This window comes from Chanos chanos, chromosome 3, assembly GCF_902362185.1.
Source record: "Chanos chanos chromosome 3, fChaCha1.1, whole genome shotgun sequence".
Taxonomy (NCBI): Eukaryota; Metazoa; Chordata; class Actinopteri; order Gonorynchiformes; family Chanidae; genus Chanos; species Chanos chanos.
Genome location: NC_044497.1, coordinates 40160181 through 40304359, shown reverse-complemented (window position 1 = coordinate 40304359; position 144179 = coordinate 40160181). Strand labels below are relative to the sequence as shown.

Genomic DNA, 144179 nt, shown 5'->3' with positions numbered 1-144179 from the left:
ACAAACACTATATCACCCCTTTTGGAGTATGCAGGTATGGCACTTGCTATTGTGGCAAAGCCATAGGAGTAGATAATGGCTTCTTCTGTTCTCATGAATTTTGCTAAGCGTTCTTCCAACTCAAGATGAACATCTAAAAAGAATTTTGATCAATATTACTTAATTGGAATTTGTAGATGTGATAAAAAAAAAAGCAAAGCTTATCTTGTTTTCCAGCAATTCTATGCAGTTAGCTCTCACTTGAGGTTCATTAAGAATTACCAAAAGTTCCATAGAATCCTCTTGGTCCACAGGTACCAACACCATACTTTTTCAGAGACGTCAAGGCCTTTTGCTACAGAACAGAGAGGCAGAAAAGACACTCATACTTTTACTTTTCAACTAATCAAAACATTTCTAAATAAGACATGGGAAATTCTGATAGTTAATATTTTCAACACGCTTATACCCTCACTATGATGAAATGTAAGAGGTTTATACAGCTGATTGCATTTGTGTGTGTGTGTCCTTAATTGTCATCAAAGATACAATACTGTGCAGAAGTCATAGGACCACACAAGAAAATTATGTGTAAAGCTATTTCTGGACAGTAAGAGTTTATTTGCTCGTAAAAACAACAACAAAAAAAAACTACATAACACTAGAATAAACACAAATAATCATAAACGCAACAAAACGTAATCAGAAGTCCTTGTGTTTCCCCAAAACATATCTTGTGAAATGGCTAGAAGATCACTCATTTGGTTTCCCAGCCAATCCATGTGTTTGTTAAATAACGTCACAAGCACACCTGATTCAACTTAGTAAGGCACTGATTAACCAAACCAGCTGGGCTAGAGGTGGAATTTACAAACACAAAGGGTGCTGGGGTAGTTTGAGGAGAGGTTTGGAAATGGCTACGCTAGTGCTCTCGACAGACATAGAAAACTATGATTTTATCAATAAGCCTGTAGTTAGCGAGCGATAGAACACCAAATTGGATTTAAAAGATTTGGAGGTCAAACTGTCAAAAAGAAACTCGAAGAAATAGGACGAGTTTAAGATTAAAAAAAAGCATCGGAAAACCCAAAACCTGTCTGCATCTTATGAACAGTACTTAAAGGTCAGTTGAAGGGATTTTAAGGGACAGAAGGGAATCCAAGGAAGTGCCTGCTCAGCAGCTAGCAGAGTCATCAAAGTACACACTACGGACATGAGAAGTCTTATAAGAAGTAGTCTTAAGTCTTGTATGGCATGTTGCAACTAAAAACATTTCTTGTAGTAAAGTAAAAAGCAGAAGAGATGGCAGCATGCGAAAGACTAAAAAATCTGGGTCCACAAAGATGGCAGTATATGAGGCAGCTCTGTCATGGTGTGGGGGCTGGGTTTTAGCCGACAGTGTAGGGGATCTGGCTGAAATCAATGGAATGATGAATGCTGAGAAACACAAACACATGTTGATTCCCCATACTGTACCTTGGGGGGGGGAATGAGTGACTGGCAAAAAGTTTCATCTTTCACTGTGATAACAACCCAAAACACACTACAAACCCAATTAAGGCCCACTTAAGTGTAAGGCTGCAGATGGAACGCTGACAGCATTAGACTGGCCATCTCAGAGCCCTGGCCTCAGCATAACTGAAGCTGTGTGGGATCACTTAGGAGAGGAAAAGAACTAAAGGCAGCCACAGTCCAAAGAAGAGTTATGGCAAATCCTGCATGAAGCTCGGAGCAATCTACAACAGAACTACTTGGGAAAATTGCAGCAGTGTACCAAAGCGAAATGCTTCAGTTTAGCTCTAAGGGAGGCTACGCAAAACACTGACTTCTTTTAAAAACACAAATTCTAATTAGTTTTTGTTGTATTAATGTTTATTTTCATTTATACTAATGTTGAAGTGTTTTCTTTATGAGCAAATAAACATGTACTGCCCGGATAAATAGCTTTAAACATCATTTTCTTGGGTGGCCTAAGACTTTTGCACAGTACTTGCACAGCACAGTATATAACCATAATAGTTTGGCCTCTCATCTGAACATGTAATCAGAAATCACTTTTATCTGAATTTGAAGAGGCATAGAGAATTACTGATGGTTGATGCCAGCTTTCTAATTGGAACCAACCTTAACACGCTCATTGTCAAGCAGACCCAAGAAGTTAAATGAGGCAAAATTAATGCACTCTTTCCCATTTACAATGATTTTGTGGCTTGGAGGGCTGTAAAAGAAAAATGCCGTCATTAGCCATGAATGAAAACACAGCACACTTCCAACTGTTATTTCATCTGGAGGTGGACAACGTATTTTTTGCAAGACATGAATAAGAGTTTTTTTGTGTTTTCATTTCAAAACTAATCCAGATATCAAAAGAAAAACACATTCAGAAATTCACAGGCATTTTCTAACCCTAACCATAATTGTATGGAGTTTAAGAAGAACAGAAGCGGGGTACAAGAAGATTAGCAAGACATTTTTACCCAGTGACAATGTCATAATTGAGGGATGGATGGTCCTTTGACACTGGAGGGACAAGAGGTTCTGGTTGCCATTCTTCAATCAACTCCTCTTTCTCCTTTAACAATAGAAATGGACCAAGAACCATTACAGCATTTTGTTTCTTTTTTACAAAAAACGCATAGGTACAATTACAAATATAAAGTTATTATCACATTCGACTCACACAAAAATATACATATAGCACATTACATATACACACATATTTTGACAGTGAAGAGTAACTTAAGTCACTGAAGTTCGTAATGAAGGAATAAGCCTAAGAATAAACAGCAGTGCCAAACTCTGCATATTACAAAAGAACTCTGGTATATTAAAAAAAAAAAAAAAGAATCAGTACACTCAGGTGAGCATTACAGTTAATGAAGGAAGACTGAATAATATTACAACATTCACAATCCAGTTGACATCAACAACACCAAAAGTATTGATATTGACAGGAATGTGTTCATTAAGACATTCTTACAGCTGAGGTTTAATCTTAAATCTCAATGAATTCCTTACCTTCTCTGTGAGATCTGAGCGCTCCTGTAGTTTATATGTCTTTGAAAATAGGAGTCTGATGATCCACAAAATGAGGATTCCCTCCAGAATCAAATGATAAGCTGGAGCCTACATACAGGTTAAAACTGAATAAGAAAGAATGGCCCACATCTTTTTGATCTATGCTTCCAATTTGATATCTGGATCAGACTTAGTATCTTATTATTACTATTCTCTTTTTAACCTATACACAAAACATTTCCCAAACTGATGTCATAAACAGAGACTGTTACCACTGAAATAGTTGATATCAGCAGTATTTATTAATTGAACAGCAATGACAGACACAATGAGCAATGTAACCATAAATCTGAAATGGAGAACTGCTGTAATACTACTGAATATGGACATCCGATTATACAACTTTTTACTCAGTCTCTGACAGACATAGTCTCGATTTTGTGTGCCCTCTTGTTTTGCATAGTCTTGGAGAGAGTTAATTTAATACTCAGGTTTGCTGAACAAGGAAATGGCATCTCCTTACACCATAACAGCCTGTGGGGTGTTCATGAGTACGAAGTATAGGCAACACAAGTATTTTCCACCAGCATCTCTGCCCGGTATGCCTAAATTCAACGCACTCGTGCTACTTAACCAGGAAGTAAGGATCCGGCTTTGGTTCGGACAGTTGGTGGGTTTACGGCTTTGCTTAAGAATCGAAGCAAATTATTTGCAACACGTACTGAGTCTAATGTCATCACAACAATTATTTCTTCCTAACGTACAGATTCATAACTAATACCAACAGTACCAACTCTGATTTTGCTAACGTAACTGGACTGATGACAGTTCTATTACACAACGCTGCCTGTCGCATATTACAAAAAGCTTTTTAAAACATACAGAAAAATAACCGCTGGAGGAATATCAGATTTTTAACACAGATGTTGTACTATAATAATACATGCACACATGAAAGTAGTCTCCGCGATATTGTACAAAAGACCATTCAGTTAATTAGTTGACTTTAACTTCCTGTTTCTTGTAAGAAACGCCTTTTACAAATTACATATAAGAACGCTTTCATTTTGATTGGCCTAACCCTTGAATTTAAAGTAGCAACACCTAAAAAGTGAAGTTTTATTGGGCGTCACTCTGTCGATCAAGTCAAAGACCTGAACTACACTTCCTGATGTACTGCACGAGTTCGGGGTAAGGCAGACGTCTTTACCTTAATGTCCCTCGCCTCAAGCATTAATGACTGTCAAGATAAGTGAAACAAAGAAATAAAAAGAAGCTACTTTAAAAAGCTACAATATTTTATTTTACAATAGGCACTCACCTCGTAAAAGGCTTGAACCATCTCAACTAACACCCACTGTTGCCCCGACGCCATTTTGTTTTTTAATCACGTGAACCTGAAGGGAAACGACCAGCGCTCTAAAAATGTGAGCGCGCGCCCCCATGTGGACAAAATTAATTGTTCTAAGAGCTTTTACTGCATCACATCATCAGTTCATGACCTTCCTCTTGTAACGCGCGGCACAACCACGGCAAAAGGCAGCGAAATATTAAGTGTTACTTTAAGAGAGTAAGGGAAGGGAAAGGTTACTAAAATTCTAATGCTGCCAAGAACAAATATGTATTTGACTTGCCTTGTCTGGTTGTATCAAAAGCGAAACATGGCAGTAACCATGTTTGTGAAAGCATGGATTTTATCCATTTAGAATTTAAGATATTTTTCATACCCAACAAATTACACCAATCTTTACAACAAACTCAAGATAGGAAACTCATTTCAATATTCAGTTTCAGCAGCATTTGATGTAGTTTTTGTCATCCATCACGGAAGTTCTTGATTACAGCAAGATATTAGAGCTCAGAGGTATAAAGTCTATGTCCAGTGTTTTGTGATAGGCAGTTGAGGAGAAACAGATACTCCACCACGTGATTAAAGTGGGAGGCAAGAGATGTTTGCTAGTTTCCTCTTGGTTTTAAATCATAATCATGTTGTCAAAATGGTGGTTTCGGAGATGGAGACCTTTGTCTCTTGCCAACTTTTCAGCCATCCATATTTTACCACAGGACCATGGATTCCTCAAGCAAATTCACTGTACAGTTGTATTTGAGCATGTTTCGGCTTGATTTGGCAACTCATGCAATGGAAAACTGAAAAAGGTATTTTCATGGGAACAAAATTACATCTAGACCGCTCACAGTATATCCTCACTAGAACGTACTGATTTGAAACAATACAAGCTGATACAAGACAGCCAGCATACAAAGTATGGGTCCTGAAAGAGTGAAGTGGAATTTTAAACTGTACTTTTTAAAACAATATTAATTAAATTACTTTTTCCGAAAGGTAGCACAGGAAATCAGCAAGAAGTATGGCAACATTGTTATGGTTCAGTTACTTTTGTCACAGGATGTAACCTTAAGTTTTTAGCTCTGTCCTTCATAGTTTGTGATACAGAAATTATCTGACCTTTTCCTTAAATGTCATATCCAAAAAAATTTCCGATTTTTTTCCCCTGGGAATCTGATGACAACTAATATAGATAATAATTTATTCAAAGAAGCCTCCTGAGTTCATTTTTTTTCTTATTTATTTATTTAGTTAGTTGACTATGAGAAACAGACAGCCATGCAATGAAGTATGCTCCAAACCATGGTGACATAAAAGCAATGCATATAATAACATACAAGACAACTTATATAAGTATGTTATGTAAGCTTAGCAAGAACAGTTTACTGCATTTGTTGAGTGGGGTGGGCCTTGTGTATTTTGGAGTGGAAGTGCTCCAGTTCAATGATGGGGATGGTTATATCTGTGTGGGGTTTGTGTGTGTGTGTGTGTGTGTGTGTGTTGGGGGAAGGAGGGGGGTGGGGGAAGTCTTCTCACATAAATCATTTTATGAATTAGCTAGTGAGGTGAAATTATGCACATAGTTTAAGGCAGCTTGTAAACTAAGTGTGGTACAGTACATGTGCAATGCAGTGTAGTAGGCTTACACACACTGTATCAGTAAAACAGATTGTATGCACATTATTGTTTTATGTAGTGTTTACATAAAATCATGATAAAATGATCAACTTTTATTGTTTTATTAAGTCGTATCAGCCCCCCCTCCCCAACCCTCTTGCAAATCCTCCAGACGTCAGGATGCCTAATTTACCTCGGTACCAGCTCTTGTCAGCACCACTTAAAAATGGTATCTATGAATGGTACAGCTGTCCAGGTCCAGCTGACAACCTCTTTTTGCCAGATCTTTCACCCATTTATTTGCGGTTTGTTGCTGGTCTGAATACAATCATTTTAGAGTTAGAAATACCACATCAGCAAGGTATTACAAATTAAAAGTGAGAGGAAATTTTACTTTACCACCAACACAAGAAATAGAATATTCTGTCTTTGTGCCTTTCTGAATTCATTCTGTTTAAAAGAGACATGTAAGAAAATTGCCACATTCACCCACAGCTCAGTGCCATATAATAGTAATTGTGCAAACTAGATGAATAGCTATTCAGTGGCGTGGTAAATACAATGAAATCATAAATAGATACCACAGCCTTTTCCTCCCATTCAAATGAACATGTGAGCTTGTCATCATTCAAGGGGACGTTATCAATGAAGGCACCTGCAATGCTGGCAACTACGTTGCTTAGCAACAGCAGGGAGTTGAGTGTTGTTGTAAATGTAAATGAAGTCCTTCATGAAGGTGGTTGTCACCACAGAGACTAGATACACCACAGTAGCAATGAGTTACAATTAACTAAACTTGGATCTAAACCAATCTAAGAGGAGCACATTCTTCTTAACTGTGTGATGCATGTGGCAGTTTTGGCAGACCAGGAGAGCTGTCCTTTGGTCCTGAGAACGTGACACTCATTCTCCTTCCTCTGTGACTAGTGATGTTGTTTCTGGGTAATTCCTGACTAATGTCATTTGTGTGGGTGTGGTAGATTTTTTTTTTTTTTTTGACGTGCATATTTGTGTGCTACTGTTGCTTTGCTTGGTCAGTGTGTCATGTGTTTGTTATCTAACATTCAGCCATAATCTGCTTACAGAGGGGACATTCAGTGTGATTTTGAAGCCCACCCTCTCACTCAACACATAGTGGACACAGTCCTGAAAAAAAAAACAACCAGGGATCACAAACACTCTGCACATTGAAGTCAAAGCACATGACTACACTGGAGTGCTTTCTGTCAGTCAGTTTAACAACCAGATTCAAAACTGCACATGACAGAGCAAAGAGAACTTCACATAACCTAACACTAATGTAAGGTGTCTAATGCTGTCTTCCATTAGTGTTAGATTATAGTATGATTATATTCTGAACTGTTACTGATCATTTCGGTAAACAGTGTGGGATAAAGAGATGACTTAAAATCTGGCTTTACACCTCACTGTATTATGAAAAACATGGATTCTTGTGGACTGTTTCGTAAAAGTGGCAATGAAAAAGTGTGGCAATTGCTGGTGTATTTCTTTCTTCCTCTTCTTCTTTTTTTTTTTTTATAAAAAACAATAGGACCATAAGTCTTGGATGACATAAACTGTAAACAAACACAACACAACAAGATCATGTAACATGGAAAAAATATTTATTTAAACAGAACACATTTGATAATCTACAGTCCAACATGGGATGCAAACTATGAGGGATGGATGTGTATAAAAAGAGGTAAATGTAAAAAGAACTAAAACAAACAGTGAGTTCAGCGAATTCCCTGATGATGAAATTCATGTGTGGTGAACAAGACTGATAGTAGAGCTGTTAATATGTATTGCATGTTGATTTAAAACACTTTGGCCCAATGTTCCATAATTTTGCAAGCCTGATAATAATCTATCAAAATGTCCTCCAAACCATACCTATTCCACCAGCACACCTGAATCAACTGTTGTCAGCCAATCATCGAGCCCTTGATCACGTGACTCAGTTGTGCCGCAAGTGGACCAAAATAAGTATGTGGCATGGTTGGGGGCATACCACAGTACTGAGTTGGGAGCCACTGGTTGGTTCATTTGTGCTTCTCATTATCAGCATTCTATAAACATCATAGGACCTTCCTCAGTAATAAAAGAGCTTCCAGCGGGAGTTCTATTTATTTTTTTCACTCCAGTATCTTTACAGCATCAGCAAATAAATACTGCCAAAAAAAATGACTCATTCGTTTGAGCAAATGAGCTCGATAAAAATTCAAAGAGACACATGGAACATGAAAAAAATAAGAGAAAAGAACTTTAACACAACATGGAAAAATAAATTAGAATAGATTGTGGCACATAAGATGTACAGTATTTACAAACATAAAGCACTTGCAAAAATGACAGGGAAACAAGGACCAGTTCACACACACTTAACAGATTCCTATATGCCATTTAACACTCATTCTTCTCCAATATTCATGAACATTTGATTTATATTTGAAGCCACAGTACAGATTTAAAAAATCCTGCACCTGGAGCTCTGCCTTAAAATTAAAATACAGTGGCCTTTTCACATTGTGAATTATTGGCAAAATAAACAAAGTAACTGTTTTTCCCCCTTTGTTTCTTTAAGGTTTAACCATCTAACCATTTCCACCTGGTACACCAGAAAGGCTTGTGCAGTGTACCATGAACACCTATATATAATTTTTCAAGACTGTTAAAATATACTTTAAATTATTCTCCCTGCACTGCTTGTTTCTTTAAACTGATTTATCTGAGCAGGTTACATTTGTCATAGAGATTACACTACTAAAAATGCATGACATCTGATTTTATAAAACAGTGCAATGTCATACCATGTATATTTTAAATGGCTGAAAATATGCCCTCTAACCTGAGCAAATCATGTTCAGATAAACAGTAGGAATTCACCCTGTTTACTGATGGTACTTATACTGACATTTGTTGAAAAAGCTTGTGAAGTCAGGAATTTTCCAAAGGCCCAGGTTATCTTAAAAGACAAATAAACACATTTGTTGTGACAGGTTATGTTTTAACTCTCAACAAATGTGCCAAGTTCAGAATCATAGCCTAAAGCAAAGCAGATCTCAGAGACAGGAGAGAAGATTTGCAGCTTGGTTAGATCCAAATCAAATGGTTTTTTTTTGTTTTTTTTTAATATATACCAAATCTGTACTGAACACTAATACACACTACATTGCTCTTTTTACATACATTAGCACACATTACATCTGGTCTCTCAAATCAAGTTCATGAAAGTTAAAAAAAATTACAGCAGAGGGTTGAAGAAAAAGGGAATTGTGCATTTTTATCAGCTGTCATACTAATTTTAACATGAGACCTAATCCCCCCTCCTCTTCAAACACAAGGAATGAGAACTGGAACAATGTAAACAGCAAAGTAACAATCAAATTTATCTATGGAACGTCATTCACTTGTGCCCGTGTCAAACAAACAAACAAACAAACAAAACAAAACAACACAAAAAAAAGAAAACAAAGAAAAAGGTATTTCTCATCGACAGACACATCATTTTGTAGCTACAGGCATTTTGGCACTACATGGCTGTAGCGAGCCACTTTTATACAAACGTGTTACCAGCTTAACGCTGACCTCCTAACACAAAGTACAAAATAGTCTGTTCATGAAAAAACAAAAACACACACACACACAAAAAAACAAGCACATTTTAACATAAAAATGTGTACTGTTAGGTTCCAGACCTTCAGACTTGTTTGATAAAAGCTTGTCACAGCAGACCACAGCAGAGGAAGCCAGTTACGTGTTAGAGCAGTTCTATGGAAAAGTGAGTTATGGGGAGCATGCGAGCGTCCATATGCAAAATGAGAGCCGAGACAATACACTGAAGTGCTGCCAGCCCATCTCCAGAGAGGAACCTTGCCAGGATGACCTCCAGGTGGGGCAGCTTCTTTCCCATGGAGTGTACAACTGTCCATGTGTTGGCTGCATGAGGGGCTGAGGGGAGAGTCGAAAGCAGGGAGGGAGGGGGCAAGTCACTTAAGTTAAGAGGCGGAGTGAGGTATGGGCTGAGCAAGCAAAGAAATCAGCATTGAGAAACACAGAACCAAGAACCTGTTGGAGCAGAGGAGAGCAGCATTTTAGAAAACAATCGTATATACTGAGTATATATAACTGTGTAATCTGATAACACTGAATTTTTATGCTTAATGATTTATCATTAGAAATTAATCATATGTCAGTCCATCTGATGGACATTCATAATGTTCTAATGTGTAATTAGTAAGCTTACCCTCAAGAGCCTATTATCCAGCTTTTGTGTCCACAAGCTGCATCTGCACATTGACAGGCATGGCCTCTCCTCCATAGCCCCCTTTTGACTGCATTTGGTTCTGAATAGAATTCACCTGAAGAGAGAGTAGTGGTAAACAGTTCCATGGTAAACCTCCAAGTTAATATTCATCTCTTTATGCTTCTACTGCAAGCAAATATTAGAGAAACTGGTATCCGGTGATTTTTAAGTTTTTAAATGGTATTCACAGTGTCTTAGCTAGAACTCAGTTCCACAACTGAGAGACAGATGCGAAGACTTACAGAGTTCATGCCACTGAAGAGATCCCCTGAGCCTACATGAGCTGTGTGAACAAAGTTTGTCGGCTCGCCGATCATACTGCGGTCAATACGCCTTCGCCGCTTCTGCACAGAGAGGGAAAAAAAGAGAATATTATTACAAGTCAGTTGGTGGATAGAGCATGATGTATTCACGTCATGAGCTGTGATGGCAAAAATATTTACAAGTCGGGACCTAATGTTTACCCATATGACAGTTGCCATGACAACCACACACTGTCAACTGAGGTGACGCTGAATGCTTCGCTAGTAATAGAATAGTAACAGAACTAGGGGGAGCTTTAGATTTATTTCAGCTATTCTTCAAAAGAATGAAAAGAGACAGGCAATACCTAAAAAACAGAACCCCTGACTCATTCTAACCACTCAACATTAAACACCATAGAATAAAATAACGCTGATGCCACATAACTGTTAAAGACATTCAGCTAGAGAAGACTTGAGAGAGTTTTTATGGAAGATTTACGAAAGGCTGCCAAATTCTCATTTTATTTAGGAGAACAGTTCCACATGTACGTGACTGAAGCCAGGTACCAGCTCTGGGTCCTCCACTCTCGACACAACTCCTGCACCATGACAGCACAGTACCCCTCAAGGGCGTGCAGGAGGTCAAGGGCTTCTGTACTAGGACACTCTGTCAGATCAGAGCACAAGTAGTGTGTCCCGGCTGGTGGCAGGAATAGGCTCATGGTGATTTTGTGTGTGTGTGTTCTCTCGTTTTGAAGTCTGCCAGCAGGTAGACAAACAATAAAGAAGACAAACTAGACACAGTACAAACAAACAAAAAAATATGTTTAAAATTTCTTACTAGAGCCTCGACACTTGCGTGCCAGAGCTCACATGGACTCAGCACCATGATTTTCCAGTTCACAGAAGATTCCATTTCCCAGTAAGATTTACAATAATTCCTAGACTTTATTTCCAGGTTACTCAATAACAAATCCATAATATAATAACCATTCCTTTCAGAGTAATACTGGCATTTCAATTTTATCCCATTTTAGCAAAAATAATTACAATGCTCAGACTTCTAACTGGGACTATGGATGCAACCATTCAAAAGCACACATACACACCTACTAAAGGCATATGTCACCCCGTGCATCTGTTTGCCATATTTGAATAAAAAAAGACTGTGGCTATGGTAAGTAGACTCAAAATCTTCTGTTCTCATTATATGTCACATTCAGCGTTTTGTTCATTAGTTATATAATGTGCACTTTATATGACATAATTTACAAACACAACATTACATTCATGCTGAAATGAATTACTAAACTGACAAGTGTGATGTCTGTGTTTTCCCCATCTATATACCTCCTAAAGTCAATCTGTGGTTTCACAAGGTCCATGAGTTTGACTGATCATTTAACAGTGTCCATTCTAATTAAAGACATTTAACATATCCCCGCAGTCTTTTATTAAGTGTTTTTAATTACTGGATGCACATTGCCACATTTCCATGTGTACTGCAACCGCATCAGCAAAGCACAGAACTGTCAAACATTTAGTCGACATGGTCGTTCGGAAATGAAAGAACGAGTGAACATTCTACTAACCAAAAACACGTTGTGTAGGGGCCTGAGAAGTAGTGGCATAACAAAAGCATGTTGTGTAGGGGGCCTGAGAGGTAGTGGCATACCAAAAGCATGTTGTGTAGGGGCCTGAGAGGTGGTGGCATACCAAAAGCATGTTGTGTAGGGGCCTGAGAAGTAGTGGCATACCAAAAGCATGTTGTGTAGGGGCCTGAGAAGTAGTGGCATACCAAAAGCATGTTGTGTAGGGGCCTGAGAAGTAGTGGCATACCAAAAGCATGTTGTGTAGGGGGCCTGAGAGGTAGTGGCATACCAAAAGCATGTTGTGTAGGGGCCTGAGAGGTAGTGGCATACCAAAAGCATGTTGTGTAGGGGCCTGAGAGGTAGTGGCATACCAAAAGCATGTTGTGTAGGGGCCTGAGAGGTAGTGGCATACCAAAAGCATGTTGTGTAGGGGCCTGAGAGGTAGTGGCATACCAAAAGCATGTTGTGTAGGGGCCTGAGAGGTAGTGGCATACCAAAAGCATGTTGTGTAGGAGGCCTGAGAGGTAGTGGCATACCAAAAGCTTGCTGAGGAGGCTGTGGTGAGCCAGTTCTAAGCACAAGACAACACAAAACCCAGTCACAGACAACAACACACGTATGCAAAAGAGGCAAAACTGAGGAATACATGACAGGGCCTAAGGTAACTAAGTGCAATATTTTCTGAGACTGTCACTTGGAAGCAGAAAAAAAACCCCTCATCTTAAGTTCCTCATTGAAACATTCTGGGAAAAGAAGAGGGGGAAAAACGCAGAAGACAAAAACAGATCTAATTACATCTAAATGGCGTATAGGTTATCTTTATGGAACATTATTCACTCATGTAATACCAGGAAAACACTCAGCTAATACTCAGTAGTAAATACAAAAATGGAGAGCATTTGGTCAGAAAAGATGAGTCTCCACAATGATTCCTTATTTCAAAATAATTTACTTGGTAAAAGCATCTATTTGCAGAACTCACTGTCTCAAGCCATTGGTATGAGGCATACTTATTTGTAGTTAGGTTGTAGACCATTTCTTGAAATTAAGTATTTTACAGAAGTTTCTACAAAGTAAGTGATAATTCTAATGTAAAAACAGTTAAGAATTTTCCTACTTTCTGAAACATTTTGTGACTTATAGAACTGTGTGGAACTTCTGGGTGAACATACTTTTCCATAACATTCTTAGAGTCTATATAAACCATGTTTAGCCCTCTAAGCAGTGATGGTCTATGAAGGGGAGCGGGATAGTGGATAAATAAGTTCAGATACAGGTAATAGCCCAGTTGTAGTTATAAGAATATTTTTAATTGTGGTTCATCACTGATGATTAAATAAAATTTCGTTCCAGTGTGAATCACTTTTGGGTACTCCAGAACCAATTCTATTATCAACCCAGTTTAAAACATATGCCTCCATTTTGTGATAGACTTAAATGAAAATGAAACATGTTCAGGCATTGCCAAAAACAGTGTTAGTAGAGAGAGACAGTCAAAAAACTGAACACTGTACTCAGTTTTTGAGTCTCTAGCAGTGACTGGGCCTTCTTTTAATTGATAAAAATCTCCACTGGGCAAATCCACTGCTGCTACCCACCACTGACCACAGTGTGGTGCTCCTAATCATATAATGGCAAAGGTAATGAACTAGTTGTGTTCTAGGGAGAGAAAAAAAAAGAAAATATATTATCCTACCTCACTGTCATTCTATAAAGTCTTCCCTGGTGCAAATCAAAGCCTGCATTCTGCACAGAGGATTATTGGATTGCCCATAGTCAATGGATTGATCCCATGCCTACAACATTAACCCGTGTGACAGAGACAACATGTGGTGACATGTGGTAAATGGAGCTGCTCCTAACCCGAGTCACAGTGCATTCTCTCTCTGCATGTCAGTGACGGTCACGTTGTCCCGATTCCACCAGCTCATTACTGTGATTTTACCCTGTCCATGCACATCCAGTCACAGCCCAGTCAGCTCTGCTATACATCACGGACAGTTCACGGTCAAGCCTACAAACAACTGAGTGGTATCAGAGTGAGTGAAAACTACTTTCTCTCTCCCAGTCTTTTTTTTAAATCACTGTTCCTGTACACTATCTAAATAAGGAGGATGTTTGTGAAAAGTTGGGCCCAAGAGCTAACCATGTGAAGTCTGGTTCCACTGACAAAATTATATTCCATGCCATTTCTCCTTGCATGAGATCAATCCACGTCAAACTTGTTCAATTAAGAGTTTTCTTGGCCTAGTCTGAAAGACAGTCTATGAAAGCCAGTTGCTATTTTGAAATTAGACCAGATTTCTTGAATTTATTATAATAATACATGCTACACATGTCCAAGTTCCCACATTTACACACAATTTCTTCATTACTTATTCTTTTTAAATAAAATGATCATAGATTAAACAGAAGCATAGATTTGCCACAAGTTTTGCACAATGGATTAAACAGGGAGGAGAACAGAAGCATTTCTGTTTTGCCTTTAGATATTCTGATGTTATGTCTAATGCATACTTGCACTTTCATTACTGCATACCCAATTGGATTTCAAGGGTAGAAGGAGTCTCCTTTCCACTGAAGTGGGAGAGTGACATGTCTGTCAGCACAGTGTGGGTCACGTTACTGCATCATCATCTATATGTCACTGCTGGGATAACAACTAAGATGACAAAATCCACTGAGGATATGAATTTCTATACCACGTCAACCTGAGATTCATAGGTTAAACGTCAGGGCTAAAGATTTGAAATCTCATTACATAGATATGGACTTTATAAACATATGCCCCAATTTCCACTCCTCAGATATACTGTGGAGAGAGACAGAAAGCTATAAGAAGGCCTCAGGTTAGCAGTAGTTGAAGTGAACATCAGTCCGTGTTAATTATGTCAAGCATCTTGCAGCCTGCTTAACACTCTGTCTGTCCTACTTCTCATTTCTCTCTCTATTTTCTGACAGACCTCAGCCCTCCAAGGAAACACACTGAACCAAATTTGAAATATCACCGTATTATTAGACAGGAATTTGAGGTACAGTTTTCCGCTCATGACTGCCAAAGTTAATCAAATTCAATCCATGTTCACCTTAATGATGCAGTAAGCAGTTCAAGCTGTAAAATGCTTTAAGTTAAAAAAATCTGATTTTCTTTTCTTTTCTTTTTTTTTTTTTGGGCCTCAGGGAGCTCATTAATTTCGGTGGTGCGCTTTATGTTCTTTTAAAGAAAAAGCACTGAACCAGTTTGTAAACTATTTGAAGATAACCCTGTGTGATGGATGAAATCATATATTCCACTGAAACATCAGTGTTCAATGTCACACTGAAGTATTTCCTAGACAGCGTTTTCTACGTATCACTTCTTAAAAAGGACTAAATCTTTTATAATTTTTTAGGTACAAGAAGAATGAAAAACATATGTACTCCCTGTCATTTTTTTTTTGACAAAGTGCTGAAGCAAAGAGCTGAAGCACGTAATGTGCAACCTTTGGGTTACAGCGGTAAGATCTGTGAACAATGGAGTGAATATAAACTGGAGGAAGCACATAGTTCCTGTGACTCTGACTGGTGTGAGCTCTTGACAATGCTAATTCAAGCAGGCCTCACCATCAGTACTCATCAGAAGAATGATGACAGCCCAGGCAATTTGCTCTTAACTGGGACACACGCATGCACACATGGCCCAAGGGAAAAAGTGACCTAATTCAATGGCTGCCTATCTTCTGAAATAACACAGATTTAAGATTGGGCGAAACATTGATAAAAAGTGTGAGACATTGATTAGCATCGATAATTTAATGTCCCCTTCCTCAGGTTCTGCAGTGCATCACACTCTGCAGTGTGGGTGTTGCTAAGCTTTGACAATAGCCATTGGAAAACTACTTGGCAAAAGGCAAAGGCATTCCATGCCCAACTTCACAGCCAAGAATGAGAGACAGGTATGGAGCAATACTGGTCTTAAAGACCAGTTTTTCTATTTGACTAACTTGCATATTAATCACTGGGGGACCTTATATTTACCATTTACCAAGCTGCACTTCCTTGAATGTAGTTCTTCCAGGTTGATACACTGCTATGCCAGTATCTACTCTGCAAAAAATACTTCCACCATCTTTACTCCAGCCTCTGCTGAATAAAACAGAGCATTTAAGCAGTACATACTTTAAGGCATTACAACAGATTATACATGCATAATTTTCATCACCAGGAGGTATTTGTAGAAACTTGGTGCTAAAGGGCAGTTTTAGGCCCCAGTTTGACAGCTGTTCAGGATTAGTGGCACAACGCTAGCTAACAACAAGGAATAGTTCAAACAGTTCAAAACATGTCCGAACCCAACGAAAGGAAGACAAGCTGGGTCCCCGTTTCAACCATTTACCAGCCGACATCAGCACGGCCGGCCAGGTTTTTCAAGCTCATCAGAGTTCATAATGGTGGGAGCTGGCAACCACTCCAGATTCCTCACATGCTTCAGCCATAAAAGGCAGAGGGAGGCAAAGCTTACCTCTCTAAACCGACACTAAACGCAGAATACATCAGACAGAGCAAGGCAGGGAGATGCACACAACACAGTCTAGTCACCTCACTTATCATAACCATAGAAACAGGATAGACAGATAAAAATCCAGCACTGTCACTCTAACACTGGCACACATGTACTGCACCCTCAAAGAGCTTCTTCAAACTCGGACATAGACCTTATCCGAAATACCCTAAAAACACAAAACACAACTCAGTCACAAGTAAATAATTATACAGATGCGTGGAAGGTGGCTTTACTTATGTAAGTTTTCTAGTAATACGGTTTTAAATCAAAGCCTCACCAGATGGAACAAAATTGCTGACCTGTGACCCCTTTGTACTGAAAATATGGCTCAAAATTCACTGAAGCGTCAAACTTGTCTTTGGCAGTTTAACATAACACGACCAACCAAAGCAAAGCTCTGCCGATTAACCACAACTCCCCAGTTATTTTCACCAAAACTAAACATGTAAACCAAACTTTATTATCAAGTCATACTGTGTCCTGATAAAGTTCACTGAATAAACCAAACAGTACTTTACTGCAACACTGGATAATCAGTGTCTTTCTTCTGCCAAAGAATCTACATAGCAAATCCTTTTTTCTAGAATCTTCAGCTGTTCTTTAGCTCTGGGGTCTTGCAAGGCTTTGTGCGTGCATGTGCATGTGAGTGTGTGTTTGTGTCTTATCTGTCTGGGAGATTAGGAGACAGGCTGAGACAAATTGGGGCAGAATGTATTGTGACAGTAGCTCTCCCCTGGGTCCTGGGATGTGAGATGATTAAACAGCCTGGACCAGAGGGTACCATTCATACTATTCTGAGCTGACACAGGTCCAAAGAATAATGCATGTACATAAACAACCATATGTAATGGCTCACATATTCACGCACACACACACTAACAGAGCTCTGCACTGTAGAAAACCATACACAAGCACAGCTCACTAACGATGGTACAATGACATCTCCATGGGTCCTGCGGTCTGAATGAGTCTACGCTGAACCGCTTACCGGCTGGGGCTGCTCAGCAATACAGCAGTTGAAGCACAACCAGAATTCACTCATGACGAGAGTTTTCAGTGTCACTGCACCAGTGCTCCTGGGTCTGAGACTGTGTGCTGAGTCCTGGCTCCCGTGAGAAGAGACCCAGCCGTCCTGGCAGGGTGGATGGTACAGCTCAGGAGACGGGCTTCCGGACGTTTCTCACAGGCCAGAGGAAGAAAAGCAGAGAGACGAAGAGCAGGCTGAAATCCACAGAGACTGTCTTTGGTGTGTTTTAGTGGGCTATCAGTCCAACCTGAAAACAAAGGAAAGCAACATGAGCTAATTAGTTACCTCATTCTCAGTTTGTAGAGACATGACCAATGCCAGACACACCCCCACAGACCTAAATAGGCTTAAATTCAAATATAGGTTCGTAAGTGACAATACATTTGGCTTTACTCATACTTTCAGAGTCATTCTGCGTCTCTTGCTTTCTCTCAGACACGCAAACATCCACCCAATATGCTACACCGCAGAATGACAATAGTTAGAGACAACCGGCAGACGTATTTGTTTCCTTGACTGCTGAGGTAGACACGCAGGCAGGATGGGCAGTGACTCATTCTCAAGTGTGTAAGGCAGCATTAATGGAATACTCCACTGGTGTGTTAACTGCTGTGTGCAGCAACTTACACAATCAAGGCTAATTACAGGCTAGTCAAGACTCCCACTGCAAGCAGAAATTAATTAGTGTAGATGCCTCCTACTGTTTTATTACACAAATAGATACTTTCAGATATGGCCCCAGGCAGCTGTTACTTAGGGAAACAATGCATCTTTTTAAAAGCTAAGACTAACTACTGATTATGAATAAGTATAAGGTACAGTTAAAAGTGATTTGTTATGTTACAAATGGAGTTAGAGATGTATGATCACTTAAACATTTCAGATCTTAGTATGACAACGATTAACACCAAAACCCCTTGAATTTAGCACAGTGTTAGATTTTCTGTTCAAACTCAGGAAAAGAAGGTTACGGAGTAACTTTTCTGTGGAACAGTTTGTAACACATTTAACAGGACTCCACCCATAATAAGGAGGGATAGAAAACTCATTCATTTCAGCTACTGTCTCTTAGTTACATAGGAGGACTCACCATATGCCAGCCGATAACAATGACCTAAAGTTCAATCTACGTAGAAATAAATAAATAAATAAATAAATAACAATAATCTAAATTTTTGGTACTAGATTACAGAGGCCTTAATACTTTTTTTTAATCATTTGGTCTTCTCCAATTACCAAAAATTTCACACTGTAAGGAAAAACAAAGGCACCTTGTCACCAGGGCCAGCATGAACATAAATGTTACACCTAACAGTGCACTCGCTGTGCCCTTCTCAACAGGTTCTTTCACTGCACCACACCTACATCCTGAGAAATCTGTACTTTTAGTCAGCAGGGCTCCACGCACAAAAAAAGACATAACACCACCAACAAAACTTTTTCACTTACTCTGTGAATTGAGACTCATCCTCTAATTGAAAGAGCATTCTCAGATCTGAAAGTGTCTTAGGAAGGTTACTGAAAACCCAAAACAGGTGCACCCTGCACCTGGCTGACACACATCAACACTCTAGTTGATGGTGTGGTCCCAGGAGACCTGCGATTATCTGAACACTCACTGAGGAAGATCTCTAAGGCTCCATCCTCACACCTAAGCACAGTTCAAGTCATCAACATAGAGATGTAACCACGCGTGGGTCTAATTGAGATGCCTACAAGAAGGTTTGCCTATTTCTGTCCCACTGGACTGAAGACCAGTAGATAGGAAACAGAAAAATATTGGGGGTGCTAGTAGCATCCTCGTGGTAGATGGGTATCAACTGAATTACACTTTATGAGCTGGATGAAACATCAAAGGAAAACATTCTGGTACCTGCTGCCACAGAATAATCTTTATAGCCAATAGTGAAGTGTCTCATTGTAAAGATGAGTAAAAAAGTGTCAGTATCTTTACATATCGGTGCAACCACACCCAAAGTACATGTGGCAGTAGATCCAACAGTAAATGTCTGTTCCCTGTCTCTGCAACAGATAAAAAGGAATGAAATTTTGTAATCATAAAATCTTCAGTCACAGAGCGATCCAGTGAGAACAGTGAAGGCACACACAGCATACTAGGCTTGGAGATCTGTGAGGATGTGTAGGAGGTGCTTGCCCTCTACAGTTAAATCTCATCCTGGCAGTACAGAGGGCTGGTGGCTGAGACGGAAGCACAGACACATGGGCCAAATATGTATGGATATGAGTATCAGAACAGAGCTCTTCTCTGTGCTCCGTCTTCCTTGACTAAAATTAGCAATGTATTTCCGGCTCTTAGGATTCATCTACTGGTGTTAGACTGTCTGTTTCTTTAGTCTTTTAATTCATTCTGGAAGGGTCCAGGGAGGGGCTCCAACATCTGAGAGTTCATCAACTTTACAAAAGGGTCAAACCCTGGAATTCCGTGTCTTACTCTAAACCAGCTCAAGCAAAAATTAGAGGATTACAGGCCACAGTGTACAAAAATATAACCTAATGAACCCACTGGGTAGATTTATGATCAACAAAATCACTCACTAAATGCAGTGAATGGCTCACTCACAATTTGTAGTTATTTATTTATTTTCATAAGTTCATTTTTGCCTACTGTTTGGTTCATAAAACCTACTGAACCTATTACCACCCTACTGACAATCCACAGCTCCTTTTAATTGGATTGTGCATTTGGCAATTGAATATAACTGTAACCTGAAGGTGGCAGATGTACTGGCAGATGCTTTGAGGCACAGAAAATAGTCAAGACGAAAAAATCCATTAAGTTCAGCATTCAGCATAAATGCACATTGAACTCTCCTCTATGAGGTCACAAAGGACTCCTAAAGAATGCATTCATTACTCTTGAGGGACTAAAAGAGGAGAGGACAGAGAGTTCATCGCTCAAATCTTGAATGGCCAAACTAACCCTGATGCATCAAGCCCCTGACTAGTCCTTTGTGGAAAGCAGACAAGAGTTTCATTTCTTTGGGATGGACATGTCAGAGATGAACACAGTGGAAAAACTCCATTAGAGCTGGTCCATTAAGAGAAGCATGCAGGTGAAAGGAGGATTTTTCACATGAGAGATTCCACTGTGTGGCATGCTGTACAGAGACCACAGGCTAACACAGAGTACGGAGCATTACACTCAGGCCGACCCACTAAACCATGAGGGCCTATTAAAGAAAGACAGACACACAAAGATAGTCCCCTCAAACATAGTATATACCATTACATCAGAAGCAGTCTGTGAGGACACTCACACCTCAGACTGCGTAAATGACATCCCAAGTCAATGCACCCAATATGAACACACTAAAAATATTGATAAAAAACATAAATGCCATCCATACACATACACCATATTAAAGCTACAATGTCTACAGAATAGACCTAAAATGACCATTAAAGTGGAGACTCACCCGCCTCACAGAGGCACTGTCCGGAGTGGAGCTGCAGGTTATAGCCTCAGTGTATTTCTCTCCCACAGTGTGGGCAGAGCTGAGGAGCCAAGGGCTCTGGGTGCACTCCTCTCTGTAGGAGGCCTTTGTCCCTTACTCAGTCATGGATCACTGGACAAGTGGTATTCAGTTAGTTGCTGCGGAGCCATGTGCACGTTTCTGAGGAGAGCATGGCTACAACTGATTTCTCCTCCCTCTTCCACCACAGCCCACTACTCCAACGCTTTACATAAGCTCCAAACTCCCACTCAGGGAACACTCTTTGATTTAACGATGCTCTTATATAAGCATGCTGCAGAAGAGAATCTTGTGGAAATCCTTCTCAGTTTCAATTCTGAATACTGTCTTTCAAATAAGAAACAATTTAAAAAAAAACAAAGCATAAGCCTGCTCACAGCATCACGTAAGAGCATTAAACCTTGATTTTGTGTTCTTAGTCCGAACCAGTTTTAGACTTAGCCCTTGTAGAGAAGCTTAGTCTCAAAAGCACTACTGTTGGAGCATGATTTGGAGAGATATTGCATACAGAGCTATGACTGTAAAATACAGCAATGTCATACTCAATAAAAATAAGCCATTACAGAAGAAGGAAGAGAAATCTCCCTATGAGGAAGACAAACACCGATAAACACTGTTCTATTTCATATGAGACTCATCAGGCAAAGTACTAATAAGGGACAATTCTTTGCCTTGTTGGAGACTGGCTCTCTGTACCTCCACTAAAGAGTCTGGTGCCATTGCAGCCACTGAGCAAAGAGGAGGATGTCTGTGGGATATCAGACTCAACACCATTTCCATATCAATGGACGGCACACAGAGACAGCTGCGTGTGAGTGTAACCTAGCACAAAAAGAGGTTAAAAATAAGGAGACTTTCTCTGCATTAACAATAAAATTAGTTTTTAAATCATGGTAAGTTTTAACTTAAGGGACACTTCAACTAATTTTCAGATTTACAGTTTTCATACACCTTTGATGAGGCAGAGCAACTGAGATGGTATTTTGAAAACAACAGCTGCATTTTTAACATCTGCTTATTTTTTTAATCTAGATCTGGGTGGCTTGGTCTCCCCTTCATTTGCACTTAAGCAATAATATAAATAATATAAATGTATTCTATTACATAAACAAAATGCTATTTGTTATATTTAGGATTTACATACACATTACTTCTGTTATGGAGAGCACATCACCCTCTGGAATACCACTAATGTCTGAATTGTGTGCTGTTTCATGGAGGTCACTCTCAGTGAGGATTCTCATAGACAGCAGGACTGTCATGCCTCTACTGTGTGACATGGCTTCGGGTGTGTCCGTTTGGCTCTGACATCTAATTGCTTTAACGCTCAGCTGGGTCATTGGAGCAACAACATTCCTGCTGGAAATTCAATTTGGATGAAGCTGTTTTTGATATGGAAATTTAATTTCAGTTCCAGACACACAAGAGGTTCCTTAATAGTGAGATGAGGGCCCTGGCATTGCAATAATGCTCCAACTGAGCGTTACTGGTAAAATCATATATTTTGAGACAGCCAATACATGGTTCCTATCAGCATACACGGCAAACACACAGGGTATGACTTATAACAGACAACTTTCTAATGAATATGAAGAATCTGAGCAATGTGGGCTTATATGCATCATTGTGGGAAATAAATGACTGAGCATGCACGGTGAGAACATTAAGAGGTGTTCTCTCCACTAAGACTCTGAGGAATTTTTCTAAAAGAGACCAGTGTGCTGGACTAAGAGTAAATCTATGTAGAGGGAGCCTGAAGCACAGCAGACTGTGTTCCTGATGGGATCAGCTCTGCAGATGCAGCACATTTTACGGGTCAAATGAACAAATTTGCTATTGGGGCTTCTTAAGGCCACCATATGGTGAAAATGTAATCTACAGTAATCTTCGCAAGATCACACAAAGCACCACTTAATCACTCTTATGTAAGTACAAAGACTGTCCAGCAGTTCTAGGAATCAGAGCGATCAGTGAATGTCTAATGTTTGGCAAATAGCAGCAATCTACAAACACGGAGTTGAAATTAATAGAAAACTCAGGATGCGGAGTAGAGATCATATCCTGCAAGACAAGATAATGTGTTCAGAGATCAAAGTAGCTTTTTAAAGCTCTTCAGGAAATCCAGTCAGAAAAGTTTCCAAATCTTAGCTATTTTAAATTGTAAATAAGGATACAGAGTCAAGATCACACGTAAAAAGTGCCCTCTGTTCAGGGATGCTGGTACACTGCCCATTCATGTGGCTGTCCATTGACTCAGCAGTGCATCTGCAGAGTGACTTGCCTCCGTGGATCCGTGCGCTGAATGGGTGCACTCAGGGGCCCTGGAGAGGAGTGCAGTGGCCGTACAGTACTGATGGTACAACTCAAGACAAAAGTAGACTTGCCATCTGCATTGCATTCAATGGTTTGCTTCTCTCTTCCTGTCTACAAACACAGCCAAAAGTACACCATCGAGTTGCCCTGGTCTTCCTCTTCTCTTTTTCATGCTGCCACTCCATCTCCTTCATCTCAGTAAGACACCACATTTCCTTTGGCCAATCAATGAGGTTACTCTGTTCTCCCTTCTCTTTTTTCATTCCAGGAAAATCCTGTTTTCTATAATCCCACTGTCTCTCATGTCATTGCTCTAGCCACATGTCAGTGAAAAAACCACCGTTGCATTTTCCAGGATATGAAGTTATCTGGTATTCAACTATCTCCTTCCCTATTTCCAAGGCATGTTTCCATTTAAATTTTCTCTTGAATCATTGATTCAGTCTCTTCACAGTCAGATCACTGTTCCCCTCCTTTGTATATGTATGTATGTATGTATGTATGTATATATATATATATATATATATATATATACATACACACACACACACACATATATATATATAAAGACATGAAAATCAGGGCCTCTCTGCGAAATTTTCAAATTTACCCCGAACACTTAACCAGCACTCGCTGATATAGGTACAACAGATTTATTTCCTTTTTTTGTCAAAGTATACAAAAGAAAGGAAAAAACAAACAAACACACACACAAAGAAACAAAGAAAGAAGCCGACATGTAGCTGCAGATGCATGGAAGTTAATAAAGGACATAAATGAACAGATTAAGAGAATAGTAAAAAAAAAAGTTTAACATGATTAAAAGAGGATAAATGAATGCAGGCTCTTTGCTTTTGTGTAAACTCCACTCCAGCTGAACAGAGTACTCTATGTGCACATGCCAGTCATTCCTTATAAATGGTCAGAGGTCACTTAAACAGGAACCTCAGCACTTTTAGCTAACAATAATCCCCAGTGATGGATGAGGTGATGAAAGCTTATTTACTAGTCATATAAAAATGATAGAGATCCAACACAAAAGTCAGAGGGAAAATAGCTGATGTCCACTGGGCTTTCAGGCCATTTAGAGCAAACATATAAATACATCTGCCACAGTTAAAGCTCATCCAGATGTCAAACATTCTGGCCTTTTCACGATGTTTCTGCTCCAACTACTATTAATACGATGATGAGGTCTTATGAAAATCACAAGATAATCAAAAGGAACTTAGTCCCACACTGCACTGCATTAAAATGGAAATATTAGACACAAGAGATGTAGAAACAAGCATTTTACATAATAACAATGCCTTTCACATTAAACCACTTCATGCCAGTCACTTAATACTCATTGTCAAGACTACATACTTAAACAAAAACACCTTACTGTACATTGAAGCAAAACTTTCACTCTATGCTGCCCAACATTAAGATATTCCTGCTTGTCTACAATAAAGGTTACCTCCCTCAAACCTGCCCCATCTGCGCTGGGTTCCATACGATGATCACTGCCTTGAATGTATCCAAAAATTCCTCCGACATTGCCAGGAGGGGCACTCTAATGTCACTCTAATGACATCATGCCTTTTGGTCAGCACCCCATAGACAAGCCTGTCTTTGAGAGGAGCTGAATCACAAGACATTGCAGTCATAGGCCTCTCAACCACTTTCAGACAAACATGCCTCCTGTTACACATGCCCCTTATCTCTAGTCAATCACTGAATCCTGCTCCAGATTCTCATGTAAACCTTTCAAGGGATGATGACAATTTTATTTACACTTTTAAACAAAATGGGCACACCAAACATTTAGGAAAGATGAAGACTACAAAACAGTCTAGCCTGTAGCAACTATTTAAGAAGAACCTCTTCATCTCAACTGTTGGTAACTGATGCTAGTGCTCACTTCCTACAAATTGTTGAGCCATCCACACGTCTTTTCAAAGAACCTCTTAGTGTTTCTGACCAATGTAATGTGTTTGGATGACAGATCTATTTTGTAAAATAATACACACAATGTACATATGCACCCGTCCAAGTGTTATCGAGGAAGGAACTGGCCAACTTGCACTTGTAATAAAGCCTGCCAGGCTAACTGAGCCCAGGTCTTCACGAGGAATGCATAGCCCCCTGCCAGACACTTCACATGCTAGATATAGTATGCCTAGACTGGGAAGACATGCCATTGATTTGACCTCAGTGGCAAATGCTATTTCCATTCTGAGCTCTGACAGATATAAAATATTTGTCTAAATTCTATCTATAGGATACTACTGTACCTGTGTGCCCTTCTCAGCTCAGTGAGAGAGCAGGGGTGAGCCCTGGTATCCTGACGACCAATCTGTATTCTCTCCCACCTTCCCCTGCATGTTACTCACTTACTGACGCCCCCTAACAGTCAAGAAACTCTGTTTCCTTGACCTGAAGGCCATCAGTTCACCACAGGCCTTGACCTTACTGACCGAGCAATTATGGACAGCACAGCACGCTAGTGGAATGGCCATGTCAGCACTCACTCAGCATGGCACAGGAGAATCTATCTTGCTCTTAAAAACACACTTTAACTCTCTCTCTCTCTCTCTCTCTCTCTCTCTCTCAGACACAGATAAAACCCTGCCAAAAGATTAGTATACAAAAAGCACCAATCTGTATACCATGATCTGTAGTTGATATGAAGTTGTGACTTCATATTAATACATTTTGGAACTACATGAACCATATTAAAAATGATACCTCGACTCATTATGGAATTTCAAAGGATCTTACATTTAATTTTATTTAATTAATTTTACAAGGGTAGAGGTAAGCACTTAATTCTTTTCTGAAACAGAAATTGTGAGTTGTTTTCAGAACTAATTACACTGACAACCCCTTTAAATACATGTACAATATTAACATTACTGTCTTACTAAATTCCTTCCAAGTAGTGAGAGAGTTACGCACACAATCATTTACAAAAGGGGTAAACTTAAGCTAAAGTGTTCAAATCTACCTCTACGACTTCAACATATTCCTTGGTTTTGTTGCTAGATAAATGATCAGAAAACGTTCCTGCACAACGAGAAAAACACCAAACTATTTTAGGCATTCTTGATAGAATGTACAGGTGTTCCTGATAGAGTTTTTACATAAGGTTATTCCAGCATAAGAAAATCACACAACTTGAGAACAATGGGACAAAACTGGTTGCCATGTTCTCTATCTAAACGCTCCACTTTCCGTCTGTGAGAAATGACAAATCTACACAGGAAGGCAATTTGCATGTCTGCAGCACCACATAACTTGCATGTGGTTTACAAATGTACTAAGTAATGCAAAGCTCGCGAGTCCTTCAGAGCACAACATGCGGCAGGTGAAGCGAGGGTTGACTGAAGATATGAAACAATGGTTAAGCCAAATGTCATATATGTGTGTAAAACAGTCCAGAGCAGTAACTTTAACTTACATCCTATGGGGTCGTCTCTAACACAACGGTTTATAGGCTAAGTAAGAGGAAGAAATAACATCATCATGTATGAAAATGATAAAAAAAAAAAAAATCTGAATAATTTAATTCATATTTTAATCTTGACAAACCAGAAGAGTCATGATGGTTGCTCGTCTACACTGGTCAAAAAACTGTAAAACTACTTTTTAATCCATTCTGACAAACACTGAAAAAGCACTGAGACAACTCAATCTGAACCTCTCGTAGTGAGCTGAACATCCCAACTCCACCATGACTCACAGCTGGCATACAGAAATCTCATTAATACCAAAAATGTCAACTAATCTCACTTCATATGCAATTGCATGTCAGTACCACTCTGGGTTGACCAAGGGGTTTCTAATTGAAAGCTAGAGTAATAAGACCCTTGCCCACCTACTGGCCTCACAGTCCTTAATGATTATATTATTAGTGTCTCTTCTTTTCCTAAAGCAGTGCAGCACAACTATAACTGTATTTGTATGCCATGACCAGAATTATTATTGGCTCTTTAGCTACCTGGAATTTGACTTGACCAATTCAGGAAAACATAAACATACCATGAGGGAACATGGAACACCACAATTTCTCAAAACATCCCCTGCGCCCACATCACTCTGGATGTTCTTCATTAATACAGGCTATTCTAGCTATCTGCTGATTCAGCTAGTCTGTCCTCAGAAAAACACAAACCTTCATTAAGTGAAGAGTGCATGACCAAGGGAACTGGAAACAGTGGAAATAACTGCCGTGTCAGTGGGTCACTAGTTGTTGGACTTAGTGAAGGGAGACACCACTGGGGCTACGTCTGATACAGGTACTACGTAGTCTAACTGTGCAATCAGTGGTACCAACAACTTCATTTATAGTGTAATTAAAGTTACTGAAGGGTGTGATTTCTTTCCTCAAGTTCACAACTTTCAGGTTCATTGCAATGATCTCATAAATGTGAATGCATGTCTGTAGTTGGGTTTCTTTTCATTGTAGTCTCTTTGCAGACTATAACACTACTAAATAATCCTGAACTTTACATAAATGCAAAAGTGTTAAAAGTAACCAGCTGCTGCATTTGTTCCTTAGTCATCTTTGTTTTTAAGGTTTTGTTTGAACATGATACTGCCATGCCTGTTTCATTCAACTCACAAGACACTGGGAAAAGACAAAGGGGAAAAAAATCCCTATTCTGCTGAACTATGTTCAAAACCAAGAACATTCACTCTGTATTTCCTGTAAAATAACAATACATAAAAATACACCTCATTGTCTACTAGGTGAAAAGTTATAAGGCACGCAGATAATATTTAACAATCATTACCTGATGAAATACTCAAAAATGTGAATGAATATTACTTCTGTATGAAATATGGTTAGCTGAAACTGAGAGAAAGAGAGTGAGGTCTGACCCAAGCACAGGAAACATTATAAATACAGTACTCTGTAGGGAACCCTTTTCAAACACACTAACTGCTTACATTGTTTATGCAAACCCCTTCCTGTCCTCATGACTGAGCTGTGATGTAATATACAGCTACTAGGCCGATTCTGCCTTACCTGCAGCTTTGGAGTGACACTTTTCACTCATTTCCCTCTCTTACAGACATTATAATGGAATCTGTGTTAGATTAGGTAGGCTATAATCTGAATCATCAACTCAGTATAATTTAGAGTGTATACACTTATAAAGAGTGGCCTGAAGTCAGGGTTTTAGCTCATTTGACACAAAATGCTCTGGCTGTTACGGTGACATGACAGGTGTGAACCTGCAGATGTAAAGCCGTTGAGCTGAAAGCCACCTTCATGTAAATGCATTCTCAGATCGGCCATGTCAATTACACATTAATCTGCTTGTAATGAAGCAAATATGGTAGTATCCTCATGCCAGTTTACAGAGGCTACATCTGAAATTACACCTATGGGGCGGTAAAACATTCTTTTGCAGAGTTTCATATGTTTGTGGTTGCACGCAAAAACATGCTGGATGAATAACTGAATAAAAACAAGAAAAACTTTACAAACCAGGAAAGCCTCTCAGAAACACTTCTCAGCTACCTTTTTTACAGCTCCCAGAGCATTTAGGTTCAGAAGTAGCATATATTAGATATTAGATCTAGATTTACGTGGCATTGGTAATCATAGGGAAGACAGCACAGGAGAGCTCATCAACATGGAAGGCTTGTTTATAGAGAAACATGAGGTAGAGGTACACTGAAAATAAATCATTATTACTTTTATCAAAGAGCACTGTGTGGAAAGTGAAGGATTCTTAAAACTCAGTTAACCGGACTACTTGTGGATTATCTGGACCGATACAAGAAAGCATGAAGGTTTGTATCAGTCCAAATCATTTAAATTAACTATGATATAGTTGTCTCAGCTCTTGCGGGAGGTTACTGTCTGTCTCGCCATGTATCCTTTATATAGCAGCTAGGCCTAATATTTAGTACTTGGTTTAGCTAATAGCCCTATAGTAACTGATGGATCTGTTTCCTAATTTGATGCATCTAATCTGAAATCTTCATTTATGCTCTGATGGTACATTAGCTGCCGAAATGTAATTTTGTTCCATCCTACCGAATAGTACATTTAAGTGTCTCTTTCAAACATGTTCTGGAATTAAAGACTAGCTAACATTGTGAGTTTTTTCTTCATAATGATAGTCTTTGTGTCACTGATCATACTGACAAATAAGACCAATCAAGTACTAATAATCAGTATCAGCTTTCAAAACCTTGTATTGCTCCATCACTAGATTCTGGATGTGTAACTATCTTGGCAAATTAAAGCCCCCAGCCATTTCTAAAAACAAGAGGTTAACTTCTCAAAGTGTGAAAACAATCCTTTCCCAACAAGATATGCTTACAATGTTCTCAAAAATCTCTCTACATTGTAGTGGGCTCCTAAGCTAAAGTTAGAGCTGTACCTTAGGGGACACAGCTAGAGCTGCCAACACCCTGGTCACATTCTGGAGGTAAAACTTAAATGACTATTGGAGCGACCACCAATCCAATTACCGAGTTCTTCTGCTAACAAGACCTGTTTAAGGGTTTACAGCAAGATTTGTCTGGATTTGTCTACAGATTTACCAATGGCCTTAAGAGGCAGGTCTGCAAGAATTTAAGTCTCATTTACACATGTTAATAAAAGCTGACATCTGTATCCAGATAGCTGAGATCTGATGACCAAACAGCCAAATGCCATGCACTTACATTTGGCAACAGAATGTGTTTAGAGATGTGTTCACAGTGCCCAAGTGGCTTTCAGACATAATTTTATGTTACTCCCATCACATGAAATTGTTGGCGAAGACTCGCAGGTTTGTCACCTCCATTTTCTCACCGATGTCTTCACTGCCCAGCTTAGCAAACAAGGACTTAAGACTTGAAATACTAAGTTTCACTAAGAGCTGTCCTGAAGGGTGATGCAGGGCATGGTGGACAGCTGTACTTCTACCCTTACCTGAAGTGCAGTGAAAATAACACAATTGATCAATTCACCTGAGCAGGTGAGTTGGCACAGATCCTTCTACCTCTTTCTTTGTCAGTTATCACTGACAGTCAGGCTGCTATGCAGCTGGCGGATGTTGTCATACAAATAGAAGTCTCTTTCAAGCGTGTCAGGGTGATCAGTGCTGCAGAGTAGCTTGTCGTGTAGAGGAAAAAAAGTATTGGCTGGCATCTTGAGCCTTCATCACCTAGACTGAGGTGGCTGTCGTACGAGGGTGAGTTTTACGCGATGATGGGTAAACGGGAGAAAATGAGAATGAATGTAAAGAATTAGACTTTTGTGTGCTTGTGCTGGCCCACCGAGATTAGAGTTCAAGTCAGACCCAGAGGGAACCATATTTTAATGGTAGGTGTAAATAGGGCTATAGTTCATGTACAAGGTTACTTTAGGCAGGAATCGGTGTCGTCAGACAAATATATTATAATGCACATAATGCTTGTTTCTCAAACCCCTCAGACAGAAAAATAACTCTGTTGTGGACTGGAAGGGGCTCCTGTGAACTGGAATGTGCTCCCTGAAAGCACATTCAAACAAAAAAACAAATCATGCCACAGATGTATGAGGAGATACCCCTTCACTCTTCTACAGAAGTGAAGAGCCCTTCTGGAGCTCATCAGTGTAACGCAATTGGAGAGTGAGATGCTGAACTGGTGAAGCTTAAAGACACAAGGTTGAAAGGCTGCGCATAAACTGTTTTCACCTCACAGTTACTACACATAGCCCATTAAATCCAACCAAGGATCAAATGGGGAGGCGCTAAAACAGAAAGGTCAGCATGAATTGCATGGAGACCTTTCATTGAAGATGTTAATGTGATTTATTTTTTTCCAATGAGATGTAATTGTTGAACTCTGTCTATGAAGAGCTGCTAATACTTGACTGTGCTAACTAGATTTTTTTGAGGATTTTTCACTGCATGTGATTTGTGCACGGCATGCTACAGGATAAACCAGGTCCCTCAGACACAGCAGCGATGATGTAAGAATGACTAACTTCCAAGTCTACTAAACAGCTGTGGAGGTTCACAAAAGCTTCAGCATCACGGCATCGCATCCCAATATTACTGACACAACAGGGCTGACAGTTTTATTATGGGAAGATAAACAATGAGTAAAGCATAGCAAATAATCTTCACAAATCAAACACAGTGTATAATATCTGCTTTGGCTGAGCCATTACTGGGCCATGCCCTTGGGCGCAGAAGGAATGCCACATGTCCAGAAATATTTTAGCTTCATTCATCATTACTGTGTGGTAACAATGATAAAGTGCCTATTACATTATTCGTCTACAGGAGTCCTGCTGAGTGAGATGAAAATTAGTTTTATTGCCATTAATAGGGTGGGCGCTCCATTCTTTTGTTAGCATTTTGTCATCATCATAGGTCAGAAAAAGACAGTCCCAAAAATCTTTCCATTAAAAACACACACACACACACACACACACACACACACACACAAACACACACACACACACATCTGTACTTCCCTACATGTGTAAAATCAATGAAACAGGAAACATTAATTGGACCATTCCATGGTGCACTGTCAGGTATAGTAAATGTGTTGTGAAAACAATGGGGTTCTCCAAGTTTTTGAAGCCAGAGACCTTACTCAAAATGATCTTTCACGCTTAACTCCAGTGAGACCACTCCCTAATAATCACTTGTTTGGAATGTTTATAAAGGGTAACAAGGGGCTTCAGCCAGATTGTTTAACGAAATTTCATTAATCTTTCTTATGATATAATGTTTTCTATATCAGTGTGAGTGTAAAGCACCACTCACAGCATGAAAAATAAAAGACCTCAGTCAACAGCTTAATTTGAATCCTAATATTGTTAACAAATTCTACCTGACAACATGGATTTCTCAGCTAAACTTAAACAATGTGGCAAGCACTTGTGACCAAGGCTCCACATTCAGATTCTACTAAAACTTCTTTGTGTGTTCCCTTTCCAGCCCCATTTTCCCACATAACATTCATCATAATATGAGCATCTATCATGACAAAATTGGTATTTATATAAAAGAACAAACAATGAGGTTTCCAACATCTAGACTGTTTTAGCAGAAAATGCACAAATTTTACAAGATATTTCTCCACTGAGGCTTTCCATGGAAAAAAAACTGAAGGAAATCAAGACTGCTCCTATTCAGTGTTTCTCCTTTTTCACACAGAATAATTCCTTATCTGAATACTTTTTACCTGATTCCTTATGTGTAAAGAAATCTAAAATGTTTTGCAAATTACTGTTGTTCTCAAATGAACTTACACACAACACAATCACTTATTTGAAAGACACAAACATTCAGCATCATACTGAAACAGAATTACTCCGCTCCAGGGTGTTCGAAGGTCAGAAGATCCTCAACGGCAACAAGTCAAGGAGTCAAGCTGGTAGTGTGAGGACACATATCAAGTGCGAATATAGAAACAGCAACAAAAGTTACATCTCAGAAAATGTCCAAACCACCCGAGGCAAGATCATTAGCCTCTAGATGTTCTGTTTCACCCCTCTCAGAAGTTTAGGCAATGGGTACATTGTTCACTATCAACGATGATCAACCCTAATATTGCAAAGCCTACAACACTCTAATGAGGAAAGTCTCTATTAAATACTATAAAGAAACCATTAACATTCCAGTTACAAATAAGTCATATCATCTACTAATATGACTTTAGCAGATCTAACATATGTCTTAGTTACCTTTAGGTTAGAAATATTTACATTTATCAATTCGTAATAGAAAAGTCAATGAAAGAAGTGTGCATCAGAGCAGCATGCTACAGCCTGATAAAATGAGAGGGCTTTGGGGTTAGATTCAACACAACTGCTCAGCAGTGCAGAATGTGATACAGGCCATAGGGGGACCACATCTGCAATAGAGGTGGCAATGAGAAACTGAAAACCATCGTGGGCGGTTCTGCCTGTGAGCTCTGCAGTTTGCTGCTCTTCCTTAACAGGAACACCAAACCTTTTCAGTAGAACCTTCATGACTCATAGCCTTACAAGATAGTTAAATACACAGTGTGTCATTAGTGTAATGTTTCAGTATAGGTAAAAGGTTTACCTATCAAAGAACTCCTGATATCAGTATTGTTTTGTGTTTTCATTTCAATATAAAACGTACTATATATAGGCCTATACATTTTATATGGCCTTAAAGAATTTTAAGACAGTGAAACTAGACTACGCTAAACCAATGACTCGATACTTGGGTCGAGCAGTGTGAAAAATACTATTTGGTCCTGTTTAGTCTCGCCAGGTGAGCAAAAAAAAATGGTTTTCCTCAGAGCAAACAAAATCTATCGTCTTTTTGACCCCCCCCCCCCCCCCCCCCCCCCCCAGCACAGAGATCTCACTTATACTGCTAAAATAGTGTTTAACTATGAATGTCCTTGGTTAATAATTACATGCACCGTTTTCGGAATATGCTTACGACTGTCGAGAAAATAACTGTCCACATTTCCCCTGTGCAGGCTGTCACAGACGACGCTCTATCAGGGAGACGTAACTGCCACAGTACATTTTGTTCGTAGCACAGGTGACACCGCACCGAGCCTGCAAGCCCAGGATAAAGACCAGTAATTTTCGAATAATTAAACAAGTGGCAGTAAAGATTCGAAAGGTATCACAGGTTTAAATGTTAGGCTAAAGAGGCCAATAAAAAATACAGCATCACCCGACCCCCATTCGTGACCATTTGTCATTGTCCCATTTACTTGCATATGCTAGCTCACGAGTAAATAATTGTGACAAAATTAAGCGCAAATTTACATAAATCATTAGGTCATTAAGGAAACCGGCTAAATGGTTCAGCAGCCCTTACATGTGTCTGTTAAAATGCAGGTGCATATGTGTACTACAAATAAGGGTCCCTCCACGGCACTTTAGCTTTGGCTGGCTAGCCCCACGGCTTAAAATGTTGATGGTGGTCTTTGAACACCAGTAGCTCGTAAGTCCACACCTGCTAGTGGCTCAAGCTTGAACATGAGTACCAATGTACTGGTATTTCCAAAATGCTGCATCTCGCTGCCTTGTGAAATGTCAAGAAATGCTAAACATTTCATAAAGCATCTGGCTGCACCACAATGAGTGCAGCTAACTTACTATTAATTAATTGAAATGAGAATGAGTCAAGAAAGGAGAGCCCACTCCTTGACAATACGCACAAACTCTCATAATTAACGCTCCGCTTTTGTATTGTTAAAAAGCTATTTCAAAATTTTGTCTTACCTACGTGTCCCGTTGCTTGTGTCCCAATGTAGTACGGTGCCAAATGCGGAAAATTGTGTTTTCACCTGTGCGACTGGGCTGTCCTTCCCTTCCGCGAACGTGCCAAGACTTTCTCCAAGGAGAGAATAGCCTGTGTATGTGCCACTCCCCGACAATTCGCACTGCAAGAAAAATGTGTTCTTGAATTTATGTAAGTCTTACAGAATGTCACCTCGCCAGCAGAGCTGTTGTAATTGCGCTGTGACGAAACGAAGTCTGTCGTTATCAGGGAAGACCCTTGGCAACAAGAAACCTCCTACTACATGAAAATGGCTGGTTGTTAAAGGAAAATGCATAAACGCTGCCGCCTACCGTTGATTTCCCAATATTCGGAGGTCTGGATCAGAAACGCACAGAACAGTAAACTCACATGTGGAAGGCACCAAAGGAATCATTAATGGATTCTTGAAGTTTGGAAAAAAAACCATAATAATTATATATCAATTCGAACTGCACTCCAGAAGATCAAGCAAGCCACAGACAAATTGCATCTCAGCAGGAGACAAAGAGTAGCAAACGAAAACAGCCACGAAAGCAGGTTAGCTACCAGAAGAATGTCAATAGGGAAGCAAGTATAATTGCCTAGCATTTTGTTAAATGTGAGTAATTTTTGGTTTGCTATATCAGTCTCAAATTTCAATCAGTATAGATCAATGTGCACATTATTCAAATACATTAGTATGTATCTGACTTAGAAAATTACCTTATTACTATGTTGCTCCTTTCTCAGAGGCCATCTCTTGGAACCACTCAAGTGATGTCTGCAGACATAGATACTCTTTACTCCTTATTGTTACTGATTTCATTCTTATGTAATGGCCCACTATGGTCTGATGAGAAAAAATTGAAGTCTTTGGCCTTAATGCGTCATATCTGGAAACAGGGGGGAGGGGTGACTTGGATAACACCATATCCATGGTGAAGCATGGTGGTGGCAGCATCATGTTGTGGGGATATTTCTCAGTGGCAAGGACTGAAGGACTGTGTAGGATTGAGGGAAAGATGAATGGAGCCCAATATAGAGAGGTCCAGAGCACCCACAGCCTTGGACTAGGGTGAACATTCACCTTTCAGCATGACAATGACCCTAAACCGAAGACAATGCTGTCTTTGAGTGGCCCTAACAACATCCAGACTTGAGCCCCATAGAGAATTTGAGGAGAGACTTGAAGACTGTAGTACACCAATGCTCCCCATTCCATCTTATAGAGCCTGAGAGGATCAGCGAGGAAGAATGGGAGAAACTGATGAAATCCAGGTGTGAAAAGCTGCTGGAAGCATATCCAAGAGGAATCACAGCTGTAATCATTGTCAAAGGTGGTCCTACAATGTACTGAATAAAGGGTCTGAATACTTATGTAAACTAAAGATTTCAGTTTCTTATTTTTCAGAAATTTGTAAACTTTGTAAAAATGTGTTCTGCCTGCATCATTAAGGGGTATTATGTGTTGACTAATGGCAAAAAACAGATAAACAAAAAACACCCCAAGTTAATCCAGTTTGAACTAAATATATAACAAAAAGTGTGGAAAGAGTGAAGGGGTCTGAATACTGAAGACACTGTACTAGCAACATTTCTGAAGTACTATCAGTAGCTTCATTTTCTTTACTTTTACTGCAGATAACTATATAGTCACGTGTTACTGCTGTTTTGAACTCTTTATTTTTAATTTAGATTTCCCAGTCCATTTTTGTTGTCTGTTGTTTGGCTTCTCAGTATCCTGAAATCAATCTTTCAATCTTCTGTCATTACCTTAGGAACTCTGCACTAGTTGCAAGATGTTGTGTAATTTGTATTATATCTGAGGGAAATATTGGTCACAATTGTAAAAGACACATTTAAAGAGCAGGGAAGACTGTGGATATCCCGTGGAGAGAGGTTAGATGATGTGATGTGCATACAGGAATTATTAATAAATGTAAATGAAGTTAGTTATGTACCACTGATATGTATGTTATAGCATAATGTTTCATAGTGTTAGACATGCTGACAGTTTTAAGCCAACAGTCTAAATAGGCTCATCATGTGATTCTTATTTTTAGTGGACCAAAACAGCTTGCCATGTGAGGCAGGCATTAAAAAGTTAATGTCAAACCTCTGGTGGACTTTACTAGTAGAGGGCAATCATGTGCATAACATACAGAGACATTTCTGAAAACTTTCTGAGTATATTCTAACAGGAATGTCTCTGTCTCTCAAAAGCCTGGTCACACACACTGTTTCTTGAGGTGCTATTCAAATAAATGCTGAAAGCAGACATTTCTGACAGCTTACTAAATATCTTCAACTGTAACATGAAGCATCATGCACCAGCTGAAAGAAACAGTTGAAGAAACAAAGAAAACCAGTGTGTTAAAAAAAAAGGCTCACAAAGGCGCAGTTTGATCCCTCTTCATCCCTACTAAAAGACCCGACTTTTGTTTACAGGTAGTATCTTGAAATGTTACTGATCACCAGCAACTTAGGGAATGAATCTACAGGACTATCGTATCCTGAATCTTCATATCCATGAATCTACAGGACTGTCATATTTGGCACAGATGGTATAGCATGTGTGATAACTGCTGAATTCAGCTGGATATATGCAAACGTGTCTGCAAAAGTTATAAACACAGGCACGGCCTCAAAGAAACAAAATGTCTGGGACATATGGTCAGAGAAATGTTGATTTTACTGAGATGCAATGATAGAACCTTTCTATGCTAATAATAAGACTACATTAAATTTTTAATCTAATAGAACTAATCTGTATTGAAGAGTTTCACATAACAGTCAATATGACTACAGTCACATCATAGTCACATGCAGGACATGGCCACTTCAATGAAAATACTCATTGATTTGCTTGTACAATAGCTTCATTTATGAAATTGTCTTGAACCATTTCTCATCAATTGCCTGTTCTAATGTGAGACAGGCATTGTCTGCAGTCAGTGATCATGAAGTTTTTTCAATTAAATCATTTACTCAGAATAAGGGATGTTTCACCACACTGGGCTTGTCAACCCTCTCTGAAATCCAAACATTTTAAGAATTCTATAGGATATTTCATATGATACGTGACTTTAAGAGGGGTATTAATTTAGCTCAGAATATTACATAATGCTCATGAAAACCAAGCAATATTGTCAAATGAAGATCTCAATACCTATTTTTTCATTCAAGACAAAAACATTCATTTGACAGAACAGCAATCAGACATATTTACAATATGGGGCCCATCTGATTTTTTCACAGCAGAATCCATGCAGTACAATTCAGTTTCCTTAATATCCATACCTCTGCATCTTTCATCAATGTGATGGTTTTCAGTCAAAATGAAAATTTTTATGTGTTTTGGTTCTTGGCTCAGGGCTGAACAATACTGTCCATAAGAATGGTATGAGTGTTCTCAATATGATACTGTGGCATGTTTGGAGTCTGTGAGTGGTAAAATTTATGAATCCACCAAATCATGACTTGTTCCTAGGTGTGTCACAATATGGCACATTCTCCAGGAGAAGACTCTCTCGAGGTCGTAGCACTGCACATGGAAACAGAAGAGTTGGTGAGCATTAACTGAGAAAGGGTCATTTACTTTGATATTTATTTCACAACTGTCAAATACAAAGCTGGTTAAATCGGACCACTTACTAATTCTATTGTCTCCAATGTGTTCACCCTGAACTACAGACGTGCGAAGTATCGCCTCAACATCTGACCCGATTTTGATCATCTGAAAAATTGATGAGAAACTGCTTTTCAGTGATGTGTGCTCTACAACCTTTTTTTGCATTCACTTAATTGTTGTGAGGACTCTCTAGTATACAACAGGTGGCCTACCTTTTTAATATTTTCTTCTGACGTTTCATGCTTGTTTTTCCTAAACTCCTCGTTTATTTTTAACCTAGCAGCTTCGGGAGAGGGAAACAAAAAAAGCGTTAGATGGCGATCACTGCATTCTGCCACAATAAGGAGGGTCAATTTATGACGTTCTGCCCGCTGAGCTGAGTTTTTAAATTTTAACATTGACGAAAAGCAGTAGTTTTGTAAATAACAGCCAACTGAAAGATCTTTGCATGAAGTGCACCTGTCAGAGCTCTGTGATCATCTTTGAACACCTCCATTCTTGTTCTGTGTAACGCTTTGAACACCCGGAGAACCTTAAGGACAAACACAGCATGCCATGAACAATTGTCATCTATTAGAGAGTAAACACTTCATAGGTAAGACAAGTCAGCACATATATTGTAATATGATATATAAACTGACAGATTTTAAAAACAATGCGACCACAACTCACCTTGAGACGACTCTCCATTTTGACTTTTACACGCTAGCGCTTTGCCGAAAAATACTAGAAGATACCAACCATGGTTACCTTTGCTTCTTCCTCTCTTTGGGTTAAGGGAGTACGGTCCAAAGATAGCGTGCACTACCGCCATCTATTGTGATGGAGAATAAAGCAAGGCGTTCAGTCCTTTCTGCAACGCCGTTGCAAATGTACACATACGAGTGCATTGTCGAAAATGTGCTTCTTAAGGAATATACAAGTCTGATTTGTTCTTATGAATTGGCTTATGTACGAAAACTAGTTTTAGATGACAAATTTCAGTGATAAGGTCACAACAGAGTGTAATTTGTGGATCTCGCTCAGCCATTGCCTGATAAAACGGAAAACAACGTCTTATGTAATCAAAACATCAGTTGATATTTAAGTCTCAGCTAACTAGCTCATGTGAATCATCTTGTCATATTAGTATAAAAGTTGTGATATTCAAGTATTTATACTAAGATGCGCTGAATTCTTCTCAAATAGTCAAAGCTAGTCAATCCAAAGTATGCATTAGTCAGGTCCTGGCTGTGTTTTGGCCGGTTGCAATTCAGTGGGGGCGGTGCCGCGCTGACGCATTGGTTGTTAAACCTCAAGAAGAAGAGGAAGACGAACAGGCGGCGATCGAAAGTAAAAAAAAGAAATACTACCGCTATGGCTGATGAAATCGCCAAAGCGCAGTCTGCACAGCCTGGAGGAGATACAATTTTTGGTAAAATAATCCGCAAGGAAATTCCGGCCAAAATAATATATGAAGATGAGCAGGTATTTTGGAAGTATTACTATTAAATATGCATGCTTTCTTTGAAAGGTGATACATATTAACGTTGGTCTGCATGCTTTATAATATGAGCAGGCTAACGAAGCTAAGTAGTTAGCTATGTGGATATAACATTACATCATAATTTATTTTCCCTTAATTTCATGTTCCTCATTTTTGTCTTGCAAGAGACACGGTTTATGCATATAAATCCTCGAGTTTGACTGGCTATTTTGTTGCTTGTGGTGGATAGTCAGCACAGGGGCTGCAGCAATAAAGTAAGAGTTGCGTTCAGCCTGAAGCAGCGCGTGCCAGAATGTTCTGGGGGTAGTTGGATGTTTGCGGATTGCACGAATTAATTTTTTTCTTTTTCTCCGTAGCACAAGTCGACGTTTGTTGCTTTAGTTTTGCAAACAGTTTAACATTAAAGCTGAGCTTGCTTTCAAAACACAATAGGGTAGAGAAATAAATTAATTTGCTGATTATATTCTCTTGTGGCGGGGCACTGTGACAGCTCAGACTGACAGATAGCTGTTTACAGACCTGTTAATGATTAATTTCTGTTTTAGTGCATAGCTTTCCACGATGTGGCTCCCCAGGCCCCAACTCACTTTTTAGTTGTCCCAAGAAAGCCGATTCCTCAGATTTCTAAAGCAGAGGACAGCGATGCTGCTGTAAGTATTGACTGGTTATCCCATATCCGAATCCGATATATCCCATATCCGATATCAGGTTAATAAAAGTACAGTATATATGATGAAATGTTTGCTTTACATATGCCCAGTGCCAAATCACTCTTCAACCCTTACAGTCTTTCTTTTGCCTTTGGGATGACTAGTTATAGTAAAACTGACAAATTCTGCCTTATGTCTGATTATACTTATTGAATTCCTTTAAGATCTACTAGAGGAGACAATGCATCAAGCCAGTTGTCATTAAACAAAGCCTGTAATCAAGAGTGGCACCAGTAACATTTTGTTTTAAACATCTGGTTTTAGTTTTTTAATTGTTTCTCTCTCTCTCTCTCTCATTATGACTGTCTCTCTGTCTCTATTATTAATGCAGCTCCTTGGACACCTCATGATTGTTGCCAGGAAGTGTGCAGCACAGGTGGGATTACCCAAAGGCTACCGAATGGTGGTCAATGAAGGCCCAGATGGGGGTCAGTCTGTCTACCATGTCCATGTTCACGTCCTGGGAGGCCGTCAGATGGGCTGGCCTCCTGGCTAACGTGTCCCTGATTCCCCAATCCAACGTGTACAACTGTAATTCTGTCTTGTTGTTAGTCAAACGTTCACTCAAATGTGACATTAAAACCATATGCCAGGTGTGTAGACTCAGTATGGGGGAAAATGCCCATATAAAATAAAAGCACTTCATAAAAGTCCATGTGACTGCCTCTCATTGTCAATAAAAAAAAATGGTATGACTTGAATCACTCTCCGTCTACAGACTCTGCTATTAACTGTCATTCTGTTGATGCATTGCTTGGTGCTAGCAGTGCGACAGCCTCTTTTTTGTGCCGCGTGTGCTGTATGTGCTTATCTATGTGGACACCATGAGTGGAATAAGTTAGCACTTCCACTTGGGGAAAAGCTGTGTCTGTTCAGTGTCTTAATTATGTTCTCCAGCCATTGTTCTCTGAGATTATTATTGGAGCGCCTATCAAGGAGGCACAGACACAAAAAAACCGAGAGGTTTGTCAGTGCTTGCTCTTTGTCTAGAGGGCTTGACTGAGCTGATTCATCAGACTGGATTGTTAAATAAAGTTTCTGTTTTTTCCTTTGGCATTTGTTACCGTGAAGAACCGATCAAGTCATAAAATATCTTGAAATACAGTCCAGCATTTTTGGAAGGGAGTTTAGTGTGGGAAAGGACAGAGTGAACAGCACCAGAGTTCCATGTTGGGATCAGATGTATTTGTGAGAAGTTCTTCACAGTGCAATCTTAAGTCACCAAATAAGAGAATTGCTTTTTAGAACAACATGACTGCATCTTGATTATGCAAATTAAAAGAATGTCTTCTTTCAATGCTGAGAATTAAGATAATGTCTGTGCGTTGAGTGACAAGACATCTAGAGTAGGTGTAGGGGCATTTTATATGAGCTTCTAAAAATAGTTCACTGCAATGTGCTGGCAGGCCACAAGAGGGGTGGAGTGAGACAAAGCACTTGGCATGCTCCTGAGCCACTGAGCCCAGAACAAAAGCTCCTGTGAAACAGGGATCTATGATGTGCGTCTTCTGAAATGAGCTGCCTGAAATCCCTCATCCCGTCAGGCTATTAGTATGCTAATTTAATCTGTGTTCTCTTTCTTCGCTCCTCCACAATTCATTGGCGCTCTGTATAATGTGAACACGTTAAGCACAATTAATAGGATACGGCTAAGTAGTGTTTTGAAACGTAGGTGTTTAAACACCTATGGATGATGGTGATGCCTTTTTTGGTGCCATGTATGATAACATTGAAGACTTTTTTATGATCCTAACAGTTGAAATGAACATTTTTTTTTAATACTCCAAAACTAATTTGAGAATGAATTGACCAGTGGCATCTGGTAGGTTCTTGATGTACAGTGATCCCTCTAGTAGATCCTCCATCATTATTCAAATCCAGATCAACCACACTAAACAGGGCAAGACAGAGATCATGTATGTCACAGATGTCCATCCAAGTATGAGGAGTCATAACCACATATAGTCATGGGAATGTCTGAGACAGCAGTTGATGTCCACCCTGTGCAGTGTTTGGTCTTGAGATTTGTCTAAATAGTATGCTTTCACCTCACTTATTTCAAAGTAACACTTCAGTGGAATCATTAATAAGTTATCACTGTTTTCAAGACATTACAGTACCAACTTAGGGTTTTGCAAGTTTAAAATGCTCTGTAACTTACAGGTATTAATGGCTATATCCAAGATAGCTTCATAACTCCATCAGTGAAAAAGATTAATTGCAGCTGTTTTCTTGGAAGGAATATACAGTTCATTACAAGGCAGGAAAACCTAAAAAAATGTCTTTAGTAAAACATCCCACATCTTTTCAGAAGTGCTCCCACTCTAATCTGAGAGCAGATCCTCTTTTTCGGAAACTTCCGGTCCTTAACTGCAGGTGGTGCTCATCAAGTAATCAACAACAGTTCTTTTCATAAACAGCCCAGCTTCTTCGAATGTGAAACCCTGACACTCTATCTGCAACCAGTGGGATATTCAGAAACTTCAGTTATTGCTTTTTATTATGTTATGTGAGGACTTCATTTCTCACCCAGGGTGAGCCTACTTATTTTAGCTCCAGCTTAGATGATAATCAGCAGATTTTTTCAGGGTTCTCTTTAACATCACTCAGTCTGTTTGAAACATTTCAGAAAAAAAAAACTTTGAAAGACTGTCTCTACCTTTTCAAATTCCACTAACAAAATCTCACTGAGGTTAATGCTTATCGTTTCATGTTAAACCATCAACTTAACTTTTGCTCTCTGAGTAAAAAAAGGAGAGCATTGCCATTGCCATTGCCATTGTGCATGATCAGTTTCATAGGCAATCAATTATTGAGGCCATTGAGTCAATCTTCCCCCAGAAAAACCTTTAACATTTTATGAGGGCACTTCCAATGCATCTTCAGACAGGATACCAGTCGCAGTGGTTTCACTGCAGGGCCAGATTCAGGTCCATCCTGCAGTGAGTCAGAATGCTGGTCATTCTGATGAATGTTTCATCTTTGTGAATGAATGTTTCATTTAACACTTGTCCTATTTCCACATATGATATACAAGACTGTGTTGCCAGGCTCCCTAAAAAGAAGCACGGAGGGAGTCTGGGGCATGGTGACATTAAATTATTTATCAAAGACAGTCAAAGTTACTCTTTGCAAAAAAAAAAAAAAAAAAAAAAAAAAAAAAAAAAGCAGTGTCTGAACCCAATGTTTTAAGAATAATCCATGTTTTAAAATTAAATTGGTTCAAACTGAAGTGAAAAACAGAACATGAAGAGTACGGACTGTGCCCTGGAGTGAAAATTTAACTAAGAAGCTCAAGTGTTGGAGGCAGTCTGGGAACTGTCCCCAAACAAAAGACATCCACATTCTGTTATCTTCCAACACACGCACACTCACACACACACACACACTTCATCATAGACTACCTCCTGAGTCAGTCTAATAAAACTGAAATATGGAGAATTCAGTAATGCCTCAGAGAAGAGCGTTCTGTAACTTTTAGAGCCACAGCCAAGAGTGCATGTGGCCAGGTGAAATAGAGATAGCACAACCAGCGTGAACAGTCTGTCACAATAATACAAGTAATAACAAATCTTATTGCCACATTTCAGACAGGGCGAGTCTGATGGACTGAGTGTTACTTCAGAGAGAGAGGTGGGTCTGGAGGACAATTACGTTCATTGGACGATAAATCCACAACAGGCATTCACCATGAAAGTAGACATCATAAATCACACTAGCTCCTTGGACAAAATAACTGCATGTTCTCCAGGTTAATTACATTTCCTGTTGATATTGCGCAGCACTGACATCTATGCAGAAGGTAAAAGAATAAACTGGAGAAAACTAAGTGAACATGGCATCATGAAAACAGCCAGGACCGTGTTTGTCTGATAGGACAAAACGAGAATGTTACTTCGCTGACAGTGAAAGAGGATTTTTTATTTCAGCATCTGTAACGACCTCGCCTCCCCCCTTGTCGGCCTCAGCCACTCAGCGTTCAGCGTCGCCGGTCTACTGATCACCAGTCTGATCATCACTCACCACCTTCACCTGTTCACTTGTTAATTTCATTAAGTTTCCTCCCTATTTATACTCCTTAGTTGTGCGCATTCATTGCGAAGTCTACTCTCGGTTACGCACTACAGACCTTTGCCTGATACTACTTGAGACGAACCTCTTTGTATTTATTGTGAGAAAGACCTTGTTGAACTTTCTAAGTTCCTTGTTTCCTTCTGCCTTTTGTTTGAATAAAATCCTGTGTTGCGCACTTGCGTCCTGCGACAGTTTTGGTTTTCTGACAGCATCACTCCGCTGCAGCTATTGCAGAATGTCATACTTCTTTAATCCATTACAACAATAACATTACAACTATAATCAACCAGTATCACACATCTGAGGTGACCATGTTTCTATAATGAAACAGGTTCCCTTGTCAAGAGTCCATTTTGCAAAACTTTATGTCCAGTGACAAGTCCTCAACACTTTTATTCAAAAAGTATTTCTATTCCCATCTCTTGTGTCATGTATATCTCCTCTCTCCATTTCTCATTCAAACAAACACCTCTAATACAATGGGTAACAATACCCTTTGATCAGATATTGTGCGCAACACAAATACAGCTGCTCACACTTATGATGAGTTATTGTCCCAACTTTTGGATCCACATAAAAGGTGCAAAATTCTTAACCCAACACAAGTACAGCTCTATAGTTTGAAGGCACGTGATTGGAAAGGAACATCATGGGAGATGGATGTGTGTGGATGTGTGTTGTGTTGCTCAGGTAATTTATGGGGACTTGCTGCAGCTCTAAATCACTTGCTCTCACTTCTCCTCAAAGCACACTTCATCTGTTCAGACTCATTCGCCTCACACCGAAAAGGGTCACTTCAGGTTCAACTACAGCAATAATAGACTTCTGCCTGTTGGATCAACTTAAATTCACTTATTAATCTTATGGCACTTACCATGAACAAGGAGCACTGTCTTTTCGTTAATATTCACAAAACAAAGTCACTCTGGAAATGAACCGCACGACAATTCCTAGTCGGTCAGAGGTGTCAAACTACTATTCCAAGGAGGAGGGAATGAGTTATAGAGACGTTTGATTAAAGCTGCTCTCCTTAAATTCTGCAGTCTTGTTTGATGAGGTGAAGGAAGAGGTTGGGGAAGCGTAATCAGTCACCACTCTGCTCTCAGAGTTATAAATACAGGGCCAGACATCTCATTCAGTGATCACAACTGCTTTATAACCTTTTCCAGCACTAATATTTTGAACTAAGATGAACAAAGGAGAAATGTAGTCTTTTGTATTTGCTCACTGTTGTCAAAACAGTTCATAAATTAATGTGACTTATTCTCGTTATGTTACGTATCCTTCAGAAATGAGAGTAAAATTCTCAGGTGAAGGAGCTTTCTTTCTGTCATTTTTTCTTGTCAGCGATCTGCTGGACAGCGTGTTGAAATCACACATAACCAGGTTTTTAGCTGATTCTTTTTGAAATTTCCCAGATTTTGATATCTTGAATGTTCTACTCTAATCCTTAAATAACAGAGAGAATTCTAAGCTCATCATAAATGTTGTCTGCGTATCTCTCCTCCTCATTGGTTCAAACTAAAGTGAAAAACAGAACATTGCCTCAGTCCCTCTCACCGATCCCTCAATTGATTTTCTCTTTCCTTCCTTCCTGCCCTCTGCCTCATGCCCTCTTTCAGCCACTTCCTTTTTTCTCCATCGTTCTTTATTGTCTTCTTTCTCCTTCTCTTGCTGAGACATCCACTGTTTTATTACCGCTGCTCAGTGTCCGTTTTCATCATTCTCATTCCCCTCTGGGTCCACCTGCTGTTCTCATCACAAACGTATGTATTACGCTCTCTCTCTTTTTTTTTTGCTTTGGCCATATTCCTTTTCTTTGCTCTACTTGTGCTCTCTGTGTGACTCCGGATTCCATTTTGTAAGCTGAACTAAAACTAATTTTGAACCTGTCAGCATACACTGAAAACACAGAGACGTCCAGAGCAACCTTACACACCCTTTATTCACTAAGAATAAATGTTAGCCACAAGCCAAATGAGCATTAAAATGTTACTCTGCACAGATATCGATGACACATCCCCTCGTTAAAATTACATTTATATTAATTAAGCGTAAACCTAGACATTGAGATAACGTAATCTACAGCTAATGAGATATGCCCTTTACACAAAGAGGTCATTAAATGGGTAATTTGTTCAATTCAGAAATTATGAGGCTCTTATAAAGCATGATTACAGTATGTGGCCTTTCATATTTCTGTGTCAAAAGTGCTCTAAACCCAAATAGTCACTGATGAAAGCAAAGGTCCTACATGCATTGGGTCCTACATGCATTGTACACACCCATGCTGTCTTTATACATGAATTGCTTACCTAGTCCAAGCATATGGATACAATAGAGGACTGCAAGCCACAGACAGTGCTCTCTCTGGCAAGGTCATTCTGAGGAGTCGTAGTAACAATCAGAGCTAGCTGACTTTTGTTTGCATGCCAGTGCATTGAGGGAACTTACTAAATTAAATCAGGAAGGATAGCCATCTACAAGGAAATTGGCTTTGCTGCTAATTACATTATGGGGTCGGTAAAGGCACTTCAGTAGTTCCTTGCAATTATGTGCGGCTGTTTAAAGGAACATTGAGCTGAGAAGCAAACAATTCCTTAACCAGGATAATTTCACTGGTCAATCAAACAAACTGCATAGATTAGGTAAGTTAATAAAGAATGGCTTGGTAGGAATAAAATGGGTCACTTCATAAAAGGAGGGTGTGAAGAAAATGTTAGGGCACTACACCCTTGAGTGGCTTCAAGCCAAAGTACTGATTCAGCGTTTGAGAAGGATGGGCTGTGGGTGCAGCAGGTGATACTTGATGGTTAACTGCAAAAGCTTAAAGTCCTCAGATTAAACCAAACTCCTATCATAACACTTCTCACCAACAACCAGGAGAGGATTTGAATCCTTTTGTATCTTCTCCTTTGAGGTGTCACAATTGCTGAGGATATGGACATATTGCCTCAGTATGTAAAGCAAAAGACACTGTTTGATGTTTAGGGAACGTGAGTATGGAGTTTGTGTGTACTGTCGTGACTAAGTGTTTTAATTGTGGAGGCCTATGGTAGGTGTATGGAAAAGTAAAGGGCTCTAGAGTCCAGCAAGTGAGGATTACTCAAAATGTGTCTTACATAATACGTTGAGAAAATAGGGATAGAAATTCTCCAGCAATCTGTGAGGTTGATCAATGGTGCTTCAAATGGAGCTTCAGTTTAATTTATTTTTTTTGTCTTTTATCCTCTTTTCTAACAATTCAGTCATGACCAATTCTCTCATATTTCTACTCCTCATTGCTTGTGCAACTCCCACGCTGGCTGGGGAGGGCACAGACTGCCTCATGACGCCTCTGCTACATGTGGAGTCGCCCACTGCTTCTTTTCACCAAACCGCCAAGGACCTCTCTGGGGAGCTGTAACAGTTCCAGAAGTTCACACTATGCTCCACAGACCCAACCACTTCTAATCTGGCAACCAACGTCATCTCCTCATTGTCCCCAACCAGTGGTAGTTGCTATTGCAACAACGGGGAGACCAACCCCTGCCAGCCTCCCACCCTCGAACAATACCAATTACTTAACCACTAATTCTCACAAGTAGTGTGAAGCCAAAACAATCCAATGGCATTCACAAATCTTATATATATATATATATACACATGGGGGAGGACTATGTTTATACCAGATTCTTCATTCTCTTAATTTTGCATCAACCCTCCTCTAAATTAGTCTCATTAACCGATCAGAAGCCTTCATCCCATGACTAGCCCAAGGCCTTCCTTACAATGGTTCATTCTCATTTCTTTTCTTTAACCTCTGCCTCTGCTGTTTTCTTCCTTAGTTGAGGCCAGCAGGCTGCCTCCTCTGTCACCTCTGGTGATGCTTTTCTAAGTATTTCCTCCTTAATGATCTCAGCCACAGAGTTGCTGTGTGTTGCTACACCCACAACACAGTTCCATGGGTCTGTCAACCCACCTTGATCCCCTCATTATCTGTGTGCTAGCAGATGGCATAGTGAACCAAGGGCCAGGAGACATCACTTAAGCAATGGACCTATGCTCTCAACCAGCAATCAGCAGATTATCAGAGATATTTGAGGTCACATCTCACAATTTTGGATGCTATGTTCAGGGTTATAAACTGAAATACACAAATTGTTTAAATCTGTATTGGTAGTAGTAAAAAAACGATATATTTGATTATATGCAATTGACTCTTATTTAAATATGATTAGCTTCCTTGTCTTTACGATCTTAAGTATTCAACCAATTCTTTTTCCTTCTCGTTTTTTTGAGTGCAAGTTTAGTGTTTTACCTATCCGTTATTTTGGTTTTACAGATCACTTCTTCATTTACATTGCTTACAGACAGGGCTAGAGAATGAGAGATAAACCTTTAAGTGAAAACTTTGAATTGATTCCTGTTCGCAGTGATTCCTAAGGGCCCACCTTATCACTAACCTTTTGAGGGTATCTGGAAGCTCTAGTTGCGATCACTGTGACAGCTCCTCTGACAACTGCTATTATCACCACTGTCAAGACTGTTGTTACTAATAATAGCACTGCTAATACTGATGCTATTCCCACTGCAGTGGTGGCTAACACTGTTAGTACTGCTGCCTTGATCCTTCCACGGCTTATCCCACTAAATTAATTCATTTATCTCATCCAGAGCGATGTACATTTTTTTCTGTGTTAGGGATCATATGTCTCTGGAGCTTGTTTGAGGACGCACTGGTAAAGAGGCACCGTGCTTAGAAAATAAGCTCACAGTCCTTATAATTTTAACACACATGCATACAGCTACTGCCAGTTTTAGATTTATGAAGGTCATTGGTATTCAAATGATATAAATTGTCATCTGTATGCAGTATAAGCCCCAGTGGGAAATGTCATAAACTCTAGTTCAGTACTCAAGTCAAATTACATTCTCAAACAAATAAATCAGTGATGTCCTGTTTCCTTCGCTCTTGATAATGCACAGAGAATATTGACTGAATCACGTGTGCGCACACACAGATCTAGCCACATCAGTCTATTCTGCACCTAACTAATGGAAAAACGCTACACATACCCTGTATAAACAGCTGGCCAGACAGTCTGCTATAACGCTTATGGGCTTATTGGTGGTCTGTGATGATGAATGTTGGTAGATTCAGACCTTTTTAATAATCTAATGAACAATTCGGTTTACTTGTTTACAATTACACCTGACTGAAACAGCGAATTTGAGTACAAATCTATTCATGCACTTGTTATTGTAGGCAGTTACCTAAGCCCCTGGTCTTTTTCTCTTTCTTTCTTTCTTTCTTTCTTTCTTTCTTTCTTTCTTTCTTTCTTTCTTTTTACACCATTTTTCTCCGGTCACTTCTAATCACTTCTAATCTCCTTACATGACAAGCACATCACTGTAGAGTTTAGGTGAGCAAGGGCAGATAACATTTCAAAATTTAGCCACTGCATCTTCTCACACTACAAGCTGCTTAGCATCACCAAGCAATATAATGAGGAAATCACTGTTTGTTTGATGACACCTGGATCTACACGCACACCTGAAACTGATGAGGAACGATGCAGCTGCTGGGCCACTGGACTGGGGGTACCAGAGGAAACAAAAGAAGAAAAAAAAAAAAGACATCCAGAATGGAGGATAAGTCTGTATCACTGGCTAGTTCAAGTCCTAGCTGCTGGTATCAGGACAAAAAAAGAACACATAGCTTATGCAGGGAGGACACTACTGTGTACTCTAATCCTTCTCAGCCACAATGAACTGCCTTGAGATGGAGCAATCTTCTCTTGAGCTGCAAGGTAATGAAAGCCAATGCATCATAGGTGTGAATTCACTGAGTGGCAGCACTCACCTCTCTGCTCTCTTATTGCCATCTCTGTCTGTGGTTCTACGGAGTGGACAGGCTGCTCTTCATAGTGTTGATGTTGTCAAGGGTGATGCGATGCAAAAGGGACAATTTGAGAAACATCGAGTTTATTAAACTGTAAGGGATAATAGTGTATGTTACGTTAAAACCTGAGTAGATTCACAGTTAAAGGTATTGTCAGCCCTCTGAGAAGCAAGCAGATTCATTCCTCTATAAAACAACAACCTCATATTAAAGATGATAAAAAAAGACACATGTTCACTCAAAGTAATTTTTAGTTAGCAAATAATATGCAATTCATACTTGCATCACAAAAACAGGTGTCATACTTCCATCTCTACCTCCAAAGCCCTGTCTAGCTAGTTATTAACTAATCACCTTAGCTGCATACAAGACCTGCATTGTTACTGCACGGCCAATTGGCCTGTGTTGATTACGTAGTGAAGTCATCAATTCAATATTAGTTATTTTTGTATACCATTAACACTTACAGTGGTACAATTACTCACAGGAGAATGCTGTATCCCAGTGCTCTCATTACACTACCAACAGGGAGTGGAATCAATTTCCAGCCAGCCTCCTTGTCTTAGTAAACATGAAGTCATTGTCTAAGTCCAATAAAAAGAGCAAGTTGTTTTCAGTATTTCTAGCAGTATTTCTGATATTTCAGTGATGAATGTATAGCTATATTTATGGCATTTTGGTGGTGTACACTTTGACAGTCTTGAATAAAAAGAAGCACCAGAAAATGTTGTAAGCAGGGTTAATGGCTCGTTTTTCATGGCTGAAATCCAGAGAGAAACAATGGCACAGGTGTGCTCTCTTTGGCATTAAAGTAGTTCATGTACAATCTTTTCTTATGAAACAGGTGTGGACAAGCCACTGTGATAGTGGTAATGGAGCAAGCCTGAAAACTTGTGTTCACACTTCAAGCATGACAAATTACTGTCCATGTATAACCACAGATTACCTGAACAGCTACTAATTAGCAACCACAATCCACATTAACAATTAGAAAATTATCTCATTGCTTATGCACTGCGCCTTTTATTCTTGTCACACATGAACTGAATGCAAATAAATCTGCGTCTGACCACGCCAAGTCTCTATACTGTGTAGAGGCTTAATTTGCCATTCTTTTTGTTCCGTGGGTTTAGTATGCAGCTGTGCACCAGTGTCAAGCTCATTGCAGGAGGAGAGTTGGCAAGTCACATGATGTTCTCGTTAGACTTTGATATCCTGTCTCTTGATGCAGACCTGCAAAGGGAGATGGCAGAGGGGCCACTTAAAAAAAAAAGAAGGAACATTCTTTTAAAAACTGTTTCTTTTCAAAACTGTCCCTCATAAGTAGAGTTCCCCTGTTTGTTACCTCTGGGAGGTGGAGAAATGACAGCTGGCACCCAGAATACTTTGAACTTGCCCCTTCAGTATTAGGTATTTAGTCATATGGCAGAGCATTTCTTGCCCTAAAGTATTGTTTAGACTACCTGTTCTGCATTACTGTATGCCTGTCCCTGCTGGAGAATAACAGAAACTGGCCCTTCATTTTTGTATACCTACTCCGTAGGTAACATACACCTACTCTTACAACCGCTACCTTTAACATTCAGTCCATGCATCCTGGGCTCATAAATCTCTCGTCCAGGCACTGACCTTTAGAGTGCATATAGACGAGCGATCTTTTAAACCAAAGATGTGGATGAATGCCCTGCCTCTGTTTTTCGCCATCAATATTCGATTCCAAAGGTCAACAGGCTCATTTTGCAGCTTTATTGATAACACCTGCAAGCCAGGGCATCAAGGACAGCAGTCCAGGTTACTACTCTGTGCTTAATGTGAAAATTTGTGTATTTTAGGTAGATGTGTGGAGTACTGCCAAGACATTTCAAGGGCAAGGTGCCTCGCAATGTGACAAAGGTAATGTAAGCCATCAGTCACTGTCAAAGACTTATAGGTTAAGCCAAGCTACTCAACTCACCTCAGACACTTAGGGACACGGTGCATTATGGAAATTCAGCTCCCAAACTTCTGAACTGAAACATTCTGAAAAATGTGTTCACTATCAATAGTTAAGCTTTCACACTCTCAGTATACTGGGATTTAGAAATCAAAAAAGTGATAAATAAAAAGGTTTACGGAGGGGGAGAGGCTGAATCAGAAGTAATGTAATAAAAAAAAATAAAAAATGGGGAAATGTCTTATTTATCAAAAAGGGAAAAGAAAGGACAGCATAAAGTAAGTTGGATGCATTAAGTAAGCTGTTCAGCGTCTGGTCGTCTGGATGGTGTTAAGAAGCTAGAATAGCCTGCAAATGCTCTATGTAATGATTAAGAGCACTTTACATTACTCTCACTCTCTGCAGCATTGATAAACTGTAATGGAAGAAATGAGTCAAACCCCCACCGCTTTAAATATATATCAGAACTGATGTTGTCCTGTGGTGCTGAAGTCATGTGCTTTAAAGAAATCACTTAATGCATGTTATGTTCTCTGCCTTTAGGGGAAAAAAAACCTCTTGTTATCTACATAACACGTTTACATTTGGCCAAATATCATTGCAATACATCATTTTGATAAGGGCGACTCGTTAAACCTAAACGTATCCTTCTTTACAAAATGGATCATATTAAATTTGTCCACTAGAAGGAGCACATCCTCTATGTGGATCTTGTTTGCTCCTTGCACACAGACTGACTAATTCATCACTGAGAAGCAACAGTAGGATGTCAATGCACACAACCATATTCACACAAAAATGATGTGAAGTAATGTCAAGGGAAAGAGGTCATTTATTTAGGAAAGCAATTTACAGAACTGTTAGTTGCTAAATATACTACTTGTCAATTAGAATCTGGCTTCCTGTATTCTATTTCTGCATTACACATTAGAAAGGGTATTAAATTCATTGGATTGTGAAGCTGGATTCCATACCATTCTGTTTTCCTCCTCTTTCTATGTATCTTGATCCTAAGATTCATGATCCTAAGATTCAAATGGCTCATTCACATAATAGGTAAATAAATAATACTTCAGTAACAAAGTATAATAGTTCATAATGCAAAAATTATAAGAACAATCATGATAAGTATTGTGGTTTCATTTATAAACTTTGGTACAAACACTTCTTTCCAGTAAAATAGGGGTATTTGATACTGAAAGGGCCTCTACTCTCATACAGATCCTTTTAACAGTATATCTCAAGATCACTTTCCAAGCACTAAATTACTTTTTTTGAACACTGCATTACATGGGAATTAGATTTCCAACAGAGAAACATTTCCTCCAGAAGTCTGGAAATGGATGTTTATGAGTCATTAGGAATGAGTCACTGTATATAAGAGAAATTATTCTCTTCTCAGAATGGAAAATGATTTTGAAGTTCTCATTATGCCTTCTGCATCAGTACCTGATTACAGTCTGTGGAGAGGCAACAAGAAGCACTGACCAGCTGAAACTTTTAATGGAATGGAGTTTTGTATGTCTTACTGAGAGTAGTCTTGGGAGAGGAACTAACCTGAGTATTCAAATATTACACCACTGTTCAAGGCTGTGACTGGCGAAGATGTAATACTATTTATCACAAATAAGCTGGAGATATATTTTCCAACAATATGATCAATAAATGCAATCAAAAAGTACTATGAAATGCAAAACATCTTAAATTCATTCATGAATTCAAACAAACATTTTTTCAAGTCTGACTCTAAATCAGTTCACTCTACTTCTGTTGATACATGGTAAAACTCTCAATTTTATGTTAAGGGTTTTCTGAATGTCCTTAACCTTAGATTTTGCTTTAACACACTCTCTCTCTCTCTCTCTCTCTCTCTCTCGCCAGTTAGTTCCTCCATTGTCTCTTTACCAAGAAGGTCAATGATTAGTAGTCTCTTTTTCTCTTCCTGTAAAGAGGTGAATATAAATATGATCAGCTCAGTGTGATGCTGAACTTTGCTCTCTGAAGTCCATTTAGATGATGGGAGAGGGTTATGCATTATTTGTGTGTTAAGTAGATTTCACTTTCTCATACAGCAAGAGCCACAGCTGATTAGACACAGATATGCATTTCAACATTTTTTTTTATTATAAATTAATCATTTTTCATATTCTTTAGTTGTTCTTGCCAGCAAAATGAACGACATAAGAGCTACAAAGCTGAAATTAAAAAAAAACATGATGCAATCACAAGAGGGGAGAGAGAGAGAGTGAGAGACACTGAGAGAGAGAGAGAGAGAGAGAGAGAGAGAGAGAGAGAGAACAAAAGAGCAGACTTTTCAAATGATATAAGAGCACAGCCATTGTTGGACGGTAGCCAGTACCTTACCATCATGGTGATATTTGACTAAAAAATAAAAGATACAATCATCAAAACAGTTCACACGCTTGTTTTAAAAATACTGCAGATGAAGTACAATCTTGTCTTTAATTTGTATAAATTAGAAAAGTCTGTTTTACAGTCCATTTCCCCAGAGGGAGCTGTAAAGCACACTTGTGGTACTCTCAGTACATTATTATTATTACCATTATTGGCATGATAATGATATCATTATAACAATTATTACTGTTATTATCAGCTGAGGATGGAGTTGTTTGTGTTGTTTTTCACACTGGCAGAAAAGCACTTCACTAAATAGGCCAAATAGCAGGACTGCCTCACACGCATCCATTGTTGATGGCCACATAATGACAGATGTGCTCCTGAGGATATGAATGGATCTCAAGATGGCAACTAGGAAAAAAAAAAGACAACAAGACATCCCAACCCCAAATAAATTACATCACAGTTTCTCACGAGCCCAAACACAATGTTCAGTTCAGCCCTGTGCCTGAAATGTCCTTTGGAAGACGCTGTAGTAGAATTCGAGGGTGCAACAGAGATGTGAGGGATTGCACCAAAATATTCAGACGTACCATTCAATTCACACGTGTGTGTAGACACCTAACACAGATGCACATCCAACCAAAAAACAAGTGCACTATCTGTTGGTGTTTGCACTTGTGCAGAACTGAGGTAAACTCCCAATGGATGACTGGGACATCAGGAGGAAGTTCTGTTGTACCCTATGCCCAAGTGCTTTTCAAGCCACAGTTCTGCTAATTGCATTGTGGATGCGTAAGTACTTGCTTTTGACCCGAGGCACATTTTGTATTGCTTTCTCTCAAGTTTAGTATTGCAGTTAACAGGATGATAAATATGGACAATACCTGTGTCCTGACTACGAAACACTTTCAAACCAGAGTTGATGATTTTTGTAAAAAGGTCCACATCTTCCCAGCCCCAGCCTTGGATTGTGGTGTCGAAACCACCAACCTTCAGCAAGTCACTTTTGAAGATGCATGTAATACCAAAGCCATAATCTCGCCAGAAACCACTTTTCTTGGTGAATACAAAGGTGGTATCCACAGGCGGGTTCCCACCATACACAATTTTAGGATTATACTGGCTGTAGACAACTGGAAAATAGGCCTGTTGGCCTTGTATGGTATTGTCTCTGCATCTCTGGAGAGCATCAACATTAAAGATCAGGTCCACATCACAGAAGAACAGCAGAGAATTGTTACCAAGCTGGGTGGCTCCAAGCTGCAGGGCCAGGCCCCTGGAGAAGGCTCCTGTCATAGGGGTGACTGACAGGTCTGCTTTCGGGTATTTATTGTGGTACTCCTTAATCAGCTCTAGCTGTTTCTCCCTATCTTGGTTGCTATCATCGTCTACCATGATGATGATCAGCTTTACGTTGTGGTTGGGTATGAGACAGGTCTTCTCAAAGTTCTCCATGAAACGCTCAAAAATGTCGTAACGGCCTGTGAGTGGCACAAGGAGGTGGACTTTTTTCTGACTCTGTTCACCCATTTCCCGTGTGGACTGGAAGGGCGAGAGCATCTTCAGCGAGTTGGAGAGGAAGGAGAAGGACTGCAAATCAGTGTTGATAGCCTCTACCAATTCAGCCACATCTAGCTCCTCTGCCTCACTGAAGAAGGGCCGGCTGAAGGATTGCTGCAGGTAGGCATGCCTTCGCACAGGCACTGTCACCTTGCGTCCTTTGTGCTTCTTGTAAAGCAGCAAGAGGTCCAGAATGTACTCTGCACCATGCAGCGGATTTACCCGCCGGTAGCCGTACTGAATCTCCTTGAAGTCGATGACGCGGCTACGTGCCTTGGAGTTCTCATTGATCATCTCCATCACCTGGAGCACTGTGTCCTCCAGAGCTGTCCGAAGTCCACGGCCAAGGGCCTGCCGGGGCATCAGCCTCTCATTGGTGGAGTACAGGTGCTTCCCTGTCAAGAACTCCCATTCGATGACATCGCCACGCTCAGCGGGTTGGTAGCGTGTATAGGAAGGTGGTAACCCAAGCTGCTGGTCCTCCCAGTGCACCTCAGTGTTGCCCAGGTAGCTCATGGTGACAGCCTCACGGTGCAACTGAATGGTGCGGTAGCGTAGTTGGGAAATCTGGCGACTCAGCATGTGGCTATGCAGACGGTACTGGTACTCAGGTCGTTTGTTGGGGTGCAGCGTAATGGCATTGTAGATCTTGCTGTTGTGCAGTTCCTGAAAGAAGCCTTTCTTGTGGTGTTCATAGTTCTCATAGAACAGCTGCTGCATCTGCAGAGACACAGAGATGAAGAGAAAATAATCAGAGTATTTTCCTGATTATTAATGAGTAATTATGTTTATTCATAAAGATTATTAATAAATAATTATGTAACTTCCAATAATAAAGTAATTATAATGGGTCATTACACTACATTGCTTCCTTTTGGTTGGGAAGTTCTGTTGCATCAAAAAAGCAAATGAACTGAATGGACAAACAGTTAACAACAATGATAAGTTTTGGTGTAATTTTAATACATCACTGCACCAAAAATGTACTGATAAACGATGCTTATTGATGATTATGAATATTTTATTACATCATTATTTTAAAGTTTATGGCAACACACAAGACCCACTGGCAGTGACTGTAGCTCTGGATGCAAAAGTTCAAACTTGACAAAAGATGATTGAAAATAACACTGGCCTTTGCTCCATTTCATCACTATTAAATTGAGATGCAATCCATACAGTTCAATGAACTATATAATATCAGTGAGAGTCAAGTCTCCCCAGTGTCTCCCCCGTCGGTGAGAGTCACTGTACTACTCCCCCATGAAATATCACACGGCATATTTACAAGCCAGAGAAAGCATGAGGGTTCATTATTCCGCAGATCAGTTAAGGACCAACACAGCAAAAGAAAATACCATGATAACTGCACATTCTTAACAAACAAATATGACACCACGATGTGGGTTGGAGGAGCTGAGCAGAGATTATTTTTTTATTATTAAAAAACCAATCACTTCTCTAAGACATTTAAGAATGGATTTTATTTTGATTATTAATGTATTTGATTTATTTTAAAGCTGCAGTGAAATGCTGGGACATATTCTAAGTGAAGGCAATAGTTAACCATATGGACAAACAATGTTGAGGGAACATCAGCAGTTCTTGTGAAACAGATAATAGGGGTTACATTACCAATTAACCTGTTTTCAAATCCACTGTCTCCTGATCTTTTTTGTTTTCATATCAAACAGCTTGAAGGCGCTTTCTGTCATGTCAGCAGATATGTGTGGCTCAGTGAATAATAGTGCACTTGATGATGAACATAAACAAACTTGTTTTTCAACCAACAACTCCCTTTGTCTAAGATTTAATCCAGCTTGTGGAAACAAACAAGAGTGCAAAATACAGAGAAGGGGATGGAGAAGCAAGAGGTCAAGTCAGTGTGTTATTGGTGTTGTTGTGTTTACACTGCCTGTTTACAGCAGCATGCTTTGCTGATACAGTACTTGCCAATTTTGGCTCGACAGTGAGCCCTTGTTCCTCATTGTCCTTACTCTTGACAGAACTAATTAAGCAGTTAATTAAATAGTAACTGATAATTGTATCTTGTGCTCTCTTCTCTTGCCATGAGACACTAAAAGCTTATATGGAAGTCCTGCTCTTTTACTCTTCTCACTGTTCCTATGGAGCCAGGGTGATAGATTAGGACGTCTAATAGTGCAGGCCAGACAAAAGATGGTTTTCGTGCATGAATTTTTCCTCAGGGGATTAAATCTTTCAGAGATTTATTTTTGTGTTTTATCGAGAGCAGCTCTGACCCTAGAGTTGCTTAAGATGAATGAGTCTATGCAAGGAAAGAGATGTTTTGAGAAACAAACCTGTTATATTATTTTTTTCAGGAGAATATTTGTGTTGTTTTTTTTATAACTTATGAAGACTAAAAATAATTGCAAGCAAATGCCTTTATTCTGTAATGATAACAAACGTTCAACGAGGTGTCACAACATTCATCTGTCATCAAGAAAAATGTAACTAATTAATAAATATGAAACCATCACATCACTGATGGACCTCTATATTCAGCTCTCTGCTGAAGACATAATCTTAGTTTAAACAAGTCTATACACCCCATGGATAAATCTGAACAATGCTTTGTTATCACTAGATATCACATCTTCTGTTCGGTGCTGTCTGTCATGCTGCCAGATTCAACTGTTCTCATTAAACTTACACTCTCTTAGGAGGGTTATTTAGTTAGCTATTCTGTTCGTGCAGTTCATAGAGCCTCAAATTAAAACTTTAAGCTCTACTCTGTGAAGCATACAACCCTCTGATGTAGCTTGGCAGGGCTTGGGGAAATACTTAGTGAAACATTTCACTACCTAAAATCACATGTTCCAGGATAAAACACTCCAAAACATTACTCTGCTTCTAATAGAACTTCCTATTATTCTCACTTCTGAAGGCCTAATAATTACTTGTGTTTGCTTGGGTGCATGCGTATAAATATGTGTGTGTATGTGTGTGTGTAAAACACTTCCACAATTCAGCTAAATCAGACTTGCATTCAGGCCAGAAACTTTTTCCCAGCAATAATTATATGGATTTATTATCCCCAAAAATAGCAAATTGGCCATTGAATATGCTAATCCTAAACAAAGCCAATAATCTTCCAATTAAGTATTTTAAATGACTGTATATCACTGCTGGGTCTGGAGGAAAATGGTGTCTACTCTATGGATGCCCATCACTATTTGTTTACACCAGTTCATTATGATGGTGTCCTATTTTAATCACGCAGTCTACAGAAACGTCCTCAGGTGATGGATTACAAAGCACTCTTGTCCATATTTTGAAACGGTTCTGACGGGTAAAAGAATATATGAGAAGCCTACAAATGGAAAATGAAGCTTAAAAAAGGTTGCCGCTGATTTTTCAAGAGTATCATTCCAATGCTCATCTGACTTCAGGGGTAAACAGATAGCAATTCAAAATAAATCTATGTTGAGGAAAACAATCTCCATAAATAGCCTCAACACAGCGCTTAAAAAGAAAACAAATTTGAGGGAAAAAACAAAACAAAACAAAAAAACCCCCAGCACACTCTGTGAAAGCATGCAACAGTTTGCGGTGGGATGTTGAGAGTGAGCCCCAATCCCTCTCTCACCAGTTGAATCTGTTGAGAGGGGAAGTACAATACTCTTTGAGTTCTCTCAGAGTGTTTGAATGAGGTCATTCCGGAGACATTCCTTCCCTGCAGGGTAGTCCCTCGCTTTTCACAACAGGGTTCCAGACATTACTGAGGACATAACTGAGCCAGATTTCTTCATGGAACCGTTCTAAGTGTGTTCCACTTTACCTGTCCAGACAAACCGCAGTCCTTAAACTTTTACCAATTCAGGCATAGAACCATTGTCCATTTTTATTTGTTCTTCTTTCAAAGCATAACGTATTAAGACCAAGGTGACCACAACTTGTATTTAAATAATAATTATAAAATAGAATACCCTTACAATGAAGATGTTAGCCTTCAGTTGAGCTTTTCCCTCCTCCCGTTTTTTTACCTGGTACTTCTGTAATGCTGTGTTGTTGTTCAGAGTAATTCAGCTCAGCTGATCTTGCGCTATTGTTAATGGAACATTAAACTTATCGATGTTCACACAATGCAAACACATCTAATTAAATTAAGTGATTTATCTTTAGTTATTTATTATCACTTCAAATTATTTAGTCCTTGATTCTGATTTATGGTTGCAGGTCACTTTCCTCTCATTGTAACAAACATGACAGGAATACTGCATGTAGCACAGGATACAAACTGAGACAGACATTTTCACTGAAAGAATACACCATGTCTTGACTACAGAGACTTCCTGAGGAAGAAAGCTGTCCTGACTATGTTTTGTCAACATTTTTCAGGTTTATAGTTAACTGAGCAATGTAAATAAGTTTAGTTGACTGACACGCAAGAGACTTTTTAGTGTGTGAAGACAAACATAGTTTGTTAAACAAATGGGAACCACGGGAAAGTTGAATTGAAAGATGAGTTGATTCAATATAATTTAATAGAACATTTTAAAACGAATGACACAGTAACCTTAACATGGATTAGAGGCACATACATACACACATCCTGTATAGATGCAAAATCCCTTTCAGTGCCTTTTTTTTTTTTTTTATGAGTGAACTTGTTTAAACAGTCCTAATCTGATGCCCTGATACCCTACAGCACTTTTGTTGGTTAACTGATATTTATCTACAATGCTACTCATGTTAAATGCAGTGTCATAGCACTTCAGATCTGTTCTATGAGCAGTGATACATTGACTTACGCAGCTCAAATCAGTCCTTTCCTACCTACCTACTTTTTGGAATCTCTTTCTGCGTGTTACATATCAGTAAAACAGGCAATTTTTTTTAAAAAGTTGAAAAGAAAATGCCTTACGACTATCAAGCCAACTCAAACCGCAGCCAGATAGATGTATTTAGATCTATATAAACCCCTACTGGTGTAAATATGGGATTTAAAGCCTCCATCACTCTAAGGTTGAAGGATTGTTGTTACCCCTGCTCAAACACCTGCTACCCTTCCATCTCTCTTCATAAAATGCTAAACCTGATTGAAGAAGAGCATGCTGCATTGCCAGGCTACTCCCTGCCTGGCCTCCAGCCAGTGCCTTCCCCCACAAGGACAGCTTTGAGCAAGCTGCGAACAGCTTTTTTTTTTTCTCCCCCCACAGAAAGCCTTCATACAGTCATCTTTGTATGGGTGGAATGTCAGCGTTGGGGAAAGTGTCACAGAGCGACAGGAACCGGTCAGTGACACTGAAACTGTTCTGCGTGGGAGTGTTGAGAAAGTTCTAAAAGAGATGTAGATGAGAGAGCTGGAAGAGGAGCGGAGAAATTGTTTGTTGTTTGTCCTTTGTTCCGCGAGCCATCTCCAAGGCATATGGCTGTTGTTGAACACAGCAGGGCTGTACATCAATTATATCCTCCCCCAGCTTGTGCTCGAACTCTTCTTTCTCAAGCTTATGTTTTGCAAAATGTTACAAGAATAGTACATGATATTTCTGAATCATTTATACTTTTTTCCTTTCCAATTGTATCACCCTTGAATACGGAGACTCAAGAATGACGGGCAGCAACGTCAATAAAACTGAGGAGTTATCGTATTAAATGTTAAAAATGCATGCAGCAAAAATCTATACGCATGAATACTGCAGTTTAAGGTCAACAGATCTAGATAACTGTAAGAGGAGCCAGCAAAATTTGCCCTCTGTGTAAATTAAAAATTTTTTTTAAAAAAATCAAGGGAGGCAGTGAAAGAGGAGAAAAAAAGCCATTGTTCAACGTCTGTAGGTATTGTTTTGATAAACCAGAAAAAGTATACAGGTAACTGCCAGAAGAAAGGAAGCACCATCATAAATTTTCTTAACAGGAAGTTGGGTCAACACACATTGCCAGAATAACTTCACTGCATCTTGAAACAAATTCTACAACCATGCTGGAGAAATGCAACATTATTCCTCCATGAGAAATTCCATTATTCTGCGTTTAGTCGACAGCACTGCCGATGAAAAATCACACCTCAGGCACTGCTTCAGAGTCTCAGACTTCAGTCTGTTATAGTCAATCCCTCAGAAAACATATATTACAACACATCTGTGCAGAGTAGCAAATAGCAGACAGTAGGTAGTGGTAGCAGGCTTTACATTGTTTCTATACATTTAATACATAACCTGCAGGAGCAAAATGCACCTGATTTTTTTAATATTTATTCGTTGTACATTTTTCCTCCGATGGACTGGTGACCTGTCCAGGGTGTTTCCCTGCCTTTCGCCTTAAGAGCACTGGGATAGGCTCCAGCACCCCCTGCGAATCTAATTAGGATAAGCAGCTTAGATAGTGAGTGAGTGAGTGTATATTTTTCATGAATGAAGGTCTTGGTCTGAGACTGTGCTAGGTCTGGGGTGCAGTCTTGGTCTGGACAGTGTAACTCAGAATATCATATAGTAAATAGACTATTGAAAAAAATTGTCAGTCAGTTCAGATTTCCCGTGTATTTTCTTTCTCGAAGCAGGGACAATGCAATCACATCAGGTGATATACAGTGGTGGTGTTTATCATGTACCTAGAGAACATGCAGCCCTCTGAGCTGAACACTGTTGAGCTATAGTTAACAGCAATAGCAGAACTCAGTAATATTAAAGTATGCCTGTACTAAAGCTACAGTCCAATAATGTCTATACATGACTCACTAACACTGACTAAATATCAGTGTCAATTAAAGCAGTCTAAACTCATTTTATTTTTGGTGTTAAAACTGGACAGACATGCATCATTACACTCACAGCTGAGTTTCCTCTCATTGCATATTTAGGCATGGTTATTGCCCTGCATTACAAGAATGAAGTTCACCATGCAGGAAGAGCATTAAAAGCGCTTACAGAAGCACTTGCCTCCAGACAACCGTGGGACCCCTGTTTATTGAAGGAGAGGTATTCATCTCATACTGCCAGCTCTTTGAAGTCACAGCCTTTAGAAGGAATGTCAGTCCCTTTATCTCGGAGACGACTTGTGGTTTGAGTGCTAAGAGGTACATGCATAAATTTAATTCAAAAAGTGTTACTCGCGTTTCTCTTTTAAATGTCTCACCTCAGATGTATCCTTTACAGCCGGCTCTACCGCTTGATAACGCAGGTAAAAACTGAAATGCCACAAACCATCCATGTGTCTGCTTGTCTTTAGCCCCTTTCACACATGCACTTCAAGCCTAAAATAATCTAGACTCTAACCAGAGGGGCTGTATGTGTGAATGCAAAAAATGTCTGAATCAGTAAGATCAGATCCTAAACGGACTTTATTCTACCAGCCCCCTAGTACAAAGTCCGTGGTATGTTAAATTGAGTCCATGTGTGAATAGGGCAGATTATAGTCCGGAGAACGCACAGCAAGCAAGTAGGCGTGTTGATGCCATTTCTGGCACGAAACCGGAAGAATACAAACATCAGAGGGTGAAGAAGAAGGGTCATTTACACGGAGACGCCAACGAAAATGTCTAACTGGAGAGACGACGAGATTTGGGACCGTCTGTCGGTAAGGGCTGGGCCAAAATTGTCAGACAGAAGTCGGTAACCTCAACCACCATTTTCGACGTGTTGTAAACAAAACACTGCGATTTTCGCAGCATACTTTTTGCGTCATGTCCTGCCTCCTGCACGCTCTACCCAGGTGCCACCCCTTGCCTAAACCAAATGGAGTATTTCGAGTAGGTGAGCACACATCTGACACTGACAGCCCCCTGTTGTGCGCTACATGTGCGAAAGGGCAACTTCGGACAAAATGCGAACCTGATTCTGCGGACATAGTCCGTAGTGCATATGTGAAAATGGCTTCTGACAGCACTACCTGGTGCCAGAGCACAAAGCATTTGAAAGGCTGAGAGTGATATTTCCCCCACCTTGGATTTTATAGCACACAGTCATGTGTAATTTAACTCTTCGAAGCTCTGTGTCTTTGGCTGTTAAATCACCAGATTATACCTCTGAACATTACAAGACAGATACATCAAATAAGAAATTAAAACACTTTGTGGCACAAGAATAGGACTTGCAGCTCTAGCACTGTCTTTGAGCCACGTTGCAATGAGCCTCTCAATGCGGTTTCATTTTCTTTCTTTGGACTTTCCAAGCGGATATGGATTCACTGAGCTGGATCATGAACTGGGGGAATTCAAGTTAAGGAATCTAGCAGGCCTATGTAATCTCTCAAATGTAATGGTGCTTTACAGTTAATGTGCAGAGCAGAAGCAAGCTAGTACATTTTCTCTTCCTGTGGCATATGGTGTCAGGTTATTTTGAGCTGATTTGCACAGTTCTTTTCTTCTCATACTTTATCCTTTTGGTCTGTTAATCTTCCATCTATTTTGTCTTGTAATCTATTGTTCATTGAGTAATCCGATCATTTTTCATATTTTGATTTCTAGACTGAACCCCATTGGTCACGCGACAAAGTACAAGGTTGCTTTAGAGATTAAATCTTAAAATCCCATTCTTATGCACTTTTAAGAATCCATGATCAAACACAAACCACTGATGTGAGGCCTGAATATTCTTTCTCTGTAAAGAATGAATAATTTCATCAGAGTTAGGGAGAAGTTCTCTATTATCAAGAGGAATTAACTGGCAGCTTCAGCAGAAGTGGCAGCCTCACAGGCTACTGTGAATGCTGAAAAGCCAACTAGAAAGTTACCGAAGAACGTATCTCTTTGACCTTCCCCTTTTAGTAAAACAAACAATGTTAAAGTTGTCTACCATGTGCCCCTGGTTTTTCACCTTTGTGATCTTGTTGCCAAATACTTAGAGGGTTACAGCTGAAATGTCACAACCTGCACCGCCATTTTGGACTTTTGGTTTGCCATGTCTTTGTGCTCCTGTTCTTTGTCTGTCTCCGCCCCTCACCTGTTCCTGTTTTGTCTCATTATTACCTTGTTAATTTTATCCAATCCTGTGTTGCCCTGTTCAGTTCTCCTTCTATTTAAGTCCTAGTGTTTGCCTTGTACTTTGTCTATCGTTGTTTGTGTTTTAGAGCACTCTGTCATGCTGCACCTTTTTTTTATTGGCTTTTATTAGTTTGCACTTGTATTTTTATCTTCATTTTAAGTAAAGTCTTCTGTTTATCACTGTCAACCATCGTGTCTTTGCACTTGGGTCCTGCACCACACCACCAGCCGTGACATGAAAACAGATCTATGTAATGTGTTCTGTGTTTTACAAATATAGCCTTGCTAAGATATGCACACAACCTTTCCCTCTGATTTTCAACACTGAGCCTAAAGAGTCTATTTCGCTACAGCTTCTAAAATATGTGCTTAGAGCTACACTGTTGTCAAAAGTGATCACTGCTGGTTTAAGCAAACAGGACTTGGTTATTATTTCAATTCTGCTTTAATAATATCAGTTGAAAATAAACCAGACTGCAACTAACTAGCTACCTCTGGTAATAAAATTTCCTTACCTACTTGGCAAGTTAAATGATGTGTTACACTGGTGGTTGTGTGGCCCACGAATGTTTGCTGGAGTGTGTAGTGAAGGCTAAAAGGCTGTAGGCTAAAACGGAATATTCTGAACTCCTATTCTTTTTTGTGAAATTGCATGAATTTGAAAACAAACAGTTTTAACTGATTACCTAAATGTTTTTTGTTTTCAAGCCCTGGTCTGTCTAGAAGTCTTTTACTCCAGTTAGTATTATTGAGGGTCCAAACAGCACAGCTGCCAGAATCCTGCTGTTTAGTTCTGTTTCTCTTACAATTAGCGGTTCAAGTGGATCTCTTGTCCTAAGATGATTTGATCTCTGTTAACCCCACTTATTTCAGTCATATTGGATTTTCTGCCATATTTCATTTTTTGTAAAACCTCTATTTCCAGCTAGTCCTGTGTTTACCCAATCATCACCAAATTATGCCTAAAAGAATTTCTGAGCTCATAACTACAGTAATGATCCATTAGAATTTTTCATTTTCAATTCAATATGACCACTATACTGAACAAAATTTTTGATCTATTTGAAAAAAAACCCAGCTGTGACTCACAAATACTTCAGACGATCATCATCAAAGTTGGTAGGCATGTCTGAGAGGTGCCTCTGCGGTGGTATGGAAAATGTGATAGACTTTCTCCATAGGTGGTGCTCTAACAGGGAGATTAATAAAAATGCTTCTAATGCTTCATAACAAATGTTCTGAACAAACATTCAGGCCATGTTTAATGTACCCTAACGTAACTTTTATCAGCAGATTACCTTTCTGAAAGTGAACAACTTAAGATCCCATATCAGCAACCATTTTGTTTTTGGATGTTTTTTGTGTGTGTGTGTGTGTGTGTTTATTTGAACTACATAGCACATAGGAACTGACTTTCGTTATTGGCTGACTAAGGTGAGTAGGGGTGTGGAGCTGTGGTGACTGGTTCAGTGTGTTAGGTCATTTTCCTGGCAGTTCATTAGAGGCACAGGCTTGAGAGAACCATAAGAAGTGCGTTTATTTGCTAAAAGTAACTCATTAGATTGCTCAGTGATGAAGACACAGTAATGATCATACGTGTTTCTTGAAATATACATACCAGCTGGTATAACATGACATATGGCTATCAAAGTAATTGGCGTATGTGATAAAACTTATAGGTGCAAATGAAATTTTAAAAATGTTTCAGCCAAACTTTCACAAGGCATATATTCTTATTTCTGTGACTGAACTTGGTGATACCGGAAAAAGATATTTTGATACCGCAAAGTGCTGAGAGGCAGAATTTCAGAGGTCATCACTGCTATCTTTTAATAAGCCACCGATTACGACTGAGAATTCACAGGTGATTTCAGAAAACATGAAAGCAATGATCCTTAATTAAATAATCAAGATGTAGGGTACAAGAAGAAGGTGCAAATCCCACTGACGCTCAAGATCCATGAACAGTTCTTCTCCAAGTGAAAGTGTATCTCATTCGGGTATGAGACACCATCATTACAAAGCTTCATTAGTTTAACTCCTTTTGTAAATGGCATTTCACATTACAATAAATGATAAGAGGAATGGGAAAAGATGGAACTGCTAATACGCTCTCAAATAGTGGAACTGCTAATGGAATCAGGACTAAACATTAAATCCTTATATAAGTGCCATACAGATTGCTCTGTAAAAAGAGTACTTCATTGATGCATGAATTCATCATGATGTCACACCTTGTAATAAAAAGCAGATGACATGAACCAAGATCACTTCATCACCATGCTATTGTTCAAATGAAAAAATGGCAGTGCACCAAAATGGATAATTAATAAGCAGCAACTACAACGGTGCAGTCTCAGGTGTGCTTCAGAGAACCTGATGTCCATAAGAACACAACACACAGACACAGACGCACAGACACACACACACAGTTAAGCACAAGTGCAAGAACTACAGCAATTTTCACAGAGTGCTGCAGCAGAAACACTGAGGTTGTATCTGGATGTTTTAGGAAGAAAGATGATTTCTCTTTTCTGTTTTTTTTTCCCCTTCAAAACTTTAACATGGGAATACTCAGAAGTGAGACAAAATGTGTTTCAAGGGCTGCAGAGGCTGTAGATCTGTAGAACTAAAGCTTTGTGGGCCCAGACTCTGTAATAAGCTGCTGTTCTCTGTGATGGGTACTGTGTAGGCTTATGGAGAAGGAGGCTGGTATTACCAGTCTCTTTACAGGGAGGAGGAGCACTCTGGTGACTACATCTGCCATTTTAATGAGATGAAAACCAAGTAGCCTGTATCAGAGAGTATCTTAAAGATGTGCTGACAGCTATCTAATATCCTGATGAAACTGGGCAGGCATCTTTACAAGGTACACCACCTTTGGCTATCTTGAAGCATATGCCAAGACACAAGAGACATACACTGCAAAAGGGTATTTACTCTCTGCAGTGAAGTGGTGTCTCTCCTTTGCTTTGTAGAAAATAAAATAAAATAAAACATTTCAGAAAAGATGATTAAACTTTAAGATAGAAAGTTAATTAACTCAGCTTTTGATGATATCAACCTTAACTACATAAAGTCTTCATCAGTGAGGAGCCTATATGGTTGTGAGCAGAAACAAGCAAACTGTGAACTCCTAAAAATGCACCCTTGAACATTACCACTCAACTAATAATGAAACGCTGAAAGGGTTGGTTTGTCACATGTCACACATGAGATACTAGGTAATTAAAAATCCCACACTGGGCTGAATAAATGGAAAAATTAAATAACAATCTGCCAACCAAATCTGAGTTTTAACATGGGACTGAAAGTCTTTGACCTCATAAACTGAGTGTACTGAAAAAGGTTCAAGCAGGAAATTGACTGGATAATTTGAATAATGTGCCTCTTCTAATTTGTTTACAGTTGAGATGCAAAGATTCAAAGTCAAGTTTGGTTTATTTTGTAGCAAATATGATGTAAAAATGATAGCACAAGTTTTGTCCCTCATTTGGTTATTAGGTATTGGTAAAAGCCAGTGCTTTATTCTGCTCAACATGCAAAGAACGTACCACTCACTCAAAAACAGAACAGTTTGTTTATGTGTGTGTGTCTACGAATGTGAGAGAATAAATATGTGACTATGTGTCAACGAGAGACTAAACCATTCAAGTGTTTCATTGTTGCCCTGGTTCTCTTTCTCTCTCTCTCTCTGTTTGTGTGTGTGTGTGTGTGTGTGTGTGTGTATGCACATGTCAGGTCTGTATTTGTGTGTATGAGAGAAACAGAGCAAGAGAACTAAAGTGTGGGAGAGTGAAAGAGCTTTCCCTGAGGTTACAAAGCACTATGTATAAAGAGAGATTCCCTTCTGCATGGCAGGATTTAGAGTACACTGAATGAGTGCTGCTGACCAGATTTCACTTCGCACCTTGGGGCACTTGAATTGAAGAAATCTGCTGTATTTACAAGGCGCCAGAATCAGTGCTACAACTACCGCAAAGAACAACATGATAGACACCTAAGTAAACAGTGCACTATTTGTATGAGTTTTGACTTTACTAACCCCATGTAACATCCTTCTTTGACACCTCTGTACAGAACAGTAATAATAATTAGGAAAAAAAAAACCAGCAGCAGCAGCACCTTAACCGGTCAAGTGAGAAGCAACATGTTTTATTTTTAGCTAAATATTCAGTAACAACTTGGTAAAAACTTGTAACTGAGAGGTGAAATTGAAGATGTCAACTACCTTTGTTTGCCTTGTACACTTCTTAAAAATGGACAACAATACACAATGGAATGTCAAAAGACTAGAAGGTATCAACGTTCACTGGATTAAAAAATCAACATCAGCAAAGGAGCAGGAAATGGAAGCAGAAACTAAACATTTGTAACAGGACCCATCAAAGCATGGCTCAGACCCGAAAGTGTTTTGTAATATTGGAAATTTGTTAAAACTGTTGTTTCTTTCCTTGCCCCTTTGGATTTATATTCTGGGTATGTACTACTTGCTTGCTCATCATGCTTATCAACCTAACAGTAGTGACATCTCCATGTGGCCTGAATGAGGACATTATTGTGTTAATCAGATCTCTGCCCATATGATGCAGGAAAGCTCCTGCTGTAGATATACAGTAAATGGTTCTACTGTTTGGATGAGTATAAACTGAGTATGAACATCTGTCTTATACAGATAGGAAAATGAGAGCTGGTAATGTTGGAAAAGGGTTACCTCCACTAAAGAGTTCATTGATAAGGCACACTCATTAATGCACTGACAGTGCTGTCACAAGCCATGGTGTGGGAGAAACTTCAATGATCAATGCCAGGCTAAGAAAACCTGTGCTGTTCCAGTTCACATTGCTTTACACAACTGTTCATGTGGTGTTTTCCATTTTCAAATTATAAAACAAAGCCAAAAGTGTCAGTGTAGACCACTTACAAAAACTGTGACCATGTTAACCTTAGTTTCTTGCTGTCAGCCAACAAAGAACTCTATGGCACAGTCTAATAGGCATTATGATGCTTGCTTATATATGTTTTTCCTAGTGTCTGATCATTTCCTGTAGAGCTCTTTAAACGTCTCAGAGTCATCGAGGTCATTTCTGCAAGGGTGACACAGTATTAGACAGTGCTATGGTCTGAATGAATGGATGGCTTCTTAGATTCACCGACTCCACAAAGTCCCTGAAATTCATCACCTGCTAATTACAGGCACAGATGGGAGCCGTTCAAAGAGGGACGACTGCCAATTGCCCATCTCTCCTGCCTTCATGCTGTGAAGAGTTCTGCTGAAGAGCTTGCTTCTGGCTAAATGATTCAACATCTAAGGAGGCTTTGATCTTGTGATATGGAGCCACAAATCCCCCAGTTTGGTGTGTGTATGCATAGACACACATGCTGGTGGTTGAAAGTCTCATTTTTGCATTTATTTATTACCCCAAACATCCATTTTGCTTACGATTGTGAGCACTCCTTCTCTGCTTGCCATTGTACGCCTGCTATTTCACTAGAGACAATGCAACAACGTGGGGGCGCACTTGCATCTTGGCAAGAAAGACAGGGATACAAGGATGGAGTGAGAGAATCCGAGCCAGAGAGAGTAAAAGAAATACAGACATTCATTCTGTTCCTTCATGTAGCACTGCCAGATTCATTGGGTTCTGATCCAAAGTTTCTTGAGCATCTGTTGTGCATGTTCCTTCAGGGACACACGATGTCAACAGGCTGTCAAACATGCATGCCACTAAATTCAGCCTCTGTCCTCTGTTCTGCTGAAATGAACCAATGTGAATAGGTTCTACTGTGCAGTAATAATAGCAACCACCTTTCAACAGATCCCTCAACTCATTCAGAGCCTCAAGACATCAAATAATCATCAGCCTAACAAATCCCTCAATGCTTAGAGAAGAACTGAAGTCTGCACTGACAGTTTTTCCAGTGATGTTAGGTTCTGAAAGGTGCATCATAATTTTGTTTAATAGGTCTGGAATGCTGCTCACTCTGATTACATGGGGGCTAGGTCTACCCAAACGGTTTTCTGTCAGCAAAGTCAAAGACTGAGGACAGACTGCCAGTGTGTAATAAATGAACAGCTTTAATCAAGGGATTGACCAAGGCTGTTTGATATTCCAGTGCACGAATGGTGCGGGAGGGAGAACTTGAGTGGGGTTTGATGTAGTGTGCTGTGCTCTATCTGCATTCCTCATACAGCACTTTGTTCTCACGGCAGCAAAACTTTGTGAGATACATGCTGAGTTGAAAGAGTCGCTGGGATTGGTGCAATAGCATTTAATACACTTAAAGCATCCAGGTAGAACCTACAGACTGAACAAGTGTCAAAACATCCCAGCATGAAACGATGAGTTATGATACCACTGTGACAAAATGAAGCTATATTTCAGGGTTCAGATGTGCTTCTAACATACCGTGTCAGAGAGCGCTCAATTGTGTCTTTTTCACAGGTAGTGGTACATAACGGTGACATATGGAAGACCTTGATTAAGGTTGTTGTAGTTGGCTGCACCAAATATGTGCAGTCTTTTGGTATCCAGGACAGCAAATGACATTGAGATTCACTGCCAGGTACTGGAACGTGGAAAATTACAGCAAAAGTGCTTCATTTGATGTCAGCATTGAACTTCTATGTCCGATGAATGAATAAATGAATTATTTCCCAAAAACATGTTGTTTTCCAACTGCATGCATTCAGTCTGTCTAGATTGGGCAGGGAGGGAGAGAGCGAGGGAGAGGGGGAGAGAGAGAGAGAGAGAGAGAGGCAGAGACAGACAGACAGAGAGACAGACACAGACAGAGACAGAGAGAAACAGTATGACATTCGGTGCATTTCATCACAGGCTTGATACACACTCTGAACCACCACATTCCTAGAGGTGTCCTGGCGCACACTGATGTGTGAGGTTTTGTGAGAAAGACAGAGAGACAGAGAGAGAGAGAGAGAGAGAGAGAATGAAAGGGGACCCATGTTATTGGGTAGAGTGGTTGAGGGTAAGGAGTGGGACCAGGGCATGCTGCCAGGCCTGTTGAGATGAAAAAGCAATGTGTGACTCAGCCAGTGCAGCATGGAGAATTCAATTATGACTTGAGCAAGCTGATGGGTCAGTGCTTTGCTGCTATTAATTTATCAGTCCGGTCAATTAAAGAGCAGATCGCAGCAGTGATGCTGAACAGCAAATGATGCAGGTTGGGATTTAAATGGAGCACATCAACACTAACTTTGGGGCAAAATTGTCAAATTGAGATAAAAATGAGCTATTAGAGGCTAACTATCACTAAGCAGGTCGTAGTACCACTTTCAGGTCTCAGTTTTGCAGCAAATGAGTTAAGAGTTTATCAGCTAATTGGTAGCCTGTGGGCAGCCAATATTCAATGCACATAAAGCAAAGGGGAGGGGGGGGGTGAAAATACATGGGAATCCATAACGACCTTGCTGTCCAACAATGAGAGAAGGTCATCAAATGAAAGCAGATTCAATTATTTCCCTAATATACATACTAACACAAGGGCACACATATGAGCACAAGAATCCACATATCTGAACACAAAGTGGTAGCTCCCTCTAACAAGAAAGCAACAGGACAGTATTTGCAATGACTCACTCACTATACATTAACTGTTACTTGATAATCAGATCTCACACAATAGAAATTTTCCAGTATCACTGTGACAGAGAGCGAAATCAGAAATATAAATTTCATCACAATCAAAGACCACAAGGCCTCCATGCTTTCTTAAAGACAAAATCATCCCACAGATTGATGCTTTCCTAACAATCCCGCTTCCTGCATAATGAGTGGTCTGGAGTTTCTACCAGCTTCGAAAATAATGACAGATAAGCTCCTGGGGTGTTGATAAACAAGCGTTTGAAGCTTTAATATGAAATACACTGAATCAGTGAGTGTGACCCCAATGCTGCCTATCTTCACTTGGAGTGAGGAAATAAGAGAACTGAAAAAGAGAAGTATTGATTTTATCTGAGGAAAGTGAATTAAATGCCTTCAAGCAGTGCAAACTAAGAGTGGACTGTGAATGGAACACGAGACACACTCATAATCTAGACTGCCTCAAAAACCAGTCTAGATTGTGCTTTATATATTAGACAACTATAAAGCACTGATCAGACATCATGACAGTTTTTCTATTGGTATGATCACCATTTAACTGCATTTTCAGAGGGAATATAATCAGTTAAGTCAGAGTTACAGCTGCTATCCTTATTAAATCAATTAAGCCTGTAATAGCTGGAACAAGAAACCTCTCACGTTAAAGACTAAACGTAAAGACCTTGTTTGCGAGGGACTCTTCTTTTAAAACTACTGGCTTAGGTGCCAGGAATGTCCTGGTGCCAAACATACAGATCTGGTCGCCCTACTCCTCAAAAAATACATACACACAGACACATGTGGACACATGGTCACGCTCACAAGCGCACACACACACACATCTCATCTTCCGCGAAAATCATGAGTGTTCTTAAGTATCATCATTGTAAACTTAGCCTGTGAGCCCTGTTTGCCTTTGCTGAGCCTTGTAAGCAGTTGTCTGATTTGATGTTGGATCTCCGTGCTGCCACAGAATGCAACTGCCTTCATCTGCAATTAAAAGGCGTGGAATGCAAACTCAAACTTGCATTGTATTTCTGAAGACAGAGTCTGTTAGACAATCTTCATGCAGTGAAGTTCAGTGAGAGTCCCTCTTTGGATTGCCACTGTTGTCTCATTCACCACTCCCTGTTCACAGCAGGCTACAGTCAAACTGAGCCCTTCTTCCATCCCAGTCGCTCAGGGATTGCTGAAGTGCAGGCAGTTCGTCTCAGCACTGTATTGACATTTCACTTCACTGCCGGTGGTCCACTGAGAGCCATGGGACTCTCCTTCATGAAGCTCGGTAAAGGTCAAAGGTCATATACGTGACTTCACACACCTCCCTCTTCAACATTGTGTAGAGACTGGTGTTCAACCCCCGTTCCAACACAACTGATATGGCTGATCAAGCTTCAGAGTGCAATCACCTCAGTGTCAAATGCTTTTTGAACTTCCTAACCCATTTTAATTTGCTATTTCAACAAAATGCGCCATCCTCTAAGCAAGTGCTCCTCATTTTGTGGTGCAGAGTGAGAGATTAAAAAAACAATGAATATAATTTCCCTGAGAAGGCTCTGTGCTTTTGTGTTGGTGACAGAGCTTCACTCAACTTGACAAAAACAACCAGATGCCCAGGTATGTTCGAGTATAAATAGATAGCAGTGAAGAGCTGAACAAGAGCAGCCAAAACAATTCTGTCAATTAACTTCTCTTAAATGGAATCATAAGACTTCAGTACTGCTTTGTGCAAATTTTCCACACAAATGTGGTAGTCATTATGCATATCAGAGGTGATATAATAAGCTTTCTAAAGTTGAGATCTAAAACTCTATGTATGTGTCATAGATATCTCTCTCGCTTTTGTGGTTATCTTTGATTTACCCTCTCAAAGTGAGATATGTTGAACAGATGGTACAAACGCGTTTCTCAGAATGCAATATGAGTAGAGTATTACATTGACAGTTAGACTGTTTGGTATGACCGTGTAATCACTCATCTCAATTAAGAGTATCTGTGTGATACACCTGGTAACGTCTTCCTTCATCTGTCTTTATTATTGTAGCATGTCCAAAGAGACAGTGCTCACAATATGTTTCTCAAGCTCTCCCACCATACCTATAAACTACAGGTAATAACACTGCCAAGAGACATGGAGAACAAAAAATGACAGCAATTTTTTGTAGGCAAAAATTGTGTCATCCATCCAAAATGTGTGTGTGCGTGTGTGTATGTGTTTGTGTGTGTGCGTGTGTACGAGAGAGAGAGAGAGAGAGATACAGGCCAACAGGCCCATATATCAGTAGGTGTCATGCCACAGAGGAAGATGGATGATTGCGTTGAGTGGTGAGAGATGTTTAGACTAAGGAGCCACAATATGTGCCACAGGAGAAAGTGCTAATTTCATTCATAAGAGGTGAAAAATCATTCCCATGCTACTGAGTCCTGTCTGTCTAGAGGTCTGAAAATAACCACTCCCTAGAAACTGTCATAATAAACTAAATGTTTTAGACACCTTTTCCCTCTTTATGTGAGATCTCAGTGAACTGAAATCACAAAGACCATGTATTGCAAGAAGAGTCTTTATAGTAAGAGTGAATTAAGACAACTGGAGTGCCATAACACATGTGGCAGTTATCAGGTGATCACTGACAAATGGTGAGCACCACTCTGGTCTCCCTACCATGGAGTTTAAAGCTTGTCAGTCAGACTACTTAGACTAATTACACCATATAGAAAGTATCTAGTTATTGACTGAATGGTGTGCCATTTTTCACTCAGTGCTAAGAAAAAGAAAATCTCCCCAAAGACTTAAGCCAAGAAAAGTGCAATTTTCTGTTTCTGTCATTTTCTATGTACCTGACACGTAAAGTGAGGGGAATGTCAGGTATATTCTCCCATTTTTGATAACAGTGCAAATGGCACAGTCCACAAATCAGACTGATACTGATATTGTCAGTGGATGTTGTGTTCAAGCTTTCGCTTTAATGGCATATAAATGCAGCATTTTATTTATTTATTCCATTCCTGTTCTGGGTCAGCCCTTATGTCAGCTGTACGTGGTGCCTCCTGGAACTCATTATAACCCTAATGACTAAGCCTAAATGCTAAATCAATGCTATTCCCACACTGCATCTAGTTGCTAAGATACATAAATGCTTCATTTCAAACATTTTCATCATAAGAGATATTGCATAACAGGCCATAAACACAGTGAATTACTGAATTCAGGTTTTAAAGTCATAATTCTGTCAGCAGAGGTTCTAGCCATCTCTCAGACATAAATTTAAATACTTCTTTTAAATTGTAAAGGTAGAACTCATGCCATCCCAGGGAATTAAATTGATATTTTAAGTTGATCAAAAGCAACTGAGCTGTCCAACAGTAACATGTACAGTAGAGTGTTAAAAAAATTTACTGTTTCCATACCCTGCCCTGGCACACACAATTTTGAGAAGTCCTCCACAGCACAACACATATTAGATATCTCACAGCTCTCTCTAACATATTTGTTTCAACTCATCAGCTAATTGCCAAGCACTTAATTATCAAACACAGATGTATTAGACCAGGGAGAGATCTGAAGTGTGAAGAGATTTTTGACTCCAGGAACAGGATTGGGAAACACTGGCATATCTCACTCTTAGCTACTGATAATGTCTTTCAGGAATGTCACAACACAAGAATTTGGTTATTGAGACCAATACTAATAAAATTCCATGATTTCTGATACACGATTTGATGCCACAGCAAAAACACAAATCCCTTTCAGCATGTCCTTCATTAAATGTTTTTTCTGCACATTAAGAAGTAAGAAATAGAATAATGGTATGTATCCTTCAAGTACTTAACAGTTAACACTAAACAGTTTTAGTGTATATTCTTCATTATTCAAGTAAACAATATTGTCCTTCAATTCACTGAGATAATATAAAAGATACAACAGTAATAAACATTGTAAGATACAACAACTAATAGTGACAGAAGCTTTTAAACAGTGGTATCTATCTTTCAAGCGGTTAACCAACCATCAGTCAAGTAGACTAGTATTGGCATTCAGTAATATGAAAATGTGATCAACTTTTTATTGCACAGCCTCCCAGTTGCAGTACCCTTGCAGTGCCATGAAAAAAACACTCTGAGGCACTTATTGAAATGCAACCTAAATATTTTTGTTCAAAAACTCCAAGTGCAAGTAGTTCAAAAAATTTACTGACATGATGACATAGTCTGTAAGTATCTTCTTAAAAGGCTATCGTTATATTTTGTTGACACTTGACTGAATGCTGAGGACACTACAACACGAGCTACAGCCTGATCCGGGAAGGTAATCAGCACTTAGCCATAACAAATGTCATACACAAATTTCTTCTCAATGGCAGCTAAATTTTGCTGCAGTAGCACTACTGTGTGCCATTTTTCGTGTGTTTTTTCTCATGTGTTTTCTTCACGAGTTAACCTAAAGCTATACTTTATGAGTGAACCTATACCTGTGTTTATTGAGTTAACCTAAAGCTATACTTTATGAGTTAACCCACACCTATGTTTATTGAGTTAACCTAAAGCTATACTTTATGAGTTAACCCACACCTATGTTTATTGAATTAACCTAAAGCTATAATTTATGAGTTAACCTACACCTACAGTATACTTTATGAGTTAGCTTACGAGCAAATATAATATAACAATTCATCTGCGTAGAAATAAAAAGGGGGCAAAAATTTGAGATGTCTGCTGAGGAGACTCAACATAAAACGTGTTTCCCACCAGCTGTAAAACACTGCAAATGACTCATCTCTTGTGCTTTCTCTTGTCTTGTCTTAGGTCTTGGACAAAAAAAAAAAAAAAAAGCAAACGCTGCACAACATGTGCTTAAGGGATATGTCTGTCCAATGAAAGGCAAAATAGGGTACAAGGAAAGAGACAAAAAAAGAGCAAAAACTTTAACATGTAGTAGACAAGAGGCCAGCCAATACAAAAACCAAGACAAAAGAATCATCATTTTCTAAATGAACAGTTTTCAAAAGAGATGTCTGACAGGAAAAAGCACCTCCTGACTGACAGCAAATACGTACTTTCAGGGGAAAAAACTGAAAGTGTCAAACTGCTTAGTGGGAGGAATGATATGACACATAAAGCCCCAAGTCACAAAAGGGATTTTTTTTTTAATTTCTGTCATTTTTGTTCTTTTCTCCTTTCTTATATTCATTTTTCTTTAATATTTCACCCAAAGATACACTACTGACCTCTGCATACCCTCTCCTTGGCATCACTCCTGTTTTTACAACCACCAACCCCTATATGCCATGCACACTCTTCTACCAGAGCACACTGATTCCAGAGCGTGTCGAGTTGATGTGCACACACACACACACACACACATAAGAACATATGAGCTGTGAAGAATCACTCACCATCTCACTGACTGACAATTGCACACATATTCCACCTAGCCTAGAACGTTTACCAGCACAGACACTGATGGAAGGTATCACATTCGGTCAGTTAGATCTAAATAGAACCAAATGACTGTTAAACTGCTGTACACCAGACTGTTGTCCACCAGATCCAACATATACTTCTATTTAAACTACTTAAATCAACATTCACATTCCCTTAAAATGGCACTTGTACATTTCGCTGGATGTTTTGGGGCAGAATCTCTTGAAACACAAATTCTGCTCTGATCTCATTTTCAGTCGGCTGCCAAGCTCTGAAATGCAGTAGAATGTCTGGAGTGATCTTGAGATTCGTCTCGACAAGTTACTGTCAGTGCAACTCACCCATTCATGAAAAATGCCTTATAAATAAGATTCTTACATAGTCAGCCGGTTAATCAAGTTCAGTGTTCAATACACTATTACCAAAACATCTGATGCATTTAATAGGCATATGAGTACAGTACGTATCCGATGCTTTAACAGAGGATATTCAGTATTCATCAGTCACACAGTACCTTTCAGCATGTTAGCAAAACTTCTATCAGCAGCAGTCACTTTATCTTCCTAAACTTCACAAAAAATGTATCTGGTAATATGTTACAGACACAATGCAAGAGTTTCCTATTAGTAAATGTAGTTCAAATACACAAGTATTGTGTCAGCAAAATCTGCAATTATTGCATTACAGCTCTTCCCCTTTGATCCTCTCATCTTGTTCCTTGGTATTAATGAACTACCTAGAACAATGTGACAAGCCTTCACCAGTAATTATGGCACAAAAGATTAATCTTTTTAAACTCTGAGACTGTCACTGAAATCAAACCATGGCAACTGGTGCAATTTGAGACAACATTTCCAATAAAATCACTGCATCACCTACAAAATCTCTCAACCTAAATGGGGCATATTCCTGCCTTTCTAACAGTGTAATGGTTTCAGTTGGGCCTTAAGTCACACACTCTTTCAGTACAAGAGATAAAAAGCTCTATACTAATTCCTTTTTTTTTTCTTTTCCTTTTTTTTTTTTTTTTTTGATCTCCTTCAGTATTGTCTCTGTGTGAAACGTAAAGGATTGATTGCTTTATGTGAAGATTTGCTAAGGAGACATTAATGACGAATTTTTGTGTCATCACACCACAGTGGCTCTCAAAACCCCGCCCAGGGTATTTCATACTGAGACAGCATCCTACATTAAGAGTTCCGACAGATAAATTTGCACAAGAACATAATTTAGTTTTTCATTCAGTCAACCTTTCACTTTAAACTGGTTCACAGGGAGCCAATTTTACATTTATTCCTTTCATAGACACTTTTTTTCTAAAAGTGAATTACATAATGAATACATAACACGTGATTACAGAATGACAGCTGAAGTGATGTTCTAATCTGATCTATGCTCAGTGTATTTTTTACCTTAAGAAACATAAGTAAGTAATTGATTCAAACTATGCTGGTGACACAAAGTGAAGACTCTAATTTTCTTTTTTACTTTGCTGAGCTCAGCATGGTTCCCTATTTGAATCGTGCTCTGGGCAGAGACAGACACACTTCATAATTAACTGCTGAACAATTCCATAAGGTCTAGCTTCTTGACAATAGTACTGTCTGAAAACAAAACCGTCCACAACTACCGAAACGCACAAAGAATACCAATAAGTAGCGTGTGGCTGAGTCAAGGTCAGAGCAATGGCATTCCAGTGCCTCTTGGCTACCCAATTACAACAAGATGTTCTGGGCAAAGTGATTTCGCCGCACACACCGACAAATGAGCTGGGCGTAATTAGCCTGCGTTCTGGCTCGCTGACCTTGTGACCTTGTGCAATAGGAGGGTAGCAGCATTGGTCATAAAACTGCGGACACTACAGCCATTTCGGTTTTCCTTCTGGTCCAGTGCGATAACTCTTTTTCTCTCTCTTTCTTAAGACCAGCAGCATTTTCTTCATTCCATCAACCTTATCATGATTAGAGTGATGCAAATGTAACGCAATTTGAAGCAAAATACTGGGACCCTGCAAAAGGACTTAAATTGTTCTCATCAGGATTGTATTTGAGTCGAGGACCGAAGAAGCTTTTTGATCTTATTACTAACTAGTGCTGTGTGCATGCACCAAGAGCTGGAAATTTCAGTTATGGTGTAATAACATCTTAAAATGAGACGTCACCTAATGTTCATGTTTACGTGATTTATTACTTTCACATGCCTCCAAAACAACAAATTAACATAGACAGTTGTTAGGGCCATAGCTTTATTTTCATCAGAATGCAGGAATGTTCCAGTTCATTTCAAGTGAGAAATTATGTCAGTAAATTTTCCACCCTCACTGTACGTTGGAGCCAGGTGTGATGACACTGTGGCAATGAATGAGAGAGAAATTAGCGCTCAGCTTGTGTGGCTGAATACCCTGAAAACAGAACTGTGCACAACAGCATAATTTAACTACTCTACATAAGTGGGAAACAGAGTGAGTAGTAAAACCAGTCACAATATTTGAGATCCTCTCATCCCCCTGTATCCTCCTCATGACAGGTGATGTGAAAGGCAGTTCTATATGCTTATCCATTGGCTGCATACAAGTGCATGCCAAATGTGTTCTACTTCATGTCTATGCAAGTGATGGGACAGAACTGGTGGCGTGATGACAAGCATAATGACAGAGATTCAATCTAGCTTGCAATTAGATAAATGCTTTTCACATTCACATGTTTTTCACATTTAGACAAGTGGGCGCAGGGAAAATAAAACACACAAAGCAATTACAATGACAATACATATGTACATATGAACTATGTGAGCTGATTAGACACTGGGCTCATTTCCAACAGAAATGGTGCTACATGTCAATTTCAGTGGGCCAAGGCTAGTGCTCTCTGTACATGTTGCAGGGTTTAGTGAAGGATCCGGAACAGACACAGACACTGTTTTAGTGCCTGTTCCCGTGAAAGTGCTTCCTGGCTGTCTTCCCAGAAACCAGTTATCCAAACAGCAGTGAACACTGCCCTGCATTTACAATTATGACTCCCACATCTCTGTTTTTGAGTCAAGTCTTTTTCTTCTTGCCTTTGCTCTGAGAGAGTGAATCAGCAAATACATTATCTGCCATAAGATGAGAACAAATAAAGGAAAATCAGTGGGGTATGTGTGTGCACGTGTGTGCCTGTGTGTGTGAGTGTGCACGTGTGTGTGAGTGTGCACGTGTGTGTGTGTGTGTGTGTGTGACACTCTGTTCTGTAGTGAAAATGACATCCTCAAAGAAGAGGGCAAAGATGTGTGAAAGCCTGAGAAAATGACAAAGGTGTTTTACTAATGGCCTCTGCTTGTTCCCTCTCTGCCCACTGAATGCAGTGGTATGTAGACGGTACTGAAGACGGTATTTAACTGAATCTCCACTGATGACATTAAGACTGTGAAATATCATTCACATATTTAATTTTATACAAGGCTGTAAGATGGAAATTTAGCCGATTTCATCTGACTTAGGTGTTATCAGTCTAATTAATATTTCTTACAAAAGCAAGCTTCACATTTTCAAACTTTTATGATTAATGATTTATGATTTTTGAAAACAGATCAGCAGTGAATTATGGCAGACCCCAGACTAGAAAGCACACAGCTTATATCTTTTTACGTACCCCCAGCACGTAATTTTTCTGTTAAGGTATGGGGGAATGTGGTCATGTTCGTTGTTCCCGACATAAAGCTACAAACAAACAGCACACATACACTGACAAACACACACTCTCAAATATGCAAGACCTTTAACAATTACCAAGTAATATATGAGAACTGAATTAACTATACAGTGACTGAGAAACAGTACGAGTACATTCTCAAACAAATGACAGCATAAAATGAAGAAAAACGTTCAAGAGTCTCATTGGACTTTGGGTTGTGTTGCCATGATGATAAATGTTAGCACAATGGATTTAGTGTCCACAGAGCATGGAAAAGGGAATTACTTTTGTATCATCTAACCAAATAAAATAAAAAAAAAAAACATATTATGCTATAAACCTCAAAATATGGTTTAAAGGGCTCCATAGTTATCTGCATTTATGTCAAATATGAAGTAGAATATCTCTCTAATGACATAGCCTTTCAGCAGAATTTAAAATAAAGTTCCCATTAATGATACTATTAGAGAAACAAATGGTCATGGCATCTGAAAATAATGGGAATTTGTTAAAGTGATTTCATGGCATTCAGTGGCACTCAAAAAGACTCAAACAAATAGGGAATGAGTCAAAGTTAATGGATAACATATGGAATATGTCACTGAATAGATTAGGTACATGGAGTTCCTACATGAGGTGCTTTTCAGTAGGATACTGCTGCCGTATTTGACCTGGAACGAATCACATGACTGATTCTATGTCTTGCAGAAAAAACATACGTTTATTATGCGTGGTGACGTCAGTGATGTTACTTTTCCATGTTTTGAACCACTGCATAATGTCTTCTATTCTTTTAAATTTGCTAAGTAGAAAAAACATTTTTCTATTTTCATTTGCTTTTACTTTCCAGCTTACCCTACATTAAAATAATAGAGAATGAAAAGAGAAAAAAAACAAAAACAGTCCAAATAAAATGTAAGCTTGCCAGATCAGACGTGCTGTGAAAGAACACTTAAAGCAGCATGATAACAGTACTCATTTACTATGATTTGAGTGGTGGTCAAGCACTGCTGAAACACTGCAGTAATGAAACAAATGGGCTGTTTTGTGGAGACCGAATAGACTAAAAAATAAACAACCAAAGTGAGTCCATTACGCACCTGTGATCTGCTCCAGATCCAAACTCAGGCTGGATTAAAATGTTTAACCTGTGTGGCACAGAGCTTACAAGCCACTTTCACAATGCTGTTAAGAGGGGGAATTCATCTAAAGCATTTTAGTGTCCTGATAACCCTTTTAAAAGCAGGCATGAGATTTCAGACACTGAATATGTCAAATTTTAAATGTGATGTTCTAGGCGTAAAAGTCTAGAGATGCCTTGAGATGAGGTAATAAGTGGGTTATGTGTCTGAACCATCAGTAAAAAAAGCTAAGCAATTTCTATGCAAAGAAAAACAGAGGAGGGAAAATGTCCTGATTATTTATCCTCAAATAAAGTGATTTACTGCTGGACAGCTGTTCAGTTAAAAAGTGTTTATAGAAAAAGAAGGTAGAAAATGAACTTAATCAAACAGAAAAACACTTGCCATAACCAGCAAACAGGTGCTGAGTGTTGTTTGAAATGAAACAGAGAAAAGCACCAGCTTCAGCTAAGCCAAATATGCAGTGCCAGTCAGTCAGCACCCACTATCCTGGGTCACTGTCTGAAATCTATTCCACTTTAACAGCTGAGACACTGAAGCCATGTACAGCTGACAACCATGTTATCAGCACCAACAGGGCTAAGCAATCCCATTTTACCTCTTGACCTCCCCAGTCACAGAACAGAAATGGTGAATTGGGGACAGATTCAATGCTACCTTAACAGAGAGTAAAAGTACAATGAATCACCTGACTTAGAATCCTAACCAAAAGCAGCATCTACATCTTCTTTTGATACAATTTATAGATCCAACTAAAGCAATAATCATAGTCATTTCCTTGCTCTGTGGATTACAAGCTGAATTTATGAAGTACGGCAAGGATGTCAACTAATTTGCTTGTGCAGAAAAAATAAAATGCTGAGAGCTTCCTGTTTGCAGGGGACAAACAAGGGATAATGTAACAATTGACGAACGCTGTAAGTAATCTTACTTTAGGAACTGGCACAACTAAATCAAATCAACATAAATCAAATGATGCGTTGTTTGTCTGTGATATTTTGATTTAGATCAAGACAACCTTTCATACAGAACAACTGGGTTAATTCATACAAACTGACAGGGAAATTGCAGACATGGTCTGGGTAGGTTTGCCCAACATTAATAGTGTGAGTGTTGTAACATGAGTGTTTCTCCGTCTTAGTGTGAGTCCTACGGTTTTTTGGCTTTCAAACAAAACCTCAAAATAAAAAATCCATCATACTATTATTTGCCATTTTAGCAAATCAGCTCTTGTGATTTTTGGCTTGTGCTCATGGTTTTACATATATTAGAATGCCAGCAAGCCTCTAGTAAATTCAGACTTTTGCATGCATTTTGTTGTTGTTGTTGTTGTTGTTGTATTATATTCTCACTACGAAGTACAGTACAGCAGAATGTGCAGATGGATTTACTGCCCATGAGGTTTTAATAACTCAAATCATGGTGCACAATTGACTGATGACAGGGAATGAAAAAGACAATAAATTAGTGGGTGACATGCCACATAGCATTCACCAACTGAGAATGGATTGGAGACATGCAGCACTTGTTGGAACATTTGTGCTACCTAATGCTAACAAATGGTGACATTCCTCCATCCAGTTTGAAATAATGGCCAACACTGAATAACCAGCATGCTTCTGCTATTAAAGGAAAAGTGGAGAGAGAACCCATTCGGTCTGGCATGCATTATCAGCATTTGGCACATGCATTTGATTGAGCAATGCCACATTTCCGACAAACTGAGCTGTAAAGAATTAATGTCTACAAAAAATGGATCCTTACAACTTGCTCAGAGTAAGGCACCGCACCGGGTCTTTGATCTCACTGTTAGGGAACAGGTTGGTCCTTGATCAGGAATCAAGTCATGGTGGTGACAGGACTAAATTCTAATAACTAGACCATTTGGAATGACCGGTGCAGAACTCACCTACTTGGAGGTCATACAGAAAGCAGAAGTTGGTGGAAAAACTCCCCAAAAGTTTAACTTGAATTCTTGGAAAAGAAAGCGTTTAAAGAAGACCAGGGCTCCAGGCTGCGACCATTTTTGGAGACAGTGCAAATTTTAAATTTTATGACTAGGTGCACCAGTGTGACTTGCAAATATGCCCCCCATTTTTCTTTCCCTAAATCATCATTGTATATCACGTGAAACACCAGGAGGGTGTGAGAATTCATGTGTGTTTGTATGTGTGTGTGTGTGTGTGTGTGTGTGTGTGTGTGTATGTGAGTGAGACAGAGAATGATTAGAGTGGAGGGCTAACGCGAGGCTATCATCACCATAACAACGCGTGTTGGGGACGACTCTGCGGGATGTCATCTACGTTGTTTTTAAAAACATACGATATGTTTTATGATTAAGAAAAGTCTTTTTACCTCTTCATACTAAACTTTGCCGTAAAGTTAACCTGTTGTTATTTTTGTCAAACTAGCTTGTTGGATGTTGTTTTTTTGAGTTGAGTTTTGAGAAAAACAAGTGTTTGTGCTGTCAGATCTATTTCTTCTATTACATATCTTACGTTGGAGATTTTGTCTGAAGCAGAGAGATATGCCTGTTCTGCTTTTAGCTGACTGTAACATAAATGTGAGTCTTACTTAATATCTGTATGTGCTGTTATTTTCTTAACGAAAACAAAATTAACAGTCGTTCAGCAAACCAGTGTGAGTGAACCAAAGTTTGGCCCATTTAAACGCCTTTGCCGGAGGCATTAAGAGTAATGGTTGAAAAATAAACAGCTGCTCTTTATTTCAATCAGTTGTGTGTTAGCTGTTGTGGCATGACCCTTTGGTAGTCCTTTGGTGTGGTCTGGTGATAGTCATTTATACAGCGTAAGTGAGTAAGCTCAGTGGCTGTACAGGATACTTTAAAGCTAATGTAAATTGTGAACCTAACACAACCCCAACTCTGGCCTGTGACGAAACATTGTTATTTCTGTAAACTGTCTATTTATTACGAAAGCATTTAGCAGTAATACAGTTACGATGGAAAAAATATGAATACGTTGTGTTGCATGTCGATTTAAGTGGTATGCCTAAATTTTGTACTGGTGCTCCTAAAATTTCCAGTAAGGAACTCGAGTGCTACTAGTGGAAAAAGTTAGTCTGGAGCCCTGAAGACTGTCAAAAAACTGGCAAAGGTCTGAAAATTCAAGCAAAAGGTCAAAGCACTCTCAAGAACAAACACAGCTCACAACAGTAAAATGCCAAGGTTCAGCAACATAGGACACAAATGTAATGCTTAAATACACAAAACTAACAAGCCACAGTTGTGGTTATTGACAACAAACAGCTGCATTTTCTGAAGCCCTCCTGTAGACATCACTCTCTCCCTTGGCCAACACAGGAATTGACTTAAGTTCTCATAGGACATCGCCACCCCAGGAAACCTGATGATCCCCACAGGACGCTCAGGCCAGCAGCAGTGAATCTCCAGTCCATCAAAGCAGCAATCATGCTTGTTGCTCAGTAAAAGAAATGTCACTTTTTCAGTGTTGATGTTTGGACTACTCAGTTGGTAATATAAGGCAAAAAAGTATAGGGAACTGAGATATACAGTATGGATGTGCAAAATGAATTAAACTATAAATACATACAAAGGAAAACGTTTGCAAAAAGATGCAGTTTCAAAATTGTGCTTGAGAAGAATGTCATTATGTCAGGGAGGTCTAAGAGTTCAGCATTGTTTTGTTATACATAAATGATAAAAGACAGGATGTATGCATAAGTTCATCTGACCCAAACATATTAACTATGCAAATGTGTCCCAGAGACTGTCATACTTCAAAAAGCTGTTCACTGGGAACTCTGTCACATGATGCAATACAAAAGACGAAAACCAGCAAGACCCTGTTTTGCGACAAGTATTAGTTAAAGGACTAACAACAAAGGACCACTGAGGTTTGATCTTGAGAGACCAGAAACAACTATCCACAATTAAGAAGTTATTTAAAAAGAGAACCGTGTTATCTGCCTTCGGTGCTGACAACAGAGCAGCATACTCACAAAGAGTAGCTGTTTTAATCATACGAATGTTATATCACTCTTATACCTTTGCAATTTCTGCTGGCTATAGCAGCTCTTTCCATAAATAATATGATTATTTTGCTGTATGCTGTGACATTTAGAGCTTGGGGATGGCATTACTGCTTAATTCGAAATCAAATGAAATGAATAATTAATGTGCAACTTAATTTCCTCCAAGGGTCAGATTGACAGTGCAAGATATATTGCCCTAAATTTGAAATTTTAAGGGTCTGTGTTCATCACCACTTAACTGTAGTTTGAGGGCCTACAACATTATATGAATATTGATTTTATCTGGGTACATCTTCTATTATCTCAATATTATCTTAGAAAAGATCATTCCACTTTTCCTACTTCAAAAGCCATCACAGACTATATGTCACATCAAGTTACACATAAAACCTTTGCAGTGTTGTGCAGTCAGAACCTGCATCACTTTGTGGTCTGGGGAGCCTGTGAAATGAAAACTAAAAATCCCAAAGTACAAAATCACCTATTTTATGTTTGTTTTTAAAAGTCTAGTATTCCAAGGGGTCCAGCTTATAAAAAGAGAACTAAGATAAAAAGAGAACTCCATGGTATTGGTACCATGTACCGTATTTCTATGATGGACAAATAAATAACATTAAAAACATATTTAGATATGGAATACATCTATCTCATGCAACACTTTGTTTTCAGCAACTACATTCATGTTATGAAATTTTTGTGGCCTTTTCTTGTTCATGCCTTGATCATATATTACAACATTCTATTAATTAATAATTTTTGGTGCTAACCTTGCACAACAAATCCTATGTATTTTCATTTTGCAAGTGTGGCTTGGAAGAACTTAATTATCTGTTGGAGTTCTTGCAAATGAACTGAAATATATATTATCATGAATGGTAAAAATACCTGAACTGATTATAAAGACATATTTTTTAATTGTTTCCATTCATGAAAGCATGTTTGGAAGACACGGGTCACCAATTCACTCTCACTTTTGAGGATATCTGCTTTTGTTGTTGTGTGCTCTTGCAGTGCAAGCGTTAGAAATGCGTGTGGCAATGGAGATACAAGGCAACCACTTTCACAATTCAGTGACAGAAGGGTAACTGATCTTGCCATTGGAAATGACAACATCTGGTGTACTGCAATGCAACGACACACTTTGTGCAATCCGGCTGTTACTGGTCTATTAAAGGAGGACTGGCATAGCTTCCTCAAAGCAAAATATTTGGTTTATGGTTTGGTGACACATCTCTCATTTGCAATTAGATTTCCACCCATCTTTAGACTTAACTTTACACTGAATAGATTTATTCCCCTGGCTTAAAAACCAAGGATGTGATCTCTGAAACCAAGGTAATCCTTCGTAAGGATCCTTTTTACCTCACAATTCATGGGCTAGTAAATGTTCCACTTATTCTGAGACTAAAAACTGCATAGGCTCTCACCCTAACCCCCCCCCCCCCCCCCCCCCCCCTCTTTCTCTCAGGCTACAGACCCAGCCACAAGTCTGGAGAGTAATTTACAACAGGCAAAAAACCCACTTCCTCACACGCAACAAAGACCACGCTGGATGGGTGATCACGGCAACGTCCACACCATTCAAGCATAGACTTGTAAGATTTAATTACCAGGGCTTGATTGCCTGAAAGCATAGCACCTTGTGGTGAATCCAACTAAAACCCAAATTTCTCAGAGAAAGTTGTTTAAAAGTACTTAAAATGAGCACCAAGTAACACTCCCCAAACTAGTAGTAGTATCTCCTCAGGAGCACACCTGAAAGGGGTAGCAACCACCCATTTCCAAATCAGATAAAGACCTAACACCTTGCTGTCAGTCAGTCAGCCAGTCAGTAAGTCAGGGAGCAAGAAAACATCTGAAGTCAAGAAGTCTGAGAAGCATCCTCAACTCGTCCCCTCCTCCTCATTGCTACAGAGAATTAGCTCAGTCTCGTTGCCTCAGAAGATTCGCAACGTGAAAACCCTCATCTGCTTCTGAACCAAAGTTTCGAAGTGGTTGTATGTGTGTGTGTGTGCGCGTGCGTGCATGTAGCGAAGATGTCTTAGTTCCACCTACAACCAATTCTACTCAACAATAGATTCATTCTGTTTGATTTGAATTTAACTGTTGTAATAAACATTGGCATTCATGTTCCTGTTCTTGAGAACGTGATCTAGGAGAATTGGATTTGAAGGATATTGTTGTATTTGCAACTTTAGTGCTATTATTTAATATATGCTAATGCTAATCAAGAGTTGTTTTGAATCATTTCTGGGTTCAGAGTTCAGCATCCTGAACTATGAATAGTTTTTCTGAATAACTGTAAATTTACTGCATTAAGTTTTTGAAATAAGGTTATGGTTACAGCTAACTGATACTAGTTTTCAGTCTAATATTCATGGTGAACCATTAACTGCAATTTATCACCATTAACATCATACAAAGGGAATAGTTCTTAATTAGTTTGGCACTCACCTCTAACTTGAACATGTGGATACGCTTGTATTCTTCAATAAGCTTAACTTAATAATTACAACATGGTGTGAAGGCATGGGAGCGTTTTAAGTTTGTTTGTTTGTGCTACGTAAATTGTTTAGAACTTCATCTTCATGATGAAGATTCAGAGATGCAGTTATGGGCGACGCAGTGCTTACCTAGATATTACTAATGAAGCTGAATCTCAAATTACAGATCTCAACTTGCGTCTGTTTTTGTCTGGAGTCCAGTAAAAGATAAAATGTAAAAGATAACAAACTACATTCATAACATTTCATGTTTCATTAGTTAACTCAACACTTTATATCAGATCAGTGAAGCGCCACTAGTAAATCAGTGCCTTTTTCCCCACATCATTTAAAAAGCAAAATTATTTCAAATAACCATCTCCAGTGTGTGTGTGTGTGTATATATGTTTGTATATATATATGTGTGTGTGTGTGTATATATATATATATACACACACACACACACATATATATAGTATCTATCTATCTAGATTATGTTACAGTTCCAGAATCCTCTCATGAATCCCCTTATATGATTGATATTCATCACAGGTGGAATGAATGAAACCATTTTCACACTGTATACCTACAGTGATCAGCTGTGCTGTTTCTCTAGCAACAGACTGACCTATGCAAACACATCCAACTGTGTGCTGACAGTTAAAACTGAAATTAAAATGTGGGTGCTTAATGGGAGATTCTCTGGGAGAAAAAAACAACAACCAAAAAACAAAAAGCAAAAAAACAACAACTGTGGCTGTAAAAAGCTAGTCTATAGGGATGGTAGACAACAAGGTGGTGGTGGGGTGTGCATGAATGTATGTGTGTGTGTGTGTGTGCGAGTGTGTGTGTATGCATGTGTCTGCCTTGAGGGGGGGGGTGGGGGGTGGCGGTGTTACATCCACAGAACATTTATTTTCTCTTTCTGTCCCTTCCTTGGAATGTCTCCAACTTACCACAATCTGTCACCACAGATACATGCAGTGAACAAGAATTTACCAGCAGCACTACATGCTACATGGGGTACAAGACAAGAAAGACAACCTGAATGCCTCCACATTAGAGGATTTACGTAATCAGAACAATGGTTCAGTATGTGCACTTTAATTATCAGTCATGCTTTTCCTTTATCCTGCTGTTGTTCATTCTGACTGTGACAACACACTGTAGTTAGAGAACTGAGTGAGTAATACAGATGAGACATTATTGCAGCTGATCAATCATTTCCTTGTACCGCGTAAAGAAATAAGATCCCTGAGGTCCCTTAAAAGTCATGAGAGTTTGAGTCTTGATGCTTATTATAAGGAGAATGTGCTGTGACTGCTTTGTTATCATAAGCAAATTCCTTGCTCTATTTCTGCTCTCGTATTCTATTAGATGCAGAGCCATTGAGAACATGCACAGAGCCAACCAATGGAGAAAAAAAGCTTATATGGCTAAAAATATGATTTCTGTTGGAAAGGACCACGGATGAAATCCTTGGAATGGTCCAATAATGTTTGCTAGAGATGAGGGTGGTGAAGCAATAAGTTGGAAAAAGGAGGGTCATATTTTCTGCTAGGCATTCTTAGATTAATGTACTGTATGAAATAATTATCATACAGATTGCAGTCATAGTCATCCACAATAACACTACAAGGATGCTCACGGTAGCACATAAACTTTGTGTGTCAAAGAAGTGATTCTCATTATGGAGAGCAATAAACGTATTTAACTGTCACAGAAATGCGCATCTGCAGGTCCCAGGCTATGGTTCCAGAGGCTTATGATGTTGTATTGAATACTTAAGCAGTGAATGTAAATGATTCAGCCAAGTTCTCCTTGGCATTTCTCAGAATAACTACATGAATATGCGTAGCTTCTGTAAACCAAATGAACTGGTCAGCAGATAAGTACAACCATATGACTACACTTTTCAAAAGCTTGCTTTGTGGCTGTTTCAGCAAATCCATACTACCTACAACCAAATGGAGCAAAATCCTAATTGAATTTGACTATGCTTGAGGGACATTAGTGTTGATATAAACTACTGCTGACTTCACCACCTTGAAATGCTATTAATGAAAATTGTGTCACATGTTTATAAAAGCAATAGGACATGAGACGTACTAAAGCTGTCAACACCTTAAACTTCATTCTTTAGAGTGATTATGTAAATACCAAACCATGTGTCAGTGAGAGTGAATACACTGACAGTTTCCTCAGGAGTGACTCTTAGAAACCAAACACTAACATGTCTAAGCTTTATTTCTTTATTTCTTTTTGCCTATTAAAAAGCAATTCCTGTTTCAGTCTTAATCTGTTTGTCTGCTTAGGAATGAGCAATTGAGCAGTTTTTGTGTGCGTGTGCGTATGCGTGAATGTTATGTTTCAGTACACAGAATTTTTTCACCCTACTGCGTGAATGCTTATCTGGAATACAGGATGCGTGGTCTGTGTGTGTGTGTATGCACTTATGTTTCTACCTCTTCATGAGAGTGGGTGAGTGAGAGAGGGGTGGGGGCATGCATATATGTTTAGCAGTAAACAGAAATGTCCTCTTTCCTGTATGTTAAGTGTAACCATAGGGTAAGCCCACGTGAGATTGATGGATGAACTGGAATGGGCTGTCTGTGGTGTGTTGGGTTTGGGAGGCTGGCAGTTTGCTGTTTAAGGACAGCAAATGTCGAATTGATGGTAATGAATAGATGCTGTCCTCTCAGAATGCACTGCTACCCCATGCTAGCACAGAGCTTTAACCATTATCATAAATCTGTTCAGCAGCTATGGACCACCAATCAGTCAAACACACATGCGTGCACACACACACACACACACACACACACAGATAAAATCTTTACGCAACATCCTGTACCATACTATAGATGTTTACTTGAGCCATAATTTAGTTGTTTTCCATTATGCCAGTATTATAAGAATACAGTCATGTGCTGCATGATGTCCGTGGTCCCATAAGGTTATAATAGAGTTCAGAAATCCCGATCAGAGAATGAGACATATCGGACGTAACCGGATGTAGCAAAAGCAATAGCTTCCTGCACACAACACGTGTATCTCATGTCTCTTGTATACAAAGTGATTACGCTGCCAGGAGTATAATGGTACAGTACATATGTAACCTATAATACATATGTCTTGGTAGTCATAATAAAAGCCTATGTTCAAGCAACAGCCTCCAGACTCACTCAACACTATGTTAGCCCTGCAAGGTCCAATTGTGGTAAGTACAGATTACATATTAGCTTGTGTATACAGTAGCGTATATTTACAATGTATTATTAGATTATGTATACAATACTGTATAGTGTTGACCTACTTAGCCCATATATTACATTGCCAGATACATTAGCTAAAATACAGTACTGTATGTGTACAGCTATTTAGTCAACAAAGGTACACTACAGTATCCCATATAGCTTTGTTAATACATAATATGGTGTTCACACAACGTCCAAATTACATAATGTCCTATTTCACAGAACGTATCATGGACACTGAGCGAGGCATCACTGTAAAAAAAAGCAAACAATCAAAAAAAAAAACAACCCAAAAACAAATGGAGGAGCGCTCCATACTCTTTGGATTGATATGGTCTTTTCTAATTTCTCTGTACTTTAAACATTGTACTGAAACATTGTACTAAACATTGTTTTCCACTGAGTTTGTAATGAGACTCATTATCAAGTGACCTCTTACAACATTCTCTACACACCCCAACTTAAAAAAGAGAGGGAAAAAAAAAAAAAGTCAAGGAAATTTCTAGATCAACTTCTTATTTGATTGGACGAATCATAGGTTTGTTAAACAGTAAAATCAGTTTATGATCCATTCAAATTAAGATAGAGTTCCCTTAAGCCTGAAGGTCAGACTGATTTATCAGCAGGTAAGAAAAGATGAGACTACAAGGAAAAGGTTAGGGTCTGACACACTCAGTACAGCGCACTCATCCATTCTAACAAGCATCCCTCCATCCTCATCCCTCATTCACCTCCCCCCATGTACACAGCTAATGAGTGCAAACTGCAGCCTTTCTAATTAGTGGCATGGTCATTGAAAAAGAGCCTCTGGCTGTGCTCAGCTATTCTCTGCCTTGCTCTAGTCCTTCTCTGACACTGAACCCATCAGGGAAGAGATGGAGGTAATCCTTATTGTTATCAAGGGCTCATTGCTGATAGAGCACTAACATCCCTGGATTGATAAGTTCTTAAGAACACTTTCAGCTCTTACACGTAAGAACGAAGTATCATCTTATCAAACGAGTTAGTGTGTTCACCAACATCTACAGTAGCTATATAATCAAATACATAGCAACACTGACCTCAGTAGCATTGGCAGTTTGGGACTGAAATGAGCTTGAGACCAGAAGCTCATGCTTCTCTGTCTGATATGACTTTGTTTTGAGACATATTTCACAGTAACTAGTTTGATTTCACACTGTCATGCCTCATATCTATTCTACAGAGCCTCACGCTATTACAAAACCAGTGATATTCAGTTTTAGCCCAACAATATGACAAATGGAAAAAAAAAATCCATTTTCCATCATTCAAATCAAAGCCATTTCAGATACATTAAATGACATGTGGGATTCCCTTTTGGGATTAACTAAATAGACAGGAAGAATATAATCACATTTGGTTTCTAGTATTATAGACATTCTCCATATGGTAAACATGAGGATATCCCAGCGTACATTTAATAAATTCCATATGATCAACCACAGAGCAAGGTCTGTACATTGTGTACAGAAAAGTACTACACACAGAGCAGTGTGCGTGGTAATTAGATAAATACAGTCAGATTTGGAGATAAGGTCTCCTCTAAAAGGAGCCTGCCCCAAACAAGCCACAAATGCAAGGATTTGATTATAACAAGATTACAGAATTAAAAGCTATAGCAAACATCTTGAAAGTGAAACATGCAAGGCCTTATCTGCAGTATTTACTTAATGCAAATAGTGAGATTTTAAACAAGGACTTAAATAAACCTTACCTGTTGTGAGTCACACCAGCGACCAGACAGAGCATGCAAGAAGAGAGAGACAGAGAGAGAGAGAGAGAGACCTTTGTTAGATACATAGTACTTATCTGTGCTATTTTTCATTTTTTGTTCTGCATTCTAGAAAATGTTTTGACTCATTATCAGTAACACTCCTCTTTTTGCGACGCCTTGACAATGAATTTTGGAACACAGGAAACATGTTTTCTCAAAATGAGTCACATATTTGAAGAATTTCTGGTGTAACAAAAAAGATGTATGACTAACAAACAACAGAGTTTCATATAAATTTGAGTCAATGTCCTTTCAAAAACTGCTTTGATAGTTTAATGTTCTTCATTAGATATTTAAACATTGTGACATGTCTCTAACGCCTTGAATTTTGCTACTCAGTTTGGCCCTCGACATGAAGGCTTATGAATGAATGTACAACTTATAGAGTGAAAGTGAATATACACCTACTGTATGCTCAAAGAGTGTAACTAGCCATGGTATGATAGAAAATATCTTTCAATATACGTATATATACACACATATATTATTACGATCAAATGACTACTCGCTCAAGCAGAAGGCTATGTGAGTACATGTAAACCTACTCTAGCAGAGGATGGATAGATGCCAATTTGATAATAGCAAAGTCTGACTACATTTTTAATTCACCATCAGTATGCTGCTCTTGGCTGAGAATGCCCTGGAGCCATCCAGGGTACAACCTCTCAGTGTGTGGATTCACCGGTGTTTGTATAATAAGAGCTGAACATCATGAGGATAATTTCAGTTTGATTAGGTATAGGGAGAAGTTTTAAGGAGCTTCTTGACATTTCTATGATAACAGATAATGAACAATCAAACCAAGATTTCAGTCAGAAATAATTGGATCTCAGTGCAGTACCTCCCACCCCCACCTAACACGGTCCTCAGTTGCATGATTCCTGTATTTTTACAGCCTTGTAGGTAAAATTATTGTAAGGTGAGCAAGAGCAAATAGCAATGTGTCACAAACACATTCAACTTATGAGACCAAAATACAATACATAATGAAGGTCTGCTAGTGTCTTCTCTATGAGGAAAGGGTGTACTGTTGGGGCACAACGACCTATCACCTGGGTCACTATATAACTTTAAAAAAAAAAAAAAAGTTTGCACCCTAGCATGCTCACTGTGCAAAACAATGCTATTTTCCATGGCTGTTCCGCCAGAGTTCTCTTAACTCTCTTTCCTTCTCTCTCATTGGGGAAAATGTCTCTCACAACCCTGGTTCTACACGGCTGTCTTAGTTCCACTCTTTTCTCCAAACTTCATTTTGCCCAGTGAGGGGAAAAACTTACCAGAGAGCATGCCTGTTCAGCACTAACTGATATTGGATAAGCCAGAAGAGACTGAACTGCTAATGTTCTGGGCCAATGGTTGTTTTACACAATCAATGTCGGGAAAAAAAGGTAATCCTGTACCCTAAGCCGGAATTCATTTTTCACACTAGCTGCTTTGCTGGCACGGAAAAAATGGTTTTATTTCTTTATTTAACAAAAGATAAACACAGGCTGACAATTTCCTCAAATGCCAAATAATAGTTTGACGTCAAGAATGTCAATCATCGCAGCACTGCTGAGGATGACATTTTCTGCGGCACTGTATACAAATTAGGCTACAGCGCTGAAGTCAGTATGGTCCTCTGAGATGTTTATCATTTACAAATCAGCAGTGCTTGTGCAAATGGTGAGTTGCACTCAAAAGTCACTCCCACAGTTTAGAGGAAGAAAAGAGTAATGAGAAGCAATAATTAACGTTACTCGAAAAAAGGATTTGCTAGCAGTATAGCTGATATCCAGATGTTCTATCATTAGCTCTGTAAATGCTGTGTGAACATCTTGCATCCAGCTGAAGTTAAGGTAGCGTCAGCACCAGCTTTTAAAAACTGAAAACTTTAAAAACACTCTGGGAGAGAGGCCTTGTTTGCTGAAAGCACCTCATTCTTTGCTATTCAAGAACTGAATGAGACATACTATGCTATGTAGAACTGAAATAAACCAATCAATTCACACTCTCAGTTCAACACCTTGTCTCCTCAGAGATGGGCACAAGCTACAGCTATTAACCCAGCCAACCTGCTCAGACCTCACGCTCCATAAAGTCTAACCACAAAGCAGGCTAGGCCAGGGCCTCAGCACAGGGGCTATTTGAGTAAGCTTCACTTCATTCCAGCTGTCCAGCCACTGTTTACACTTCCAACAATGCCCTGCCTGTGTACAGGCAGTCCTGAACGGTGAGTACGCCAGAACCTTCAGCTAGCTTTGTGTAGCCTCTCTTTTGTATCATGTGCTCCAGTAGCCTTATAATCCTACATCTCTAATCTCATAATAGCTATGTTACAACCATATGTAGAGCATGCAAAGCATCAAGAACAGAGATATTGCAATAGAAAGAAAATCAGACATCATGAGACATTATACTCCACCTAGTGGCTACAGCTCTATTGACCTTTACTTATGTACCCCAGTACAGTGCGGGTATACAACCCTGCACTGACTGGTGAGATGGGCTGACATAGGTTTCTGAAGAACCAGTGACTGTGGCTGAAGGACTAATTGATTTCATCGCTCTACTGCACACTGGCTCGAATTTAACGTACAGCGAAGGGAATAAGGACAACGCTTCAATTCTCACCCTCTTCCATAAGCTCCATATCAATCTTTATGGTTGAAATGTTGGTCCTTTCCTTTTATTAGTTACATAAGATTTAAATATTTGTTGTGTTGCTTGTTTACTATATGAGAAAGTCACACAAAGGATAACTACTATTGTCATTATGTGAATGTACTATGCATAGAAAAGTAAAAATTAACAGATAAAATCAAATGCACGTCTCTCGCCGTAAAACCTAACAAAAACTAAAAAAAATAGTGTAAAAACTGTATTGTTACTTTGCTTTCACTCACACTTTATCTGGACAGTTGCTGTTTGCAAATTTAAAAAAATGGCAACAATCTTGTTTCCTTGGACCATTTAATGACCCATTTCCAGGGAGAAAGAGGAGAACTGCTGTTGGTTGGTGGGGGCAGAGTGAGAAGGACATTTCACACATTTCAATGGCACAAAGTGACCCTGGGTGATACAACCTTACTCCTCTCTTTTGCAGAACATGAAAAATGGATCTGCTGAAGTGAAACAATTCTGGTGGACCTTTGAGAAAATAACTGCCTTGCTTCAGTGACTGAGAGAATTACAGTGAAAATGAGAGAGAGAGAGAAATACATAGATAGATAGATAAATAGAGAGAGATACATAGATAAAGAAAAGAGAGAGAGAGAGAGAGAGAAAGAAAGAGAGAGAGAGAGTTTAGATAATGTTTGGAGTAAATACCTGTCATTTGTTGTATGGATGCAAAAAGAGTTCTGCTGCAACAGGGGAATGCAGGTGTAAGGGGAAAGTCACAGGAAAACCCAGATATGGTCCACTTATTCCTCATTTAACCCTCATTACAAGGGACAAACTAATGCCTTACAGACACTACTACCTTAAGCTCCTACAACTGGCATTAACAGGGCTGTGTTGTGGCTTGGCAGGGAGTTCTTCTAAATGTGTTTCCTGGCACATCTGTTCTCACAGCATGGTGCCAGCAGTCATGCACATACCATAACATCCCATTTACATGGCTTATGCCACACTGTAAAACAGAGGCACCAACTGTCCTACATACCACCAAATGTTCAGTCCACACAGCACCATCAAGCCTTTCATGTAGCCAAGGTAGATCTGTCTGTGGTCAATATGTTGCATGTCAAAAGGCTCAGTAAATTTACTTTAATCTGTAGGCCTATGTAGAGCAAAGCTGAGCTATTTTTCAAATGTACTATTTCAAATGTAAATTTACAAATCCACTAGGTCATAATTTGAGTTACAAGCAGCAGAACTGAACTGGATTCTAATTATTTAAATCAATTAGGCCTAGTTAATTACACTACCGATGTTATCTCATTTGGGCAAATATCCTCGGTTCTGAACAAAAAATTACCATTATCTTACAGCATAAATTAGATTTATATAACTGCATTTAACAGCAAAATGAGGAGTAAAGATCAATATGATGATATACACATTTAAGATTTAAATTAACTGTAATTACACAGAGAATTTCCATGTGCAACTAGATGCATAATTAGCTTTAAATTAAATCACTTATTAATCACTAATAAGATCAGTGTTAATATAAAATTTTACCCGTTTTGTACTATTCATAGCAGCATGTAAAACAGATTCATGAATTTTGTTTTGATAAAACAAAACTAATGCCTTTAATTGATTTAATTAGCTGTTTAAAATTCTTGCTAATAGCCTCTTTCTTGTAAATATCAAAGATTAATACTGAGGTAAAGGGGAAGCAATGAACACAAAAAGCAAGTTTGTGAGACACACAGCTATTGTGAACACACTCGAATGCACAAAATGCAGTAAATAACTACAAGCTACTCCCTTGTGGAAAATAGCAATATGCCAGAAACATGATCGTAGGATATGTCAGATCCTCAAATCAATAGTGGCATGCCATTGTAAATACTGACATTAACAGAAATCAGCTGGCCATTACAACAGATGCAAGCATGTGCATATATACACGTGCACACACAAACACACGTTCACAGGTGTCTATGAACTGCTATTTTATTCTATTAGGGTAAGACAGAAGAATACTCTCACATTTTTTCATGCCATTTTTCATAAGGTTTTTAGCTTCAACCCAAACAGAATGAGTAGTGGCTCTGGCCCCCATCCCCCCACACAACACAGATATCCACCCATGTGTTAGAAGCGAGCCTGACATTACATGTTTACACAGACTGAATATTTCAGTGTACATAACTATGCACTGAGACATAAACAATGCATGGAGCCTACCTTTGGTCTTTGTTCACTGTTGTGAGTTATAGATAAGCAGAATCACATGAGGTTTCTATGACAGGTTTGTTTACCCTGCAGTGACATACCTAATAAGAGACATTCAGTGGGAAAGAAAGAAGTGATGGCATAAGCACCAAATTAGGGGTGATCTTAACTCACCCCATGGGCACAGACCATTGGACCATAAAAAAGTAAAAAGTAGAAAAGGTAAAAAAAACCCCAAAAAACCCTTCAGTTGTAACCAGCTACTATTTTTTCTTTAATTTATAGTAGCTGCAATCAAGAGCCAGGACAACAAGGGACCTCATGCAATCCTTTCCTCCTTGCGTGCAACAGCGTTGTGAGGTACGCCACACGAGAGGTAATGTTGGGTAATATTTCACGATGCTCCTGAATTATGTAAAGCAACCATCTGAGGAATACTTCCATTTTTCTATTCACGAGATGGACCCAACCCACTCTGACAGAATAGAATATGTAATCTGTTCTCCATACTAGGATGTTTACATATGTGAGCAAGATTAAATTGCCTTGCCTGAGGAAGGCGAGAGTGTGAAGCTCTAATCCATAATGTAATGAAACGTTGTAGCATATGTGGAAATACTCTTAAACAGATCTTAACTTCCCTTTAAAAGAGGCCACCCATAACAAACATTTACGGGAGAAGTGATATTGTGCCATGTAACCATCAATGAATTTATCGGATTACTACAAGACACCATTTTTTGTACGAATGTGAGCCTTTGTCCATATTCTTTAAAGAGATACGATGATATGTAAGAACGTGTGTTTTTTGGAATGCGTTCAGTTCAAGAATGCTCTATTCTGAGTGAGCTAGAACAGCATACAAGACAAGGCTGCTTTTTGCATTACGACTTTTTCCGCAGAAAAGCTCCAGGCTTAAACCCGCACGGAGACAGATACTGCTCCCAATGAGCCAGAGTGTGCTACCACAGAGAGGAGCAGAGGGAAAAAGAAGGAAGGAGGGAGGGAGAGAAGGAGGGGTATATTCACTCATCCCTTTTAGATAACACAGGCATGGGCTGATGGGCCTGATGCTCTCTCCCAGTTGGCTAGCAGAGAATGGAAATTACCAGAACCCAGACAGCCCCGTCTCCTCCATCACTTCCTGACGAGCGTTGATATAGCACTAGACCTTTCCTTGTCCACTGACAAAGTCCATAGTCAGATCAATGGCTTCTGAAGGATGTTCAGAAGCAAATTCCATTAAGAACGGCATATTATAATGCTGAATTATAGCTCCCAAGCACTTAGTGAGACTTGTATTCCTGGAAATTGCATTGTATGTAAATAAAATTTATCATAATTTCAAATACTTTCCATCTCAAATTTGCCTGAAGAGCTATCATGACAGCAAAATTTTATTAATACAACAATTTACTGGGCAGGATGGAGATCTTGTTACTTGTTCTGTTGGCTTTGAAAATGACCAGCTTCCAACTCAAGACATTCACTGTGAAGTCACAGGATTTAGAACTTGTCTGTCTTTCATTTTCTTATGAGCACCCACAAGTAAATGAAGGGCAATTAAGAGAATGTCTGCTGTCTTCCTTTCCTAGGGGAGAAAAATCACACCCATCCCAGTCTTAGCATCTGACAGCCTGTCCTACAAACACAGTCAATCAAACAAAGAACCGCACACTGGAACACAATAGTCCTAATTATCCTTGGGACCAGATATAAAACACTACATACAATGACCTGCAAAAGATTAAGTGCATAGGGGATGGGATGTGTGAGAATATGTCAAACTGCTTGCAGGATAATGGTTAAAGATAATGAGTGCATGTTGGGAGGCTGATCTGTTTGGTGATGTTGGAATACGTGTGATTGAGGGAGCAGCCAATAAGGAGCACAGGACTGATATGCTTTCATGTAGTGCAGGCTTCCACACGTTCAAAGTTCATACTCTAATACTAATGATGAACAATTTGTGTGAGTGTGTGTGTGTGTATGTTATACGTAAAGCTTGCATAGATTTCTAAGAGAACCCCTCTACACTCCTGGATCGGAAACTAATTCTGAATGATTTAACAGCAGTTCAGGCTTGTTAAAGATTAGAGATGATGTCATATAAGTAGCACTGGATGATAATCGAAATTTCACAGCAGCTGTCAGCTAATCTGAGCCGTCCTCTTTACAATGTGTAACTTCACTCTCTAAAATGAGTTAAGTGAGTGAACTCAAATTCTTAGAATAGGCCAAACAGAAAAAGGGAAATAGGTGACAATGAGAGTGTAGATGGAACAGAATCAGAGAGTCAGTCAAATTGTCATACTCAGTCCAGTTTCTGTGTCAAGAGTTGGGGCCCACTTTGACACTGTTTTATAACCAATGATAACCAGCAGCCACAGACAAACTGTAAGCCCTGCAACAATGTCCTGTTAATATAAAATGCAGACACAAATAATTTGTTTTCTCTTTTGAAGATCAATCACACAAAAGAGAAACAATCCAGTGCACAGCAATTCACTGACATGCTCCTGCTTCGTACCTTGGCCCAGCCGTGAACCCAGCGACAATCAGATTACTGTTAAAAAAAGCGAATTTATTATAATAATTGTATTCCCATATTGTTCAACTCTACATAAACTATTATATCATGTCAATACTTTTCATTAATCTCATGAACAGCAATCACTTTGAATTTTTACCAGTCATAGTACCATAATGGCAACACAATAAAAACCATGAGTTGTTCCTCTGAGAAAGAGGAAACAATTTGTTGCAGTTGATTGAGGGGCTTGATTTTACAGCATTTTAAAACATCGGAAGAGTATTCACATCACTCCACTAATGAAGTGTAAATGTTAGTTGAGAATAAATGTAATGTCCTGTGGTTTGTGGTCTGTAATGACATTCTGTTCAATCCTCTGATGATAGAGACTGTTTAAAATTACCAACGTAAATTCACACAACTGGACAGTCTCTGGTAAGACATATGTGCTATGGGATACGTGATTAAGCAACACACAGTGAAATCAAGGGCTGTACTTATATTTTTAGGTATGTATTTTTATGCTTTAATTTCCATGAAATCAACAGGCCAAAGACTATAGCCACACTGCTAAATGGAGATACGCATTAAACAAGAGTGTCACTGTGGCTGCAAAGCTTTCCCATATTGCACACATATGCACAGACACACACACAAAGACCCATACTGCACCCATATGCACGTGCACGCACATACACACACACACACACACACGCTACACACATACACAAAGACACACACACACATGCACACATGCAGACACACAGCAATACAAAAAATCAAACACAGACAGAATGTAAGTAAAAGGTATGGGGCATAAAACATAAGAATCAGAGAGGGTAGGAGGTGGAAGATCGCAGGCCATGTGTGCAGTGAAGGCCAAATGGTGAGGATGAGAGAGCTACTGCTCCTCCTTGCCTGTGCTGCCATGTGGGAGCTGGAGATATGAGGCTGTTTTGCAACTTGCCCTGTCTCTGTGAGCAAAGCACGCTTTCACTGTGGTTCACTCATTGGCAGAGACAGATAGAGAACAGAGAGTGAGAGAGTGTCAGATTGCCTGAGATTTATTCGTGTTAGCTTTTGTAAGTGTGTGAATATATATATATATATATATGTGTGTGTGTGTGTGTGTGTGAGTGTCTGTTTGTTTTCTGACAACACCACGCTTGCCCATTAATTTCTTCTGTGTTGGCAGATTCACATTTAGCTGATTGTCATTTGACTTGTCATTTGACCAGCACAGCACAGTACAGACAGCAAACTGTTTGGTTAAAACAAGAGCTAACAAACAATACAGCAGTACTGAGGAGACCAACCCCCCCCCCCCCACACACACAAATATTATGCTGATATCACTGTTTACAAAAGATTATTGACAAATGCCACTCCTTTATCTTAGTTAGCATTATGAAAGGAGAAGTTCAGCCATACTGACATATGGACCTCTTTTGCCAGTTCCCTCCTTATAATTTAAATTGCAGATACAGGTTTTCTTTAACATTACCGCAGCATACCAGTCTTTACCAATGCAACAAAACTGAAAGTCCAAACAGAGGTTTCAAGAAAGGTAAAGGTTACAATTAGGCCATTCATAAAAACTGTTAAACTTCCCCTTAACTATAAACAGCACTGTTTGTTTCAAACAGATATGCATGTAGTTTTTATGAGTGGCTACAGCTTCTCAACCATGTCTTCCATGCCAGCCTCACATATGCATATAGTGCATCCTCTGCATTTTGCTACTGAAACAGTGTGTGCAGTTAAGAAGAAAAGCCAGAGCATTTTTACCTTTCTGCTCTGCCCTGCCCACTCCAACACATTGCAAAGGTTGTATAGACATATCTTTTGATTTGGGTCTTGTCATCAACAATCCTGCACCTTCTCCAAACACGATCCAGTCCAGACATATAGAAGTAGCACGATTCAGTTCACTAGTGGAATCAGCTTTACATTTGCATTCAAAGAGCACATAACATGCACGATTAGTTTCTTGCAGCCTCTGTCTATATTCTCTCTCACTCATACGCCTTGTTGCATCTCTCTGTATTCCACTTAACGCAGTCATGCCACACTCCAGCACTTTAGTACAGATCCTGCATGGCTGCACAAAGATGAAATAAATATGGATTTCTGACACTTGTCCTGAATGCTAATGATTGCTTTGAGCACCACCTGAAATGATGAGTACTAGGATTCACATCACGCAACAGTCCAAATTGCAAAGACCAAGAAGCCATGGCACTAGAAATCTGCATTTGGATTGAACATGACCTCACAATGTCAGTATTTCATAATTTCACCAAAATGGAAATCCACAGACTGAACTGCTAGGTCAAAGGTCAAAACATAAAGCTCTGAGACCGAATGCATGGCCTATTGTAATTCATAGGATGAGGGTTCGTTTCATGCTCTGTCAGTCAAAAGAACTGATAGCTATAGAATGCTAATTATGCTGGCTTGAAATGGATAACAGTGATTATAAGTGTTGAGAAAAATGTCAATTTGATTTAAGTGGGGGAACATAAAGGCTCTTTAGAAAATGTCACAGACTTGTAAAAAGCATAATCATTGGTAAGTTCTACAAGGAGCATAATAACTGTGAAGGGACAATATGATGTTCTGCAGGTGTCTGAGACAATCTGAAATTCACTAGAAATTCTTACCACTACACTGAGGACTATATAGTCTAACCAAGACTAAAGCCACTTTAAATATAGAGAAGGCAAGCACTGAAATGCAAACACAGAGGAAGTGAAACAGCAGCGCAGACGGGGAGACAATCTTTCTTTCATATCTACTGTAGACAACATGTGATCCGTGACTTTCTCCTCTAGTGAGGTGACACATTCACACATAATACGTGAAAAGCTAAAGGAGAGGGATTTGCTGCACAGTGACAGCACTGTATCAGAGCCTCTGTTTGCAACCAATACTGTGATATGCAAGGCTTATGCCGATAATTATCACCCATTTGCTTTAATGATATTCTGTAATGGATTGTTGCTCTCTGCCACCCTGCCATGAGAGCAGTGCTGACCAGAGCAACATTATATTACCTGACTGGGTTGATTTGAGTGCCCATAATTCTTAGTGACAGTGATGAAATACCAGTCAGTTGCATGAGGAACAAATAGCCATTAGCTAATGTCATACATTTTAGACAGGATTTGGGGCATTGTATTTTCTGGCTAAAGGTGTTTTAATGGATCTCAGTAGATCAGTTTATCAGCAGAAGTAAGTTCATTAGGGAATACTTTAAATGAAGTGAGCCTGCACTGTACAACCAGGGCACTGATAGCAAAATAAGATCATTTCAAGAGTACAGGAGAAAAAAATTAAAATTGTGAAATTGTTTGGTCTCTGTGTGTGTGTGTGTGTGTGTGTGTGAGAGAGAGAGAGAGAGAGAGAGAGCAAGAGAAAGAGAGAGACGGTGTGTGTGTGTAATTGTCTGTGAGTGAGAACAAAGATGGTTCTCGAAAGTGCAAACGCTCTAGCCAAGTGTGACTGATTAAAATCTTCCATCTAAACTGCTGACCTACCGCTTCAGAGACCTGACTGCTGAGTCACAGTCAGTGTCTTGCCTCAATTAGAACACATTCACAAAGTACCATCACTACATCGCCCTCTTCACAGATGCTTTACAGTCATGGGCCAGTGCTATGACACCACTAACTGGGGCCGGCTTCATTTATCTTCGTTCTCTCTCACTTGTCCTCTATGACACACCTCTGGAAAGGGAAACACAAGGCAACAAATTTTGAATATGAACTTCTCAATGGAGGACAAGCAGATGCACTAACAGAGTTCATCGTTACTAGTTGATTTTTTCCTTAACTACACAGATGAGAGGGATAATCACTGTGATTGTTTGAAATCAGGATTGCTTAAACTATTAAAAACTTTTACAGAGAAGTACCAAAAGGGGGAAAAAAACATACATTTGGATTTTAACAAAAGCACCAACTCAGCTGATGCAATACTGACATCAACTACCAAGAACTAAAAAGATACCATCCCAGCAGAGAACCACAGAGAGACATCTCGTTCAGTCAACACGTCCGCTGACAAGCAAATCATGAAAAGTCACCTCTCTTTCCATTTGAGTGGAGTGTCAACAGCCGCAGCAGCACTCAGGCACAAAAAATAAAATGCTTTAAAAGTTCTCTGCCCTCTAGGATGTGCTTGGCACATTTTAAGCTGATATTTTCAGGGTCCATGGAACTTTTTCTTTTTGTTCATTACCCACCTGGTCTATAAAACATATTGGAAGCTTGTAAAACAGCTTTCTTTAATGAAAAGGGTCAATTTCATAATAACTGATGTCACACCCAACAGTATAGCATACAGTAGATTGGTTAATTTTCATAGTCATATTTCAAGCTTATATGTTGTGATGCAGGGGACAGAGCAGTGTAAATGATTCAGGGTTAACACAGAACAATAAAATAGTCCCTGACCAATTGCTTTGTCAATCACAATTTAACTGTCACCACACTCTTTCTCAATTCAAAATATGATGTATTGTAATACATTACATTTAGAAACAGCCCACAAAATAGCAAATCAAAGTGTGTATGATTATTCATTGCATAGCATATTTAAATACACACAAATTATGCAAAAGACTACATACTACACAGCATAGGCTGTGCAATCAGAGCTATAACCTGGCACAATTGGCACACCACTGTGATTTCTTGGCCAATATCAATGGTTGATATTTTTTACAGCCTGATTGGCAGACGCGGATTTTTATGTTTTATGATGATAAGCAGGAAAATACATTTTTGAAATGGTTAGCTTTATATGAAATCCAACTGGTCATTTATAGCAATCAAAATAATCAAAGCTCATAGGACCTAACAGTATCAAAGTAAACTTAATTCTAGTCTAATATGCTAAATATTTGGCATGTATTTTAAAGGCCTGTGAACACTGTACTTTGCTACTCTCAACTCCGTGCAAAAAAACATCATATCTGGCTGTGTGATGAGCCCTCGGGTGACCTACTAAGTCAGTTGTATAAAACATCCTTGCAATCTTTCCTCTACACACAACCTTTCTTTTTTGAAACCTCATTGCCAACTCTTTGAACACCAAAAATGGTTTAAGATAACAGACATTTTTACTATGTTGTGATCATCCTAGTTAGTGAGTTTCAAAACATTTCAGTGTAGTACATTCTCGTACTGATATAAAAACAGTTTCAAGTGCTCAATATCAGTGATACTTCTGACAAATTGGTCAGATGCCAGGTGCATAGTTACCTTAAGAAATTACCAACTCCTAACAATGGCCAATTGATCAATGAATCTTTGGCCCCAGCTTTTCCCATGGATGTGTTAATTATTAAATCACACTTTTCTGTGTAAATCAGAAGCTTTCTGCAAGTATCAGTTTCACTCAGAGTAAGCTGCTCTGTGGTTTACCTTATTTTCAAAAAGCTCTGTATTCTCCCATGCTGATTTATATTCAAAGCTTGTAACGTTCTTTGAGACCATGGAGCTATTCCATAAGATTTCTAGGAGGTAAAACTATGTGATCTACCCAGCAATGACTCCCAGAGTCTCATGATATCATGCATCAGTATGCCTCCATTTAAAGTATATAGAGGGGCTCCAGAGATTCTAACCCAATAAGATATCAGTGTCTCTCTAGCAAAATCAACTGAATGTTTTATTCATAAATGGTACTTTAAACATCTTCAAACATAAACATCAATAACAGCCACTGAGGTGAAAACTAAATTTGTCCTAAAAACAGGAGCAAATAATTCTAGTTTATCCAAGGAGCCACTTTGACACTTTAAATCAAAGTTTTCATTTAGCAGTATATCTTTGTCCACTGTTGTGTAAGCACCATGGCTCTAGGGATGGATGGTATAGACGGTATAGAAAGTACACCGGTATGAATTTGCCCTTTGGTATGGATTTTGACTATACTGTGCTGACTGGTAGAGGCCTCGGTACGCTTCCATTGCAGCGCATTTTGCTTCACTCTCGTTCAGGCTGTATGGGGGCGAAAGCTGTTCTGATTGGGCGAAATCGGAGCAAATCCGGCAAAGCAAGCAAAACCGTGATGGCGAATCCCCAACTTTAGGCAAATGAGAACCAATCAGTTCAGTGATGTCTATGGTACGTGACGTCCTCTAGAGAGATAGGAGTAACAAAAAAAGTCTGACCAAGATGGCAGAGGCTAAAGGCTACATGTAGCATGAAAACGTGTATAATTAAAAAATGTATGGGCAGCTATTTGTGTCTACATCAACATGGGTTGTTGTTTACATGTTACATGAACATGGCCGGGACCAAAGCGGTAGAAACAAACTGTCTCAACAGCTCTGGTTGGGGTAAACAGACCACTGTAGACCTTCATTTAAGGACTCAAACTTAACTGCTACTAACAGGATAGCCAAAAAGCTTGCTGTCTTCACGACCATGCCCCCAGAGCAAAAAGTGGTAGGGTGAAATTCGCAAGGTGTTTCGCTGTGTTGAATCCTAGACAGCATGGTGATGACATAACAAATGTCATCACTGTGTACTTATTCTTAAAATACCTCTGCACTATGTGAAGACTATGTCCTAGTAAAACAGTCAAGAGTACAGTAATAGCTATGCAGTTGCCGTACCAGTGCTTTACCCCCTCAGAAGCATTTATATTGAAATTTTAAGAAAAATTAAAATACCGTGAGATATACCGTTACCGTCCATGCTTCAAATTATTCCATGATATAAATTTTAGGCCATACTGCCCATCCCTAGATGGCTCCACAATTATGGGCAACACTGACCTGAATAAACAGTTACTAAAGATACGGTAGAAATGTCACTGTCAACCTGTTACTTAAAAAATCAGGTATATATCATTCAAACATTTTATCTTAATGTTGTTGCTGTCTTGTTGCTGAAAGAGAAGCAGAATGTGTATAAACATAACAACAGCAGTTCACAACCACAGCGGCCCAACCCTGAGATCCTTCTCGACACTGGCCACAACCCCTGCCCTCAGAACTAATTACTGTGCACATATTTTTTTTAATACTTATAAAAAAAAATTCCGATACTTTGTGCACACAAATCTCACAAAGGGATGGCTGGGAAGGAATGTTTTCGAGGAGCCAGATAGCTAGATCGCAATGTTGGTTGCAATTTATTCCATTCGTCCAGAAGGAAAACAACAACCATAAAATGCCCTAAAACACTGTCTCATTCACCTCAACTCAATAAATATATTTTAATTATTGAAATGAGTCATTTAAGTTTGTATCAAATACCATTTGTTAACAATTTACAAAAACACCCATTTCAGAGACAGTTAAATAAATATTTGTAAGGTCAAGCTAAATACAAACAAAACAAATCAACCAACACTACGCAAGCACTGCGTGTTTCATTAATCCTTGATTATGATTTAGGCTAGAGGGAAGAAGTTTAGCTAAATATACGCCAGCTGCAGTCCCACCATAATACGTAATGAGAAACTCCAGAAAGATGAATAACGCTTGACATCTGCTTGAGCTTTAGGCATGTCTCCAGTTTGCCTCCTACTCCTACATAGATTTGAATTCCTACAAGAAACATCTGGATCCCTGTGGTCCCTGTTCCATGTCTCTAACTGAGTCAGAAGACGAGTATGTGTGAGGTAAAGAGGCTGGCTGAAGTTGATCAGTCAGCAATGTCAGAAAAACATTTATCTACACTGATTAAAAGATTTTTCCCAAAGTTTTCTCAGAAAATTTCTGAATATTAACCAGTTGATACAGGTGAAGGCTGACCCTTAATACTGCCCAGAATTAGCATTATTTTATATGGGAAGACTGGAAATGCACTGCTTCATCTGACCTATTCCTGCTGGAAAAAAAAAAGTTCAAGAACATTTTTATTTATGAGTAATACTAGTGTTAGGATCCAGTTTGTTTTTGCGTATAGTTTGATATTCAGTATTCTTGCCATCAGTGCGGTGCGGTGACTCATCTACATTCCTAAAGAATGGCTACAGAAAGAACCCAAAGGTAAGGAGCAACGTATCAGACCGTGACCTCGTCCTCCCAGTCTCTTGCATTTCCGCCTCCTCTTCTGAATATTATCCAGCTGGCTCACTCCTAACAGATTCACAGGCTCTCTTGGCTTTGACTAGTCAAGGGCACTAGCACAACTTCCAGATTGGGACATGCAGTCTTAAATATTACATTACAAAAATCCAACATTCTTGTGATATAGTCTTGATATGAAATTCTGTCACAGAACAGTAATCACATTAAACAGATTTTCTCCCTAGTTGCTTGTTAGCTTTATGTGAGACTTTAGAGAATCTGTGGAGGAAACAGGCAGAAAAATGTGCTTAGGAAATGAAGATATTTTCAGTGAAAATCTATATCCATATACTTAAAATCATGTAGGCCTTACACTGTAAAGAAGAAGAGCACAAGAAATCCCAGTCTCTTCAATTACAGCCTTGGGCAATCACTGCCGTTTTGGCTGTCAGTTCTACACTAGAATCGGGCCCCAGCACAAGAAACAGCTTAATTGGCCTTCAGTGCACGTTGTTTGCTTTGGGCAGCAGAAAATATCATAACAGCAGCCTTGATGTACCTATAATTCAGTCCATGCTAGCCCAGAGAGGACAGAAACTTCCTGTGTGTGAAGAGAGAGGCATTTTCCAGCTCTGGCTCACCTGGGAATAGAAGACGCCATTGGAATGCACAGGCACTCCTCTCACTGCTCTCACATATATTAGTAGAGTTACAGAGGCAGCCAGCACTGCCTATCACAAACTCTGTACTTTATAACTAGACCCAGTGAGAGGAACTGCCCAGACTTCACAGGTGAAAGGACCATGAATAAAGCACAAGAGAAAGATTTTTCTGTCGGGGTTTCAAATTAACAGAGGTCTCTATCAAAGGCAAAAGAGCTGAGCGAAACAGAGGATTAGCGGGTAATGGTGAAGAGACAGTTTACCTTGGCTTGATGTTGCATTTAAATCTACTTGGGAAACTACTGGTTAGATTATAGCATGGTTTGAGCTGGAAATTGAATCTGCGACCAACCTCAGCCTGACACAAATCTGACCAAGTCTGACCGACATCCAAACTGGATTACATATATTTAGGTCTGACCCAGAGCTGAACAGTTTAAAAGTTGAGCCAAACAGCTATAAGTTACAGACTTGCATTGACACAAAGAGTGCTGATATAATTTTTGCATTCATTTTCAACAAGATCAGACTATCTGAATGACAACTAACCACCATAAACTAATATACTTTACTCTGTGTAACTTTATCTGTGTCAAAAGACATATTTGCCAACGTCACTTCCAAATCTGCCATAAACCAACAAGATATACAGCATATTCATTCTGGTATGCAGACACAATGTACCCTACATCACACAAACTCACTAAAGCAAACAAAACAATGCTATAAAACATCTTGACCGAGTCATGCAGCCACCATCATATTTAACCCATTAATCATTAAGCAGTAGTCTCATATTCAAAACACACGATTAAATTTAATGCACTATTTTCAGAGGATGAAACCTCTACACAAACTCAGCAATTGCTCCACTAAGCGAAGCGAATCAGAACCTACTCACAGGTACATACTGTTCATCACCATGCAGAGAGTTCCTGCTATGAGAACTGAAGTAAACCTTCACATTAACCACTAACAGTTAACAGTCTTGCAATTAGCATATGTTTATCTGAGATCCCCGACTTCTCAGACAATCCACATAAACTAATAAAGGTCACAACACACACCCAAAATGCTCTAAGTTATTCAGACAGCAGGCCTAGGGCCTGGAGTATTACAATGTTGATTCAACAATTCAACATGTCCTGACCAACTGCATCTATCTGTTTGGCCATCAATATCACCGCTTGACAAAAATTTATTTTCAAGTACTGGCACTATTCAAGAAGAGTAACAATGTAATCCCATAAACAGTTCAGATAGAGATACTGGGAATTTTCTACTGCTGGCACAGTTAGATCAAAAATAAATTCCTCTCTGTGGTAATGCAATTCCACGCTGTGACATGTCTGTTATGGAGACAGGCAGTGAGGATTCACTCTGCACGTTATGGCTGAGCTCACTAATAAAGACAGATATGGGAGTGAAGTGGCATCAAATTATTCACAGTGAACAACACAGGAACAGCACCAGCGGTGCACAGTAGGATGCTATCGGAGTCAGATTGGCCCTGCATTGTGTGTGTCTCTGAGGATTTGTGGAGCAATGTGCTGAAGGACAGACATCTGGACTGAGGGACAGCTGACACAGTGACATAGTACTCTGAGTCTTTTGAGGAAGAAAAGAAAAACAAAACTGAAAAGCTTTTATGCTTCCTAGGAACTAAGGGCCCCGGGGATTATAATTCTTGTGCAAGTTGAGGGTAACAGAGAAAAAAACCAATTTTGCTTTTTACTTCAGATAAGTGTGGAGACTGTAACCTAAAATGATGTGAGCAGGCAAGAGTAGAAAGAACAAACACACTTCTGTATTGAAGCCCTCTGATTCTCATGTCTCAACTGAGCCCCTCATCTGAAGAAGAGTGTATACACAGAATGACAAAAGCTCGCCTGCTTTTGCAGCGCAATTACTCTGTATATATTGCATGGTGTTACCGATTGGTCTCTCATTTTAAGTACAGGATGCAATTAAAATTGTCTGTGTGATCTATGCCTATATTAAAGATGAACTATACGATCCGTCAGAATCAAATTACATTACCATCACATTATTTGTCAGGGATCAATGGATATGTCAGAGCTTCTGCAATCTGGTGAGATGAAAAACCTCCACCATTAAGCCTGAAGGGCAGTTAGCCTGCATGTACAGTCGGTCCTCCATATCTGCGGGATCTGCTTCCGCAGCTTCAACCAACTGTGGATCGAAAATATTCGGGGGGAAAAAAATCCAGGAAGTTCCAAAAAGAACTATATATCTGTTTATTCCATGGGTTTGTTGAATACTCCACTCGGACTGGTCAATTACGGCACTCTACGATCTGTTATTTATGAACAGCAGACCACTGCAATAAATAACAGACCGTTACTATGGACGCAGTTCTGAATCTAACTGACTTTTTTTTTTTTTTTGGTAGAAGCAATAAAATGATTTTTAAACCAATATTTTGTGTAAAATTATTGATTTCTTTAATGAGTAGCCGTGTAATAAGTGGGATTATGTACAGCAAGACGGTTATTATTATGAAATAAACCCCTTCAGGTTGATTCAAGACTGCTCTGCTTTGCATCTTGGTCCTGCAGCACCCTTTCGGGACGTATTTCACAATAATGACTGGCTGGCTGTACAGTATCCCTTACGTATTTCATTAAACGAAAGCAATCTGTGAGGGCTGAGAGAAAGAAAATGTTACATTGTTGCTAACTTGCATGTACTATGTAGTTGTACATGTACAGACTTTTTTTTCTTGTCATTATCACCTAAACAATACAGTATAACAACTATTTACATAGCATTTACACTGTATTATGTATTATACGTAATCTATAGATGATTTAAAGTATAGGAGGATGCATAGGTCACATGCATTTTATATAAGGGACTTGAGCATCCATGGATTTTGGTCCTGGAACCATTCCCCTGCGGATACTGAGGGCCAGCTGTAGTTTTCTGTCCTGCTAAAAGTAAAGAAAGCCACTCCTCACACCCTCAAGCAGCCAAGAGATTCCAATACTAAGAAATACCCTCCAACTGAAATTATAATCAAGGATTATGACCCTGGCCCAGGGTCCATGGACCTGGAAAGCTCTATGGACAATGTGGATTCGACTCTTTGACTTTAGTCAGCTTCACCAATTACTCCTCAGAAATATTCAGCAGTATTCAAGGAAAGTCCAACCCTTCCACCTAACTCAGATTCAGCTGAGCTCGCTGCTTTTGCATCAGACACAACTTGAGTGAAGTGTCTCATGCTCTACGCCAAACTAGCAAAAAATGCACTATTAGTGAGGAAAACGGGGAAAAAAATTATGACCTGTGACCTAACAGTGGAGCCCTGCCAATCGCAAATGGACAAAGGCTAGCTGTGCCTATTAACTAGGAAAACATTGGCTGCTAATGACCCTGAGACAACAGCAAATTTTAAATACAACCCTTACTTCAGAACACTGATGGAAGGAGCTGGGCCTGCCAAATTTCAGATGTGGCTTAAAGCGTGTCCTGTATGATCCAAGGCCAAGCCATGCGTCCGTCTACCTTTATGCATACCAAATGAATGCCCTGAAAAAAGAAGTGCTGTTGAATGTATTGCTCAATGAAGAGCGAGGCTCAGAACAGCTATTGCCCGGAACCTTTGCATCATAAAAGTCTATATTGCTCCTTGCTGGACAAAAAATAACTGCATTAAAAAACAAATGTCTTCTCTTAGTGATCCAACGTAAATTAATAATTGGAATGGCATGTATTACTGTAGTAGTATATGATACTCCGTAGCATACACTATTATTAGTAGCATATGTATACGAGTAGCATATGAGTGGGAGAGAATCTGGAGGAGCATATATATCTTTTCAGTCTGGAGCTCACTCACTGCCTTCTTTCTAGATAGGTAAGCCTCTGGATTGTTTCTTAAATTTAAAAAAGAAGAGTAACCTGACACTGAAGCATGACAGATCTCAAACTCTGGGTAACTAACTGGTTAAAACAGACATTCTTATGGTTCCAAATACCAACAGAGGGCATTTAACTATAAATGTCTTCTGTGACCCCTCTGAAGTTATTCACAGCTAGGGCTGCAGCACACTCATCTGCTAAGCAACCTATCGATCAAGTTGTCCTTCAGCAGCCGACACCAGACGTGAGCAAGACCATATTTTGTATTCAAACCCTTGGGGTGCTGATGCACAGTGATGCACGAGGTCAAGGACAGCCCTCTTTTTTTAGTTTCAAAGAAGGTTTCCATTTTGTCCCTTTGACTAGCTGTTTAACCTCACACTGTGTATTTGAACAACTCAGAAAGTCAGTATGTATGGCTATTGCTTCTGCTGTTCAGGGTTACGCTGTACTGTTCATAAACCAACTAATGGTGGGGGCACACTGCTCGAAACTGACCTTCTTCAGGGACAGCTGAGTAATTTACATCCACCCGAAGTTTATAGCCAACAATAACTGAGAAAGTGAATCGACTACATTTCTATACAGTAGTCTGTTTTCGGCCATGGACGAAAGATGAAAAGTAAAGGCTTCAAGGGGTTAGAAATGTCTCCACAAGGAACTGGCGATTTATCAGGTCATTATATGAGGCTGTTCACCATACTATAACTGTGAGTTCATTACCGAGGATGGCAAAGCTCTGTGCATGGAGGATTCATTGAAGAATATTCTTGCAGAAGAAGCAATTGCTAGGCCTATAAGCAAGAAAATGTCTCTTGTGAGCTTGGGTTGCTGACTTACTAAAGGCATTAACTTAAGTTAAACGTTTAATGCAAAGCACCACTCTAATCAGACTTGAGATTGCGTATACTTTGCTTATGTTTTCTAGGTGCTAGAACTGTCAGTAAATTAGATTCTTCGTGAACAAGTGACAGTAAATAAAGGAAAGTACAACAAGATGACAGGACGGAAAAGAAATGTCGGACTATGAGAACAGATTGTGTCTGGACATTCTGCCAACAGGCAGCATCTTCAATAAATATTTTTTAAAAATGTAAGCACAACTGAAATGCAAATTAGTTAGAAAAGCTAGTAGGCTATAAGTAGCCGTCAGGTGATTATAGGAACAGTTAAATGGTTGCTCCCATACTACTGTATACTGGTTAATCCATAGCTCAGATGAACTGTCGCATGAGTTTATTTTACAATTTGGGCACCCACTGTGAGGTGTCAACCCACGTGGAATGATCCTAAAACACAGTATTACAGAACCAGCTACACAGGAGCCTTCCACCTCCCTCTGTTTGCAAGAGAGAATTTTTTTTGGATTGCGGCAAAATGGAGCAATAATTACAACCGATCTGGGCTTGGGAGCTGACAGACTGACTTTCATTAAGAACAATCTTCACCCAGACCACACTGCTTTCACAGCATATCATTAAGAAGCTAATGATTTTTTGGGTGATGGCGATTAATTGCCATGTGTGGTGGCTGACAAAAGATTCTAAAGGCTGGTCTCCAATCATATAAGAAATTATATCAGCTTATAGTTCCCCTGACCATGTGTGTCACTGATTTACACTCAGGCAAAAAATCGTTTTCCTTAATTGATCTTCGCAGGACTTATTTATTCATGTTGTATATTAAGCATAAGGTTTAACCACAAATTTGGAAATAATAAAAACCATAAATTTAATTACTCGCCGGGGACACCACATGACTGTACTGATCCCACCCGCATACTTCCAAATCACTATATTAAGATAAAGATGCTGGTGTGTGCCATTTTCTTATTGCCGTAAATTGTCAATATTATTTTGATAATTGTTTTGATAATAAATGTAACGTAATTTTATGTCTAACTATATTTAAGCGATCCTTAATTCACTGAGTAGGTGCATGTACATAGAAACCATGCCATAGACAAGGTGAATGAAAAACCTCCCACTATGTGAACTACAGCCTCTGAAACTGAACATTTGGTCTGCCTTTAATGTAACATTTGGAAATATTTTTAGCTTCCAGTCACTTACAAAAGTAACTGGAAGTAGACATATAATCTACAGTCTGCAGGTTGTATAAGATGTCAGTGAAATATCCTGATAAAGCCACCAGCATGGATGAACATATTATCTGCCACCACAAACAAAGAGAAGAGATATGAAAGACCGGCTGATGGTAAAAGAAGAATTCAGGTTAAGCAACCTGTTGCTGATACTACCTGAAGCTCAGGCATTAAATCAAAGAGTTTATAGAACTTCTATATGTTGACAAACCTGCGCCATGGGAACAAAGTCTTTATTCAGACACAAATACAGTTGTTTAGTACTTAAAGTGACCTTTAAGTTGGCAATTAAAGTACCTTCTGAGACAGTTTGTATTTGTATATTTGGGAGTCATCCATATTACTAGCATCTAATTACTAGTTTGAAACGCTAGGGCACACTTAAAACATCTCCACACAAACTAATTTTAACTGTGTTTTGTAAAGCATACCATATTCAATATGACTAAATGTAATTTTTAAAATCAGAATCATATATTGATACAAATCTTATCAAAGCTATTACATCAAGATAAACATCGTATTGTGAAATAAGTATATCATCTCATGCCTACGATCAAATGACCTTGGTATATAATTTAGGACTATGTGTAACACGTTGAGTATCCCCTATCCGAAATGCCTGGGACCAGGAGTGTTTCAGATTTTGGATTTTTTTAGATTTTGGAATATCTGAATAAACATAATGAGATATCTTGCCAACAGAGCGTCAGAGTGCCACATGGACAAGTGAGGTCACTTTTCCACTTGTGGCGTCATGTCAGCACTCAAAAAGTCTCAGATTTTGGAACATTTCAGAATTCGGATTTTTGGATTAGGGATGCTCAACCTATATATGAAAATGGATTCAGGATGGGCCAAATTAAGCTCTTCCAGTGTTTCAGCATTAGAGAGCAGAACAAGATCTGCTCAAATGTTTTATTGCATCTTCTCCCGTGTGTGGGGGGTGTGCATGTGCGCGTGTGGCGCACGTGTGCTTCTCTGTGTGTGTGTGTGTGTGTGTGTGTGTGTAAGTTTGAGAGTATGTGAAGGTTTGTGGGTGGGTGGGAGAGAACTCCAAACACACTTCTGAGTCTTCATACAATCTGTATCAAAAATAAACAAAGCACTGAGAGGTCAGTAAATTCCCTGTTGGCCTTATAACATAGAGCAGGTCCTGTGTTTTGAAAAAGTGAAACTGCACAGGAGCAAAGCTGTGGATAATGACCAACTGTAAAAACTTTATACACTTTGGCAGTTCCCTAGTGCTCCAGTATAACTTGCATAACATGATGACAGTGAGAAGACAGTTTTTGGACCATTTTGATTTTCTGAAAAACAGTCACAGAAGTTTGAGTTTGTTCTAAGTGGAAGTGAGCATTTCAAACATCCCTTAACCCCTGCAAAACAATTCATCTGTATGTTGCAAACACGTTTGTACTTTAACATGCAATGACAAAATCTTAATGTTTGTTAGTTGGTAGACTGTAAAGATATGAGCTGGAATGAATTCAGGACTAGAGAGAGTAGCCACGAAGACACCTCTAGTTCGACATGAAGAGTTCATAAAAGGAACATGTGGTCTACAGTTTTGAGTTCCTCTGTACTAGCTGAGCACATGTCTATAAAACCGGTCCCAGATTATGTTTGCCGCTACTAAAAGTATGTACAACATCAGTTAGGCAAACCATCTGCATATCAAACAAACAAAACATAAAATCAAACACACACAATCTAGGGGTCTGTTTTTTTACTTGAAGGCATCAGCGATCGCCAACAGAACAAAGGCTCTGTATTTCATGAAGGAATATCCAGGAGAGATCATAATGAAGTCAAGCTAAACAAGCAAGGTTCTCAGTCAGAAATGCTGAAATAGAGCACAGACATTGATGCTATTTCAACTGTCTTTCGAGTTACACACACAAAAAGCTGTTTCTCTAGTTCAAAATGGTTTGTATTGTCAATGTGTTTGCCTCAGCAAAATTTGTTTTTAATGTCTTCTCTCAAAAATAACTGAAGTGAATAATAATTATCTTCTTTGCTGCAGCACCCTCAGTTACTTCTGCAGGTATCAACATGTTCACAGAGCCAGGTAAATAAGAACTCACTTTTGTACATGCATCAAATGTACGTATAACACAAAGGTTAGATTTGGCTAGTCATGCTCAGAGGCTGAAACTAGATGTTTCTTTGAGTTGATGGTGATGTGGATATCTAAGAGCATTAACATCCAATAATTCTAATAAAGCAGATCATGAATATCAAATAAAAGTCATGATGAACAACCTGAACAGCAAACATGCTGTGTTCCACTTGTACGTTTCTGACACTCCATCAACTGACTCACAAGAAGATAATAACCTTAACCCCTAACAACCTCAGCTTGTGGTGTGTCTTTTGGGGGAGCCATGTTGGGGGGCAGACATATCAATCATTTGGCTCCCTATGTGGTCACTCAGTCATGACTTAAATTGTCTTTGCATTTAGAGGATGACATTCACTTTGTTCTCTTCATCTCTACAACTGTATAGCAAATAGGTAAAGTTATATGCTTATGTTGACAAGTTACACAATGCCACCAAAAAAAGGCAATTATTTTAAAGTGACAGTCCAAACACAAACAGACTTTAAGATATTACCTCTGATTACAGTATACCAAATGTTTTGATCGATACCAATGTAACAGTTCTTAACTGTGAACTTTAGAATTGGCATGGTTACACCCTCTTTGCCCTTGTCTGCACTCTCTCATTGTATCATAATGCTCAACCACCACCCCCCACACACACACACATGCACACACACACACACACACACACACACACACACACACACACCTCTCTCACATCTCATTCTGTCCCAGGTTACAGCAAGCTTGGCAGGAGAAAAATTCAGGCTCCCACAGGACTCCCTGCATGCACCATCAGAAATGCTGTGGTCATCAACATGCAGAACGTTGCCCTTGTCACTGCCAACACCTTTGATAAACTTACCATAAATTTACATGCAAATGCAGCATTCAACTATATAAAAGCTATAATTTCACAGTGGTCTTAGAATAGGAAGCCCTCAGTCTTGGGTATTTTACGTTATGCTTCTCGAAAATCATGAGATTTGTTTCCCTAGACTTATGACACATACTGGCACGTACATGCTTGTGTGAGTTTGTAATTCTGGTTTGCGAGTTGTTTATGGAAATGGTTTGTCCAAAAAAAGACTCTTTGAGCTTCAGCTGATACTAATTTACATGCACCAAACAGTTTTGGCTACCTGAAGTACTAGTCAAACACTGCCTTGTCAAATCACATGCACAATCGCCAAGCTTGAAGTTAAATTCATCATTATTCCGTTCCTCTAACATAGACGGCTAGGGGGATTTTCAAGGTTGCCAAATAAACCACAATAGTCAACAAACTTAAAATAGCAAAACATTTGATGAGGGCAAACATGACCTGTCAAAGAAGCTAACTGTCTCAGATGATGACTATTTTAACAATATTTCAGGTTATTTGTAGGGACAGGTCAGAGTTGTCAACACATTGATTAATCTTTTAAAAAATTCTAAGTCAGGTTCTGAACCATCAGTTACCATTTTTAAAGCACTATTTTGAAACCTCCTATGAAAAATCCAGTTTGTTATCTCTAGTGTCTGTCCTTAATTTGGCTAAATACACTCACCTGTAAAACTCTCCTTTGAAATATATACAAATCCCTATTTCTAAATATGTGGTTGTGAATCATTTTTCATTATCTTGCAGAGCAAAAATCAGTAACCAGCATTCACCTGATTTAGTGAAAAATGTTGAATGGATGGGGATGCACATCCAGTTTCATAATTGTTGTTTTCATCACTGAGTGCAAAGAAGCTTTCACTATAAACATGGGCCCTTTTGAAGCATTTCATAAATCCACTCCAACCCCTGAGCACCAGCTATGGTTGTGTAACATGTGTAATCCCTTTAGAGATCCAGGTCTCAGACTGCATATAAGCGAGGGTTTGTTCATGTTGAATATGCAAACACTTGGCCCACACATCTACTGTTATGTTAATACTCGTCCTGTGTAGCCAGCTTCTGCAATTCTCCACCTCAGAGTTTTAGCACTGCTGTAGGCTTGGACTTTATCTTCAGAATTAGCATTAGGTTTCCAAATCAGCTTGTGCATAATGCTATGCTATTTATACAACTCTTTTTTTCACTGGTTTTTTTTCCCCCCATACATAGTTCAGCTTCGCTTCGCAGGAAAACAACATGAAACATTTGAAATAAACTTACTGAGATATGTACTGTTTTTCACTGCATAGAAGTTTGTTACAGTGAGGCAGCAGGAGTTAAATTAGGAGACTTTTGATAGCTCCCACAGCAAAGTTCCTGAGCAGCTCTCAAACTTCAAAGCTCTGTTGCATTTATACAAAAAGAGACAAAAGACTGTGCTTGTTTGTGCACCATCTTACACAGCCTAAGCAATAAATCTGTAACAGAACTGTAACAGACTCATCTCTGCATGCGGATTCTACGGGAATCAGTATGGTCACTCTGATCATTTGGCTATATGTTACTGAGAAAGAGTTTTTATTGATGATACTGTTCAAATCTGCACATAACCACAAACATGACAAATGCTTGAGAGAAGTACATGCCACATGTATTGCATTCAGGGCAACTTTACAAACGAGCCACCATGCAACTGAGTCACTGTCATTAAGAGTGAAATGCATCAAAGAGATCAAAGAAAAAACAATCAAGAGTAGTACAAGTGTGTAGGAAGTATTTTTGTCGTGGGGGAAGGGGAACTGAATAATAAGACTTGAACACTGTAAAGATCATATATGGGTAGGAGGAATAAGAGGCCCTCTCACCACTGAACCTTCCAGAACAAACCACCTCCCTGGCATGTCGTTGTGCAGCACATAGCTTACTTCAGACCCACACAAAACTTAAAAAAAAGAGGAAAACTACACGAATCACAAGGGTGATCTAATAAATTCTGATGTGTCAACTTTGCTATGACTCTGCAAGATCAGTGGATTGAACAATGCTACAACAGCTTTCATTTATTGGAACGTGAGAGGACCGGGGGAGAGAGGAATAATAAAACTTCATTATAGTCAATCTAATCAGGCCCAAAAAACCTATATCATCCTTGTTTGACCACAATAGGCTTATATAGGGGTTTTTTGGGCTTGATTAGTATTAGTGGTACCAGGGGTATGTGTAGGTAAGCTGAAATCAGTGCCTGCTATAGCAGTGCAGCCAATAGGAGTGCTTCTGTGGAGAATGCATGCATAGCTTAGTACAAAGAGTCCCTCAGTGCCCTCTGCTAAAACTCTCATTAGCATGCCCTGCTCCAGCTAGCTCCCAGTGCCATAAATCATATGGCTGTCCTCCACTCTTGAATAAATCCACAGTCCCACTCACTGTGTGTATGTGAAAGAGCGAGAGAGAGAGAGAGAGAGAGAGAGAGAGAGAGTAAATAGTGGAATCCTATGCCATTTAAAAAATAATAAACACCAAGGCCTCCCAAGACTTTTTGCAGGTTTGGTTGACTTTTCCAACCACGGAACCCAAGGTGTACTGCTCAGCGGACAGCATTCTGAATAATGTGTCCTTTACTGAGAATATACCTCATGACCACAACCCCAGGCAACTTCCTTGAACCCAACCTGTCCACAATTACATAATTCCCAATAATTCTTCAGTTCTACAGATCACTATTAAAAAATACAGATATATCAAGCAGATTCACAAATACTGAAATGCTATCTACTCTATACCTGTAAAATAATTTTGTACATGAATGTTTAGTAAACTAAGAGTACTGAGGTCTTAACACAGTAGGTGCTTTGTTACTGATAATAACAGAGGATTTCATCCATTTGAAAATAAAGAACAAGGTAAGTGGGGAGGAAACGTTTACTGAAAATGAATGAACAAAATTATATTATTATATAATTTTGATTCATTAGTATACTGTATGATTAATATACTGGTATTATCTTAATAATATTGGTATATATGCATACTCAAATGTATGATATGTAATATTAATGTACAATATTCAAAAACCACAAAATATTTAAAAATCTGCTGGATCGTCATAGCTCCACATGACTGACAGCAGTGCTTAGTGAGCAATGCTACATTTCATTTGGAAGGCCATGAGCTGAACACTATTCCAGCGAGCTTTGTTCCAGTGTCATGTTGACACTGAACTTAAGACAGCTGGCCTGCAGGAAAAGAGATGAACAGTTCTGTTCATTCCAGTCCCAATGCACGAATTCAGCACATTTGTAAAGAATCAGTTTGTTTCCCTGGACACAAACATATGCTTTATTTAAAAACCGTCAAATGTCATCGTCTTTGAGACCCTTTTACAATTTGCCCCAGCTTCAGTGCTGATGATACAGTCTGCATACTGAAATGCGTAGGAAAAGTCAATCTCAAACAATAAGACCTCAAAATAACAACAAGGTCCACACAAACTGTGCAAAGAAGAAGCAATGCATACCTTCTTAAAACACTGACATGAGACTCTTTTACTGCACTGACTCAACTGTAACTTCTGATATATGATATGCCTCAAAACTTTTCAAAGTCTATTTCTTCTGTCTGTCTGTGCTCTCCAGGGTCACAGTGTATAGGATTAAAGAAGATGTCATTAAAGAAATTTCATACATATTTTCACTTTCACAAAGTATAAAGGAATATGACCACCAACCCACTCACACAGAGATTTCACACAGATAGAACCAGATCCACTCTCTCTCTCTCTCTCTATGTGATTATCTCTCCCAAACTCTCTCTCTCTCCTTCTCTCTCTCTTTACATGCAGTCCCTACTGAATGCAAAGCTGGCGAGACAAAACTTGCTGTCAATTCTGTCACTGTCACACACACACTTCACACACTCTCTCTCTCTTTCTCTCTCTCTCTCTTCCTAACATGTACACACAAACACGCAGAGACAAACACACACACACACACACAAACACACACACAGTTTCCCCAAAGCTTAGTGGCACACTCCTGGTGCTGGGTCCCAGACATTACTGCTTACAACTATATTCTATATTCAATATTGTTATTGTTACATTAAAAACTGCATGCACCATGCAAGCTTTGCTTTGCTCTGTAGGAAAATATTCCTCTCAGAATGTTGCTTTGTTTGACTCTTCTTGATAAAATGTACCGATCTCATGGACTAGGTGTTTTATGTGAGTTGAAACATCATTATTTTCAACTCTGTCGAACATACTGTGTTTCTAACAGCCCGGCAACGAACAGTGTGATAAAACAGATGAATATTTAAGTGATGAATAAAACATCAGCCCGAGTCATGCATATGAATGGTATGCCAACCCCAAGGACTGCCCCTTTCATCACATCTTAAGTGACCATGGCAATTTGGAGAGCTATACATATGGATTATCAACTCTCAGTGTCTGACATCAGTGTGAAGTTATGTGAAGCTGTTCACTGGCATTCAACTGTTTTCTACATCTGAAGCTCTATCCTACTGAATGAAATCCTCAGAGGCAGAGACAAAGACAGTACTAACAAAGCAGAACACTCTTGAGATCTGACTCCAAATATGGAGAGTTATTTACACACTTGATATCTACGAAGGAAGAACATTTCATTGGATGTTCTCCGAAGCTAACTTAGGACGAATGACAAAGATTTACAAATGCATGCAGATACTCTAGCTGCAGACCCAGCACTTTCTCGATATGTTTTCATTGCAGCAGAGAGTCCAATGAGCAGGTTGTGGAATGTACAGCACTCTTCACAGAACAAACAAAGCAGAGAACAAATTATCCATCACAGAGTCAGAGGGAAGAGGAAAAATGTGCATTCCTCGCAGAATCAGCACAGAGTACCACTACAATCAACATTACTTCTGGAAGCTTATAAAACCATTTGTATGAAACTCACAAGAAAAGAAGAATCTGTGCGGTCATTTCACTCGCTGCACCGGATGTTCACTTTGACTTAGCAGTCTGTACCTAAATACAGAGTTCATTTGGGGTCAAGTGCAGCTGTTTCAAGCCCCTCCATGCCAGAGGGTCAGTGCAGTGTGACTTCGCACACACTAATGTGTGATGTTGTGGATGTGAAATGCTGATGTCAATGCAACCAAATCCACTTCTGGCATTACGACCAACGTTACCTCAGCTGCTGCTGCTTCACTGAAAGCCTACATGGCAAACAGCAGCCCTGAACCAAATTCTAACCCAACACATACATAGGAGTCAGACTCACCATAGCAAATGCAAAAATATCAAGACTCTTCAGGATCTGGATTCTTTTTGGCAACAAGTGTGTATATGTGAAGCTTTCTGTATGTAATATGCATTATAACAACTGATGAAGTCTCAACAGCCTTTGATTTTATTTGGTAAATTTTTGTGTCTGATAAAGCCTGATCAGAACCTGTCTGTGTCTGTGGAGCTCTTCCACACAAGGGAGGCCTAATCACAGCTTTTAGCAGATGTTCACTTTGGGAGAGGAGAAAGCAAGCATGCGTTGGTTTTTGTGCTTGAGTATGTGTATGCGTGTGTGCGTGCAAGCGTGTGCACGCGCACCTGTGTGTTCAAGACTGTATCCACTCTTCACAAATACAGTCAGAAGGGAAATGTGTACAGAGGCGACCAGAGTAAATCCCTGTTTATATCATCACCTGTCTTGTGGAAGGGAGACGAACGGCAAAAAACAAGCCGAACACTTAACTTTCACTTGACCAAATGACCCATGAATGTAACTGCAAATCTGTCGAAACCACAGTGGAATACAGCCCATCAAAAACAAATGATGATGATTTGCCGTGAAAATTCAAAGTACAGTCAAGGTCACATGGTGCAAAAAATACATTACAGTCAAAATACATGCTCAGTGCGAGCCTGACTGAGTATATGTTTACGTTTCATTGCAGGTGATTATCTCCGGGGAGCTTGAGGAGATTGGCCTGCACATTTCTCACTGCTTGTTAGTTCACTAAACTATGAGAAATACACATTTATATCAGGCAGAGTGAGACAGCAAATGAAAGAGAAAAAAAAAAAAGATAAAGAGAGGAGGGGCAGGGAGAGATGGACAGAGTGAAAGAGAAAAAAAATAAAAAGAGAAAGAAAGGAGGGGCAGACAGAGATGGACAGAGTGAAAGAGAAGGAAACAGTGGGCTGGGCTGTTACATGTCTGGACAAGTGGTGTTCTGTGTCTGGCATACATCTCTGTCCACAGTCTGGTGGCAGATGGAGAGATTAGCACTCTAAGTGGAGCTCCAGAGGGTGAGTGAGTGGAAGTGGTGAGGGGAAAATCTCACAAATCATTGTGTTTACCATGCCTTGCAACTTGGCACATTTTAAAACCACAGCCTTTTGCAACTGCGATGTGTTAGCGAAAGATACTTTCTTTTGAGGCTAGAAGGAGAAGATGCTCAAAGCCTCAGCCTCTTGATATTATAAGTGTCTACTAAAAACAGGAACTACATAAACTGTTTTCTGACGTTAATCTCATAATCTAAAAACCACATTACCTCTATCAGTTGAACTGTTAATCTGATATTCTGAATTTATCCTCAAAACACAACTCATGACTATGGAGCAACACATTTTCAGCTTTCAGCATCATGCTGTCCATTTGGCATGCTTTCAGAGCATGTCATGCCTTTGCTAGACATAGCAAGATATGTTCTCACTGTGTCGTGCCTATGAGTGAACCATGAAACACACATGTGCCTAAAGTAATGTACACACACGCACACACGTGCACGCGCACACACACACGCCCTTAAAGAGACACTTGCATACAAAAACTTTGAAAAGCCACACTGATATGGAAGAGAACAACAGAAACAGGAAATGAATGTAATCATGCTAGCCACTTGGACTACAGAATGGTGCTCCAGTTTACAGAAAGACTGCTTAAATCAGGTATTTTCAATGTGACTTTACAATAGATTTGATTGGAGACTCCAGATGGGAATTTGACAAGACCCAGAAGAATCACACTGACATCTGAGTTTCTGGTGAAAGTCAATGTTTTCTGTTATTTTTAAGTGAGAAGTTAGTTCTGATTCTCAGCACTTTCTTTTGAGACAACAAGCAAACACGATTTTCAAAATCAGACAGGAATGGCACATTGTGCCAAAAGGTTCAAACTCTGGATGTGAATCAGTAGCAAGAAACATGTATTCATTTTTTTTTAAAAAAGGCAGTGCTAGCTTATAGCACGTCTGTTTTGAGACTACATTTTAGGAGTTACTGCAAAATCATAAAATATCAAATTAACTCTAGTATAACGAAAAAAACCCCCACTATAATATCAAAACCTTCACATAACCCACATATTAAAAATTTTTCATCTGTTGAAAGTGGATTAAATATACATATATCCGGATTTTAAATAGAACCCAGATTTGTAAATTCTACACTGGAGTCCTTTGCAGTCACCCCTCACCACATTTAGACCAAATGAAGCAGTAAAAAGAAAGAAATAAAAAATTAAAATACAAATGAAAGTATGTAAAACCCACCAAGACAGGCAATGAATTAAACATCACACAAGTGAACAGATCATCTCACCACTGCTGTGGAATCTCATCAGTGTCGGAGATAAAGACGAGAGCAGACCATGATACCAGCAAGGGCTTTAACCCAACTACAGCCTCAGGGAGACTGCGGGAGCTTCTCTTTAATCAATATGCAGATGAAGTTTCCCAGACCATGAAAGTAATTTCAGTTTTGTGGGGGATTAAACACATTCAGATTCAAACAATAATGCAACGTATGTTGCCGCCAATTTAAATCCGTAATCTGCGACTTGCAATTCAATACAGTCAGGGATTAAAGGAACAGGAGTTAGCTGACTACAGTAAAGAGTTTGTACAGAGTAGAAAACTATGGACTAGGGTAACTGCACAATAATACAGAAGTACTGTGTAACTTTCCAGAAGGTCAGCTGTGCAAGCAGTGGTTTGTCTATTGTGTAAATGACACAAAATTGTTGAATGAAGACACACTGACTCTAATGTTCCTTAACTTTATACATAGGAAGGGCCGTCTGTTTCTCTGTATATGAAATCTGGAATTGCAGACAATGTTAAACAGTCCACGCTCAGACAATTTGAGATACAGCTGGAGAACTTAACTGTTTGGCAGTCTCGCTTGGTCTTTTGGCTTGTCAGCTTCATTAATAATTTAGCTCTTGGACAGAAGTTAATAGAGAGATAACACAAACAGTCACTGTGATGACCCCTGGGCCTGGACTTGAATGCCATTAAGGGGCTTCAAATTAAAATTCTGAAATTTCTGTAAGAGAACCAAACAGCATAATGATCCATATCTGTCATGCCCAGATATCCTGTGGGTCCACAGTTTGACCACAGTCTCACAGAGCATGCAGAGAATGAGACATGAGCCTTTCGCCGCTTTCGGCTTTCATAGGCATGATCGCTGTATTGGTGGATGTTACACATGGCTGGGCTGGATTTCAAAGACCAATCTGATCTTTATCCCTTCAGGGTTTAAATGCACCACAGCTGTAGAGGGTGGATACAGATTTTAGACCTGCAATTTCAACTTTGCAAAGTAGCAGTTGTTAAATACAGAGACAAAAGAATGGTGAAGAAAAGTCAAAGGCCACTCCTTTGCCAGATTTGCATTTTAGAGTGGTATTGCTGTCTTGAAAAAGTAAATGAGGCAAATCTTTATTTCATTCAGTTTACAATCCTCTTTTTTTTTTCTTCATTTTCTGGCCATGAGACGAGTCATACTACTGTGTGTCGGCTATTGGCAGGTAGCTGTCCTCAGCAGATCACTCCAGAACTATGTCCATTTTATTAAGTGACATGCATGATATACATGATTCTATATATGGGAACAACCAACATAAGTCATAAAAGATAACAAGATTTGTTTAAGTGATGCACATATTATCCATAAGATGATGAGAACTCTTCAAAAGATTCACAGAAAATTCTGTAAAAGTGCCAGTTGAGTCCAAGGAGATGACATTAATATGAATATTATTCACTAAAGATGAAGAACACTGTGCATGCCAGAAATTAATTACATCAATATTAATTTCAAGGTCTGTTAAAACCCATAATAAATTGCATTATTTATAACTGACTAAAAGAAATAGAGCTACAACTCTCCGAGCACTGCGTTACCATACTGGATTTTATCTACATGGTAAATGCTGATTTAACCTTTTCTCCACGAGTTTCTGATGTAGATAACAAATCATGAGAAAATAAATGAATTCACAATGTCTAATATAAAAAAACAACCATACAGAAACCAAGACAGTCAATAAGGCTATCATTATTGTGTACATCTTAAAGGTTTTGGGTGTTTTAATATAATTAGATCAAACTGAGTCTCTACACTGTTCCCTCCTGAAGTTGAGGGTGGGTATGAAACACACAGCCAAAAAGGGGAAAAAGTGGAAAATATTACAATGGGAAAAATACACTGCCAAGCCAAAAAAAAAAAAGTGGCTGTTTGGATTTGGAGCCTCTGGAAGCAGTGTTATGATCTGGGGTTGCTTCAATTGGTCAGGTCTAGGCTCAGCAACGTTATACGGCAATAAAACTAAGTCAGCTGAGTACCTGAATGTACTGAATGACCAGGTTATCCCATCAATGGATTTTCCCTTCCTTGATGGCACGGGCATATCCCAGAATGACAATGCCAAGATTCATCGGGCTCAAATTGTGAAAGAGTGGTAAAGGGATGATGAGGAATTATTTTCACACATGAATTGGCCACCACCGAGTCCTGACCTTAACCCCATTGAAAGTCTTTGGGATGCGCTGGAGATGACTTTATGGAGTGGTTCGACTCTCCCTTCGTCAACAAGATCTCAGCCAAAAATTAATGCAACTCTGGACAGAAATAATTGTCGAAACAATTCCATGGCGAATGCGCGCCATAATCAAAGCTAAAGTCCGATGAAATATTAGAGTGTGCGACTTTTTTTTGGCCAGGCAGTGTATTACTATGAAAACACCTCTGTCCCCAGTGGCCATTACAAACCAGGATTAATGAAATCTGTGAAAAAACAGATACTCCATTGGAGTCTCAATTCTCAAATCCCAGAATTGAAACACAAACTGATGGATATTTTTTCAATGTTTCATGAAAATATCATATTCTATAAGTCGCTAATGGACTGATGATGGTTTAGTTGAAAGCAAGCTCAGGGTTTACTGCCTCATACACACACACACACACACACACAGACACACACAAACCCCAAACACATGCACACAAAGAAATATTATTTTGCAGATGAAACAGCTGAGGTCACAAATATAAGTCTCTGGGTTTCCCCAGGTGTTTCTTGGCAATAAAAATGTCTTGGGGTGAAGGTTTAGTGAAGAGCCTGAGGGCACACACAGGTGCAAGGCAGACTATGCTAATCTGATCAGTCATCTTCACCTGAGCTACACAGTCATGCACCAGCTCATAATAGCTCAGTTGCAGAGACAATTGAATCTTAAAATAAAAATAAATACACATAAAATATTAAATAAATTCAAACAACATACTTGTGGAAACCAAGAGTCACTAAAGTTACAAAATACTGTTACTGTTACTACAAACCGAAATGTGACCTTAAGATCCATCACTGCAAGGTGATGGATGCTTTTTCACCTACATGCATCTAACAGGGTCTGCTACAGTCCAATAAGAGACAGGTTTTAACATAGAACATATCTCTGAGGACAGTCCATACTCATAATCCTCCCCAAGTCTTACCTCATAGGACCAGACACACTGTGTGCCTCCGAAGCGCTGGACACAGCGGCCCACCTCCACATCCTCATGGGTGGTGTACATCTCCCTCAGACAGGCTCCAATGTGGGGAACCATCCTGCGCAGAACCTCTCGGCTGAAGATCATACCAGGGCCACCCATGCAGAAATTCTCCCCTGGCTCCAGCGCCAGCTTGCCCTGCTCCTGTGTGGTGCCCTGTCCAGTCTGCCCCAGGTACAGTGGCTTACTGCTGTTCAGAGACCGAAGAAACAGCTCCAGCTTCTCTCCTACAGGGATATATATGATGAGTGTAAGAGGCACAGAAAAAGGGAAACACAAAAGTGAGAGTGAGTGAGAGAGAGAGAGAGAGAGAGAGAGAGAGAGAGAGAGAGAGAGAGAGAGAGAGAGAAAGATATACTGAAAGGGAGACATCAAAACTGATCCAGGGGTCACATCAGTAAGACTTGTTCACTTTGCACTTCTTTATTTGTCGGTGTGATTACAATAGAATGAATACACCTGAAAAACAGAGAGAGGCAACAGGACTGACTCTGTGCCAAATAAATTTATGGGGTAAAACACAGATGACATACATTCCATTTAAATCCAGGGCAGTCCGTCACTACCTCAGTGTGTGTGTGTGTGTGAGTGTGTGAGTGTGCGCATGCACACTTGTCTTAGTTTTTCACATAAAAATCCAGGTCAAATGCCACGTATCAGGCAATTTCAAAAACATAGGTTTCAAAAACAAAATCTGTCTAGGTTTCAAAAACATAGACAGATTATATTTACAGGGGTTCATTTAAAGTAACAAATTACTTGTGGTATATAAATTTCTTATCAGTAATAAGGCATAATAAAAGTGCATAGGAGGCATGATGAAGTTTGGTACCCAGCAAAGTCACCAGATTTAAATCAGTTTTCAAAGTGTTTACACTGTCCCAATCTGGCCAGTTTGAGATAACAGAGACACTCTTAGAGCACCACTGGTTTGCTGCGATATTACTGCAAACAAACAGCCTAAATGATGGGCAATTTACAATGTATTGTTGAAACTAGGAAACGAACTATTCAAAATCGAAACTGATATGGACATTCTCAAGTGAGACACGCATGATGTTCCTCGTTAGGAACATCACTTTCGACCTCATTAACACATTACATCGCACTATTCTTTAGTTCTACAGGGGTTTTGGCGCTCTAATATTCTTTACTGTTCCAGTTAATAATTGCTTGTCAAAGAGCTCCTCGGGCAGTGACCATTCTTTGAACGGGCTGTCTTTTGGAAACGTCTCAAATCTTTGTTATAGGTTGAAACCCGTGGATTTTAACGCATGTCTCTAAGTATCCCCTCAACAGCAAGTGCTCGGGAATAATAACATCAACACGCATTCACCTCGAATGTAGACATCGTCGTCTGCCCTCATAAACCATTCGTATTTATCCAAGTAATGGTCGTGCATGTACTTTAGCATCATGAAAGACTTCTTTTGTGGCGGGTATGAGTCGTCCACTCCAGCCAACGAGACCACGGGCAAAGGACAGGGTAGAGGCACCGTTTCGGAACCTTCACTGGAAAAAAACTCCACCTTCCCCGGTATCGAGCGAGTCCATGTCCTGTGTGCTGCGACGGCCCTTGAGTCCAGGTACTTTTTGGCTGTCATGACACCCACGTAAAGGAAAAACTTGGATCTGGGGATAGGTCCTCCCCCGTCTCCACTGCCATTACCAGTCCTGGACAAGCTCTCCTCCTCCTCGTTGCCTTCCTGACTGGACAAGGGAGTCTGCTGTTCCTTGTGCCACGCATTACTAGTTGCGCTGTTGCCGACAGCTTCGGAAACTTTACTGGCGGGATTGCTGTAGTACGAACACATTGAAGACTTTCTCCTTTTGCCATTGATGTCCACTACCCTTGGCACAACAAGCCAAGACGCCGCTGTAAATCCCAGAACGACTCCGACAATTACGCTCATCCACGGTCTTCTGGACCTTACTGCCATGGTTCATTTAATACAGTAGATAACAGACACTTCAAAATAATGTGAGGATATCCTTATCTGAATAGTGTGTTGTTGTTCCGCTCTGGCTGATTTACAAACATAACATATGAGAAGTACATTAGTAAGCAAATATTCCTGGCTGAGGGTAATAGAGCTCCCTTTCAGTTATGCTGGAAATGTACCCTATTCCCAACGAATCCAACACGCCGTTTGCCCGATCGCGGACGACAGCCATCATGCAGTTCAATAAAATACTATTACACGTAGCGAGAGGACTGCCTTTGCAGTTTAATTGCAGTGTCCTGCTCGATGGAAGAAGTTAGTGAGCGATCCATCTCTGTGGTGCATATTTACTCCATTGAAAACACGTTTCCTTTTAAAAGACAAGAATATAAAAAGTTGAGTCTTCCTATTTTCAGGAGAGACAGGCGCTCCTTTGCTTCCATCGTAAGGTTAGAGTCCTTCTTGCACTCTCAGAATGTCACAAAGACAGTTTTCATACTTCAGGGCAGTTATTAGGGAGCTAGCTTGCCACCCAGCTGTTTCACTCTCCACTGACTCGCCATTTTGTTCGAATGGGTAAATAAGTTTTCATCTGCCTCGTAGGTCTTCCATATTTTCTCCTTTTTCTCAGCGACAAGGTTGCTTCGATATCGGCAGCCTAACCATAGTCATAGCGACAGAAGTAACGGGGAGTCGTTTTCAGCTTGTCACAGTTTCTGGGCGGAGCGACGCAGACTGGTCGTTCCTCTTCCCAAGCTGACGTCTTCAGAGAGGTCCGCTAGAAAGGTCTGCTACATCACTGGCTAAATTATGTTGACTTTGGGGTAGCCATGCCTACAACGGAGGAACGGATACGAGAGCAACTGAAGTTAAGAGAATCGCCTGTTTTCTAAATCTGTCAATCTTACCAATCCTTTTGGTTAGGTCTTTCCTTACAATAACGCCAAAACCCGCAATTTTCCCAAGTAAATATTTAAAAAGTATGTCGTGGTTTCTGTCCTGCTTCCAACCGTTGCTTGCTTGTTCGGCCCAGAATGTATCAGCATTGACAGCTTTGATCTAGTTTTCACGTAGGCAGACAGACAAGAGACAGGAAAGTACGGTTGAATCACGGACTGATAAAGATAGGCATTTTCGTCTCTTATTTATCAGTAAAACTGTAATTGATATCTCATGGACATTGAAAAAAACAAACGGAAGCAAAGAACATGAAGGAAATCTTGATAGACTGTCATTATTTAATCTTTATTCAAATTTCACACTCAAGGGCACAAATTGCAACTGAAATGATCGTGGGAACTGTGCCCTTCTGGTCCCAAATAACGTTTTTGGTGTTGTCTTGCCACCTACTGGACCGGTGGAAAAATAACGCTCTGCTCTTCGAAGTCAAGAGAGGTATTTGTAAACATAATACTTTTTATTGACCAAAGAATCGCAAATATATCCGCCAGCACATTACATGTTTGTTTTAACAGCAATAAAAAATAAAAACAGATGTTCACCAAAAAAAAAGCATGTGTCACTGGAGTCTTAACAAAATATTGGAAATGTTGGGAAAATTAGAAATATGAATGAGAAAAGGAGCAGAGCAGCATTACAGCACAGTGCTATGATCTATCTCGACATGCTCCATGCTCCAGTCCGTCTCTGACAATTTAATAATGGTACTTACTAATGCACAAGCCTAGATTACTTCTGAGGGTTCAGGTCATTCCATTCCTGATTCATAATAGGTCCTTCTTATAATCACTGCTTGTTCTGTGTGTATGGGTGAGCTGATAATGTCATCATGTACCCCTTTGTATGTTGTGTATTGTACTCTGTACGGATGTTCGCACTCTGTGTTTGTGCTCTTTGCCTTTGTAAAGCATTTCAGAGAACACAAGTTGTTTTATATGTGCTTTATAAATAAAATGTACTTACTTACTTTACTTCTCAGTGCATCACACTTTAGCCACTACATCATACTGTGGACGAGAACATTTCTTTTTATCCACAGATTTTGGAAGTTCACCCAAACTGAATTATCTTAGGTGTAATTTTTTAAAAAACAGAGAAGGTTGTTTTCATATGTATACATATATACATTTACTCTAAATCTATCTGTTAGCCCAAATTACAGGAGTTGGAATTTTGCAGAAAAAAAAAATTACAGCAATTTCTATATTATTGTAATTAAGAGAACCCCCGCTGGGAACAGGATACTCATTAGAAGGCAGCTGAGGTACTTGGCATAATTTTAGGAATCAGTTTTTACTTTGTGTAACCACAACTGAAACTGCAATGACCACAAGCACACACACTGACAGAATAACTAAAATCAATATTTTACAAATTTTGCTTCTTTTGAGTTCCTCCTCCTTTTTCTTCAATAAGGAGTCATAGCCTGGAGTATACAGGTCCTCCAGCCAAAAATTCAGATCCTTAGGGTCATCCTACAAGACAACAGAATTATAAGTAGCCATTTTCCACTGGACGATCTGTCAGAAATACAGTTATATAGCCCTGTTTAATATAGTGTGATAGCCACGGCCAAACCGAACATAAAAGGAATGTGAGGGGCTCATAACTCTGTGCTGCCCATGCTATAATCATTGATGCTATTATTCATATAAATATTTCATGATATTTTAGCTGTATCTTACTTTGCTTTCTTTTGAGTACATACTTTCTGTTATCTTGTGTGTAACAATAGCTTTAAATTCGTAGTCCTAGCAATGGTGTGTTGTTGTTTGTTTATACCTGTGTTGATGGCTGTGTATACCCATTTCAAGAGCAAACAAGACCAATTCAAATGTGGTGCGTGTGGTCTCATTACTGCATTTATGTGGTTCCAAGTTGCCAGTACCCTTGGGAATGCTGGTTGGTTCCTTTATTCTTTGCTGACATTAAATATATATTTCTGTGTTTTTTTATGTCTACCCCCATGCAGTTTCTTATTCTAGATAACTAACTATTAAATATTGCATATACATGTTATTTCAGAAGACATACCCTGATTACCCCGCTATGCTACCTTAAGTCTAATTTTGTGCTGATATTTGTTCTGGTTGCTTTTGTTCAATGGCTGCTTGAACAGGTTTTTGTAAGTCTCTTTGTCTTCCAACCTTTTCTCCATTTTTGCAATGCAAATTAGCAATCATAACATAAAACCCTCACTTTTAGCACCACTGCCTTTGATTTAATACCCTCTGTCAATTACAACATGGTGGTAGTAGTAGGATTCAGAAGCTAACAAGTAGCAACGTTTTTTTTGGATCATCTCGAATCAAGAATATTTTCCAAAAGCTTAGAGACGTTTTCCAAATTTGCTTTGACATAGAGGAGGAGTATGAATCACACATGCACCATGAAATAGCCTGCCAAGAGAAATGGAAACTCCTTCAAAACCAATTCTATATTCAGACTGAGGTTCACATCAAGACCACCCAGTTACTATACCACAGGTAGGGAGCCATTGTGCCAGATTTCAACTCTTCCATCTTGTATTTGACGCAGACTATGGCCATACATACTGAATTACAGGCAGAGGTGCCTATAACTTTACTTTTCTTTGAGGTACATTTTTGGAGTAGACCTGGGAAATCCGTATGTCCAAGACAGAGAGAGGGCAAAATTAAATTCTGAAGATGAGCTTGATCAGGAGGTACCCTTAGGTTTTAAGGTCCCTCATAACATTATCCAACTGCAGAAATATTATCTAGTATCAGCTGTATTATGTAAGCTAATGGTAGTAACAAAGCAGTCAGACCAAGCAGTGAGTCAGTATAGTCCTGGAGGTTTGGATCTCCAAGATGGGGTGTTGTATTGCCAGCAGGGAGTAAAGTATTAAATGGTTGTCCCTAAAGAGGTATAGTTCTTACCTTGGTTTCGTTGGGCAGGTGTCCAAGAGAAACACAAAACCACAACATGCCTTCAGGTTCATTCAGTGTCTTGCACAGATACTGCTAAATGTCAACAGGCAGAGGTCCTCCTGAAAGTTTTTGTTGAATATCTAGCTGTTACAGGTGTTCCTACTGAGCCATAGATACTGAGCCATTTCATGCTTGTCATTACTGATTATGCTATAAAAGCACTGTGACAGGCCAGTGGTCAGAGCTACCTATTTCCCCATGAGCTGACAAGTGACAGATGAAGACTCCAGGATGGCTAAGCAGCCTAAGTATTAAAAAGAGACTTCCAAGACAATAGAGGTGCTTGATAAGAGTGCACTTACAGTTCCCAGGCCAGTGCTTCATTCATTTAAGTTGTGTACTGAAATGTAGAACGGTGGTCCTAGGAAGCTCCAAACCCACAACCTGTCTCTGTCCTCACACTGTGACTGGCTTTCCCCCCCTGATGAATTGGGATGAGGGCATGTCCCAGTGCAGAGTCCGAGGGGCATAATAGACCTGAGCTGCCCATGATAGTCAAGGTCCCTGCCACAGTCTCACTTCTGGCCATCTCTACTCCACTTTCAGTTGTCACATAGAGGTTAAAGAGAGGGTACAATGGTCAGAGACAACAGAACTCTGCTTGCTAATGGCCTCCCCCATAGCCCTTTTGGTTGAAGAGACTAAGAGTATGCACCAATGTACAAGAGGCAAAAGCCCCTCCTGAGGAACCTTCTCGTACCTCTTCAGCCACTATAGAGAAGTGATTGCCAGATCCTTCACATCATCAGGTAAAGTATCCGATAGGGTTGAAAACTGGCTACCACTCTTGACAGAGATCTTGGAGGACTTCAACATGCACACCTCTGAAAAATGGCAGGACAAAGACAACCAGACAACCCCTCCCTACATTTTGGAGAACCTCAACTAATGCTTTTTCTGTCCATGTAGTGGTGCCTGGGGGTCAAGAGGTCCTTGGTGTATAGATCTAGATCTTGGAGGATTTTAGACAGCAGCCATGACTTGTTTCTCAGATGCCTCCTGAGGAGGATCTGACCTCAGGGCCCCAAGCTACACTGTCATGCAGAGGTCCAGGGGTGCCTAAGCCTAAGGCTGCTAGTTCCTGCAGCACCACCAGTGATCCAGTAAGGCTTCATTTTGTGGTCAGTAGTCCTTATGGGATCATCCAAGGTCAGGGAGGCCCACAATTGCTGATCCCCATGGCACCACATACGGTCCAGGAGGGACTTGTGTCTGCACAACCATCCAAGGTGGATCCTTGACCCTGATGGTAGCTGATTCACCCAGCATTTCCACATGGTATGACAAGCAGTGTTGGAAGTAACGCATTACAATGTAAAACGTTACTGTAATTCCACTACTTTTGGTAGTAACAAGTAACGTTATTAATTACCTTTTCAAAATAAATAATGCAGTTACGGTTACAGAGATTTAAATGGGCTCATTACTTTTGTCTTGCGTGAAAATATTAATGGACAACTGCAGACTATAGCAGACAAATATAGCCTATTCCCCCAATTTCCTGTTTATGATTTAACTTAACCCGACCTCTGGTGCCGCAGTGAATGAGTTAATCGATCAGTCAGCATTAGCCCACACAATAGCCAACAGTTCGGGCAATGTGAGGTTGCTGTCCTGGAAATACGGACATTATTTTTTCCTCCTCGAGATCAAGGACAAAAATATACTGGAGAGTTGTAGTCCATGTGCAGGTGTGAGAACTTTATCCACATCAAAGAATAGTTATTCTAATCTCCTGAAACTCCCGGTAAAACAACACAGTTCTACAAAGCTAGTCCCTTAGTACTAGCGCCGCTGACCAAGGAGGAGCCACTCCATCCAAACAGCCAAGGCTTGATTTGCTTGGTATGCATTAATAAGAGAACTGAAGCAAACATTTATAAGTAACGCAAAAGTTACTTTGCCTAGTAACTAATTACTTTTGAAAGAAGTAACTAATAATTGTAACTAATTACTAATTTTCAGTAAATAGCACAACACTGATGACAAGCCACAAGTCGTTGGGTAGCCTCTGAAACCAACGATGAGAGTCTCACAGGACTATAGAAGAAAATATTGGACAGCACTTAGAGAGCAAGTTCTGAGTCAGTAGTTCAACCATTTGTATTGTGTGTAATATAGGCCAAATGAGGCACTTTCTTTTAGAATTGTTTTTGAAAATGTGAGTTCAAAAATGCCCAGATTTGACCTACTCTTTCCCCCCTGTGCTCCTCTTACTCCATCCTCCCACCTTATATGTGACTTGTGACTCCTACTAGGACTGTTAAAACCAGGAACCATCATGCTTATCACGCTGCCAGCTGAGACCAGCAAATCACTGGCTGAATGATACACCCTTTTGAGGTGACACGAAAACTTGTGCCCATCACCTACAAAGCCTTCACACCCAGACAGACACATTCTAAATAGGCTCTTCAATATGCATTTTTGGTGCATGAAAACTATTATCATGCTCAGTTAATTATCATAGTGATCACTGGTAGCTTTCAAACTCATTCTTGTCTCATTCTAGCTTGTAGCATTTGTGTATTTGTGTTCAGAGAGAGACATAGCCACCAAGAGACATAAACACTCTTGCAGTGTTAAGAATCAGGTGTCTAAGTGATTTGATGAGTCATACTTGTATCCTGTGTCCTTCAGCTAGTCTCGATCTTACTTACCCTTACTCTTTTTTTTTGTACAGCTTAGATACAAAGAATTTTCAGCAAATATTCATTCTACTTCACTTTCTATCCCACTCAAGGATCATATCAGCCCTAGGTGAAAATGTGTTTGAGGTAGGTTAATGGTTTGGCCTTATTTTATTAGCCTTACATAGGTCTTTCTGATTGTTCTTATCTTAGATGTATATCATTCAGGCTACATTTTCAGGTAGACTAGAACCATATACAGGATGACTCGATACAATACATTTTAGTGTTTCCAAGTCTTAGGTTTATGGCTTCCTGGAAAGTTTAATGTTATATCTATGTATGATAATGTAGATAAGCCCTTAAAAAAATGAAAGTACAGTTCATTAAGGGGGTAGGGGGACAGAGGAACACCAAAGATAGATAGATAGATAGATAGATAGATAGATAGGTAGATAGATAGATAGATAGATAGATAGATAGATAGATAGATAGATAGATAGATAGATAGATAGATAGAAAATAGTACCAGGTCCTATCAAAAACCCTATCAACTGGGTTTTTGGGGAGGTTTTTTTGCCCGCCATGAGGATTAAGTCAGGGGGTGCCGTCCTGTTTTGTTTGTTGTGGGCATATAAAGCCCTTTGAGACTGTAAACAGTGATATTGGGCTCTAAATAAATTTGAAACTTGAAACTTGAAACTATCTATCTGTCTGTCTTCAACTCTCTGTTGTTTTTGCGCTCCTTATCTTGAATCTCACATGCACAAAACAACAGGGGCCTTCTTTTCTGTAAGGCCTCGGTTTTGCACAGAGCTACGACACTGAACATGCCAGCCTGTCTGAAATCCAAAGTCTGGACACACTTCTCAGTGTTGCTGATGTTATCAGTTTCTTAAAGGTAATGGGTACTTCCTAAAAAGGTAACCTGTACTGAATTCCTGACAGGACATGAGATCTTTAGTAATACGACACAGGTAGTGTATACGTACAATATCAGAACTTCGTGGTCTCACTCGTTCAGTTAAGGTTATAGGCCGAGAAAGCAAAATTCCCAGGGAAAGAAGCATGGAAGAACACTACGACAAGGCTATTCATTAAAATACAGCAGAAAATATTGTCAAAATATTGTTTTGCACTATGTAAGAGGCCATTTTCAGGTTACCTACCAAAAGTAACCAAAATTAGACTGGTTCCCATCAGCACCAGTAATGATGCCAGCTCACTGAATACAGGGATTGCAACTCTGTAGTGATGCATCATACACTTTCTAATTTAATAAGGCCTGTATACCGTACCTTTAAATAGCTTTCTATGTTTGAGTGCACTGAATGGTTGTTATACTCCTGAATGGTCCAGGAAGGCTTGGTCTTGTGGATCTCTTCAGTGTCCATTAATTCACTGTCAGTGTAAAGAGGGTTGGTTTTGATTTTCGGCTTCAAGGTGATCGGGGTGATGTGTCTCTCCAGTTCTCTGTCTCTGAACTTTGGACTGCTCTCTGAAGATGAGTGCTGTTCCTTCAGACCTCTGTGCTCTCTCTGATAGAGAGAGAGAGAGAGAGAAAAAGAGAGAGAGAAGGAGTGAGAAAGTGAGGCACGCACACACACAATTATGCATGGGCTATGTTGGGCTATGCAGCTCAATAAGTTTATTGATATCTGCAGTTTAATTCATGATAGTTTTTCTTTTGGGAAGCTGAAAAAACACTTATTACATCAAGCTTATAATTTTTAAGTCTCTTATATGCTCAGTCAGACTCCTCAAGTCTGAGAAAGTGAAACGGTTTTATCATACATCCACAGTAAAAAAACAGAATACTCATGTTCAAAATACAATGTATTTACTTCACCTTAGAAAGAGGTCAGTTCACATGCCTGAAAAATCAAGTCATTTCAGTTGTTGTGAGCATGAATAGAAATGACCTCAGCAGCTGACAGTCATTCCGTGTTAACCTATCTTATAAATGAAGTGTGCAATACAGAGGGAAATTATAACTGACTTACATTGAGATTCCTTCTTGTTGGGTGGTACGAATCATTGCTGTGGTCACAGTTTTGTTTGTTGTTTTTTGTTTTAAATTTTGTTTTACATTTTGAGCTACATGTTTACTGTTCTGGAGCACTGAGTGCTCTGGCACGCCAGTGATTCTTGTAAAAAAAAAAAAAAAGGTTCTCTCACATTTTTAAGACGCTGTTTTAATTTATGCACACGTTACAGTATTAAGTATGTATGCGTAAAAAGGGCAGGTTTAAAACACATATTGATTAATTCCAGTCCTCACAAAAAGATCCCTTTTGTTTCAGCTCCAGCATTAACCAAAAACATTCGGCTAATACATGGTCCACGGGCCTACCTGTGAGTAGACTCTGTTCTGCCACTGCCTCTGGCTTGACAATGCTGCTCCTGCTGCCAGGCCCACCTGGAACATGCCGTGAGTGGCTGGCAACATCCCCACATCCAGCTGCAGGAACTTCTCAGGATGGTTGTTGTTGGGCAGAACGGTGATGTCCATGTTTTCACTGGCTTTGCCACCTGCCAGTGACGAGCAGTCCTCACTACGGCTATCAGCAACTGAGCTGATGCATTATTCATGAGAAGCCAGGTGTCACTAGCACACTAGCGTGTGTGTAACCCTATCTGATTCTGTTAAAAGAACTCAAAGGCCAAAGTCGAACAAGGCTTACCAGGTTTCTACAGCTGATTCAAAGTTACTGGAGTGGGTTAAAAAACTTGGCAGAGCAATACATCTTAGTTATATAGAGATTAACCCTTAATGCATTACAAAAATTGTGCATGTTTACCATTTGACTGAGTTATTAAATGCTACAATATATGTGAGCATGCTATTACCTGTCTCAATTATTATGAATTATCAAACCTGACTATTGGGAAAAAATTCCTTAGTTTCCTTAGGTTCCTGCTGGCACATTTGAATGTTGTTGCCAGTGTTGGCTTTGTAAATTGACACATGTAAATAGTTTTGGCTTTGACCAGAGTGTGAATTATACAATGACAATCAGGCAGGTCAACTTTTTCTCAAGGATTATATAGCATAGGATATATAAATGTCTCGACCCCCCCCCCCCCCCGAACTGTTATCTTTACCTCTTTTGGGGGTCCAAGTCTTAATTAGAGTATGTAAGGTCCATACATACTTTATAACTTTATTGAATTTCACACAAATATTTTTTAAAAATAATGTTTTAAATTTCAAATTTATTGGACAGTAAAATACTTTCTTAGTCTGGTCTTTAAATCAATAGCCCAGGTTGTTTGTATCAGAATTAAACTTTACACAGCTTCATTGAAATGAATGAAGTGTTTACTGATAGCATATATATGTAATGGTAGCAATGCAAGGAGGCATTGGAGCACAAATGTTCAGCAAGTTGGTAAGATAAAAGGTAAAACATTTATTGGCTGCCATCCATTTCTATGAAAACAAACAGTAGTATACCAGTATAAAGGCAGTTTACACATTTTTTGTTGATGGTTTTGGAGTATTCTTTGATTTGAGATTGACAGTGAGATGGATCTAAACCCATGCTAATTAAATAGCTGATTTAAAAAAAAATGGTTGAATGAAGAGGAGTCTGATTTAACAGTCATTTTGATACTGATATTTTACTTTGATCCATTATAGTAAGTGAGGTCGAAGATACAGCTTTACCTCTTCATGTCATGCTAATCACTGAATTAATACAGTTCTCTACTACAGATGAGGGATGCAGCACTTCAATGTAAACATGCATAGTGCTTCTTCGTCCTGCAGAAATCTTTATTCAAGTAGATGATGTGGAATAATGAAATGTAACAATAATAACATGTGTAAATATCATACAGAAATAGAAATACAGCATACAGTATTGTCCGAAGTAAAGCACCTTGTAGCACCATTGTCTTACATCCTTTTACCAACAGAACATATAAGGGCCTTTCACACACGAATTCCTTAGCTCAATGCTAACATTAAGCCCAGGTAAATACTGACCCAGTGCAGCTTTAGTTTCATTTCATCCGTGCATTTGTTCAACGAGGGGTAACATTTAGCCATGGGTAAAAATTTCACACCTTTACACTAAAATAGGTCTGGTAAACATGCAATGATGCTAGATGATATAAAACAAACAAATAAGGGAAAATGACAATAAAGGTGTACCAGCTAAGCCCAGTGTGAGAAGCCCCATAAGGGCCCATTTGAATTTACAGTACAAAACCGAGCAGGACCATACAAACATACATTAAAAAAATATCATATTTTAAAACATATTGCCCTTTTAGCTCTGTATTGAATTCAGTTTTAGCTCTGTGTTAAAATAAAAGATATGCTATTTGTCTTTGAAAAGTCCTCACAGTGGTGTCCTAACCCAGCTTATATTCTGCTCTGTGACGAGGGAGTGGGTATGTAAAATTACAGTGAATGAAAAAGTAAACCATAAATATGAAACAACCAGACATCAGTTTCAACCAGCCATCAGCTCCGAATCAAACTGTTCCATGATAACGATCCTACCCTTGATGTACAGTGCAGTTTGCACTGTAATGTTTGTCAATGTAAAATTGTCAGCACCCAATAAATCAAATGTAGCAAATGTATCAAGAAAATAACAATTTCCTTGATGAGTATTCAGTTCAATAAAACTATAAATATTTTCAAAAAATTGTACACCTATACATAGTCATTTTTATAAATGTAAAGTACAACGAGTAAATAATTTTTTAAGGCAAAAATGTGGTTTACCATACTCATGTACTGAGACTGGTCATTTTCACCTGTCATTTCAAAGCTATTGCTAGAAACAACGTGACCTCTTAGTTGCCACACTGAACTACTGATGACAAATTTAGACTGTGCTCTTTGTTCCTTCCTTCTCCTAAGATACTATTGAATAAGATCACATTAAGTACATATATCTGAACTATTTCAAGTGTGAGCATGGAGGCCATTCAGATCATTCTATGGATGGAATTCATTCTATTCACAATAACCTAGCTGTGCTGACACATGTTACATACAAATATTTCTTATACATACAAGAAAAAACAAACAAACAAGCAACAAAAATGGTGTCTGTGCCCTTCTTATTACTTGCACTGCAGCTTTTTGGTCTCCACCTTACTTTTTGGTAGCACTGGTACAAATTCTATTCACATATGACT

The 144179-nt window shown here is 39.3% G+C and overlaps 6 protein-coding genes across 11 annotated transcripts in view; 1 reads left to right on the top strand and 5 right to left on the bottom strand.

Moving 5' to 3' along the window:
• The window catches only part of sptlc1 (serine palmitoyltransferase, long chain base subunit 1), an 8526-nt gene extending 4152 nt beyond the window's left edge, over positions 1–4374 (bottom strand). Inside the window, exons 1-6 of the mRNA XM_030769298.1 lie at positions 4319–4374; positions 2998–3105; positions 2457–2551; positions 2104–2197; positions 262–334; positions 1–133 (exon numbers count right to left, since the gene is read on the bottom strand). Coding sequence (XP_030625158.1) covers positions 1–133; positions 262–334; positions 2104–2197; positions 2457–2551; positions 2998–3105; positions 4319–4372 — 557 coding nt within the window. The 5' untranslated portion in view covers positions 4373–4374. The remainder of the gene's footprint in view (positions 134–261; positions 335–2103; positions 2198–2456; positions 2552–2997; positions 3106–4318) is intronic.
• Positions 4375–9842: 5468 nt separating this feature from the next.
• cdc42se2 (CDC42 small effector 2) lies at positions 9843–17693 on the bottom strand. The gene is made up of 4 exons (XM_030770057.1): positions 17640–17693; positions 10514–10615; positions 10212–10326; positions 9843–10033 (listed from the first exon to the last, which is right to left on the bottom strand). The coding sequence occupies exons 1-3, from the start codon at positions 17691–17693 to the stop codon at positions 10225–10227; spliced, it is 258 nt and encodes an 85-aa protein (XP_030625917.1). The 3' UTR covers positions 9843–10033; positions 10212–10224.
• Positions 17694–37443: 19750 nt separating this feature from the next.
• lyrm7 (LYR motif containing 7) lies at positions 37444–39079 on the bottom strand. The gene is made up of 5 exons (XM_030769531.1): positions 39017–39079; positions 38804–38876; positions 38557–38627; positions 38368–38449; positions 37444–38257 (listed from the first exon to the last, which is right to left on the bottom strand). Exons 1-5 carry the CDS (start codon positions 39032–39034, stop codon positions 38187–38189), a joined length of 315 nt encoding a protein of 104 aa, XP_030625391.1. The 5' UTR covers positions 39035–39079; the 3' UTR covers positions 37444–38186.
• Positions 39080–39637: 558 nt separating this feature from the next.
• hint1 (histidine triad nucleotide binding protein 1) lies at positions 39638–41193 on the top strand. The gene is made up of 3 exons (XM_030769020.1): positions 39638–39811; positions 40376–40480; positions 40872–41193. Exons 1-3 carry the CDS (start codon positions 39701–39703, stop codon positions 41034–41036), a joined length of 381 nt encoding a protein of 126 aa, XP_030624880.1. The 5' UTR covers positions 39638–39700; the 3' UTR covers positions 41037–41193.
• Positions 41194–55509: 14316 nt separating this feature from the next.
• chsy3 (chondroitin sulfate synthase 3) lies at positions 55510–132472 on the bottom strand. Of its 6 annotated transcripts, none has more exons than XM_030769818.1 (4): positions 132273–132472; positions 131869–132206; positions 130476–130759; positions 55510–57072 (listed from the first exon to the last, which is right to left on the bottom strand). In XM_030769818.1, exons 1-4 carry the CDS (start codon positions 132470–132472, stop codon positions 55510–55512), a joined length of 2385 nt encoding a protein of 794 aa, XP_030625678.1. The 6 variants fall into 6 exon arrangements, with proteins under 6 accessions (XP_030625678.1, XP_030625679.1, XP_030625680.1 ...); XM_030769819.1 differs by having other exon boundaries at positions 131869–132242; positions 132339–132472; XM_030769820.1 differs by having other exon boundaries at positions 131869–132242; positions 132345–132472.
• A 2249-nt stretch (positions 132473–134721) lies between these two features.
• minar2 (membrane integral NOTCH2 associated receptor 2) lies at positions 134722–141531 on the bottom strand. Its single transcript, XM_030767853.1, has 3 exons — positions 141373–141531; positions 140318–140557; positions 134722–134910 (listed from the first exon to the last, which is right to left on the bottom strand). Exons 1-3 carry the CDS (start codon positions 141529–141531, stop codon positions 134722–134724), a joined length of 588 nt encoding a protein of 195 aa, XP_030623713.1.
• Positions 141532–144179: the final 2648 nt, after the last annotated feature.

What these genes read in the sequence shown, in the direction of transcription:
- cdc42se2 (XM_030770057.1), bottom strand. Translation starts at nt 17,693, where the DNA reads ATGAGTGAATTCTGGTTGTGCTTCAACTGCTGTATTGCTGAGCAGCCC. An exon ending in TTGCTGAGCAGCCCCAGCCG is followed by an intron (nt 10,616 to 17,639) that starts GTAAGCGGTTCA and finishes CTCTCTGTGCAG; the next exon opens with AAGCGGCGAAGGCGTATTGA. An exon ending in TCTTCAGTGGCATGAACTCT is followed by an intron (nt 10,327 to 10,513) that starts GTAAGTCTTCGC and finishes CTCTCTCTTCAG; the next exon opens with GTGAATTCTATTCAGAACCA.
- lyrm7 (XM_030769531.1), bottom strand. An exon ending in CAGAAGAAAATATTAAAAAG is followed by an intron (nt 38,450 to 38,556) that starts GTAGGCCACCTG and finishes TCAATTTTTCAG; the next exon opens with ATGATCAAAATCGGGTCAGA. An exon ending in CATTGGAGACAATAGAATTA is followed by an intron (nt 38,258 to 38,367) that starts GTAAGTGGTCCG and finishes TTCCATGTGCAG; the next exon opens with TGCTACGACCTCGAGAGAGT.
- hint1 (XM_030769020.1), top strand. Translation starts at nt 39,701, where the DNA reads ATGGCTGATGAAATCGCCAAAGCGCAGTCTGCACAGCCTGGAGGAGAT. An exon ending in TAATATATGAAGATGAGCAG is followed by an intron (nt 39,812 to 40,375) that starts GTATTTTGGAAG and finishes TTTCTGTTTTAG; the next exon opens with TGCATAGCTTTCCACGATGT. An exon ending in CAGAGGACAGCGATGCTGCT is followed by an intron (nt 40,481 to 40,871) that starts GTAAGTATTGAC and finishes TTATTAATGCAG; the next exon opens with CTCCTTGGACACCTCATGAT.
- chsy3 (XM_030769817.1), bottom strand. Translation starts at nt 132,472, where the DNA reads ATGGCAGTAAGGTCCAGAAGACCGTGGATGAGCGTAATTGTCGGAGTC. An exon ending in CGACGATGTCTACATTCGAG is followed by an intron (nt 130,760 to 131,868) that starts GTGAATGCGTGT and finishes ATATCCCTGTAG; the next exon opens with GAGAGAAGCTGGAGCTGTTT. An exon ending in AGTGTGTCTGGTCCTATGAG is followed by an intron (nt 57,073 to 130,475) that starts GTAAGACTTGGG and finishes GTGTCTCTGCAG; the next exon opens with ATGCAGCAGCTGTTCTATGA.
- minar2 (XM_030767853.1), bottom strand. Translation starts at nt 141,531, where the DNA reads ATGGACATCACCGTTCTGCCCAACAACAACCATCCTGAGAAGTTCCTG. An exon ending in AGAACAGAGTCTACTCACAG is followed by an intron (nt 140,558 to 141,372) that starts GTAGGCCCGTGG and finishes TCTCTCTATCAG; the next exon opens with AGAGAGCACAGAGGTCTGAA. An exon ending in ACATAGAAAGCTATTTAAAG is followed by an intron (nt 134,911 to 140,317) that starts GTACGGTATACA and finishes GTTGTCTTGTAG; the next exon opens with GATGACCCTAAGGATCTGAA.